This window comes from Agrilus planipennis, unplaced genomic scaffold (genome assembly GCF_000699045.2).
Source record: "Agrilus planipennis isolate EAB-ADULT unplaced genomic scaffold, Apla_2.0 scaffold50, whole genome shotgun sequence".
NCBI lineage: Eukaryota > Metazoa > Arthropoda > Insecta > Coleoptera > Buprestidae > Agrilus > Agrilus planipennis.
Genome location: NW_020438881.1, coordinates 1,357,790 through 1,501,968, shown reverse-complemented (window position 1 = coordinate 1,501,968; position 144,179 = coordinate 1,357,790). Strand labels below are relative to the sequence as shown.

At 34.7% G+C, this 144,179-nt stretch overlaps 1 protein-coding gene and 1 long non-coding RNA gene across 2 annotated transcripts in view; one reads left to right on the top strand and one right to left on the bottom strand.

The window, feature by feature from the left end:
• LOC108734875 overlaps positions 1-25,896 on the bottom strand; it is an 89,552-nt gene extending 63,656 nt beyond the window's left edge. Inside the window, exons 1-2 of the long non-coding RNA XR_001937462.1 lie at positions 25,696-25,896; positions 24,170-24,256 (exon numbers count right to left, since the gene is read on the bottom strand). This is a non-coding gene — a long non-coding RNA (uncharacterized LOC108734875). The remainder of the gene's footprint in view (positions 1-24,169; positions 24,257-25,695) is intronic.
• A 23,343-nt stretch (positions 25,897-49,239) lies between these two features.
• Positions 49,240-142,601, top strand: LOC112906742 (homeobox protein abdominal-A homolog). Its single transcript, XM_025981518.1, has 3 exons — positions 49,240-49,262; positions 66,760-67,131; positions 140,834-142,601. Exons 1-2 carry the CDS (start codon positions 49,241-49,243, stop codon positions 67,050-67,052), a joined length of 315 nt encoding a protein of 104 aa, XP_025837303.1. The 5' UTR covers position 49,240; the 3' UTR covers positions 67,053-67,131; positions 140,834-142,601.
• The last annotated feature ends 1,578 nt before the right edge of the window (positions 142,602-144,179 follow it).

Here is a 144,179-nt window from a genome sequence, read left to right as displayed (position 1 = left end):
ATTGTTGTAAATAAGACATAAATAGGTATACTATATGAGAAAAGTATCTTATTCCTCTGATTTTGTTTTGAAATATCAATAAGGATAACTACTCTAAATCTATAAAAAATAAACATTTTAAATCATCCAGTCCAAATGTAATTTGAGTACTAAATGTAACTTTCTTTTGCTTTCAGGTAAGAATTTAGTTTATTGGAAAAGCAACTCAGCCCTTCTTATCTACTACAACCGTTCCTCCAAGTAATAATTTATTGTCAAAAGCGAGGAGACATGCAATTAAAAGGACAATGGGATCCGTAAGTAAGCAGCAAATGAAGCCAATTCGCGTCCCCTTTTGTGCCAACCCTGTTACCTACCGACCGCGCTTACCCTCGCAAGCCAAGGCCCGCAACAGGGCTGACTGCCGATCGACCACCCTTGATACTATATAGCATCAGACGGTATTGGAACGTGTAATAATGTACATCGTTAGGGATGGGCTAAACTAACAGGGTTGTAATTTTCGTATTTCGTAAATACAAACAATAGGAACAATATATACGCCTGTCTAAGATGTTAGTAGAGGGTGAATTTTCTAAAGTGATACCCTTTTATCTTCATGGGAAATGATATTCTGCAAATTCAAAACAATTGTTCATATAGTTTCTTTTGTGATGATTTCAAATGTGCTTTTAAAACTGTTAGTATACAAGGGGGTAGCTCGAAACACATTGTTCTTGAAACCTTCTGTTTTTTTAACTTCGAAAATGTATGAAAAAAAACTTAATAAGTAAGGTTAACTAGAAAAATTTCTGAGAAAAAAACAAATGCACAGAGTATAGTACTAAATTGCAGCGAGTCTACAAAAATTCAGAACACCTACCCTTATTATCGTGGTAGTTCTAACAGGTTCACTGCATGGCTTATTGATTAGGATAATTATACCCTAACCATGCCCTAATCTAATAATTATAGTTTCGAGAAATCTCAACGTTGCATGACACGCTGCAGTTTATAAACCGTTAAAAAGGTGCCCGCTGCAATTAATAAACGACAAAATTATTATGAATTATTTACTTTAATATCTATTAATCTTTATTTTATACATTTACTTTTGAAAATGGATGCCAACTGATGTGCGATTGCCGGCACCTTAAATAATAAACTTTTTTAATACGTCCCTGCATCAATCCTTCCCCGATTATAGCGCAGTTTCAGGCAACATCTGATTATAATTCTACCTAGAGCGGAATAGTGCGCTTGTTGCAAATGCTTTTATATCATCGTATCGCAAGCGAGAATTCCAAGGGTGAACGGGAACAGAGGGTAAATGCGGCGGGTGTACAGACGCTGTTAATAACGATCTTGTCACCTAGGGCGACTAATTACGGTACTATTATTATCCCTCTCAAAATTAATGAACAGGCGAAAGTATTAAATAACCCGCTCTGATCTAATTACCAACAGACGGTACCGTTTGTTTTTTAAAATATATGCAAAAGATGTTCGTAAAAAAATATATAAATAGCATCTACGATGTGATTCATGTCCAAGATGTAATATAATCTCTGAATTTAGGTTTACATCGTAAGGAATTTGACGAAACAGTACCTCATAGAAGAAAATAATCGAAATTTAGTTAGTTTATTGTAGCTTTCTCGGGAACATCCAATATTTTTTTAAAGTTGTTTTTGGATTGATTAAATTTATAAGTTTACTTCTAAAATAAGTAGTTAACATGAATCTGTTATTAATCTGACAGTTATACATAACAGAAAGATATCAAATCAACAAGGAATGCAAAAATTATTATAAATTTAACAAATGCAAAACTGGTTAACAAATAAATTATGTATCCTTTATCGTTGACTCTGATTTAACATATAGGAAAAAATTAAGGGATGAAATGAATATGACATTATAAAATTAATATCTTTAGGATTTACTGGGTCTTTACAGTAATATACCACTCATCATCCTCATCATAAGGTCGTCAGTCCCAAGACTGGCTGGACAGGCACCTCCACCCTTTCCTATCCTTAACTAATTTTCGCATTTCCCTAAAACTAGAACAACCGACATCCTTAACTATTTGCGAACAGTAAGATGTAAGAGAAGATGTCCTACTAACCTATCCCACCCATTTCTTATTGACTTCCATAGATTCTTCGGTTTTCTTACTCTTTCTAATACCTCTTCATTTCTAACCTTCTCTATCCACGGTATCCTCATCATTCGCCTGTAACACCACCTTTCGAACGCTTCTAACTTTTTCTTTTCCGTCGCGCCCACTGTCCGTATTTCGCACCTGTACAGCGCCGCGCTCCAAACATACACCTTTAACAACCCTTTTCGAATTTCTAAATTAACCGTTCGCGAGCATAGAAACGTTTTCTTTTTATTAAAGGCTACACAACCCTGCGCTATCCTCTGCTTTATATCCCTACTATTCCTTCTTTCTGACTTATCTTGACCAGATTGAATTTATAATAATTTTTGCATTCCTTGTTGATTTGATATCTTTCTTTTATGTATAACTGTCAGATTAATAACAGATTCATGTTAACTAGTTATATTAGAAGTAAACTTACATAACATACTATTATCACACAATTTAGCAACATATTATAATAGTGAGATAATTGTTGAATATTTGCTTAATAGTTTCTCTGTAAAAGTTATCAGGCTTCTTCTTCTGATTCTTTACGATATCATCAATAGGTATCGTCTTTTGATGAAGCATATGAATTTGAGACGAATCCGAGAAATAGACAAAGCTGATCGATTGTAACTATAAAGTATAGGTACAATTACATACGTATTTTATAATCGCTGTGTATCATCAATGTGCATGTAGCCACGCTATGTGATTATAAATATTTATCCGTTTCCGCGTTAAATCTCGTTCACGTCGAGCTTTCTTTTGTCGAACCATCTTTTGGCGCGGTTCAGATGCATTTTTCGGCGCCGGCCGTAAAGCTGCCGAAACAATGAGCTTCAAGAATAAATTTTCTATTATATTATTCATTGTTGGTAGAGTAGACCGTCCTAAAAATAAGTTATACGGCAATTCTCGGAGTCATTTGGCGAGGAGATATGGCGACGACCGAGTGATACACTACCGGAAACTGAGACTACGCTACTGCATGTACCATGTACGTCTCCTATCTGTAAATGCTTGCGAATGGTTTGTACACTATCGCATAAGATAATAAGAGGAACAGTGGTGTAATGAGTGATACATGTATATCTATACGTATACAGAAATGTTTGTTTATGAAATTAGAAAAAGGAAGTTGTAAAAGTGCATTTGTTATGAATTTCTAAAAGTTGTCGGAAATAGAATTTTACTGCAATTTCTAATAATTTATTTTTGATTGTTTATTTATTGTTCGGCACTTGTTTTAGGATTCGCCGGGTACCTGACGATGACGTCGGGTACCCGGCAATGTCGGGTAATTCTACCAAAGGAAACCCAAAAACACTAGCAATAATAATAATTTAATAAGCATAACAAAAACTTATCTAATGAAAATTAGTAATTAAGATTGTATTGGGATCGGCTGTTTTTATTTTGTATTACTTATTGATGACTACACCAAATTATTTCTTATTTCGATATAGCTCTTGTGGTTACTTTTTCTCGAGAACAAGAATACATTGGTACTGTTACAATTTCTGTCGCTTGTTGGTATTATATCAGGTTTTGATTAACGTTAACTTAATTAGTATGATTTTGTCACCTTGCAGATTTTTAGTGTTTATACACGGTACAACTCAAACCTCTCGTCGAAAATCCGCCAACGAATAATTGAAATTTCATTAGTTTAGTGTTTAAATGATTTTTTTGAAATGTACTTAATGTATTAAGGATGGTATTTAATGAAAACTTCGACGGAACGAAGACATGAATCATTAAACGTAGTGGTTTTATCCGGTGTACCTCTAATATGTAGGTACCTCAAGAAGCCTCTTTTTAATGAATATGTGAAAAATATCCGCTCAGTGACCAATTTCATTTGATTTACGTTTACAATACAATTTTTTAATCTTCTGTTGTTGAAGTACATGAATCGGGCAATGTTTGATTTTCCTTTGATTATTTCAATTTTAACAAATAGAAATTATACTTTACTAGGAACGGTATCAAATTTAAAAACCTTCACCCTCGTTTTCTTTGTTATCTACTTGGAGATTACTTAAAAAAAAAAAAAGATTCAGTCGAAATACTTTTTCTATTCTTAATTTCGTTAAACAAACAGTTTAAAGAAATTCAGAAGGAAAACTGATCGATTACAAACAAGCCGACATCGTTCATTCAGTGAGTATTCCAGTAATCATCATCATCATCATCATTATCACTGCAGGCTCACAAGTCGCTAAGACTGATTGGACACGCACGTCCACTCTTTCCTATCCTGCGCTAATCTTCGCATTTGCTTAAAGTTAGAATATCCCACAACCTTAACTAAGTCTTAAGTCTACCTAGATAACAGTAATATGAAAATAATAATACATATTTGTACATATTTCGATTTTTAATTTTAGATTCAATTACAAAGATTTAAAAGTAATTAATGGTGATCGCGATTCTTATATTGGCCCATATAGAGACAGATTTACTGATTAAAGGTTTATTTATTGGTTTAAAGTTAAATTCATATTTTTATCATACATTTAATTCTACAGTATTATCACACATGCATATTTTTTTCATCGCTTTATAAAAATGAATAAATACGAATGTACCTGAATATAATACGCTTGATATTACTACAAGAACCCACGCATAATAATTTAATACCAAAATTGTTGGCTACTACAGTTTAAACCTCCGTAATGATCTCGTTTATGACCGTCGATTTCATTTTCGCCGTTCCGGATAAAACTCAATCTGGCGTATGTCGCGATAAGAACGAACTACTTACTTCAAACAACGTTCGATGCCTTTAATGGGACACTTACATTAAAACCATTAATTCTTAAGAAGTATTGGCGGAACAATAAACAGACACCTATTAAACACTCTATATAGTGCACTTATAATTTTTTCATCAAAAGAAGAACATATTTATGTCGGATTAAAGCATTTATTCTAGTAAGAACAGTGGGAAAATTAATCTTCATTTTTTTTTGTGCATAATTCTATTATGTTTATCTCATAAGCGATATATATATATATCAATAAATTCCATTGTAAAATATTATTTTCGATATTTTAAATAATTAAATTGGTCGTCGATCTTAATTTAACCGCATGATTCTTCTGTTTCTAGTCTAAAAGTACGACCCGAGATAAAAATGTTCAGTCTCTCAGAGTCTCTAAAAGCGAGACTCGAGTCTCCGTCTCTCATCGAGTCTCTCTATTGTCGCTGAGAGAGACTGTCAAAAAAACTGTTTAGCGTCCCTGAACGAGAGACTCGAGTTTTTTTGTCTAGGGTGAAACGTTATTAAAATCATCACTTTAAATAAATCAATATTTGACATATCATAGATTTCCAATTATCTATTATTTATTCTTATAGTTATTATCATTGCATTACGCCTTTAAAATATTTTACCTAATTGCCCGGACAATTTTTTTCTTCTACCTCTAGAATTTGTGGGGTATTACTGAGAAGAACTTTAGAAGCAAAACCTAATCCAAAATCATGTTTTGTTACTAAGTCGATCAAAGTAACGGCGGTTTTATATAAGATTAAGAGGATGCAAATTATATAGAAAAACTTCAGCTACTTAAGTAATTTTAAAATAATTTGAAAACTGTCTATACAATATAGATTTCAAATTAAATCATTGATCACCAACTTGAAAAAGTATTTTTCGACCATGACTAAAATTTCTCACTAGATACATTATGGTATATAAAGTATTAAAATACAACAATGTTCTACATATATGGTTCTAGGGTAAGTGCAAGGAATATGTGCATAAAGATATGGTGGTGGTTGTGGCTTAATGCCCCCAAGGAAATTGTTAGGTTATGATAAGTTACAATATAAACGCTGTGCACCATTAACAACGATACCATGGGTATCAAAACTAGTTAAAATATATATATAAGATCACTAACTAACTCATTCTATTGATTATAGATTCCTGCAGAAAATACTTTTCAACATTAAACACGTTATTTCCGATGTAAATCCATTTCTTGTTTTTTTAATCAAACTAATGCCTCTTTATTTTGTAGTAATATACTTAGTTTTAACTCCTACGTATATAATCAGAACAAGAGACGATAGCTATAAAAACTATATCTATTTAAACCCGTACGTGATAGGGAGGTTGACTGTGTATATAAATACTTCACCAGATTTGCATAATGTTAAAAGGTCTGTTAGTTAGTTTGGTTTCAACGATGAAAGCTGGGGTTTTGCCCTAAACGTTAAGGCTTTTTCGTGGATTAAACTTCATACATACATATATAGGTATACACATACATATGTGCATGAACTGAAGTTAACCGACGAATTTAAAACAAAAAAGTTTCACATGTACGTAAGGCGATATGCATTCATACCTAAATTCTCTCTCAACTTTATGAATTTTGAATTTGAAAAACGTTCTGTATGTAAGTATATTTGAACATTCAATCATACAATTAATAGGTGTAGTTCAAAAAATTGATTTAATTATAGTACTTTAGATCTAATTGTCGAAATACATTTCATGGCATTTTTGTACATTAAAATTCTCGCTCCGTCCCATTGAGCTGTGTGATCGATAGCCTGTACTCTTTTTTAAGGAACAGATGATAATAATAAATTAACGCGTCAGTACTTAATAATTGGTAGGACACCTTCTCAGGCATGAAGGTCTGGTTAGAGACATATTAGAGGCAGAAATATAAGTTAATAGGATTAGAGGTAGACTTAGATTAGATTACTATTCGCAAATAGTTAAGGATGTGCGATATTCTAGTTTTGAGGAAATGCGAACCGACTGACGACCGTATGATCATGATGATATGCAGAACATCGAGATAAAATTTGCTGAATGATAAATTCTCAGTTGATCAGCGTAAAACCAGGGAGAAGAATAAATGCATGATATTATTGTACAATACATTCATGGTGGTGAGTTATCGCGTTTCATAAAATGCAGTCTCAAGACAGTACATAAAGTTAGTCTGTATTCTGTCGAAACTGTCTGCGACGCGCTGATGAGATCCAACAAGATCAAAATCGCGATCCGGTCTGGTAGTAGGCGTGTTAGTTACGTCCATCATTAATTAGACGTTCGAAATAGGGACTTCCCCGTAGATACCTCCAGTCTTAGGACTGACAACCGTATGATCATATTGACTTAATAATAAATATCAGGACCAAAATTTCAAAAAGAACAAGACACTCATACATACATCGACCCATATATGTGGTGCATATCTCGCAATCCGATATTGGAACATATATTACTACGTCTACCATATAAGCCCCAATACATGCATATAATACGTATGCATGGATGCATGCATGCATGGGTGCTCCGGTCTTGTTCTCTCATACTCATTCACTCTCCGTCTCTCTCCTACTCCCTCGTTCTTTTTCGTTCATGCTCATGCGAATCTATGTCGGACATGAATAAAGTGAAGGCCGCGAATTTATAAGATTCCTTTTGCTCTACAACTCAATCTGCATCGAATACTGCCGCCCGCTAACTTGCTTTCCTCCTCGTCCTGCCCTGCCCTCTGCTGCAGTCGCCTCGCCACCCGCTCGCCCTGCTCTCTCACTGAAAGCTTTGCATCATTCGGTCACGACCGGGCATTTATCTTAAATACCGGCCGTAAACAACAATAGGAAAGCAAAGGTAAATGTCACCGGAGCAATCGCGCCCTACACGTACACAAACTTCCAACATCAAATAGAAGAACGGCTCTTGCGTAACGTTTGAAAAAGCGACTGCAAAACTTGACATACGTACCCCCCCATACATGGTGGCGAAACGATTTAAAACCTTCGATTTTAAGAAAATACGAAGATAATGCGGTAATGTTTCAAGCGTTGAACTCTGTGTCGAACAGAAAAGATACAGTAAGACTCGGTTATAACGGACTTGAGTCAGTGCGTTATATGAAAAGTTCGTTACATAAGAATTATTCAATATTGCCTCTTTGTTTTAATTAATTCTTTGGATTAAATACAAGTGCATAGCATTACGAAAACAACTAAAAGGTTAAAGGTGTATTTCGTTTTTTCTTTTTAGTATAAATGAGTAAATAAGTTTATTTATCGGTGGATTAAGCATTAAGACAGCCACCTTTTTGCTTTGATGTCGTGCCGCAGAGCCACGCCTTGCAATGCATACAGGTTGCCAATATTGAGATAAAAAAAGCGACAAAGTTCGAGTTGGACTCGCATACCGAGGGTTCCGCACAACTTGTAGGTATACAAATAGTTTATCCATTACGAAAATCGAATTTTGAAGGTATTTCTCGCTTTTCCGAATATGATTTCTCCCTAAAATCATCCCCAAAACGTATATAATTGCAATATTACAACTGAAAAATGTTTGTGGTAAAACTACAAATTTGCGGTTTTCGAATTTTCCCTATACTTTAAGAGACTGTTTCTTGCCAAATTTTACTATTCTAGGTTAACGAGAAGTACCCTATAGGTTTTAATTCTCTTGTGAGTGTCAAAATATGCGGCAAAACGGTCATATCTATTGATTGCGTTGACTTAGAAGTTTGATTTTTTCATAGCTCCAAAGGATTGCAGATCCGAGTGTTCAATATTAATTTCAGTTTAATACCTCCATGCGTTCCGGAGAAAAAGCGTCTTGAAAAGAAGACCGAGAGATCAATTAACATCGAATCGATAAATTACTGATCCCTGTTATTACTAAAAAGTTATATTATGTATTTTCCTTTTTCTAACGTTCTGACTACGAATTTTGGTACAGTGGAATTCGTTTATTATGACTCCGTCTATATTGACCAACCGCTTAATATGAACTACATACCTAATTGAAGTGTTAAGTTTGGTTTTCATATTAAATTCTCTATAGGAAAGTTTGTATATAATGAATCCGTTTAAAATGACATATCGTTTATTATGACTGTTTCTCAAGAAATCATATCCGGCTATAGTGACCCAAACGATTAATAATAACATTTTTGCTCATTTTTCTGTCCCTTCTTATGTATATTGATATTACAATTCATCGTTTTTTTTCTTTTTCTGTTAATAAATATAAACAATTGTAGTTTTACTCTTTATTAAACTAAATAACTAACCAAAATAGAAAGTTGTTTATTTTCTAAGACTATACTTTGTATGACGCCCGCTTAGTATGACATCTTTGTCGTTTTCCTTCGATTTCATTATAAGCGGATTCTACTGTAGTTTCAAACAGAAGTACGCAATAATGGAGCATTTTTCGTATCTATCTTAATATAGCTTATCAAATTTAGAATCTACGTTTTTGCTTGGAGTGTTGAGGATGCAAAAAACACAAAATTGCATTTCATGATTCGCTTTGCCAACGACGCTTTAAATTTTCAGTTTTTCTATCACAAAACGGACAAAAGATATTGAATATAAATTCGTTTGTCTTATTTGTCCTATGGATTTTACTTGAGGAGCATGATTAGCTGCAATGAAAGGAAAAGAAGCTTGAAAGTTTGCCATTGACAAATCGTACGAGAAGCACGATAATAACGACTTTGACTATGCGTAATATATTACCAAATTCAATGAGCATATTAATTATCCTGATGGGATAGATATGGCTATTCTTCTACTACGTAATAGAGTCAAATGTTTCATTTCGAAATTAAATAGATCGCTGCTTAAAAGCTTCTGTAATTAATGCAAATGCGCCTTGTGTGGGTATAATTTACGTAAATATCGCGATAAACTATACATGGAATTAAATATTCTAATTTCCGAGGCACGCAACAGCTTCACTTTTCAATTATCCTGCGAGCACTTAGCATACCAATAAGACGTTGCACATTCACGTTTATGTACTACTGTTAAGTTAACTCTTAGTCCTTATTAAACATTGGCTATTTAACTAACACAAGGCGGCAAAGCGGCCTGTCTAGACTCGTTAATAAAAGGGAAAATATCGTCCGGAACAGTTAACACAACATAAAACAAGCTAAGCGTTTCTACATGTTAATCGCGGACTTTAATTAATGGCACGTAATGAAAACAATGGCTTTCGTTATTACCGAGATCCGCGGCTTTCGATATGAGCGATTCGACGGAACATCGCCATTGCCGCGAGTATTTCTCGGCCCGTTTTTGTCCCGTTCTCGACGAGAAAAACGACAATAAATAAGCGAACCCTCGACGTTTGAAACAATTAAAGAATTCCGAGACTTGCATTGCTGAAACGCAGGAAAATAGACGAGGTTTATGAATAATCTTACTTTTTACGATTTTGCCATGATCGTATCCATCGCCATTCTGATGTATTCACCTGAACAGCGCATGAATTTTCATGTCAACAAAAACTTGTGTTGTTAGTAATTGTTTCGCAACAGACATCTGCTTCCGCAAATGCGGATGTTCCGGATATGCAGAACATCGAGATGAAATTTGCTGAATGATGAATTCTCAGTTGATCAGTGTAGAACCAGGGCGAAGAATAAATGCTAGATATTAGCGTTCAATACATTCATGGTGGTGAGTTATCGCGTTTCATAAAATGCAGTCTCAAGACAGTACATAAAGTTGATCTGTATTCTGTCGGAACTGTCTGCGACGCGCTGATGAGATCCAACAAGATTGAAATCGCGATTCGGTCTGTTAGAAGGCGTGTTAGTTGCGTCCATCTTTAATTAGACGTTCTAAAAAGGGCTACTAACCAAAGAGTTAGATATCCACAATATGCGTTTTAAATAAATAACATAGATAATCAAAACATAATGATATGATGTGATAATCACTCCATTACAAAAGTATATGGACTAGGAACCACAGACATCTATACATGTATAAATATACTATTACTTGGAAGATTATACAGTAATACCCGACTAGCATTTATGGGGGCCATGCCCTATGTAGCGTACAGGCCTCATGTGGCTAATAAGGGGCATGTCGATATAGGGACTTCCCCGTAGATACCTCATGAAAATTCCACCAAAAAAGTGGTGATACTAAAATGAGGATTGCCTTATGGATTTTTCATATGGGTCTTAATGGACAAACCCATGACATGTATAAACTTATAATTAAATCTACCTTATGAGGGCTAGATGAGGCAAATTCGTTGGAAAATACTCTATGGAAAATGAAAAAAATTATAATAATAATCCCCTTGCCCAATTATGCCGTCGTTTCAATGATATCCTTTACATTTGCAACGAACGAACAGGTGTACTTCCTGATATTGTTCTTATAAGACAACTAAAACCAATCAGATCGAACAACAAAACGATTGTAATTTAAAGTATTTTTGACTAAAAAACAGTCCAAAAACACAATCTTACTTAAGAGCAAACAAATTTTACAAATAAGTGGTATATGTATATATTATAATTTTTTCATTAATAATAAAGTTCATTTTTCCAAAAATATTTAATGAAGTAGCAATATTTTTCCCCGCGGGAGCCACATGCGGCATTCCTGATGATGAGCAAATGCGGTAAACCTGCAGAAAACCTACACCCCTCAAAATTCTAGTCGGGTATTTTTGCTAACCTAGACAAAATTTTTCAGTCTCTCTCCAATCTCTCAGAGTCTTTCAACGTCTCTGAGAGCGTCTCTCACAGTCTCTCAGTTATTGCCTAGTTGTTTTTATGGATCTCTCACAGTCTCTGTATTAGAGACTCGAACGATAAAATTGTTAATTCAGAAAGTCAAATCTCTCGTTCAGAGATTCGAGTCTCTCGTTCAGAGACTGGATACGAAAAGAGGATCTCTCTATGAGCGACTCGAGTCTCTCGTTCAGAGACGCTAAACAGCGACAACAGAGAGACTCGATGAGACTAGTCTCGCTTTCAGAGACTCTGAGAGACTGAAGATTTTTATCTCGGGTAATGAGAGTATAATATTATGGGTATTACAATTTCTTTTATTCCTATTTGTTTTGAGTCTATAAATTAACGAATGAAGAAATCACGACTACCTGTCTCACCCATAATCACAATTAACCATACCATTTACTTAAAGATCTGTAACAGACAGACAAAACCAGAGCCAAATTTTAAACGTAACGGTTGAATTCTAAATTTTGACAATTTTTGCATTCCATAACTATATGAATAGTGAAATCACAATAATCAATAAAATATTATACCTGCAATTTTTTATTGATTACTATCAAGATTTCTGAGAAAGTCCTATTTTGTGTTAATTTATAAAGTATCATTTCTAATAGCATCGTAAACGATACATGCTTAAAGAACCTTTCTGTTCTGAGTAGACGTAGTAGTTCATTTCACTGTAGAGTTTTTCCTAAATTCCGCGTATTCATTGTATTCGCATACTCTATAAGACTATGCAATTTCATTTTTATAGTTCGTAATTGGATATTACTGGAATTACCTGACAAATTATGCATTTATTCAAGAAACGAACAGCGTAACAAGACAAGAATGCCTTCCCCTTGAGATAATTTAAATTAATTTCCACACAGTAGCAATATAGGCACAAATTATAAACGTGTAGAAATATATACATCAGTAATAGCACTACGTTTAGGATGAATTAGCATTAATTTATTATAAAGTACACCTTGTTAAAAATTATAGTTTATAGAGTTAGAAGATAATAATAGCACGAATATGCACCTGAATGTAGAGGCATTTATTACAAACCTACGAACGTACGAAACGTATAATTAGTAATTGACAATCATCCATAGGAAATTTTTAATATTAAAATAATTAGATCCGAACAAACGTGTAAGTGTATAAATAGTTCGTTGGGAAATCGGGTCTCAATGATTTTTCCAACTCTTTCCGAGATGTTTTAAGTTGCCCCTCAAAATCAGTTCCCCAAACGTAAAATTATAATATTACACTTTGTGGTGTAACTACGTATTTACGTTTTACATTTACTTGTGCTATAAGCCATTGCTTCTCGATAAATTTCATCATTCTAGGTCAACGGGAAGTACCCAGTTTTGATTCCTTTAGGAATGTCAAAACACAGAAAAAATTTGCTCATAATATTAATTAATGGTACTTATTGAAAGATATTTTTCGTTGAAACAATGAATCATTTATTAATATAAAAAAATTTAAGCACTATTCTTTATTGATTTATTAACAAAACTCTAAACGAATTATTTATTTTTGTTTATGGCAACAACTTCAGGTTTTCGAAGCAACGAACTAAAAATTTTTCATTTGTGGAATTAATTATATTATTGGGACAATAAACTTGTTGTAACTTCAGACACAATTTGAATAATTGAGTATTTTATAGCAATTTACGAATTAATCAATCAATAAATAGTACATTGGGATAATGTTACACTATCTTATTAACTTACAAACCGATATTATTTGACAATGAACATTTTGTATTGCCAGATCAAATGATTTTATGAATAACTAACAGTTCGTTGTCTCAATTTATCCAAATTTTGTCCCAACGAACTATTTTGTTGGTGACATCGGTTTTCCAGACTGAATTTTGGGGTTTAACGGAAAGGCATTCCCGAGCTTTAATTCTGCTAATGTACTTCTAATAAGAATAGATGAAAATTAATAACTGTGAATGAGTGAGTATTATGATTTCCATACCAACCAGGTAAATACGAAATTAATTTTTTATCGTCTTAGGTTTCAAATTTATTTTTTTCATTATTCTGAAAGCGTTTGTAATATTATGAATATCTCCTGAAATGCATTATTTTGTGCTAATAAGCGTTGTAGTAATAATTTTATATTTTTTCAGAAAAGCAAAAATTTTCATTCCTCTAGGTATAAGCATAATATTTCTGATAAGAAACATTAAATTTTCTTCAAAAGAAATTTTCTTAATTTCTGATAGGTAAGTGTTATCATAATATTGCCATAAGAACTGGGTGATACATTGTTAACAATAAATGAATGGTCATTCTATAAAATCCCGGTAGGTTACAGATTAGTATGTTCGCCTATCTTTTCATTATGAGTAGAATTAATAAAATGTTTAATTTTCAATTTGAAATGAATTATACTGCTGCATTTGGCAGCAGTTAAGGTGGTATTTCGAGTGTGTGGCTATATGAGCATACTATCGAATTTTTAAGTAATACTAATTAGATGAGGTTATTGTTTATTGTAATTGTTTAATTTTCCTTAATGGTAAAAGTAAACCTTCTTCAAGATATATTGCCAGTTAATTATTCATTATATATGAATGGTTTCGGATAAATAACGTGTGAATATGGATTCATACGTAAAACAGCTAAAGCTTTCGCGGTCGGCGTTATCAAAATTGGTGTTTGGTATTCGGGTATGAAGAGCACTGATACATATTTTTATGTGCTAGTGGATTTATGGTACCATAAACAATAAAACATTAACTTGTTTATTATTACCTACTAAATAAATAATTATGAACTCCGTGGTAACAAGTGGACTTCACATATACATTTATAATTTCTCGAAATAGGGAAGAAAAAGTCAACAGAAACAGAAATTTAACAATCGCTTATGTTTTACGGTTGTAAAAAAGTAACAATCCGACATTTTTTTTCATAGATTGATATTCTCATGTACGTTTATGATATATCGTTCATTATCGTAAGCTGTTCCACCTGCCGCCCAAAACACATCTATAATAAAGAAAATTATCCACCAGCGACTTAATAGGGATAAAACAAAAATGAATAGATTACCAAGAGTCCACAGAGAACCTTTTCGGTTACTTATTTTCACTACGTCCCACGCTCATACTTAATATATTTAATGCAAACGAAAAGATAACCGGGCACTTGGATTAAATTGCGAGTCACATCGTCCTTCGGTATACACACACCCGGCAATTTCATCCATTTTTAATCCAAAATAATTGAGAACGTTTTTAGTTTTTTGCATAACTGCTGATGGCGATATTCAGCGATCTTTTATTGCTTGAGGTACAGATAATATCGATGGCTAATAATGACTCAATTTTCTGGAAGAAGAAAATTGCCCAAAACATAAATTATATAATATGTACTTGTATACACGAAGGTAATTGCCTACATTTTGCGATGAGAACGAAAACCGAAAGAGACGTATAGGAAGAAAGAAAAAGAACTAACAATAAGGGTCTGTCCGTATGAAATTAGCGCGCCGCATGGCTACTCACCAAATTACTTATGCAAAAGTACCACCCTGATATTTTGCGTTTGCGCATGGGGTTTGTCCGTGAAATGTCGGTAATTATATTTGCCAAAAAAGAAATAGTTGGCTTGACCCACACAAGTAGCCAATTTGTCAGCCCTCGGTATCATTTTATATTAACAGTAAGTCAATTTAAAATAAGCAAATTAAAAAGTGTTTTCAAATATGAAGATTGGAAAAACTGTGGCGGTTGTTGTAGAACAAACAGAATAGTTCAAAACCCCAACGCCAAAACACGACTGAAGTCCCTGAAGAAGGTAACTTTGTTACCGAAAAGTGCTTTGGACAACTACAGTGTCGTGTTTTGACGTTGGGGTTTTGAGCTATCCTGTTTGTTCTATAAAGTGTTTTAAAAAACAATCACCTAATTTAATGTCTAAAATAAAGCTAAAATAAAGCCAAATTTTGCAAAAACAAACACTATATGTTTTACTAGTTAATTTTACCCTTTCAAAAACAATTAATTTCTTGGAATTATAGTACTTATTACTAGTATTTTCTTTTATTAATGGTGTTTCTTATACATTAATTATCACCATGAAACCTCTTTGTTGTACGAATTAGCATTAAAAATATTTAAAACATTTGGAATAGGCACCTGTGATTATTATGAAATAAATGAATAAAGAAGGAGGGGCTCAGCACAAGAACAATCTTGCGTTGATAAAATGCTCATAAAAGAGTATATGTGGTAAATTGGAAGAGCCTCTATTTTTTCATCTAAAATGTTGAAGGTTTTTAATTTTTTGCAGTTAAATGCAATTTGAAAGTAAATCAGAGCAATAATACACAAACATATCTATGACCCTAGTTAAGTTTTTAATAACTCTTATCAATTTTTATTAATTAAATATTAAAATCTGAGACAAAATAAACTGAAAAATCAATATTAAGAAGAAGATAGTCTAATAACATTTTTACTTCTAAAAATCTTATATTATGAAATAAGCAAATTTTATTCAATACAAGTCAATGTTTAAGGAATTATACACAATTTTATTTTTGGGTCACCACCGGTAAAAAATTAAAATATTAAACACATTAGCAATTTCCTGTTTTTAGAACAATTTTTTCCAGATCCGGACTCGAGATTCCAACAAATGTCAATTTTGATCTAAATTCGACATTATTTTACTTGAGAATCATGAAAACGACCTTTTGTATATTTAACAATGAGTAAATTATTCAGTTACTAAAAGGAATATTTATTGGATATGACTCATGACGTGTGTTAGGGGTTGTCTTGGATTTAGACGTATTGCATTGGGGTGACATTTATTGCATATTGATGGCACCACCGGACCAGTGCAAGGGTGAGGTGATTGGTTATTGAACGTCCAATGGTGCAGATGCTCGCATAGGCATTTTGCAAGAGGCCATTTGGGCGTGATGTTGCTCACTTTAAGTGTGTCCCTGTATTAAATCATAACTGACATTTTTTGAAAAATTGTGCAACCGAAATTTAATTGTTTGATGGGTACGCTTGTTGTATCTGCACATGTTGGACAAACCATTCTTTGGAAAATTTTAACAAGGAACAGATGTGGAATCGGTGGGAATAGAGGTAACTTGATACTTTAAGGGAAACGAAGACCCTTGGTTGGTGTATGAGAAATTTGAATCACAAAAGTTTTCGGAAGAACAAAGGACTTTTGATATGGATCAACTTATTTGGGCAATTTATAGGATGACATGACAACACAATCCGTAGGAAAAAATTCCATTGAACTTCAATGGGAATCAATGGAAAATTTGTAAATGTTTGTATGTTATTTAATTTTGAATGAGATATTTGCATGCGTACACATTTAAATTAAATATTATTAAATGGTCTCAAAAATATATCCATCCACTATTTCCAAATCATAAACCCGCTGATATTATATTATTCTTACGAATACTTTAGGGAAATTCGTTTATTATAACCAAATGGCTACATACTATTAGCCTTTTTCGATACGGTTTTTACTTGCCCAGGTGCAAGAGTAGTGATATTGGCAATTAGGTGGTGGAAAATCCATAATCTAGTTTTACCTATGCGTGCATGTTGGGGGTACGTGAGGTACCACCACGGCAGTAGAGTGAGAGACAAGCAAGGTAGTAAGACGTTTGATTAAAACGGTATATTTCATTTAGACGTTGAGCATTTTTGCTCAAAAAAGACGAAAGACGTATTGATGGTAATTACACGAAGACTTATGTATTTTGGAAGACGCGATACATTGAATATTGTATATAAGTTGTATATATTTAGTTCCTGTTTGTTACTCGTTTTGCTGTATGCTGTTTATACTCATTATTATGTTTATTATATATGTATTCAACTACCCGGAGCCTTTTATTAAACAACCCCTACACAAGTGAAAAAGCCTATATTAGAAGCATTGTTTGATGATTTTGAACCATGCCAGAATACAGAGGAGACCGAAGTCATCTGTGAGAATGATGTAGTTTTATCAGAAGCAAGTGAACAAAAAATCTAAACACAATGATGAAGAGCCAGACATCCAGGCATGTGCCTTGGTTCAGGTACCTGAAGAACCAAATTCTCAACAAAATAATATGGATTATGGAAAAAAGCATGCTGATGAAGTTCCTATGGAAAGCAATGGGATTTCCATTCCTCAACGGAATGGAATTTCCATTGCGTTCAGTAATGGAAATGTCATTGCGTTCAGCAATGGAAATCCCATTGAGTTCGGGAATGGGACTCCCATTGGTAATTCTCCATTTATTACCATTAATTATTATCAGTGGTAATTAAATGGCATTTTTTTAATGGAAATTAAAAGGAAATTTTTCCTACGGGAAGACATCCTCCGTTATTGGTAAATTGAAGAAAATAGTAGAACCCTTTATTACGCTCTACTAATCTTTTCTTGCTCCTTCTCGCTCTGTCTCTCTCTCTCATTTATAAATCTTAGTGAGCCATCTTCGTAATAAGAGGTCGTATCTCATTCGTGTTGAGAAATTTTCTTTACCCGGAAGGTAACGCGGATCATGTTGAATGCAGTCACCGTATCAGAAAAATAACGATCGCGTACACTATAAAAGGTTCCGACGACATTCTTTATAACTGTTTAATTGCTTGTAAAGAACGTTATTTTATGCGATTGGAACGGTCATTAAGTTTCAAATTTTCTCATAATGGAAGCGGTTGTTGGTGAGAGTAATGAATGGAATTTATAGGAAAACGCTCGATGACTGATTGCCTTAAAAGGCGTAAAAAAACGACATACAAGTCACATTATTTATACAATTCGTGGCCTTGCGTTACGTAAAAAAAATGGCGCTGAACAGGAACTACCATAATCCAACTATCTAAATTTAAAAAGGCGCTGCAAATGCACTCATAAAATTATAGACAACCAAAGAATAATAAATCAGAAACGTATACGTAGATTTCTACAAAAATTTTAATGCGATTGTAATTCGACAAATATACAACGACGCCTCAAAGCGTAATGATTTTCTGATGAATACATCTTTGTGAGTTTGTATCTGCAAAAAAGCTGCGATGATAGTAGGCCAAGATGTAAACTTGAATAAAAAAAAAATTTTGAGCAAATATCCGGGAAATTTTTCAGATCAGGTAATTTTTGATTTTTTTTTAAAGCTTCGATGTTGTAAAATGCCCGCTATTTCCTACATTAAAACCGTTAAAAATTATTCATAAACCTTCAATTTGAGTCGTAAAAAGTTCAAATTCGCTGAAAAAGTTGGTCCAAAAATATCGAAAAACGGTTGAAAATTGTAATAACTATTCTGTCATTGCAATGTTTGTTGCAAAAATTGCTGTTTCATATTTTTAAATGGGAACGTAAGCTTCGATTCTTTTTAAAAACTATTTAATGTAAATATTTTAATGCAGCATTGAAATATGAAGGTTGTTTAATATTTCAATAGATATCTCCACATTTTGATATTGAGATAAGTTAGTTTTAATAATTCCTCTAGCTATGTGCTATTAAACAATTTTGCAGTGATAATTTTATTGAAAATTGAGAAAAGAAATGTAAATATTAACCTATAGTTATTTTATAAGAGTAGATATTATTACAAAAATTCCTGTGGTTATCCGATTTTCAGAAAACTTATTGATTTTTATTAAAATGACCAAAAATGTTTTTGGGCGCCTCCTATAGAATGGTAACCGCAAATGCTTTTTTTAAGTTTTACCAAAGGTGAGCAGTTTAGGGCTTAAATATTATTTATTTATTGATTTTTCTTTACACTAATCAAATAACATTGCATTTCACAACTCCAGAATTGGGGGGAAACTGTGATAAAGGAGGTAGGGATGACCTTATTGTACTTAAAGAACTACAACACTAAAGTGCTTTTAGATGGTGGCGGAGGGGTGAAGACGCAGGAGGTAAAAAGTCTAAAATTTGGAAAAGAAACTAACGTAGTCTAACCTTTGGTCAAATATATATCTAGAAGGTAAATTTTCTGAAACATTTACGCAGGGTTCATGTNGCATAATTTTTAAAGAATCATATCAAAATTGAGATTATTACAAGTTACATAATAAATTCTACTATTTCGACGGCAAATTTAATCATTAACAATCAAAGATTGTCATTTTTGCGTTGTCATAAAAATTTTGTTGTCTCCGTGTATGTCGTGTAGTTTATAATCAATCTCGTGAGATTGTAAACTGTCAAAAAATTGTAAACTCTACCATAAAGCTTATAATATAATTTAATTTTCGATAGTCCCTGATTGGTCGGTCTTGGCGGTAGCTCTTTCTCTATCCATGGAGTTAAAAAACAAACAGGAATTATACAAAAAAGTCAATCATTTAATTGCTAATCAAGTATGTCAATCAATATAATTTTTTAATAAACAATATTAATAATCAAAAACTACGTTACGCACAGTGAGAAAATAAAAATCAAAACATAAAGGAATAGAATACAAAACAAAATATTCAGTTATTGTTACAATTGTTTAAAAATGTCACAAAACCACAAAAGCATCTGTTTGTTTACGTTAGGCAATTAACGAACGACAACCAAAGATGGCAACCAATCAGCGCGCAAGGTGCGCTCCGTCGCATTCAACTGTGATGTCAGTTAACAATGGACGGTTTGACATGGATAGTTTATAAACTATCCAAAATTAATACGTTGTATTATAAGCAGCATAGTACAGTTCACAATTTATCGATAGTTTACAATCTCGCAAGATAGATTATAAACTAACGGTGACATCTATGTACATCGTATACATGAGGTACTATAAAAAATAGTCAGTTCAGTTTTAGAATTATTCTACCTCTTATAAAACCCAAAGACAATTTATGTAATAAAAGGAAAATATAAACACGTAATTGTCATTTGATTTTAAAAATATATATCTTCAAATGACGAAGAAAAGATTTCTACATTAAGAATATTACTTCAGATTGACCTATCTATTTTTTAATAGCCAATATTGTTTCGTATTGTTCTGATTGAATAGTTTACTTTCTAAACGTCACTTTTGTCGAGAGTATATTATTTGAAAACCACCACGCCAACAAAAATATAAAATTAATGTTTAGTAAAAAACTAGTTTAATATATGTATAAGTTCTAGAACGAACAAACAAAAGAATAAAAAATGCAACATCGCAACATTGGCGTCCATCGTCCAATTAAAATTTCTAAGTGCGGCATTCATTTGCCATAAAGAATAAGCCGCCTTATATTGCCGCCTCCTGTTACGAATGCGCTGAAAGTAAGAATCCAATTACATTCAAGTAAAAGGAACAACGACAGTCCTTCTGCCGGTGCCGCTGTCGCTGATTCATTACCGTCAGCGACCAGTTCAGTTCCTGAAAATACACGACCGACTTTTTTCCTTTTTCTTTTTCGCGGAAACACGGTGGTGTTTGACGATACGACGCGCCATGTCGATAATGGCCGATTTTGAACTTTAAAGATTTATTATTGACGGACGGTGCAGTCGAAAGCAGGTGTGTCCAGGATTCTTTAACTATGACACTACGAGTGATCAAGTGGATGCAGTAGTCGTTTCAAATGAACAATTAATCATTAATTCATACTGCCCTCTTAACAGATTAGAAGAAATCATTGTCAATAATATAATAATAATCATAATATTAATAAGTGAACAGCGCAATTTGTGCTATTTATTATAAAAGGAGTTTTTGTGTCATTTTTTGAGTACCCAATGCTTATTTTGAAATATCGATGTCTTGCGGCAATTCTAAAGCTACATTGCGCTACAAATACCCCAGACTAACTACTCCATCTGTCAAAAATTTTAAAAATGAGAAATTTTATATTACAACGAAGTGTGCTGTCCATCATAAACGCCTTAGCGGTTTTGTCAATTTATTTACATAGAAATACTGAAGTTGTAAGTACGGTTGCACCCGCACTTTATTACAAAGTACTGTACTCTATTTCGACTGTGCGTACGTTATATTTTACAAGACACATAAAGTACGCAAAAATACTTTATTTAAGTCCTTAAGTAAACATCGAAATTTTGTAAGCGATCATTCGAAATTCAGAGTATTTTTACATCAATAATATTACACAATACAATATTTTTATGAATGTTTCTATGTTTCTGAACGCTAGTTTCATTGACAAAGTCATATTTACGGAACAACCTGATTTCCCAAATCTGTTCAAAGTAGTGTCACTTTTGCTGTCCGTTCCGGCCACTTCAGCATTTACAGAAAGAGTATTCTCTGTTATGAACGCAAAGTGGTGGGACGACAGGAATAAAGCTTCATTAAAACTAATTAAAATGAACTTTTAGTTTACTTAAATCTTTGTTTGCCATGTTTAGAGGCTATTAATGTATTTAAGAGCGACAGCAATTTGTTACTGGCTGCTAGGTGTAACAAAAAATATGTTTTTAAAAACAAAAAATAAAATACTTTATTTTTATGCTGAGTACTTTTTTTTTAACCTTTTAGTCGAGAAATACTTTATGTAAAGCCTGAAAAGGTGGCAAACCTAGTTCTAAAGCAATTCTGAGACCACATTCGGGCTTATCGTCACAAATCAAACAAAAATGGTTAGCCCTTAGTTTTTTTTGTATTATACCTACGAATCTTGTATAGATTTAGAATCCCTTAGATTTAGTCCCTATTATCCATATTATCTACTTTTCATTGGATTCCGCCCTATACAGATTGAGTGCATTCAATTGAAACATCTTCTTTACTTCGAGATAATACGAAAATGCTAGCAAAAATAATAACGGTTACCACCCTTTCGAAAATTTTTAATAAAAAATATTAAAAGATGAAAGTACTTTAAGTATTACCTAGTACAACAATAGAGAAAGTTAGATGAAGTTTGTTACTGGTGTAAGTGGACGTAAAGTAAGGGACCCGCCCCTCATTGTGGGTAATTACAGGTTGCCCGACAGCAAGCACTAATGGAACGCAATTACGCTACCGTAAATTATAATTAATCGTCTGCTGTTTGCTTTCTTGCTGCATGCTTATTGCATCAAGTGCGCGCAGACCATTTGCCACTAAAGTTTTTCAGACGCGCATTCACTTTGTTCGTTCGCATTGTATATTCGCGACCAGTCGCACTGTGTTATTACCGAGTCTGGCGACTGTATTACCTCAAATTATCTCAAGAAAAATGGATAGAAAGAAGAACAAAAAAGAAGATAAACCAACACACTTGATTATTTTTGTTATTGCTCGTCTTGTGCGGAATATTTGAAAATTGCTTCTACAACAAATTACAAAACAAAACGATTGAAAGAGCTAAACGAAAAAGTAACAACCGGCATAACAGAAAAGTGATTTTCTGTAACGCACCTTTACAAGGCGTGGCGAAAAGTACAATTATGGTCAAATATCTATATCTAAATGTATGTGTAATTGACCAAAATAGATTTACAGTAGTGTACACACACACAACTGTGCACTATGTTACCAGCGTACATAATGAAACTCATCATCATAAGGTCGTCAGTCCTAAGACTGGTTGGACACGTACCTCCACTCTTTCCTATCCTGAGCTAACCTTCGCATCCCACAAAACTAGAACAACCTTCGTCCTTAACTATTTGCAAACAGTAATCTAATCTACTCCTTCCGTCCTGATTTATCTGATTTCCTAGATACCTAAAATTAGCCACTTCTTCTAATTCTTCGTCTCCTATCTTTCTATTGGCTCTTTTCCTACTTTTTTTCCCTTGCATACTAGTATTTTTGTTTTACTTTTGTTTATTTTCATACAGTACTGTTTTGTTAATATCGCTTCCATTTTATTTAAAACTACCTCTAACTCGTCCTTGCTAGATGCTAATACTGCTATATCACTTGCAAATCTAAGCATACTAATTAATCAATACTAATGGTCAAACTAACATTTATTAATGGTAATCAATGTTCAACGCCTTAAAAATCCATGTCGCTGTTGGGATACTAGTACAAATTTCCAGACTTATTAGCCTGAGAGTTATAATGTGTTCTAACATCTAAATTTTTCAACAATAAAAAATGCGGAAAATATTAAATTTAATAAAGTAAAATTGAGTGTTGTGGATCTGAACTAGATCATTCTTTAATAAGTGTAGGTAATAGAGTCGAAAATATAATTTTTGAACGTTTTAAGTTACTAGTTCTACTTTTAATCAGCCATGAATAGATTCTTAGATAAATAATAGATACTGGCGGCCATTACTTTGAATAAACTTTTTAAAATATTCTCATAAACAAATTGTAATTATAATAATAGTGTTTCTTATTACTGTAAACAATAGACTTTTTACGTCAACAAAAGAAATTGTTGGCATCAAAACCACCTTAAGATATTCATTTATCGTTTTTCCATTTGGGGTAGATTTTCACCCCGCAATGTTGCTTGTGTAAAAATTATATTAAAAATGTCAAATTGATAAAAAGAAATTTAAGACTTACCGAATGTTGCTGATGAATCTCGTGCGCTGGCTTGGATGCATTTTCTGATTTTCTTCACAATGTCGCATTCCCCGCATTGGTAAATTTCTGAAAATTTAAAATTAACAGTTAATTTACTGTAACAATTAATATACTTAATTGGTAAACGTTGGATAGAACAAAGTTATGCACAAAAAATTGGTCGTACCAAACTACACAACGGCCTAATTGGGGTTAACTCTATGGAAAATATGAATATATTTTCACAGGCGTTTATATTAACATTATTAAATATTTTGTTGTGCAAATTAAACATAAGTATTATATTAAGTTGTATATTCGAGTTTATTAAATTTCTACCGGATGAAGTAATTCTAATACCAGAGAAAAAAAACACCAGCTATAATCATTTAATAAGCATAACAAATCTACCTGGATACAACAGGTATAATTGAGAGTTTATTGGAATAAATCGTTTATCCTAATTTGTGTTATTTATTGATTACTATACTAAATTATATTTTGTTTCGGTATAATTCTTGCCTTTGTTTTTTTTTTCGTGAACAAGAATACGTCAATATCGATAAACTGCCACAATTTCTGTCGCTTGTTGGTGAGTATTGTAGGTTTAAATTAACAATAACTTATTATTAGTATGATTTTGTCACCTTGCAGACTTTTAGCATTTATATAGATTTGTGTCAATGGTTTCAAAGCAACCTGTTCGTAGAAATCCGTCAACCAAGAATTAAAATTTTATTTGTTTAGTGTTTAAACTTTTATAACGGGACTAAATGTGGTTTGGAACGTCGGTGAGGGTGGTATGTAATGACCATCCCGCCCTAACCAAAACATGAACCAGTAACTGTAGTAGTTTTTTTCCGGATCCTTCATCGAGTACCCGGCTATCTGACACCCGGAAAAATTACTATTCACTGCATCTCTACATAAACCTATAACTAACACATCTTATAGGTAAAGCTGGTTAGTTTATGGTGGGTAAAATTTTCCCCCCTAACCCCTACGATATTCGACTACCTGAAATTTTTTCTTTAATAAGCGCGCGTAATGGTATAAGTTTTACCGAGCGGCATGGCCTAGAGGTCTAGACCATTGCTTAGCATTCGGGAGGACGCCGGTTCGATTCCGGGTTCGTCTGCCTTGGTCCAAGTTTTTCTGTGGTTTCCTTGGATCACTTAGGCAAATGCTGAGGCAGTAATATTCCATAGATTATCTTTCACTCTCTTCTGTCTTCATTTCGCCCGTCTCAACTTTCTCACCCACCCATTCCCACGATTCCTGAAAGCAGGCTGAAGACGGCCTTCCGCCCTACCTTCCGGAATAGTCCGGAGGGACTGCCCGCCCACCAGCATTACTGGCTGGTGGGAATGAAACACCCAAAAGTTTTTTTTTTTTTTAGTATAAGTTTAGTTCAGTCGGAAGTTACGCGACAGGAAAACACCCTTCTTAATTACCCTTTTCCTGCCATATTTAGTCCATTGTTAATATGTAAAAAATAACTAAATAAAAGAATTTATTATTCTTACCTTCTTTTTTCTTTTCTTGGAGGAGGAAATTTTGTCAAGCACTGCCGTTTACCATGAGGCATGTTCGGTCAAAACCAGATGAACAAAAATAAGAATAAGATTGGTTATTAGGTAAAATACATTTATATTCAAAACATGTTGAGTTTAAGAAAAATCGACAATTTAATTAATTAAATTTGTTTAATGGTTTTTTCTGCTTGTCAGTTAATTTTAGAATTTGATTTGATACTACCCGAGGTTAATAAATTCTACAAATCAGATATTTTTTCGAAAACATAAAATTAATAAATATTTAATTTTTCGTACCTTTAAAAATTAGTTGGTGTGATTTTCAGCAGTTTGTAAATTAACGAATCAACGTATTGTTGTCATCATTATAACCATTTGTTGTCTATTGAACTCCTGAATTTTTTGAAATTTAAACGAAGTCTTGTTCCCTGGAGGTAGAATCTCTTGTAAAAAGTATTCTAACATCAAACCTGCTTTTTAAAAATAATGCAGTACATCAGTAAAATGTTTCAAGAGAACAAAGGCTTACAAAAACTATTGTAGGTACACGACGAACCTGTTTACTTTTACATTTAGTACAAGGTGTGACAGGTACGATACATCACATTAATAAAAATTACAAACAAGTTATACGAAATTACACGGGGCGAGTATCTACACGGAAAGAATTAAAAACGAAAATTTACCTAAATATTAAAATGATATTTACATTTGATCCCACTAGTCTGTTGCTTCGTAAGTGAAAATAATAAAAATGACTATTTGGACCCGAATTTGTAAAAAAATTTACTAGGTATTTTAGTTGATATTATAAATTTAATTGTAATAATTAAGAAACGAAATTATTATGTCAAAATTGAGATTATTACAAGTTACATAATAAATTCTACTATTTCGACGGCAAATTTAATCATTAACAATCAAAGATTGTCATTTTTGCGTTGTCATAAAAATTTTGTTGTCTCCGTGTATGTCGTGTAGTTTATAATCAATCTCGTGAGATTGTAAACTGTCAAAAAATTGTAAACTCTACCATAAAGCTTATAATATAATTTAATTTTCGATAGTCCCTGATTGGTCGGTCTTGGCGGTAGCTCTTTCTCTATCCATGGAGTTAAAAAACAAACAGGAATTATACAAAAAAGTCAATCATTTAATTGCTAATCAAGTATGTCAATCAATATAATTTTTTAATAAACAATATTAATAATCAAAAACTACGTTACGCACAGTGAGAAAATAAAAATCAAAACATAAAGGAATAGAATACAAAACAAAATATTCAGTTATTGTTACAATTGTTTAAAAATGTCACAAAACCACAAAAGCATCTGTTTGTTTACGTTAGGCAATTAACGAACGACAACCAAAGATGGCAACCAATCAGCGCGCAAGGTGCGCTCCGTCGCATTCAACTGTGATGTCAGTTAACAATGGACGGTTTGACATGGATAGTTTATAAACTATCCAAAATTAATACGTTGTATTATAAGCAGCATAGTACAGTTCACAATTTATCGATAGTTTACAATCTCGCAAGATAGATTATAAACTAACGGTGACATCTATGTACATCGTATACCATATTTGAAGACGAATCAAAATTCAGTATTTTTTAACTAAAAGTGCCTAGTTATATTTATAATCAAATAATATGAACCAATAAAGCATAATTGAATTTTCTCGATAAAATAAGTTATTGCGAATACTATTTGATCTATGAGGCTCAAATTTGACAGGTGTTTTAGGTAGGAAACGTCAACTGAGAGCGAATTTATTGATAGGGCCAAATTAAGAGGGTATAAAGGCTGCTACAAACATAAAGATACGTTATTCTGGTACACTGTGTATTGCATAAAGGGCTTAGGTTAGGTTAGGTTAGATTAGAGTAGGTTGGACAGGAATGGTTTCAAGCGCTAGGTACCATTGACAAAAGTACCAATCGTTTACATATTAGTAATCTATAAAATGTTCTTACTTGAATGTTTATACTTACATGATTAACGGCAAAATTATTTATCTTACTTTTAATAAAATTCAGAAAAGGATAACAAGATCTGTATGTTCTTCGCAACGGTATGCCATGCCTAATTTTGTAGTCATCTCAAACTATGTGCTCGATCCTTAACAGGAATCCCTATCAACAATTTTTTACATTTCTATTCGCTGTGGACTAAAATAATGAAACGTTTATATTAGACATTTACCTCATTTCAACATAAACCAAAAAGCGCACTGTCGCATTCTTTTAATTTTAACGCCAATGACCAGATATATAAATTTAACAAATTTATAGATTTTATACCGCCAGCGTCTAGTTTTCAAGAGTTTTTACTTAATTTACTGTTGTTTTTGAATACATCCTATAAATTTTATATGTCTTGCATGATTTATGTCATTATTATAGTAAATACCTAATTTTGATTACTTATCGCCTATCTTATTAAGTATTAGCTAACTTTTCCTAAGTTTATTTTGCAATATTTTTATAGGTACTGTATTTTTTAACTTGCACTATGAATTATTAAAAACTGTTTAGAATATAAAGAACGCTGAAAAAACATTAAAAAAGCTGAACAGAACTTGCAATTTTGAGGTTACCAATTTTCTTTGTGGCTATTTTTCTTAGACACATGATATAATATTTTTTATGGCTTTAGTATATACTGACCGCATTTAAAACGACATAATATACGATATTGTGTATTCAAGACGTGCTTTAACAATTTATTAATTAACAATTAATCTAAATTATTTCTATTATTCAATTGTTATTAAAAATCAACTAACTCCAAAACAGCAAAAATACAATAAATAATGTTCAAATAACGTAAATATCAAAAATCTTGGTATTCCGAAGCTTAAAAAATGTTATTTAATGAGAAAAATGACTGCAAATATTTCACCGGCAGCTTTCCACAATCACTAGAGTGTTTATTGTAAGGTTAATAATTCATAATTAACTTACCATTTAACTCTTGTTTTCTGAATAATATTCCTCAATCAAATGTAAATTTCGTATTCTTGAAACTACTTTTATTATCACAGAATCATGTGCAGTAATAAAACGAGATTGCACTCATTATTTTATCAGATAAATTGCAGTTATATATGTACTTATACCTGCTTAATAGTAACACACTAGACAATAGTGACCGACGAGATGGAATGTGCGAGATCGGTGGAAATCGGGAAGGCCGAACTCTTATCTGACTTACGAAAGCAAAACTGTATAAACAAGCTATCGTGGCAGATCTCATTGACATAGAATAAATAAAATTGTTACACTTTGACATAATCTTTAAAGCGAATTCAGTTGAATGAATCAGTAATAAACTGATGTTTTATTACTCCCAAATAACCGATGATGAGTTACATTTACAAATTAAAATAAAAATATATTGCAAAATATACGCGTTGTTAGCAATTGTATTGGTAAATTAGAAGTTATATGATAGGTGTATAAAAAAAAATATTTAACCACATGGTGGTTACTTAGAGTACCTAAGTATCTAACTTTTGATGATTTTAATTAGTCTGCTTGAATGCAACAAAATTGAGATTTTATCATTCGGAAATTTACAAAAACAACAAAAATAATAGAAATAAAGAGAAATAAGTAAAATACATAGGCTGTACTGAATGTAACGCCATTGTGGACCTAATTTTCTTACGAATTGATATAATTTCATACAAAATAATTAAATGAGAGTAATCTTTCTCTCATACAAAAGTTAATAGGATTTGAAATTGAACTTTAAAGCGGGGATTACCTATAGTTATATTCTGTTTCAGTGACCACCATTACAAAATTATCAAAATGTACTACTTTCAACATTTTTTTTTTCAAAAATTTTTATTATATCTGTATTCTTGGTAAGGAATTTCATATTTTTCTAATAATCGAAATGATTTATTTTGTCGATTCGGCAAAGAATAATTTAAGATTTAAGTACATATAAGAATAATAAAACATCTGTACGCTATTGATTTGCCTAATAACCGATGCTTAGAAATATAATTGGGATTTAGTTGGAGCCTAAAACGGTCAAACTTTAGTGAAATTCAAAATTAAAATTTCCGCACCTATATTATCCTAACGCCCTTTATTTCTTAAAACATTTTCTTACTATGAGTAAATTTATATTAGATTACTATTAATAGAACAAGAAGTAATGAAAATAATGCTGCTATAACGTTTAAGAATATCATTCGTAAAATGAATATTATCAAAATGTATTAAATAATAACCCTTGTTTTTCTTCAAATAAAGTGTGTAAAATTTATAAATGGAACATAATACAAAATAAGAAATTAAAAAGATATTAATAATAGACAATCGTAATTACGTAATATTCCTCTTCACCAAACCTTCGTTATTCATTTTCTTTTGTTACTATTTTTCTTGAAATATATTTGAGAGTGACTTTCATAGTTATTATTGACTATTCAATATTTCAACGATTTACCTAATTAGATTATTGTCAGGAAAATTAAAGCATTCTTTAAAGTAAATGTTTGGATACATGACACCTATTATATGTATGTACATGTACCGATCACTTTACTGGTATAAAGTCCAAATAAGGAACTGCCTAGTAGATAAGACGAATTTTTGGGCCTTATACTAATAGTATTACGAAATATTAGTGTAGTAATAAAATTTCATTAGTATAAGGACCGAATAAGAATTACTCAGATGATATGAGGTAAATTTTTGGAGTTCTTTATTTAGGCCTTATAAACTCCAAAAACTTACCTCAACAAGGGATAGCCTCTAATTTTTCCAATGATAATATAATTCAGAATTGTTCAGGCTGAGCCTATTCCGACTATCCTTATGAGGAACCGTTTGCTTCTCCTAATTTTGGAAAACCGTATTACGATCTAATTCGCTTTAGGGTATAACTGACTATAAACCAAGAAAATTTCTAGTCGGGTTGTGGGTATTGGTTTTTTCTTTTTTTTCTGGTAGAATTATTACCTGGTGTCATTATTCGGTAACCGGCGGGATCCTAAAAAAGGAGCCGGATCCGTCGAGTACCGGATCCAGACCGAGTAGTCGACCCATCTCTAGTAGCTACGCAGATATACACATATCAAATAAAGACCCATTGGCGTTATGTAATTTGGTGGCATTTGTTTATGATCATAATGACGGTCCACCTATAAATGTTTTCAATTAAGTAATTTATTCGCCGAGTAAATCTAAATCTCTCAAGATTTTCGTCCATAACACCAATGACCGTAAGCTCAATTATATTTATATGGCAAACATTTATAAAAGCCCGTGGCATGAGTAAAAAGTTACAACACAAAAACAACCTTATGGCTATTCGAATAAACAAAACGAACAAAAATAAATGGAAAAGAAAAGGCCTCCGAATGAACAAATGGACAGACGGACGCGAACGCGGACGGGGTCGTCTTCGAGGAGGACCTCCCAAGTCGCGGCCCAGGTCGCTCTCCGCAGTAAGCGTTGGTTGCATTTTATCGGCGACCAAGATTGATAATCACGCCGTGGAAGTTTTAATATGCACATCGGTCGTGGTCGTTGCTACTACTACTTCATGGAGAACCCAGGGTCTGATCGTCTTACTTCTTATCTTCTCTCTCGCTTACTTTTTCTTTTATTTCTCTTTTTTTCGTTTAATCGCAACGGCAGCAGCAACAACGATCAGTAATGAACGCGAAATTATTTAATGGAGACCGGGTATCAATTTGCAGCGCGCGTTCTTCAGCCGAATCCTATTGGATTTATGTGGGAACGGTGGGAGAACGAGAGCGAGCGTGGAGCAAGACAAACGGGAAAATGCGCTCAACGCGGATTACCTGCCGAGCTCCATATGTACGTTCTACTTCAGTCCTGCTGTTATTTTTACGGCTAAGCGGATAACCGCAACTGTGTCCAATCAAAAAGTGGAAAATAACACTTTTAAAAATTACTATAAGTAAGTTTCCTATGTTGGTATTTGGTAGAGGTACTCGATATAAAAATGTTCAGTCTCTTAGGGTCTCTGAAAGCGAGACTCGAGTCTCCGTCTCTCATTGAGTCTCTCTGGTGTCGCTGAGAGAGACTGTCAAAAAAACTGTTTAGCGTCTCTGAACGAGAGACTCGAATCTCTCAATAAGTGGTGTCTCGATAGACATGGTTAAAATTTTCTAAGTTAAACATATTTCAGAGATCCCAGTCTTTCTACGAGAGACTCGAGTCTCTCAAATTTTCAGTTTTATTCATTCAGTCTCTCTGTGAGAGACTCGAATCTCTGAATTAACAACTTTATCGTTCGAGTCTCTCATACAGAGACTGTGAGAGATTCATAAAAACACCTAGGCAATAACTGAGAGACTGTGAAAGACTGTGAGAGACGCTCACAGAGACGCTGAAAGACTCTGAGAGACTGAAACTTTTTGTCTAGGGTAATTTAGGATCTTATGAGCCTTGACCTTGCATTATCATCGTCATAAGGTCATCAATCCTATGACTGGTTGGACATGCACTTCCACTCCTTCCTACCCTGAGTTAAACTTAGCATTTCCCTAAAACTAGTACATCCCACATCCTTAACTATTTGCGAACAGTAATTTAATCTAGGTCTATCTCTAGCCCTCCTAACTCCCGTTTAGGCCTCTTCTATGTCTCCGACTAGACCTTCATGCCTGAGAAGATGTCCCACTAACCCATCTTGCCTATTTCTTATTGACTTCCATAGAGTCCTTTGTTTCCCTATTCTTTCTAATTTCTTTTCATTTCTAACCTTCTCTGACCACGGTATCCTCATCATTCGCCTATAACACCACATTTCGAAAGCTTCTAACCTTTTCTTTTCCGCCGCACCCACCGGTACAGCGCCACGCTCCAAACATACACCTTTAACAATCTTTTTCGTTCCTTTTCCGTTCGCGAGCATAGATGTGACTTCTCTTTATTGAAAGCGACTCGACCCTGCACTATCCTCTGCTTTATATCCCTATTACTCCTTCCGTCCTGACTTATCTGACTTCCTAGATAAAAAAGAAATAGACCATCGTATTTACGGTAGAAAAGCATAACCTTTCTTCCCCCGTCGAGCAACAATAAGCTCGCCTTGGTTATCACTAAACTTTTTACTGGAGACACGTGTTTCGCTCACATCCAATGTGACTAAGCACGTGTTCGCAGTAAAAAGTTTTAGTTGTAATCAGAATAAGTCCCTTTTTTTATTTATTCCTTAACCACAGTTTCCAAGTTCCACTAATTCGTGCAATAATAATACAGTATATAAACTAAAAGGAGACTCACCCTAGTTACCACAAAACCTGTTGACAGTAGACATTTTGTCCACTTGCAATGTTTTGAGACGGTTATATAACGAATGCCCACATTAGAATTGTGGGTAATGAACAGGTTTTTGTGGTAACTGTTAGGGTGACTCTTTTTGGTTTTCTCTTTTTAATAATTACAATATTATAAAGAAAAATGTAACTTCTTATACATGAAATAATTATAAATAGTTAAGATTTTCTAAACAAGCACAAACAGAAAATAAAACCTAACCCTAACCTAACCTAAAATATCAAAGAAAGTGGGCAAAAGCAACAGTACAAGTTTACATACACATACGTTTATATGAGTTATGGTAGAACGCGTGTTAGAGGTAATCATCTCCCAGCTAGCAATTCGTAGTAATATTCGTTTGGAACAACCTGCAATTACACTGGTTAATTGCCACAATCTGAGCATTGGCTCTCGGCCATTATAAATTCATGGAAGCGGCGTTTTATACAGTTTGCAGCACGTGATAATGCGATTTTAACCACTGACGATTGACTGAATGGCATTCAGTCACTTTAGCGTTTTTGAAGCAACGAGTGTATTGTATGAATTACAAATACTTCGGATTCCTGATACTAAACAACCGACTGCCTGACTTAATGTTCATGCAAATCATTAATTTATTTAAAACTTGCTATTTAAAAACCAGTAACTTTGAAAATGTACACAACATTAAATGCCTTGGAGTAAATATAAACAATACAGGCAACAGAGGCACTGAAATGAAGGAAAAATCCAAACAGCAAACAGGGCACTTTATGCAAATAAAGAAATATTAAAAAATAAACAAATATCCCTTTAAACTAAATTTAAAATATACAAAACGTTAACACGACCTACACTTCTGAAACAGTGGTTTTAACGTAGAAAAATCAACATATGTTACTGGTACAAGAAAGGAAGACCATAAAGGAAGTTCTAGGACTAGTCAATATATCCGAAAAGTTACTGAGAAGGAGAACAAACAAGGAAATATCTCAATTTCGGAGAAATGAAGACAATGTTCGGAAGATCTAGAAGATGGTTAGAAGAAGGAAAAGGACCTAAGAGGAGTGAAGATTGTGAACTGGAAACAAATAGTAACAGGTAGAAAGAAATGGAATGAAGTGGTAACGAAGGTGAAAGAAAATCAAAACCACAGCATATTTAATAATGCAAATGAAGAAATAAGGGATTAATCTAACCAAATAAGGTTTAGGAATCATGAAAATGCGGTGAAGCTCTTGTGTTTTATAAGCTCATTTTCGAAGAATAGTTGGCTATTCCAATCTTCCGTTCATTAATAGTTAAAGTTAAACATTATTCGATGTGTAAAAGAACCTAAATCTGGTGGACATCGTGTAATGATTCAATTCAAAACTTGAAAATGGTGTAGATATTTCAGTGCGTTCATAGTAATCATTAGAATTAGTCAGTCAATAATTATAATGTTACGTAGTATCCATGTACTTTAAATTATTGCTGTTTAAGTCATTATTATTTGCAATATTAGTACATCTAAATGAAATGGTAAGTTAACACCCACCACACGGTGTAGTGAAATGCAGTTAGCGATCTAATTTGAAGTAATAGTCATTAATATAAACGAATCAATGAAAATCAGAAGCTGAAGTGAGTTAAGGTGGCGAAGCGGCTCAAGCGCGGTGTACATTCGATAGCCGCATTAGTATTGCGAATTTCTTCCATTTTGTGTCTCATCCCTGTAACTGGGAAGGTAGGATAATAATCTCTGCATAGTCAGTTATCTATAATCATTAGTATTATCCATTTATTATTATTAAATCAATATTTTAAATCATTTTTTTAAATTCGCTTTTAATATAGCAAAAATAAGCTAAAATTTTGTATTGTGTTAGAATATTGACTATAAAACAGATAAAATATGTGAAATAAGTAACCAGTAAACATTTTTCTCAATCCCAACAACTATGTATTGTTGATGTGTATCAGAGTGAACTAGCACATGGATTTCCGAGGAAAACCAATCATTTTATTTTATTGTTTGTATAATAAAAACTTTTTTGAATTAAATAATTGCAGTATTTTTGAAAGCAGATGTTAAAAAGTGATATAAAAGTCAATTGCTTATGTTAATTCACAAAAGAAATCTTTCCACTACCAGTACCAAATAAATGAATTGTCTCATTCTGATTCATTTCTAGATTGTTCATGTTTATTACCATCAAAAATATTGTTTTTAATATAATGACATATCCGAAACACCTTGTAGCCACAAAATGACTCTATATTTTATATCGATGTCTCTATTGGTCATCGAATTGAAACAAACTGAAACAAGAGATTCACCATTTGATTACAACAGAATGAGAAAGAGAGATAGAAAAACGAAAGCCAACTGCGTGCACTAAAAGTCGTAATCGTGTACGTGTATTATTAAAGGTAATCATCTTCCAGTTAGCAATTGATAGGTATATTTGTACTTGACAACCTGCAATTACACCGGTTGATTACTACAATTTGAACTCCGACTCGATCATTACACGTTCAGAGCAGCGCCATTTGTGTTCTAGACGGTAACTGACGATTGGCATGAATAACTGACTGTTTCACGTTATGGTCAATTTGCATTATGTACAAACAGTAAATCTTGAAAACAATTTTTCGTGCTTATGAAAATTTTGATTTTTATATGCATGTTTATTTCGAGACAAATGAATTTACCAGCAAGAAAATTTCCATTTAGCAATAATTTGAGATGTTCAGGAACAATAAAATTATAATAAAAGGCTATGAGAACTCATTTACCTTAACAAATAGGCTTATAAAAAATTAAAATAAAAATGCTTCCTTTCCTTCATCAACAAAAAAAAATTGACAGTTCAAAATTATCAGAAATTTCGATCAAATGCAACATCCTGGATAATCAATCAATCAAAAGGGAGAGTTCCATTGTAAAATTAGACGTATTAGTAATCAGCTAGTTTCAAAAAAATCTGATGTTAAGGTGGTATAGTCGTAGTGACTGGCCGATATGTCAACGCTCACCCTAAACTCCTGGGTCTAGAAACTTCAATTTTTACATTGGTGTCCTTTATAAAAGGGAGGCGAGCCTTAGGAAAGGATTTTCTAAAATTCAACACCTAAATGGGCGAAAAATGGGTTTAAAGATTGATGCATCGATCAGAGCTCAGCTTTGGTATTGGTCTTGATCTTGCCTATTCGTTTTTAGTCTTGGTATTGGTCAAATACTTCTAGTTTGAATTTTGGTCTTGGTATTACTGAAATATTTCTAGTTTTGGTCTTGGTATTTCTCAAATACTTCTAGTTTGGTCTTGTTGTTGATATTTCTCAAATACTTCTAGTTTGAATTTTGGTCTTGGTTTTATTGAAATATTTCTAGTTTTGGTCTTGGTATTTCTCAAATACTTCTAGTTTGAATTTTGGTCTTGGTATTACTGAAATATTTCTAGTTTTGGTCTTGGTATTTCTCAAATACTTCTAGTTTGGTCTTGTTGTTGATATTTCTCAAATACTTCTAGTTTGAATTTTGGTCTTGGTTTTATTGAAATATTTCTAGTTTTGGTCTTGGTATTTCTCAAATACTTCTAGTTTGAATTTTGGTCTTGGTTTTATTGAAATATTACTAGTTTTGGTCTTTGTATTGCTCAAATACTTCTAGTTTGAATTTTGGTCTTGGTTTTATTGAAATATTACTAGTTTTGGTCTTTGTATTGCTCAAATACTTCTAGTTTGAATTTTGGTCTTGGTATTACTGAAATATTTCTAGTTTTGGTCTTGGTATTTCTCAAATACTTCTAGTTTGAATTTTGGTCTTGGTATTACTGAAATATTTCTAGTTTTGGTCTTGGTATTTCTCAAATACTTCTAGTTTGGTCTTGTTGTTGATATTTCTCAAATACTTCTAGTTTGAATTTTGGTCTTGGTTTTATTGAAATATTTCTAGTTTTGGTCTTGGTATTTCTCAAATACTTCTAGTTTGAATTTTGGTCTTGGTATTACTGAAATATTTCTAGTTTTGGTCTTGGTATTTCTCAAATACTTCTAGTTTGGTCTTGTTGTTGATATTTCTCAAATACTTCTAGTTTGAATTTTGGTCTTGGTTTTATTGAAATATTTCTAGTTTTGGTCTTGGTATTTCTCAAATACTTCTAGTTTTGGTCTTGTTGTTGATATTTCTCAAATACTTCTAGTTTTGGTCTTTGTATTGCTCAAATACTTCTAGTTTGAAATTTGGTCTTGGTATTACTGAAATATTTCTAGTTTTGGTCTTGGTATTTCTTAAATACTTCTAGTTTTGGTCTTGGTGTTAATATTTCTCAAATACTTCTAGTTTTGGTCTCGCTCTTGATCTTGGTGATATAGTCTTGACCTTGGTCTTAGTCTTGATCATTTAAACTGATACGTACGCTTTCTCTAATAATTCCTCCAAGCACAAATCTTTCTATTTACCGACACAATAATTGTCTTAATACTGAAATTTTCTGTCATATATGCATACGAGATTGTCATGACTTAAAAAAAGTAATGTCTATAGTTCTGTAAGTTATGAAAACTCGAGAACCTACCCTTCTTCCAATGCACAAATTGAGCTAGTTTAAGACAGGTTTTAGAGAAGTAGGCGATATTTTCATGTAGACATGCTTAAAAAAAAAATGCCGAAAAAGTAAGATGTAATTTCTATGTACGGTAAACCTTTTGCTTTACGTATGTAATAGGAGTGGATTCTTCATTATTATTCTATAATCTCACTGTAAAGTCTTCTTTTCGACCGTAACCTCACATAATTACAAATAAGTACCTACTTACACGTTTTTTCTCAGTAACACCTACACACAAATACATACAGTTGCATAAATCGAAGCATTTATATTTCTTTCATCCAGCTACTTTAGACGTGCATGTTGTACGTAACTGCAAAACGGTTTAAGATGCAACCGTTAAATTTACTGCCAGGAACCTGGAGGTGCGAACTCGATAAAGTTGTTGTCGCAGAACATAAAAGTCGGCATCATTATAAGACGAACACGTGCGTTCATATTTCGTTCGCGCTTTTCTTCCAAAGTCCGTTAAACTTGCGTGGGCGCCTTAGTAGGTACATTTTAAACAAGATAACAATACGCGAACAGCGGAACAGCCGAATGAAATGAAAATATATTTATTCTTTGTACATTTTACAATAAATTGTTGAATTAGTTTATACTTTCTATCTTACTTTCAACGTCTTAAATGAACTGTAACAGTTAGTCAATAGCCCGTTGGACCTGTCAAAAAAATATCATTCAAGGATTGTAGAAATTAGGCTACTTTAGAACAGTTTTTAGAGAAGTAAATTATATTTTCAGATAGATATGCTTAAAAAATAGGAAGTGTTAAAAAAGAAATGTGTACGTACGTATGTAGGATTGAGTTTCTTCATTATTTTAATTGTATACAGGGTGTAACAGAAATAGGTGCCGAGCTAGATGTAAAAAACAATCGCAGGGTAAATTTAGCAGTGTCGTTAATGGCAAAAATTGTTTTACGAAAATCATAATAATTTACAATCCGAAGCCGATCCTGTGCGTGAATTGGCGTCATCGATGTCTACCGAATAGCGTAGTGCGATGAACACTTTGCAGCTACATGGATGGAGAATGTAAACATTACCGATAATCTAACGTCTAAGATAAACATAAACAATTTAGTACTACATATAATGTTACAATTCATTACGTGCAGCACTGTGTGAAGTACAAACACAAAAGAAAGAAAAAATGTAAATTACATAAACATTAGTCAGTGGATAATTGTTATTATTTTAAGGGAAATTTCTACACTACCACTGAGGTATTGTCAAGGCGCGTTACAATTTTTTGGGCATGGTTGTAAGTTAATTTACTAAAAAGTCAAATAACTCTCCTAAAATTTCGTATCTACCATAAATTTTCCAAAAACAGTTCTTGAAATCGCGTAGGAAATACGAATTTGCGACGCACTAATAATATTTATTGTAAAAATTACAAATTACCTACGTCATCCTAATATAGAAATAATAGGACTATGTAGCACCACCGATACCAATCCACTCGCGGCTGAAAATCTGTTTCAGCTTGCACTCGCTGCAAATGATAAGGATGCAGCAACTGTTTCTTTAAAATTTGTCACATGAGAGAAGCCAAAGTTCTCTGCTATTTCGCGTGTAGTGGTTTGGGGATTGTCTTCTTTGAAATTTCGTTCCTGCAGCGGCGATATAATTCAAACCCGTTAATACATATCATGTCACATTATTGTAACAACTGTTCTGCAGTGACAAATACTGACTTATACCAATGATTGGTCTTGTATTACTGAATTAATTTATTGAACTGCAGATCGATTACCACATCTCATACAAGGTCTAAACGATATAAGAATAAATGACTACTGCAGTTTGGCTGTTAAAATGAACATCCTGAATCACACTAATCTAACAACTAAACAATACATGACCAAAAAAAAATACAAAAATAAAGAAAATTGGTCTGAGCACATTTTGGTCGGTGCTAATACGACTAACTTCCCATTAGATAATACAGTTATTGTAAAGTACATTCGTTTCTAAAGTTTGAAAAAAACGCGGCACAATAATAAATAACAAACAATGTTTGAGAGTTCGTCATTTTATAAACCCATAAGAAACAGTATTTCGTCTGAGAAAACCGAATTGATAGAGTACTTGCATCAGTCAATTGGTAAATACTATTTTTTATTGTTTATCGATTGTTTATAACAATTCATTTTGTTATAAACAAATTTTTATTATAATATGTTATTATAATATGTTATTCCCTGTCTTGAATAATGATATTTCGTTATTATTGATTCCGTAACTTCATTGTTGTGATTAGATTAGAACGTATTTTAATTAAATTGTTTGTAATTAATTCGTTTTTTTTTTATAAAAAAAAAACGGCTTGACCGATTTCGTTCAAATTTCTTTCAGATCTTCATTATGATAATATCTTTCGAAAAAATTTTGGTTGAGGGCGATATCTCAATCCGTTCTTGAGATATCGAAAACGAAAAAAATGCTGACATACGAACGTACGTACATACGTACGTACGTACGTACGTACGTACGTACATACACACATCATCAAAAAAATTGGCTAGCATGCTACTAATATGTTAAAACGTGGAAATATAATGAAAATTCCGATTTCACTTTTCGACCCAATTACAATAACTTCCTAATGGGAAGTTAATAATACTACACTGGTACTAGTAATAACCAGCTGATTGAGTACAGCGTTGCGGGCCGTATTTCCCTACCAGGGCCGGAATTGAATTTGCTTATATTCAACTACGTTTTTCTCGAGAATGATGCACTTTCGGACCTACAAATATTTACATAATTATCATGTTTTGTACTGCTCTATCACCTCCTGCAAGCTCGACATATATTTCTGTTACACTCTGTATAAAAAGAGAGACTGTGAATAACGACTGAGAGAAATGTCCAACAAAAATTCTTTGTTCTCGACTGAAAACAATGGAATGTAAAACAAGGTAAGAGCGAGTTTACATGCAGTTTTAATCAAACACCCGACGACGAAATGTCTGGCGCGTTATTTTGCTACCGTCTGATCTTTCTCCGATGTCGCAATTTCATATAAGTACATGCATACCTTTCATTTCGTAATATATATTAAATTACTTACTTAAATTCCCTTATCATTTTCAATATACGTTTAAGTAAATCAAATTTGATTACTAGTAATTAAATATTTTTCTAACAAATGCTTCTAGTGTTTGCATAAGCTTGTTTCATAACGAATTTTCTTAGCAAGAACCGAATGAACACAAATTCAAATTATTTTTAGATTGCGTATTGTTCGTGCATGCAGCTCGTTTTCGTCGGTTTATGCATTAAAATGTTCTATACATGTAGAATCAGTAATGATTTATTCATGTCTCGTCCTTTAGCGGAAGAGTGGATGGACCCTCATGAGCGAAGAAGAAACGAGCCAAACCATTAAAATCGACCGTTGAATGTTTGTTCATAAGTAAACACCGACTTGCAAACCGAAAGCTATCAGATTTTGTCGTCAATATTTTGATACGAAGTCGCATAAATTTTCAACGATATATCGATTTTGCTAACGATCCAATTTAAGACTCTTAATCAACATAACTGAGATATCTCGTTAGTACCTAATTGTCACGGAAATCCAGCTGTTTGGTTATTGGCTTGCGTGCTTGCCGCAAACTGTAATAATTTACAATTAATAAATTTGTCTTCACTCTCAACCGCCATTGCATATTATCTCGTATTTTGTGGTATGCGATAACCATAGTTATACCTTTTATAATCAGTGATGTCTCAAGGATGTAATACGTACGACTGAGCACAATTTCTGAAAGTCTATTGTTACTTTAATTAATTCGTAGATTAACCCAACTTTTAAGTTTTTTAGATAACCCAACTCTTGGAAAGCTTTGAAATTTTCTAATTTCGATTTTTGACTTGCCGAATTATTTGTTAAACATTTAATTGTAAAACCATAACAAGAGAGCATGTGACATTGCCGCTACAAGCTTTAGTATATACAAAATAATAAATAGATTAAAAATTTAAAGGAATAGATTAGATATTTACCTACAAACACACGCATATATTTGTGTGTTTTATTCGGAGGTTTTCCGACTAGTAGAACTGGTGCATGTAAAATGGTACTGTGGATACCTATAGTTGGAACGTTTAAAAATGGTATAGCTCTCAATAAAACTGACGCACTTACTTTCTTCATTCAAAATAGAAAAGAGATGTTAGGTGAGAATTGCAGCGAACACTAATAAAGAAAAAGGAATAATATACCGATTAATGTGTAACAGAAAGAGATACAAACAAGCAGAATTAGAGCAAGAGACTTCACAGGATAGCTATAAAGCCGACCCTGATTTTTTGCGTATCTAAGCAACCTCTAACCGCTGCACCGGTTACTGTTATTCGGTTATTTCTTTTCACTTTGTCAGTACTACTCATGAAGCATTTCCTAACATAACAAGGGCGTGTTCCAAATGCAGCAAATGACTAAAGTCCCAAGTGGAAACAAGAAAGAAAATACGTCCATTTTCACAGATACTTTATTGCGGACTTTGCCAATTTTGATCAACTATACAAGACCCATGTACCCCTAGCTTTAAGAATCCAGAATACCTTTATCTCTTCTAAAAAATTTAGGAAGATGTATATTCTTGTAGTTCACCATCAGCTATCGGTCTCTCACATCATAATGGCATGTTCCGGTCTCAAAACTTAACTCCACTTTTATGAGAAAATCAAACGGTGTGTTCTGAGGAACTGAACTACATAAAACAATACAACCCAAAATTGAAAGTTTAATACGTTCCAAAACTAGAACGGTTCTCCACAACAAAGGTGTCAAACTCATCGTCAGTTGAAGACTTAATCATAATTGTAAGAATGAAACCTCTTCTTTTATTTAATTCCAATTGATAAGTAAGACAAAGAAACGCAATTAGAGATAACAGAATCAAGTTTTATTAACGATTCTCCGGGGACAGAAATGCTTATTACTTATGGTAGAAGGTAGAAAGAGAAAGGTAGCGGAAAGTACCTACTATCACGAGTTGGAGGTTGTAATTTACGTGTTTCGCATTACTTCCCAAGGAGTTTGCTTAAGAACGACCCTCTGCAGTAAACATGTCTTCTTAAGCCTGCCGCCATCTTGCGAGAAATTAATACCGGAGATGTAACGCTCGACTCGACTATTTATTAGGTGAAGAATTTCAGGGGAAAGCAGAAAATTCTTTATGCCGTAGAAAAACATCTTATTTTCATAACATAATTAGATAAAGAAGCAAAACAGAAGTAAGAGCGTAAACAAAAGCAAGCGGTTTTTGTGTTTCAGTAGGTAAATATTTCCGAAAGTGAAGTATGAAGGTAGGATACACTAGGTATATTATTTGATAATTTGCCAAATTTTAAATCATAATTAATCAACTAATAGGCGTCTTTAGTTGCAATTAGTTTTACTGTCAAGAAGAGTGGGGGTAAGGCGCAAACAAATGAACAATGGCCACACCTACTTCATTAAAGAAGACACCCTCTGATACGTTGGTCATCTTAATCTCTAGTTTTAATTATACTGAAATTAGGCATCGGAATAAAAATTAAGGAGAAGAATAAATATTCTTCCTGATGGTGTAAATAATGAGGAAATTTGAAGAATTTGGACAAAAATAGTTGAAAGTGGAAATAATCTTAATTCAACTAAAAAGTAGTGCTTACTACAAATGATGTTTTAAATTCACAAGTCCATACCTACTGAGGAATAGAATTGTAGCGGCAGTGTTTAATCAAATTGAACATACGCAACTGAATAGGAAACCCATATGTTTTTATGGTGAATTTTTAAGAAAAACCTCACGTATAAGTACAACTTGTACAAATATCTACATATGAATATACTGGTAGTGTACCAAGAAGCAAACTCATAGAATTACGAAGAGACCAAGAGCCCAAACAACCCACATAATAAAAGCTAAGCGGAGGTAGCAGCAGGAGCGGCGCGCCGGCGGTAGTAGCAGCAAAACACCGCAACAGCAACGGCAACAGCAGGTAGCGTTTCTTTTTTTCCGAACTTCAAAACCCGATACTCAGCTGTCCGATCGAACATGGCCGATAAAGTCGCCGAACAATGACCATAAATTTTGCAGGATACTCGAAATGAGGAAACGCGCGCGCTTTATCTGCACCATCTGACGCGACTCAGCTATAATGATTTACGGCATTTAAGGGGTTGCTCTTCTGTCCGTGTCCGCGTCCGTTTTCTGTTGAGAACAACGCGCGCTATAGTGTCCCTGATGCGCTGTCCTTCGCGGACTGTTGTCATTGAATTTTTGCGCGAAAACAAACTGTTCTACAGCGTTTGTTAGCGAGCACGTGAACGACACGAACAACGCGGACGGTCCATAGAACCCTCCGATCCCGATACGTTCCTTTCTTTCGGTTACCAATCGGACAGCTCGCGCTGACATTATTTATGAACATAAATAATGCAACGACCTTAATTTGCCCATTATATTCGTTTCTACAGGCAACGAATAACCATTTTTCTTTGCATTTCTTTCGTGCTTTTCTTTTGCAACTACTGTATAGACTCAATTAGGCTACTTATAACGTAACAGTGGAGTAATTGGATATAGGTATCTATACTAAAATGAGCGAGAACACTATTTCTAACATCGCACTAAATATAACAGTTCATACTTGTTCATCATCATCATCATCATAAGGTCGTCAATCCTAAGACTGAATGGACACGCACCTCCACACCTTGTGGAAACTAGAACATCCTTAACTATTTGCAAACAGTAATCTAATCTAGGTCTAACTCTACTCCTTTTAACTCTTGTTTCTGCTTTCAATATATCTCGGGCTAGCCTTTTATTCCTGAGAAGGTGTCCTACCAACCTACCTCGCCTATATTTTATCAACTTCCTCTGTTCTCCTATTTTTCTAATACTTCTTCATTATTAATCTTCTCTATCCACAGTATCCTCATCTTTCGCCGATAACACTACATTTCGAACGCTTCTAACCTTTCCTTTTCCACTGTCTTTAATGATGTTGATCGCGTCTTCGATTTATAGATTAGAAAGTAGTGATGACAGTGTCCATCCTTGTCTGACTCCCTTCCTAATACATATTTACTTCTCTACGTTGCTGCCCTAGCTCTATAACTGCCTGTTGTTCTTTATACAAACTAAGAATCACTCTTCTATCTCTGCAACTCATCCCTACATTTTTAAGTATATTTAACATCTTGTCCTATTTAACATTGTCAAAAGCTTCTTCTAAATCTACAAATCCTATGTATGCGCTTTCCTTTCTCTATCGTTTTCTCTATTGTTACCCGTAAAGCTAGGATGGCCTCTTGCGTTCCTCTACTTCTTTTAAAGTCAAATTGATCTTCCCCTAATATTTCTTCCGCCCTTTTTTCCGTACTTCCCTGTACAATTCTAGATAAGATTTTGAACGCATGGGAAGCTAAGCTAATTTTTCTCAATGTCTCGCACCTATCCGCGCCCCTTTTTTTAGGTATGGTAAGTACCACGTTCTGTTTATATTCATACTTGTTATAAAATAAATTTTACATAATTTATAGATTAATGGTTATACCTAAGCTTTTAGTAATAAACGAAATTGATTTAGCTGTTGACTCTTGATGGAACATTTTAATCAAATAAATAATTAATCGAAAAAACACTCGGTGTATTCCATTAATGGCCAAATGCTTGTAAGTAGTGAATTCAATTCATATTTGAAAATACTACAAAACAAAGTGTATCTATCTAGGTAAAAATTTTTAAATTATTTGATGGGTTAAAAGATGCTATAATGATGTTAGTTAAGTAGATGATTAGATTTCTTCTGGAAGATCCAGGCATATATGGAACATTAATATTTTATGTGAGGATTGTAAAGAAAAATTGACGTTTTCAAATGTATTCGGAAAAAGCCATTTTTGAACTCCAACACGGTTTACATCAGTGAGTAAACTATAGTAATAAAAGATATAAAACGCATTCGGGAGAAACCTAGCGGAGCTGTTACTTCTCTTACTTTCCTAGGTCAATTCAAGTTTTACATTTTGACATTTTACAAACTGGCAATTGATCACAATAGGAATCTCTTTAAATGGTGACATTTAGGAATGTATTAGCTAAAGTCTGACTCATGCACTTCAATTAAGTTTATTGCATAAAAGAAAGTAAACAAACAACTAATGCAGCCCAAATGCGCTAAGTTAATTTTGTTGTATATCTCATGTGACAATGCATAATACGCAATAGAACTAAAAATAATTCTTAAAATTGAATAAATCTGTAAAAACAGCTTTAGTATGAGCTAATAGAATCGTAGGAGGTATTAGGTATGTGAAGGATTTGCATGGGATGTCTCAGACAAGATTCACTATAAAAACTTAATGGATCGGAAAGCTGTTTCGACGGCCATTAAAGACCACAAACAGCCACTTTAAATTAAACAAAGCCGACAGTTGATAATTGATCATTTTAAGTGACAGCTGGACCTCATATGGCGCCTACATACACCAAGCAGAACCTACACATGGCGAACAGAATAAAGGGCCGAACCTATTTCTCTTTCTCAAGTGTCTCTGGTTCATCCTGTAAACATGATAAATTAATACTGTTGAGTTTACGGATGCACCCCCTTCCTTGAACTTTCTTGCTACAGTGTAACCGAAAATACATGTTTATTTATATACAAAACAACTATGCATGTGTAATTTATCTTTAATATTTGCTTCCACTAAAGCGTTTACAAACTGTTGAATGCCGAAATGGTTGTTTCTATCAGCATTTTACCGCATTTTTAGTACCTGTTGGTTTCCCCCTTACAGGCATTGCCAGGTCTCAAGAACGAAGATACAAACACAAAACAAACACAATGTTTAGCTACAAAATTTTTATTGTAAAAGTTCATAGTAAGTTTTTCTTCAGGTCGAAGAATAATCATAGTAGTCATTATTCCATCAGATTACTGAGCAGAATGTTTCATTTAAAGATTTTATTTGGAAAACAGGAAAGACATCTCAGAAATATTACTGTTGCCGCTAAATAAAACATCAAGAACATGCTATCACTTCGATTGATTAATATTTAATATAATATTTTCGAAAATAATTTTACATTTCTTGTTTTTATTTGAAACAAAAAAAACATCAGAATTAAAGATGTTGCATCTATCCCAAATGTTAGGAATATTCGGACTATCGGGTCACGAAGGTCAAATCAAGCTTTACCCTACTGCATTCATCAGTTATAGGTTGTTATGTATATGTTTCTGATAAAATCTATACATATTAATATTTTGTATGACTTTGAAATTAGTTCACAACCATTACATAATCCAAACACATTTAATTAGTTAATGGAATCTTGAGGTTTTAGCTTTATATTCCAATTTGCTACTTCTCACCGTAGATAAGAAGGAATTTTAAAAGCAAATACGATTTTTAGGATACAACAACAACAACTTTCTTTCTTATTTTTAAAGTAAAGTTTCAAAATGCAGAAAACGACCGAATAGCATGCAAATTATAAGACGTTTTCTTATTTAATACACAATTTTCGTAATAGTTAAACTTTTCTTTATATCTTTCTAACTTTATTGTCAAAACGTAATAATCGAGCCCTAGAAGCAATTTGTCGTGTAATAAAGCGAATTAGGTTGAAATTGTAAGTTGGAAAATTGCTTTCGAGCAGAGACAAGACCGTTGCCTTTAGTTTATCTGCACGCATCCAGCATCCATCATGAATCCTCCCTTCCCACGAACGACATAAGGCCCCTGCGGGACGCATTGACCTGACAGCCATAATGCGGTAGCGGCTCTTCTTCTTCTATGTGTTCAGTAACACCCCCTAAAGCCGTTTATGTTGCGCTTCTTCCTTTTCTTATACTTCTGCCGTCACGGCCCGCTCGACTCAAGCTGCCGCGATAAAAAGTTTCCAATATCCGCTGATATTATACGGATGTCTTCTATACACACGCTTACCCCCCGAGACCCACCCCTCGCCATCCAAGTTCCTGTTATTCTCCAAATATCGATTCTGTGGTTCGAATCTGCCCTTTAAAGGTTTTTATGTTACCGATATATTACTTTCAACCCTCAACCTTAGGTAGATTACCGAAACAATCGCATCATGATAAACCGAAAAATAAAATCACCCCGCTTTCCTACATACGACTGAATAAATGACGATACCTTACATATCACAGCAATAAACGATAAGGAAGAAAAATTCTGAACGATTCAATTCAATGAACTATTTTAAATGTGCCTAACTAAGGATAACCATAATTTATGTCGGAATTTAGAGGTATTTTAAAATGCCCTATATCACGAAATGCGCGAGGGGCAGACCATATTGCATTTATATTATGCACTTCAAAAACATTTACTCAATTGTGTCATCTTATGCATTTGGCGCAACGAATCTACAGAGTCACCCATTCCCAACTACGACTAGGCGTCCCATAACCATCTCAATTCCGGATTCACCCCGAAGGAGTCATTGATTTGCTGACTTCCTATATTTTCACGTTTTTTTTTTTTTAAACTTGACAGCAATATATCTATAAATAGTGGTAATAAGTGGTATTTTCTATTTTTATCGCAAGAGATAGGTAGATATTTTGTCTGTGACTGTAAACATAGTTGTACCTTCTAGATTCTTCACTGTAAGAACCTACTAGTTACTTTGGGGATATCGAATTTACATTTCGGTCAAATAAACTAATTTCATTATCCATTTCTGGTAACGCAATAATTCGACACAACTTTTTCTTTCTAAAACCATCTCACTTCACTTAGGAGTGATAGATCCTGAGTTCCTATATCTTCACATGCTTGTTTAAAAAGCCTTGTCAGCAATACTAATGGAATTTTCGAATATATATATATATATATATAGAGTCCTAACATATATAAAAATGAATTGCTGTTCGTTAGTCTCGCTAAAACTCGAGAACGGATGGACCAATTTGGCTAATTTTGGTCTTGAATTATTTGTGGAAGTCCAGAGAAGGTTTAAAAGGTGAATAAATATGAAAGTTGTTAACTATTTTTCAGATAAGTTTTATGTAGATTGATAAATCTTAAGTTTTGTTACAAATTAAATTTCTGAACGCAACCATAATATTTGACATTTGACAATCAACTATATGTAGTTTAGATCTTTCATTTATCAATTAAGGCAGTACGAAGTCTGCCGGATCAGTTAGTAAATAAATAAATGAATCAAACTGTGTTGAATGATCAGGCAGGGTTTGTACGTATATATAATAATGATAATGACTTTTTATTACTGGTTTGGTGATGAAAAATATGGTTAAATGCACATTGGTTATTTTTCGCAGAATTTTGTGTATTTCTATTGGAACAAAAACGCATCTTGCAGAACCCTTGTGATCCTTTTACGAAACACTAGGGTCCCACGGCAAATCATTTGAGAACCGCCGATCTAGATCATATTTCATTCAAAAAAATTGTGATCCTCGTCCCTTTCATAAAGTAACCCTTATCTAAAGATACATATGTACGTAATTTAAAGATAGTGTTATAGTTTAATTTAAAATGGCAATAAATAAATTATTTGATAATTAGTAGTTAAATGTGTTATTATCTAGACCAAGTGGGCTAAACTAGTCTTTATGTTGCAGGCGGCATGTTTTCAGCACGAGCCGAAGGTGAGTCCGAATTCGCGAGCGTAAACGAGTATGTACCAGAAATATGCCGCCTGTCGCATACTTTAATAATTATTTAATCTTGAGATTGTATTTATCTAATTTAACAAGATTGAGAGTCACTATAATCTAAAAATGTCTGCTTTAAACGTTGACTATAATAATAACTTGTCAAATTGTGTGCCTGCTTGGATAATATCTAAATAATAACTACGACAATAATCAATTATTAATGATAATGGTTAGGATAAATCAGAGTGTCAGAAACTAATCTACTTAATTATTTTGAACAACGAATGACTAAAAAAAGCTATTTATAGTAATATCGAATGCAAAATTGAAACAGTGAAACGAAACATTACGTCGAAAGTAAAATGCTCTTTGAGTTAAGCATCTTTGCTAATAGGTCCGTAAAAATAAGATATTGGTTGTGTTTGGACGTCAGTGATGGACTTGAAATCACTGCCGATTTGCCCTAGGACATGATGGCTGTCTTTGTTTATAAGTTTCGACATATCCCTACTCTTTTTATATGATGAAAAAAGTTTAAAAGAATAGTTTTTTTCTATATTTCTTTAATTAAAATGGAAAATATGATAAATAATTTTCTTGCTGAAGGAATAGATGATGCTGCAGTCGTTGAAGAATTTATTGCAAATGTACATTAGGCGTATCTAAGACAAACCATTGATTTCCTTTGTAATTATAAATAATAGACTCCATTGTCGAGCATTTATATTATTTATTTATCACGTTAATTATCACAAAACAAAAAATACCTTAACATCAACAATTACTTTAAAAATAACATTTTTTCAAAATGGTGGTTTCAATAATCCATTGCAATTATCGCAAGAGTTAAGTTTAAAGCGTAGATGTTTGTAGAAATTTTAATTGACTAATTTTATAAACGCTCAGTGGGTGCTACAGTCCTACAGTGTACTGCAGTTATTGATACGAGTGTCAATCATCTGCTTGTTTGATACTATCACTTTTTTGAACAATATAAATTGTTGCTTATTACTATAAATGACCACAGTCAATTAGTCAAGAAATAGTACCTATGTTTTCTTAATGCAAAACAAAAACGGTGTAAATGTTATGTGTACATTAAAAATATACGTTGGAGAGCGATACGAGAACTGAACATAGGGATGAAATTATCAAAGAGCGGAATCATTTTTTAAAAAATACTACGTTATATAGGAGAAAATTGTAAAAAATACCTACAGCTACCTTATCATATGAATAGTAAAATAATATAAGTGCAATAAGTGCAATTTAAAACTTTTAAGCGATGTTACGTTTTATTCAAAAGATTTCGAGTGTTCGAATACTTTAGGGCAGTTTTGAGACAAGTAGGAGATATTTTCAGATCGTCGTTGTTGAAAAAATATATTTCACACGTTTACCAAATTATGTATTATGTCGCTGGTGCCACATAAAACGAGAAAATGCCAACAAATACATGTGTAATTTTTATGAAGAGGTATTAGACAGAATAGGAGAACAATGGACTCTACGGAAGAGTCAATAAGAGGTAGAAATAGGTTAATAGGACACCTTTTCAGGCAAGAAGGGCTAGTCAGAGACATATCAGAGGCAGAAACAGGAGTTAAGAGGAGTAGAGGTAGACCTAGATTAGATTACTGAACGCAAATAGTTAAGGATGTGGGATGTTCTAGTTATAGCGAAATGCGAATATTAACTCAGGTTAGGAAAAAGTGGAGGTGTGTGTCTAACCAATCTTAGGACTAACGACCTTATGATAATGTTTGTTTTACTTTATCTGATACGCTGTATATTGTGTTTCAACTTTTTAAATTATTGTGTAGGCACTCTACCCTCTTTTATGGTCCTCATTAGTTTAAGAACTTCTTAACTCCTAATTCCACTTGTTGGATCATCCCGAAAAACAAAATTTATAAAACTGTAATTCCAGAGTTTTTTAACGACCGCCTTGACAGATTCACATCAGCGCACATACAATATAAAAGCCACCCCACCAGCTTGCTCGAATTAACTTTACGACACCAAAGAGTCATCCCCAAACGACATTTTATTTCGTGGGCGTGGAGATGCGTGAAATGCATCCATATAGCGCTATATACTGAAAATTACTCAATTTACGGCAGCGCAGCGTTGTATTATAATAGAGTTGAGAATTGTCGAATATTTATATGTACGGTATATTAAACCACAATTGATTACAATAAAAACTTTTATATTTGCGAACTTGAACAAGTTCATTTTATATTTCTAAACAATCTAAAGTTTGGTAAAACAATATTGTCAGGTGTAATATTAAAACTTTGCTGAAATTTACGAATTATTTCAGACACGTAACCGTTAGGAATCTTATTTATTATTAATGCATTAATTAAAACAATAATTTCTTTTGAATCTTTAGAACACATTCAAATTATATTTCTAGTAATGATTATCGTAACTAATATTATAAATGCAAATGTGAGTTTGTTTGTTCATTTTTTTGCTACAATTTCACGCGTTACCTACTCAACGGATCATCATGAAACTTTATACACATATTGTGGGAGGTACAGAAAAGGACATAAGGTACCCTTTATTCAGAAAAAAAAATGTTGTTCCCGAGGGATAGAAAAATTAAATTTATATAGTTGTCGATGACCTTTGAAATGTATTTAGTGTCAAGTTTTTTCTGTCTAAAACATAATCTTTGTATGAGAATATGTTACTCTTCACTTTGCAAATTTTTATTAAAAAGTTAGATAGAATGTCCCATTTTCTCAATCTCTAAACATATTTTAATAACAGTACGGTTAATCGAATATTGTGCCTTCTGGTATTTTTTATGGTGTAAATAAAAAAGTAGAAAATATTTTCTACGACTGTTTTCGTATTCGGTGGGGTGGGTGAATGGATAGTATTGGTGTTGGTGGTAATAGTGGTTAAGAAAGAGAACGAAGAAAGAACAGAACACTGGAATTGAATTAAAAAGGAAAGATATCGGGCTGGAACGCGAGAATTTTAATCTCTTGATTAACCACGTTTATCAAAATAAAACGATTACTAGGGACGAACGACATCACGAATTAACTTTATCTACGAATTATACCAAAGATAATTCACTTAGAATAAATTTAAGACGTAAAAGAAACCACTGCCGCTGTATTATACCTAGAGAAGACCTGACGTGAAATTATATTAGATAATTGTAATTTATTATAAAGTGTGTGATAAATGCATACAAAAAACTCCACCACCCGCCTAATTTAATTTCTTAATTAATGACAATGATGTAAGTGCGGAAGATTTTTAATTTGTTTAGATACTAATAATTTGTTTTGAAAAAGTTTAACTCACAATAATAATACGGCATGGATTTTCTTATTCAACTTATTGACTGAAAATTAACACTAATAATATCTTTCTAAAACGAGTGAATAGAAAATTTGTTTTGGTCTAAGAGTTTCATTTAAGTACACTGCTCCTTTTAGAATTATTTCCTTAATCGAAATTTTAAGATACGTTTATAATAATACAAGATAATTAAAATTAGACACATTTAAATGGAAGTGTTATTGATATATTCAAATTAAGACCAAAAATTAGAAGAGGTCGCCGATTTTGGATGTCTCTCTGGGAAGTCAGAATGGAAAATGTGATGATGTGGATTTATGAGCGAATGATAAAAATACTGATGAAAATACCGTGAATAGAAAATATTAGGTTAATTTGAAGAAGAGATCACTATGTAAATCAATAAAGATCAATGATAGGAAGACACCTATTAGTCCTAAGACTGGTTGGACACGCACCTCCACTCTTTCCTATCCTGAGCTAATCTTCGCATTTCCCTAAAACTAGAACCATCCTTAACATCCTTAACTATTTGCGAACAGTAATCTAATGTAGGCCTACTCTACCCCTCTTAACTCCTGTTTCTGCCTCTAATATGTCTCCGACTAGACTTTCATGCCTGAGAAGGTGTCCTACTAACCTATCTCGCCTATTTCTTATTGACTTCCATAGAGTCTTCCGTTCTCCTATTCCTTCCAATACCTCTTCATTTCTAACCTTCTCTATCCACGGTATCCTCATCATTCGCTCACTATCCATGTTTCGCACCCGTACAGCGTTGTGCTCCAAACATACACCTTTAAGAGACAAGGCGCTTTTTAAACTGTCTCTATATCTAGAGATGCAAATATTGGCTCAAAATAAGAAATAGTAGATATCTGTTTATAACTTTTTGATAATAGTATTAGAAACCGAATATTATATTTTTTTATTAGTCTCTATTTGTAGCTTATTAAACGTATTCGATAACATCGATCTAAATGTTTTCAGTAAATCAAGAAAAGGGTTTCAATAAAATCCTTTCGTTACATTTTCGCATAATTGGCTTATGAGTAAGGAAAAACTTGACTATTCGCACACTTTTTCCCTGTTTTAAAAAACAAACTTAAGCTCGTTCCCTGAATAAAAATGGAGTGTTTGTGCGAGTGGCGACGACCTCCGGGCCACATCCGTAAAATTTCGCTTCTAATCAGAAGTTCCGTTTGCCAGATCATTTTTGGAATGGGTCCCAAACGAGGGTTTTCTTTTTAAATTTATTTCTCGCCTTTAATTGCAACCGTGTTTTTCATCCCTTAGTCGCGATCGTCTCCCCAATCCCAATTGCTTTTCCTCGACGTTTGTCTCAAAAGGACAAGAATTTTACATTCAAGAAAATTGTACTGCATGGTATTTAGAATAGATTTAAATTGCTAAAGTATAACGAATAAGTCGGTTGTTCTACTTATCAAAAATTATAAAAATATCTTCAATATTTGTTAGATATTAATGTAAAAGTCGTAATTTGTTTGTTTTTCATGTTACAATCCAATAACATTATTCATTATAATTTTTGTGTACTTGTCCATACTGATGGATTATCAACGCAAAGCCGACACTAATGGGTTTATTTAAATACAGCTTATTTTAATTATGACATAGGGGAGCACTAAGAATGGATTTGCGAATCGAAAAAAATTAACAAAGTAATCAGTAAATATATTGAAATGTTTATATTCAAAAGTAATAAATATTGTCACATACATGTAGGCAGCCCAACATACATAGTGACAAAGAAGACCAGATATAGTTGTTATTAAAAAGGGCAAATTGTCATATAAATTTGGTAATTATGTGGAAGGTGTTTGATTACGTGACAGTATGCTGAAACTATTTAGAACTTAATTTTTGTAAATACCTCAGCTAGGAAATAGTAACAATGGTTGAAATTACACATTTCGGTCTAGCTGTTTAAAATGAACAGCTTTAGTAATTTCCAAAATTTTCACATGTTGAGTTTTTGACCTTACTATTTATGTGTAGAATTTTGAAATTATATTCAATATTACGGCTATTTATTATATAGTGGTTTGAAATAGATACTAATACAGTCGCTTTTTATAGAAATTTAATGTGTTGGTTTTCTTTTCTCAGTCTTACCTCACATTCATCAGAATTGGCCTGCGCTTTTGTTTACAATTATTAGAAAATATTAAGTTAAAAACTCCATGCTTTCAACAATAAGTTATATCGTAGAGTTCTATCGCACTTTATATTTATACATACGTAGATACCTTACAGAAACTGTAGATCTAGTTACAGCTCTTATTCGTTTCTTCTTCAATTTTTTTGATATCGTAACGAAACGATACGTCCAAATTGGATACGACAAAAACGAAGCCGTTTAAGGACAAAAAACGCGACATAGTGTTCGGCATCGCGTCCCTTCCCACCCGTTTTGGGTGAACGCCCTGGCAGCTCCTGATGGAGATTAAACCGACGTTCTTGCCGCATCTTCATCATAAATCAGTCTTTGATAATCTTGTAATGCGAGCGACGCAATTTGTTGTTCGTAGGGGCGCACTATATATCCTGTACGTAGATAATTTTATAATTATGAGTTATACTTGTGGGTTGACATCCCCCTCGCCATTTATATGTATACCAACGCTACCGACGAAAATAATTGGATAAGAGCCATTATCATTACGTGAATCCGTGTAAGGTATTGGTAGGTATCCACTGCGCTGCCTCTTTATTGGCAAATTACCAAGCAATTTCTGTATGTAATTAACCATTGCATTCGATTTATAATTAAAAACCTGTTTCGGCTAACTGTCTTCATTAAATCTTCTTCCGATTGTTCTAATTATGTAGTAATTCTTCTATTTGAACTTATGTATAACAAGACTATGTTTTATATGTGATAATTCAAAAATTGTAATTGTTTTTTTCTCGCAAAAATTTTTCATAAAACTGTAAAAAAACATTGATTGACCTCAAAGTACAGGTCTGACGAAGGAAGCTGGCGAGCGGTCGCGCAGGTACTTGCCCATTTACACATATGACCTATTTGGCTAAGTCACTTGGAACCGATACACAAATAAGCTTTCAGTAGGCGTAAATTATAGTATTAATACAGATGGGACAGTGGCGTACTAGAAAATAATGTAAAAACATGACTTATCAAAAAGAAAAAATTAACCTATTGCATTTGTTTTATAGTTAGTTTTCACTTCATTTACTGTCATCATGGGAATCTCTATCACTGTCACCAACATCAACAATTAGTTCTTCTGTTTGTATGTCTATTACTTGCTCACGGATCCCTATTTTTAAATATTTAATCTTTTAATCCATGCCCCTGCTAGGAATACTGAAGAAAGAGGGCTGCAATAGTTATACATAAAACTGCCTACTTTTGCCACCGGGCATCCACGCCATCTTAAATTTTCCGTCAGCTTCCAGCGTCAGGCCTGTACCTACCTTCATACAAGTAAATCAGGTATAGAACTATCAAGGCAATACCTTTTGTCTGTAGGTTTTTTCGTTGAGATTTCAGTACCTATCTGTAAATCTATTGTGTAATTCTCAAGGTTAAGATCATTGGTTTTGGAGAGTTAATGTGTTACACATATATGTATATATTGCAAGTAGCGATTTTGTTGATTATAAAACGTTTAGCAAGAGTCAACTTGCGCTGTCATAGTATCAAAGACGCCATTACTTTACATTAAGTTATTTAGATAATGCGGTAACTATTTGTCGTTAAAAAAGGATGATCATACCATTTACCTTATAAGGTACGAGGATATTATATTAAATTGCACACATTTAATGCAAATTGCACTTTATACGTATAACCCAACTGAATTATTGTTTTTTTTTTCACTTACCCTATATAGTTCCTTATTATTTTCCGAATCCTTACAGGTCAGACGATCGGTCACTGGGACTATAAAGGGTACTACAAAAAAAGAAAAAGAATAATTAAAAAAATATCGTTAATAGGGTTCTAATATAATATTATCAAGTTTTCGTGAATGTATGATTTAATAATTTAATTACTTCTTTTATTTGAAGAATGTTTGACTTGGATTTAGAAAGTTTCAGTGACTTATAATAAAATATATCATATCCTTGGATCTCTGGATGTGTTGATGCAGTATTTTTTTAATGCATATAACAAGTTGTTTACAATCGTAGTCAATGGACTTAAAATAAAGATTACATTTTAATAATACCACCTGTTTCGCATCTCAAGATGGTTAACTTTGAGCAAGTGAAGACGGGCTAATGCCAAAGAACCTCACTCACATCTTTTGAGATATGATACGGAAACTAGTTTTCTGTTTTTAAATTTAGAGAAATATGATCGGTGATTATTAAAACTTCGCTTTTAATTTAATCTGTTGTGTTTTCTGAAAAGGGGGATATGTCAGTACTGTTAAGAAATCTGCGTCCTATTCCGCACGCATCAAGGATTACTGATTTCTGTATACTTATGTACGTTAGCTTATGCAGTTTCGACTTAGCTAGGCTAGCGTGTAATGCATTAGGTATGACGCCTATTGATAATATTATTATCGGAATAATTCGAAGTGTGTTCTGATTCCACATTTCTTTTATTTCATCAGCCAAAGGAATATATTTTTGAATTTTCTCAATATGTTTTTGTTTAAGATTTTCAGTGTTTGGTGCAGCAACATCTATTTAGTAGGTTGTTTTAGTTTCTTTAATGGTCATTGTGATGTCAGGTCTGTTATGATTAACTGTTTTGTCTGTAATTATGTCTCTACCTCAATAAAGCTTGACTAAGTGGTTTTCTAATACATTTTCAGAAATAAATAAAATAATAAATAAAACGTTTTTAAAAACACTATTCCAGAGTTGCGTATTGTATATCCGTTCCATCATAAATTTGACTATTTATTCAACTCTGCGGGCGATTTTAGGGTAAAGTGTTTCCGTTACCCTTGAAGTGTCCATTTTTTATGTAGGCAGTTAATTAAGGGTTATTGTTAAAAATCCATAACAGCAGCGCCCTTCTGAGAAGCTCCAACTGAGAAACTTTCTCTTTTAGAAACTAGCACCAGCCATCCACAAGAATTATTACCTCTTTTGTTCCCGGAGAGAAAGTCTAAATATGTTCTCGCGTAAAGACTTCTAGTACTACATCAGTTCTTTTGTAAGAAAAAACAGGACCTTTTACAGTCAGGTAGATATATGGCGCGTTTCTAATTCGTTCAAAGGCTAAATATGAGCGAAAGCTAGTGCTATTATACAAAGAGAGGCATTGAACAACAAAAAATTTAAAACTCTAAAAAAGCAATTGAGGTATATTTGTAAAATAACAAATATCTAAGTTTACTGCATAGTTTATTTGAGGATTTATTAATTATAAACATTCATGATACATATTGGTTAATATATATTATATATATACATAAATATAAAAAGTTGAAGTCAGTGGTTTAAGGGTATGCGGTAAGCTTAATCCACTTTTTGAATTCATATGAATATAAATAGGCGATCTATTACTTATATGTTATTATATATTAATATTTTTTATATTTTGAAAATATTTCGCCCGCCTTCCAAACTATTTTTACGGTTTTCGTTTCTTCCTTCTCATGATGTACTAAGTAACATCTGGATATTAACCGGGGTCGACCGATTGAAACAATTTGTTTTAGTCGTTTCTGGTCACTGCACTCGTCATGTCCGCCAAACATTTGACTTTATCGTTCGATTACGTAGCAAGAACATGCGCGTTGTGACCAGTAGAAGAGTCTGTCATGCAGATCTGATGCCTGTCACAGGATAACGTCAATGTAAGTAAAGAGGAAGTGACTACTGACTGCTAGCAGGTACACCTGTTGATAGAAAGACGTTTTAGGTCTCCTAGTAGTGGAAGCGTCCATTTAATTCTTTCATGGTGGAAACTATGTCCAAAATGACTACTCATATTAGACTATCAATAAAATTAATCTGGTGTTTAATATGAAATATTATTCTGAAAATTCGTTTTTGAATTTTTCACCCACTACACGCTACCTCAAATTAATCAGGGAAAAATTGTTGCTGTTGTCACACCTTCGTCGGGATTCGAACCCGGGACCTTTGGCTTTACGCACCAATGTTCTGACCACTAAACTACGAGAGGTGACAACAGCGTGTAGTGGGTAAAAAATTCAAAAACGAATTTTCAGAATAATATTTCATATTAAACCAACTCACTTCGAAAAGATGTCTAAAATTGTATGTATGTTTAATCTGGTGTTTGTTTTAAACAACTTTTGATAATGATTTTAAGTATAGACAGTACAGGCGAATGATGAGCATACGCTGAATAGAAAAGGTTAGAAATAAAAAGGTATTATACAGAATAGGAGAACAGAGGACTCTACGGAAGTCAATAAGAAACAGGCGAGATAGGTTAGAAGGACACCTTCTCAGGCATAAAGGTCTAGTCAGAGGCATATTAGAGGCAGAATCGGAAGTTAGGAGGGGTAGAGGTGGGCCTAGATTTGATTACTGTTCGCAAATAGGTAAGGATATGGGTTGTTCTAATTTTAGGGAAATGTGAAGATTACGTCAGGATAGGAAAGAGTGGAGGTGCGTGTCCAACCAAACTGACGACCTTATGTAAATTATGATGATGTTTCTATATTATTTCTTAGTACTCTACTGTCCTATCTGTATAAATACAACAGTTTACGTCTTTTGAAGACTTATTTGTGTACGGACCAAATAAGCTGTAAATTGGCAAGGACCAGTGCGACCGCTCGCCAGTTTCATTCGTCCAACTTGTATCTTCTTGATGTTATTCTTGATTTTATTAATTTTGGTTGTAAATTATTTATTGGTTCTACTATAAGTACTTGTGTGACGAAACCATTACATCAGATTCCAAAGCCTGTTTTCTCTATTAGAATTGCGAGAATTGGAAACCCTTTACCAATTTATTTACTACTTTTTACAAAGATCATATTTTGGTTTTATATGATTCCATTAACATTTCTGAATTACAACCGTTTTTGACAATACGAATACACAACACTTAATTATGGCCACGAATCTTACAATTAAACAATTCAAAATGACATAATTACCATCAAATAAAATGTTACTTCCCGAATATCTGTCAACTTTTTTTGATATCTACGAGCATCTGTCCCTGATTTTGTATGAACGTGGTCGAGGTAGGTTCTCAAATGCGATCACGTGTCCGCTCTTTTCATCGCAGCTTCGTCTTCATTACCGCTGCACATGTTCTCGTTTTACATATCGCGATGCACGAAGATTAGCAAACGACTTTAAATGCTTTAGCTCATGCTATTAACAAAATATGGTTTCCTCAAGCCGTACACAAACGCAGACGCGTGTGTAATATCTACAGGTATTTATTTATAAAATGCTCTCGTTTTCTCACCCTTCTGTTCACGTCCGGCTGAAGTGAGGAAGACGTAGCAACCACGTTTCGTTAAAGTTATTTATGTAAATAGTTTAAAATGCACTGTTGCCGTAGTTTTTTGTAATAATGTGACCTAAAAAACCCATTTTGAATGTGCAATCAATAAGTACTTATATTCTAATAGAAGTTCTTTATAAATTACCTGGTATTACGAAATTATTTTTATTACACCTTAACTAGTAGGAGGAAAATGAAAACGGTATTGATGAAATAGTTTTGCATGAAAATAAACAAATGTGAAATAAAAATACTGGTATGCAAGGGATGAAAAAGTACGAAAACAGCGAATATAAAAATAGCAGACGAAAAATTAAAAGTGCCAGATAACTCAGGATGGAAGGAGCAGTGAGATATAAAACAGAGGATAGCGTAGGATCAACTCAACAAAAATAGGTCACTTCTGTGCTCGCGATAGTTAATTTACAAATTCGAAAAAGTTTTAAAGGTTTATGTCTGGAGCTCGGCATTGTATAGCTACGAAACATGACGGTGAGAACGGCGAAAAAGAAAAGGTTAGAAGCTTTAGAAATACAGTTACAAGCTAATGATGAGGTTACTGTGGATAGAGAAGGTATAAAATGAAGAAGTATTAGAAAGAATAGGAGAACTAAGGACTCTATTTTAGTAGTCAATAAGAAGTAGGCGGCGAAATAGGTTGGTAGCACAGCCTCTCAGGCATGAAGGACTAGTCAGAGACATATTAGAAGCGGAAACAGGATTTTAGAGGAATAGAGGTAGACCTATATTAGATTACTGTTCACAAATAGTTGAGGATGTGGGATGTTCTAGTTTTAGGGAAATGCGAAGATTAGCTCAGGATAGGAAAGAGTGAGTGGAGGTGCGTCTCCAACCAGTGTTAGAACTGACGACCTTATGATGATGACAACCTTCCCTTCATGTCTGTAAACTCGAAACGATACGACGAAATTACCTTATAGGGGTTCCGTCTTTATTATACTTGCTTTCAGAGTCCCAAATAGGGGGTTGTTTGATGTATATCGAAAAATTGTTTGCTTGTTTTTCTCATGTATTAAAAATTCTGAAGGAATTACTTAATTCGACGATTAATGGCTGAGAAAGACTGACGAACTTATGATGATGATGATGAAGTAAACCGCAATGAAAAATGTTGGAGAAACACTGTTGTAGAGTGTCAGAAGATAATTCTTTTGTAGGAAGGGTTTCCTTGAATTGTTACGAATTTAACGCAAACCTTCACTAACGTTTGAAGTATTAGAAAAAATAGGAGAACAGAGGTTATTACGGAAGGTAATAATAGTCGGCATAGGTTAGTAGGACACTTCTCAGGCATGAAGAGCTCGTTAGAGACATATTAGAAGAAGAAACAGGAGTTAAGAGTAGATGTAGACCTAGATTAGATTACTGTTCTAAATAATTAAGGTTGTGGGATATTCTGTTGAATAAACTAACCTAAATCCTTTCTTTTTCCTTTTATCTATTTTAATGTCTGTTGTGTTCAAATTGTAGTTAATCATTATTATAAGGAATTTATTTTACGAAGAAATGTTCTTTAGATGTTAGTACTACTCAGACAAAAGATCATTAATTAGTCTATTAATCACACAACGGTGGATTGATATTTTGTGTTGAACAGAATGAGTTTGACTTAATTATGTTGTGTGTGAGTCTATAGAGAACATTATAATCATGCTTTTCTACATGAAATCGGTACAGACACTGTTTAAAACAAACGAAAATCGAGTGAGTACCTATAGGTAGTCAAATTCAATTACCTAGATTCAGAATCTCTTAACTTTGGTTTGAACAAAGATTAATTCAACCTTTTGAACCTTGTTGTAGTAGGTCAGCTGGAATTCATTGAGTGTTTAAGATTCCAAATCACTAGGACTTACATATAGTCGCAAACCCCAAATTTAAACAATACTGTAGTGTAGAAATGGGTATGCAGGTACCACGTAAACGTGGCAACGTTGTTTCGATCAAGTCGTCCGTGGTCGTCGTCATTCTTTCTTCGTGGTTCGTGCGTTTCGCGAATATCTCAATCGACTCCCATGCACGCAATTATCGATTGCCTCGTAAACATCATCGCGAATTCTATCGAACGAACGTGGCAACTGCGGCACAGCGCCAGCACCGCGAACATCATAAATAGTACTTACTCATTATTCGTCTTCATCCTCGTCTCTCTCTCTTTTCTTCTCCTCGTTATTATTCACGGTCTTCATTTTTGCATGTTATTTTTGTTTTTTTTTATTAATTGTTTTTTTCTTTCGCGTCTTTTATATTACCCGCCACGACTACGATGATTTAGTAAGGGTCGTAGCTCGGAGCCTTCAGGGGCGTCCCCCGGAAATTCAGCGGTGGAAGGAGAAAGTGCACGCTATGTGCCAAATCGGGAGAAAATTTACATACACATATTTATTTTTCTACTTATTACGTACCTGTACCAAATAGGTACATTTTATATAAAATGGATTAGGAATTAATGAACGACCGAATGTAAAGTAATTAATTTGCGAATAAAATTTAATTTGATTTGGATGATCGCTATCGTCTTAAAGACACGCATAGTTTTAAAGAGTCTAAAGTTCCTTCTTTATGAAATCAATTTAAATTTGGTCTTTTACTTTTGCCAAGATTAGGTATGTACTCATTTCGAATACAATCCAAATCAACATTTCTTTCCACTGTTTACAACTATACTGACCATAGGTGAGCAGTTGTCACTCTGCCCACAGACCGAAAGTCTCCGCCCCGATGGCTTTTTACTCTCTGTACATTCCGTTTACTGTGACAAAATATAAAGTGTGCCTCGTTTGAAAGGTACCATAAGGTTGTAGTTGCAGTTGGGCATGAGCGCCGCTCATTGAGCCGCATGACCTAGAGGTTTAGTCCATTTCTTAGCTTTCGAGAAGACGCCGGTTCGATTCCGGGTCCGTCTGCCTTGAACCAAGTTTTTCTGTGGATCACATAGGTAAATGCTGAGGCAGTAATACTCCACAGATAATCTTTTATTCCCTTCTGTCTTCATTTCGTCGGTCTTGTCTTTCTCATCCAAACGATCTCCCGCCTATTCTCACGATTCCTGAAAAGCCTTCCGCCCTACCTTCCGGTGTAGTCCAGAGAATCTGCCCGCTAACCAGCATTAGTGGCTGGTGGGAATGAAACACCCAAAAGTTTTTTTCTTAGGCATGAGAAAAGGCGATCTACTGTTGGCAGTTTTCTTGCATGAGCCGCCACTTTAGATGGCTCAGAATTTACTTGCAGCGCTTGAAATTTAATAGATTTTATCTATAAAAGTAATACATCGACAGTTATTTTTGTATCTTCTCAATCCGAGGGTCTGTAGTAGAAAAAATAGATATTCTTTTTCAGTTACCTACTCTTAATGAAAAAATCAAGATATCTATTACCTAACTATTCCAATTTTTTTGTTTTTCAGTCTCTACATTTAAAAGCAGTGAGGCGGCTATACATACATTTTTCTTCTGATTGTGGACAACGATCTTCACATTCGTTTTGAAAAACACCCCCTTTTGAATCAGATTACCGCATTCATTCGAAAAATAACAGGTATGGGCACCCTATCAGTGCAGACACAATCCGCCCATACGGGATTTTTATTTCGACCCAGTCCCTCGCACCACCGAATCAACTCGCAACATTATCTCCTTCGTTTGTTCTTTGGCGTTGTTATCGTGTGGCCGTCGTTATTTATTTTTTTGTCGTTGTCTTCCGAGATTTATTTATTATTTCGATAAACAGCGCCATTTATAACTCGAACAAGGTACGTTGTTGGTCCAAAAAGAGGTGATTAATAGCCTAGCACGTTGCGACGCATTCGGTACCAGCTACACCTCGCCTGTAAGGCTATAGTTTGCCTGCTGTCTTTCCTTTGAATTATTTCGTCGGGATGAGTTATCCTTCGAATGGCCTTGGGCACGGCCATTATCGTCATCTATCGTAACATTCGTGTGTAGCATCTACCATCGTATTACAACAGTTTTTTCTTCGTCCAGCCGTCGAGATTCTCATTCCGATCTATTGCATGTACATTTAGTTCTAAGAAACGGTTGACTACTATTACTGACGCCTAGAAACTAGACGGTAACGTTAACGGGCCACTGGAAAAGTGATTTAAATTTAGGGTTATCATCCGTCCAGATTTCGGCGGATTTTTCCTAGTCCAAGAAACTTTTGTCTGCATTTCTGAGATTAAAAATTTTCAGGATCAATGTCTGAATTTTTATCTCAAAAATCTGGTGTTTTTTTAGCTATTTGTCCCAGTTTGTTGATTTTACTGATGGGAACCCGACATAAATTCGAAGTCAATTCGTTAAGATTTCATGTCAATTTCATCCCAGGATGTTATCCCATTCGCGCCATACATCGGCAATAATTTCTTTTTGATACAGGTAGATGCAAGATGTTATTGTTCGTATAATATGAGAATATTTATTGGTCGAAGTAGACATTGAGACACTGAAGACTGGTCATTTCGATGAAACAATTGTGGTCTTCTTACAGTAGACAAGCATATGTGAGCATTACGCGTAACATTATTAAGATACGCTTGATAATCTATTGAATCAATTAAAAAAACCGACCAACAATCGCTGTTTTTATAGGTTGCCATTATTTCCCATGGCGTTATCTTCACTGGTTTGGAATGCTTTATTAACAAAGATAATAACGCGATTTAAAAAACAAAATGTTCCGAAAAGATGGGGTTAAATTCCGATGTCGATAAAGACATCTCGGCTGATTGAACAATAGCATCTCATACCCACAGGGTGTCGTAAATTTCAAGTAAAAATCATCATTCGTAAAACATTCAACACCGAATTCAAAAAGTATTTCGAGCACACCTTCTTTTGGAGCTGTGGAAGTCAATAATAAATAAGCGGGATAATTTCTCAAGCATGAAGGGCTACTTAGAGACATATTGGAAGTTGAAAAGTTAACAGGGGTAATGGTAGATTTAGATTAAATTGTTGTTCACAAATAGTTAAGTATGTGGGACGTTACTTTTTAGGGAAATATAAAGACTACGTCAGGAGGTGCGTGTCCAATCAGTCTTATGTTGATGATGATGATTCATTACTAAATAAGTACGCTATATTAAAAAAAAAATCATAAGAATCGGTTTAGTGGTTTGCGAGAAAATTATCATTCATTTTTCACTTTTCTAGTTGCTGGGGTAAATTTTGATCTTACTATATTTGCATTTTTAGTATGTGTTACTGTAAAACCCCCCAAAAGCCGAAGATTTGTGAATGGTGGTGAAAGCCCAAAAAGTTTTATGTATGAAATTGAACATTATACAAGCCTCTCATCCTCTCTTGGTAAATATTGTTAAATGTGATTCATTGTTTGTTTGCATAATGCATGAATTATTATATAATCATCAGATATCCGGTAAAAATGTAATTTACGAGATTGGAAGTCACCTTTATGAAAACGTAAGTGCAAGTAGAAGATAATGCAAAAATCGGTAATAAACTAAGAAAATAAATTGTGTGGAGTTCGCATGTCTCCAAATCTTCACAATTTTACCAAATTCTTACTTATCTCGACATTAGGGAATCAGGGGAGAAAGTAAATAGTCCCTGTAATCTCCTTAAATATTCATCTCTCAATCCTTCCGTTGTCTAAAGGTACTGCAATATAATAAATAAGCATGCTAATGTGTTAATCAAAGAATAATAAAAGAAGAAATCAAGATATTTTTTGGTGCGTTTTCGTTTGAGAAAATCCACGTGTTCCATCTTACTTTCTTTGATCATTGGCATATTACGAAAAGAAGTTATGCTCTTTCGTTGGTCGTCCTTGGGTGCGGTCATCTTGGGTGCCGTTGGCGTGTGACGACATCATGGTTCCTACGCTTCTTCGTTCGTTCTTCTCTTCCATTTCTGAGAGCCAGTTGTACTTCTTTTACGTTGACACCGGCATTGGGAACGGCGATCTTCCTCGTCGTTTAGTGCGATGCCCCCCTTCTTCCTTGGGTCGTAAATCACCGTCAGCCAACACGTCGACTGAGATTACGGGGCAACAACTACCTGCACCAATCAGAGGTCGTAAGCCTACGACAACGAACTACCTGGAGACCACGAAGACTTGCTCTTGGACCCCATTACAGTCCCTGGCCGCGTACAGTGCGTTCTTTAGATTTCATTTTCTCGTGAAAGGATTTTGTGATTCGGCTTGAAACTCGTGTGCGGTTTTGTTTCTTTCTTTTTCCGATAGTACCCTAAGAGAAACTATGATCTTTCAAGGAAACGGTAAGGACTCTCTTGCGATCCTTTCTTTCCTGATGCAGAAACTTGTTGATTACTATGATTATCCTAAAATCTCCATTAGGTAGTGGGATGTAGGACATCAAAATATCTTCAACATTTAATCAAAATTGGCGCTATTCCTGAATATTTAAACATCATCTCTCTTAAATAACTGATGTGCATTAGTTCCCTAAATCCCCCGGAAGTACCAGAAATCGTTTGCAAACCTTCCTCCTTTCACCTACATCATGTTTAAAAACTGCCTTATCATCCTTATAACTCCCATTTTTCTATGTCTATTCCACTTCTGTCATCATAGGTCACTTTTGTCTCACTCTGTATACGTCAATGTCTATTCTAACGAGGGAAATTTAGCGATTACCTTTCTTTTATTTTACTTTGAACTCTGTTCACAATTGACTAATTTTTTTCTTCTTTCTTCCAGGAGCGAATGGTTTGAGGAGGCGAGGTCGTCAAACGTACACCAGGTATCAAACGCTAGAACTGGAAAAGGAATTCCACACGAATCATTACTTGACAAGGCGGCGACGTATAGAAATGGCGCACGCACTTTGTCTAACGGAACGACAGATCAAAATCTGGTTTCAAAATCGACGGATGAAACTAAAAAAAGAAATCCAGGCGATCAAGGAACTCAACGAGCAGGAAAAGCAGGCACAGGCGCAAAAAGCAGCAGCGGCGGCTGCCGCGGCCGCCGGTCAAGTTGATCCGAACTGAACCAGCATCAACTCCTCTTCTTCGTCTTACTGCTAAGGGAAGATGAGGAAGTGCAGCTGCGACTATGCTTCAATAACAGGTAGGATTTCAAGTCAATTACTATGGTCTTGTTTAATATAGGGTACCACGATAAAACAAAAAACTACTCTGAATTAATTTACTTATCGTTTCATCTTTTATCACTAAGGGGTCAGTGATATTGCGCAAAGTAAATACGTTGAAACCTTGCAGAGCCAATCGTCTCATCAGGGTCGTGTTAGTTTTATCTCTGCACTTATGGTAGCTTTCACTTTTTTCCAATTATTGCCTTGTGGCGATTGCATAAATTACGACTTCGCCACAAACCGCCACTCAATAGGCGTAAAATTAAGTTGTCTGCGGATACAACGTACTTAGAGCAAATCTGATGCCATTTCTCATTTCGTATCTATCTTTCTGTGGTTCACTCCTACGGGAAATAATCGTTATTCCCATCGTAAAACAAACCATGTCGACCAGACAGACAAACAAACTGCAGGCAAACTTTTCCGTAACAAAAAAAAAGAAGACGAAATTATCGCAACCGCGCCGTCTCAGTTGACTTGGCGTAGCTTGCGGTTCTCGAACTTCTTGCGCCGTCTTTCTCTCTTTTCGCGGAGAGAAAATAAGCGAAGGGATCGCGATGGCTTCATATTAATTTAAGATATCATAATAAAGCCATAAAGTTGGCGTAACAAAGCGACCTCGGGATTGGTTTACGGCTGTAATTAAATGTCCAACGTTTATTTTATGACTCCTTTGCTGTACGAGATCAAGTTGTTGGAGGAGTGTTACAGCCACGCCAACGATGCCTTCACTTGCGCCAGTGGCGCCGAACGAAGAATAATTCGCATAATAGAACGGTGATAATTAAAATAATGCTTATTTGCAACTTTTATTCCAATTAGTCATGTATTTTAAAAAAGAAAATATCATGAAGTCGATCGATCGAAGGAGTTATTCACCTATTGGATAACATAAGCATCGTTTCTTGTTGGTGTTGTAGGAACAAGTGGATTAGAAGGACTTGCGAGTTTGAAAATATTATTTATATTATTTAAATTGTATTTTCTGAACGGCTGGTGTGCAATTTTTCGAGAGATAAGGAAGATTAAAAAAGAAAGAAATATGCTAACGGAATTAATTGACAACTTGTAGTATGTGAAACATCTCTTTCAAAGCACTGCTTTTAAGGAGTGAAATGGGTTTATGGAAAACGGTTCCATTATATTTAATTTCTCTTAAAAAAAAGCAAATGCATTACAGGTCTTGTTTGTTGATAAATACCATCCATGTGTTTAAAAAAATTAATTTTTTGTTTCGTTGTTTTAAATCTGTAGTTGATATATGTATGTGTTACTGTTCAGGCATGTTTTATAGCTACGACTTTGGTATTTCAAATTAAATCCGCATTTTTTATCATTGGCATATCTACCTATGCAATACGAGGGTGGATTGATAAGTTTCCGGCCTAACCAAGAGATGACGCCACTAGGCCTACCTTGAGGTGACATTCTATAGTACCATCCTTGGATAGCTTGTAGCTATAGTTTCAGCCCGATCTCCTTGCTAGTGTAGGTTTGACAGCACGCTGAACAAGACGCCTCTGTGGTTTTCGTAAAAATGGAAAAGCAGGAAAATCGTGCTGTCATCAAATACTTTTATTTGAAGGGGTTAACGCCGAAGGAAATTAAAAAAGAGATGGACTCAACACTGGGGACATCCTCCCCGTCATATTCAACCGTTAAGCAGTGGGTTTCCGAGTTTAAAAAGGGTCGTGTGAGCACCTCTGATGGGCCTCGCTCAGGACGCCCCGTTGAGGTCACAACTCCAGATATGATCGAAAAAATTCATCAAATAGTGCTGGGAGACCGCAGATTGAAAGTGCGTGAGATAGCTGAGACCTGTAAGATGTCATATGAACGTGTGCAACATATTTTGCACCAACATTTGCATATGGAAAAGCTCTGTGCAAGATGGGTGCCGCGTTTGCTAACAGTCGACCAAAAATTGATTCGAAAAAACATTTCTACCGCAAATTTGTCATTGTATAAGCGTAATCCAAGCGAATTTTTGCGTCGATTCGTAACCGTTGACGAAACGTGGGTCCACCACTACACTCCTGAAACCAAAGAACAGTCTAAACAGTGGATTGGACCAGGGGAACCAACTCCAAAGAAGGCAAAAACAATTTTTTCGGCGAACAAGGTTATGGCTACTGTTTTTTGGGATGCAAGAGGTATTATATACATTGATTACCTTGCAAAGGGTAATACTATCACTGGTCAATACTACGCAGACTTATTGCAACGTTTGAGCCACGAGGTGAAAATTAAACGACCTCATCTGGCGAAGAAAAAAATCTTGTTTCATCACGATAACGCACCAGCGCACACGTCAATCGTTGCGACGGCTAAAATCAACGATCTAAAGTTTGAATTGATGCCGCACCCTCCTTACTCTCCAGACCTAGCCCCGAGTGACTATTTTCTGTTCCCTAATCTCAAAAAATGGCTTGGCGGTAAGAGATTTGCGGACAATGAAGAAGTAATCGAAGCTGTAAATGGTTATTTTGAGGAGCTTGACGAATCAGTCTATAGAGATGGCATTAATAGACTGGAACACCGCTATGAGAAATGTATCAGCCTTGGAGGAGATTATGTTGAGAAACTTATCAATCCACCCTCGTATGTACCTAAAGCGTTCACTCCAATTTAATGACAAAATTTTTTTTGATTTTGATAGAAAGGTGTAACAATTGTTACATTTATGGTATTTACTGCAAGATAGCTCATGATTCCCATTTTTTTAAGAGATTACGATATATGGTGGAGGTGCTAGGTAGCATAATAACAATAGGTACCTACTACATAATATTACAATAAAATAAGCTGTACTCTGGGGTACCATTCCATGCAGTTTGGATTTATAATTCGTTTACCGTAATAGTAATTTTCAATGAGAAATGAAGAATGAGAATTAGAATGAATGTGAAGGTCGTTTTTCATTTGAAAAAAGAAATTGTCTACCTAAACCCCTTGAGCCCCACCTTTGCATCTTCCCATTCGTAGCATTTTCGAGAGGATCATTACCTACTTGTTTCGAAAATTCAAAATTGTTTAGTTCTATGACCAAAACCTGTCTGTAACTAAAGTAAAAGAAAAACAATTCATGTAAATGAAAAAGTTACATTAATAGATACATGTGATATATAAAAAAGGAGAAAAAAAGAGATGTTGGGATACCTTTTGGACACACGTGTGATAATAATAATATATATTAATAGAGATAACTGCTGTTTTCTTGGATAACGTTTTGTGTTAATATTCCTTTTATTTCAATAACTAAGAAATAAAGGAATAGATAGAAGACAAATGTTGCCTGCTATATGCAGATAATCCTGCTACACTGTAGATAGTTAACATACTCAATTATAGGCAGATTTGTATGGAGCGATCGAACTTACATTTTGGTTTAATGACTTTTTCTACTGATAATTAGATGGTAGATTTAGGCTTATTGCAACGTCAAAAGCATGAGCAATTGCTTGGTTTTCTTCTGTTTAGTTGCTGTTTCCGCTTACGCCTCAAAAGAAACTGGGAAGTTTCCCAGGAGGAGAGTCTCCCCTGAGCGTCACGGGCGGTAAAGCCCTCCACTTGTAAAAGTGACTGCCAAAAATTTAAATTTACCGATACCGCCTTTAACAGTTTCACACACTTAAGCTAAAAACTGGGCAAATCCAAATAGAAGATGTTGCCTGTACAATGAGATGCAAGAAGATTGCGTAATCTCTTCAGGTAGCTTTTTATCGTCCCCAAATTTTTCATTGTTTTGAAATTTAAACCGAACCATCCTTGAGATGATATAGCCCATCCAATAAAAATAAAATAATCAATAAAATCGGTTCACAATAAGCGTAGAAATCGCGTAACATAGGAATTCACAAAATAAATACTGTCGAATTGAGATTTTTGAAGTTAGCGCAGGACAGTCACAAAAGATGTGGCTCATTCCACCTTCTCTTCACAAGGAAGAGTTGGTGGTTATTTTTAGTTTCATTCTATGGTAACGCGATTCTCTGAGGTCACTGAAGATTTATCTAAGAATGTGGGTCTCTTTCCGAAAAGGATGAGAAGAAATTTTGTTCAGTTCAGTTCAGAATTAGACTCTGCAGTTTGTAGGGAAGATGAAGGCCTTTGCTTGCTTAACTCCTGGTTGTGTTTTCCAGTCCCTGTGGTATTCTGAAGCAGCTCGCTCTTCCATCAATTTCCTGCTTGGTGAGGTTACTGTCAGTGCTAGCAGCTGATTCTGGGCCAGTGGATGTTGTTGGGCACTCGCTTTCGCAAGGTCGTCTACGAACTCGTTTACCTTTAATTCGGGTCGATAGTCTGTTGAGGGCTCGACAGCAGTCCTCTTACAGCTTCGACTTTTTTAAATATCCTCTAATAAGGGCATGTAAAACACTTATGCAGTGAGTCTGTTTGTTGATACCTTCCAGGTTCATGGAGTTTCTTACTGTAAGTTGTTGCAAACTCCAATTTACATAATCACTCATACTATCTTTTCACTGTGTGTTCAATAAATATGGATTCGTTTTAAATCCAGCTTTGCGACTGACCTCCTTGCTTACTATGTTTCTTTTTAATTTAAAAAATAACCTTAAAATTACAATTGCGCTCGTATCTTCACATACTTCTATTACAAATGTCAGATACGAGAGAGACTAAAAGAAGCCTTTTCGAAATGCGTGCCACAGCACATTTCAGATTTCCTCCCTTTACCATCACCATCCTTTGGAGTACGTATAATTACTTTGGGGATTTTCTCCGCGGCAAGATTAACCACTGAAATTTCGAACATAAATTTGATGGCTTTACAAATAGTCAACCAAACACAATTATCTTAATTTCTCTACTTCCACTTCCGTTCTTCCAGATCTGCTGTCTTTTTAAACCAAACGAATCACCTTAAATTCTCCCTTCTTCCTTCAAACATTGTTCAAGAAACAGAAACCAGAATATGGAAATAAGCAGGAAACTCATTAAAAGAGTAGCTAGAAGTTGTATTGTATTTTTGGCCCACAGCACAATTTAACAAACGGAAATTGTAATTGGCTTTATGTTATTGTATCAGGGATTTTTAGGAACTTCAATTACTATTCTTCTAATGATAATACTTATTATTTAATTTTAGAGAATTTTAAACAATCTCTTTATGGAAAACGCATTATTTCCTAATTTCTTTCCTATCTTTTTCAGTTGTACTTTTTACCCCCCCACCCCTTATTAAAGGCATTTAAAAAAAATCAGTAGAATTTTTAAATCATTCCTTATTTGATCAAGGAACTAAAAAAGTCGGAGCTTTTCATTTTCATGAATTTTATAATCCATTAATTATTGGAAAATTGACTACTCTGCGCCACCTATTACTAAAAGTATAATAAAATGAGCTTCTATGGAAATATGTTTCAAATTATTTACCATTTATAACGAATTCTATTTTTCATACCTTGCTATGGTTTCCTATTTACTTTTAATGGCAATGGAGAAACCGAGAAAGCTTTCTTTGTATTGCCGACCGTAAAGAAACCTGTTAATGGTTCGTTTACGAGCTAAACAGGCAATAAGTTAGGAGACTGCGAGTAGTCGGCATCCATAACAGTTTAGCTACTTGCAGGTAGGTGGCACTTGTGAACTTTTATGACCGTCGATTTTGCTGAAGTTTATTTCTCCCCATTGTCCTCCACTACTTTCCCTCTTGTATTATTCCGCCCCTTATAACCTACTTATTGCAGACTTCAGAAATTTGAGTTCTAAACTTTATTAGAACTATCGCGAAATTTGAAACGAAATTCATTTTAGAAATACGAAAGTTTTATTGCTGTGTATGACCAATTTCAGATGCTGTCAAAAATCTGTGCTTTTAGATTAATACTCCTTGAGGCATGTAGGGGTATGATAAAAAAATTACATTTTTCTTTTGGTGCGCACACTATTCAGCACTCGATTTACATTAGAGGCACTAGCGGCTAGTAGCCGGGGAGGCAAAATTCGAGGCGAGAGACAAAATACCCTTCAACGAACAACGCAGTTAATGGAACTACACAGTTTCTAGTAACGACACAGTCATTGATGATAAGGGCATTTTTTAACAAACACTGTTCTTTAAAGCAATTTTGATAACTGTCGGTTCTCATTGAAAACAACAGTTCTGAAACTATACCGCCGTGGTTGTTAGTGTTGTTTGGTTTTTATGCATTTTGTGATGTGATGACGACTAACTCAAATTCGAAAAAAGTTAAGTTTAAGTGAAATACCTACTGATATAGATCATCATCATAAGGTCGTCAGTCCTAAGACTGGTTGGACGCACACTTCCACTCTTTCCTCCTATCCTGAGCTAATCTTCGCATTTCCCCAAAACTAGAACAACCCACGTACTTAGCTATTTGCGAACAGTAATCTAATAGAGGTCTACCTCTTCTCCTCTTAACTCCTGTTTCTGCCTCTAATATGTCTCTGACTAGACCTTCTTCATTCCTAAGGTGTCCTACCAACCTATCTCATATTGACTTCCATAGAGTCCTCTGTTCTCCTATTCTTTCTAATATCTCTTTATTTCTAACTTTCTCTATCCACGGTATGCTCAACATTCGCCTGTAACACCACATTTCGAACCCTTCTAACCTTTTCTTTTCCGCCGCTCCCACTGTCTATGTTTCGCACCCTTATAGCGCGGCGCTCCAAACAAAAGTTAGATGGTAACTATATGCGCAAATTGTATCTATAATATGTTGCAGAAAAAATTAAGTAGTTAATGGCCTATTTGACGATAACAGTAAAGAAGTTTTACTATTTTTTTAAGTATCCTTATTGGTAAAAAAGGTACAGTTTTTTAGATTTCAAATTGATGGATCCCAGAAAATGTGAATTATTTTTCAATAACAGCTTGGGAACCTTTTGAAAAGAATATTCTTAAGTTTTATCAAAAATAAGATAGCGAAAAATCCAGTTTGTAAGTATAAAACTCATATAGAATTCTTAACAACTGAAATCTCACACGGGTAACACTAGGATAAGAAACCTACGTTTTAGACTTCACGTTATAAAAAAATTACAAAGTGGTTACTCTAAATATACGGTTCAAGACTGTAATGTTACTGTCTAATATTACAACAGTTTTATTGGAATATTCAGAATTGCAGCAGATGGAGTTAAATAGATTTGCATAAAATCATTTTCTTTTAGTAAGAGATTTATTGACTAATTTTAATGACATTTATATCGATCTTGACGACATTAAAGTATTTAGTTTTTTGAGCTTTAGTTTCCTATGGTCTCAAAACATCGAGATCCGATGAATACTTGATTTTCGAAAATGGGTCTGTAATCAGTAAGTTCCCACAACTTTGAAAAATTAGCGGTTTTTACAGCGGAATGTCAAAAAGTATTCTGAACCCTCATACATTTTAAGTATGTAAAGTATTGGTAATGGGGCGGCATATTTTACAGTGCCCAGGATGATATTAATCCGGCCCAGATAATATCTATCGAATATGCTATTTATGTATAGTTGGGACCATCGTGACTGATAAGAAAAAAAAGAGATGCCCGGTAACAATTGCAGCGGACACTAATAAAGAAAAAGAAATACTACTACACCGATTAAAGTGTAAGAGAAAGAGATACAGACAAGCGTAATCAGGTCAACATTCTCAGGAATTTAGAAAAACAAAATTGCTTACTTAAAGATATAATTTGAACCAGCCAGTTATAAAGCCGACCCTGATTTTTTGCGTACCTCTAACCCCTGCACCGCTTACTAGTATTCGGTTATCTCTTTTCACTTTATCGGTACCACTCATGAAGCATTTCCTAACACTTAACTAGGATGTGTTCAAAACACAGCAAAAGACTATAGTCCCAAGTGAAAATAAGAAAGAAGACAGTTCCATTCTCACAGATAATTTTTTGCGGATTTTTTGCCGATTTTGATCCCAACTATACCTTTTATTCATATTTTTTGTAAACAATCATTAAAATGTCACACTTACTAGCAGAGAGAGTGAAAGAGGGATGTCTATGATGGCAGTAAAACGAACATTTATTGATTTGAACGCGCTTGTTCGGACACGGATTCCGATCGTTAAAATGTCGTAAAAGCCCACGGTATCCCCATTTACGTTGACGTTTATTAATCTGTTAAACGGCAGTAAAAAGTAAAAACAAACACATCACGGTGGTCGGGTGACGACGGGCATGTACGTATACATCTATACACGCAGATACATAAATATCAACTTTAATAATACACATTCTCTCCCAATAACGACGTATAGCAATCGCAGCGTTCGTGAAGATGTTCATTTTTTTTTATCGCCGTCATTACAAGCAAACATAAACAATGAACAGTCAGTGGTAGTAGCTAAGTAGTAATCGTAGGTAGGTCTAAAGAAGAAGAGAGACAGTAGGTAGTAGTAGTAGCAGCGTAATAGGTATCAAAGACGGCCTCGTAAAGCCCGAGCGTTATTGGGGTATTAACGGGACGATAAAGTGATTTTACGACCTGTAAATGCCGTCGTAAAAGGCGGCAGCGGAACGGCTGCGGCACCCGGTTCGAGTGCATGTTTACAGAATTCGCCACATCAAGCGACCGAATTAACGAGATCGTTATATTTGTTGACCGCCATTCAACAAAAACACTTAAACGCAAATACAAAACACTCTCGAATGAACTTCATGTCGGGTGTAATTAACATCTGCAATATGTTTTCTTTACCGAACAATTACCACAGCCAACATATTTCCATGTGTCAACAACTACAATCATAAAAGGAAACGTGAAGATCATGAAGATTCACATTACCGGTACCTACTTTAGAATAGATATGTTAACGGAAATGTGTGTAATCCGTCACTGTATACAATTTCTAAGATATGTATACAATTCCTAAAATCGTCTGCAAATGTGTGAAATAAATTATATTAGACATATTTCCTAGGAATTCTATACATTTCCTAGGAAATCTATACATTTCCTAAAAATCAATCAGAAATTCAATTCATTCAAGATGTCAATGGGTACGTGGGGATGGCGGAGCGAGGGGAAGGTATTGCGTCATCCTATTAGGCGATTTATTGTATTCACAGATAACTCTAATTCTCAGTTTATTAAAGTGTTAGAGTATTTTATTCACAGAAAGCATTAGTTTTACACATTTCCTAGTACAATATCGGAATTTCATATACAATTCTTAGGAAATGAGGAGCCTTCCTAGCCTCGAAATTGTATACATTACCTAGGAATTGTATACAATTCCTAGATTTCATACATTTGCGGTACATTACACTTCCTAAAACGTATTTTTCTTAATTAAAATTGCCTAAAATAAATAAATAGTAAACTATCTATACTTAATCATGGACTGACTGTGTTCCAATAAAATCATAATTTTTTTTGGGATTATTATAAACGAAAGGTCATTCCTATCCTTAAATTAGTTTGTAAATCATAGTTGATTTTTTCAACAGTTACTGATGTTCTTATTTTAAGCTTAGGATAGATACAAAGAGTTCTATATTCAGAAGATTATTTCTCGCATTTATTTCAATTCGAGCAACTATTTTTAATACAAAAAGGGCCTAAAAGGGGGCGGAAACGCTCAGTTTGAGCTCACTACTTATTAAATATTTTTGTGACTCATGACTTATAGTCAAAACATACCGTTCACTTCACCTTTTCTAAAACTTACTGACTCTCAAATCTATAAAATTCATTTAAACTGAAAATGCTTGAAAATAATAGAGACCTACAACCTATGACGGTCCCAAATAAAATTGAACCTTCTATTATAACCCACAAGTTCTTGAAATCATTATAATTACGGATTATTTAATGAGGTTCGAAATCTTTGGCGGGCAAGTCAAGCTCGCACCTGTAATTTAGCTTATCTCAAGTTGATTAAAACCAAACGAAGATGTGCCTACCTATAAATATCTTAAAAGCAGTTCTTTCCCTTTATAACATCTATTTTTTGTTATATGTCTAGGTTTAGAGACAAAAATGCTTCCCTGCTTTTATTATTATCAGGCCCGGCTAAGTCCCCGAAAAACGGGCGTAGAAGTTGTGAGGGGTGCACGATGGTAGGTTTAGGTAGGTATGTGTGTGTAGGAGTGGGACGAGAACGAACGAACGGTCGTAGTAATAACGCGTGCGTGTGTGTGAGTTTGGGTCACGGTATGGGAGAAGATGTTTTATTGATCAGCTTCCTTTCTTAGTCACGTGACGTGTCAGAGCCATAACTTACAGGGAGAAAGGTGGTGCTGATGCGGGTGGTGGTGGTGGACAGGAGGGTTCTGATCCATTTCGTGCCCTTAAGAACAAATTATTACCTCGATGGCATTAACTACTATTATTTTTCAGATGTTTGGTACCTATATTATGTAGCAGGTAGGCTCCTAAAAAACTTTCCATTTTAACAAAAAAGTTTAGAAAAAAAAAATATTGGATGAGTTACCGTAATTTCGAATGATTGTTTAAAAAAACATCGACTACGTGTATGTATAGGTAAACTGTTACCTAAAAAATTGTAGACAATTTAATTTTTATGCAGCATTAATATATTTCAATTATGTTTTAAAAGGTTTCAATTTCAACATAAATTGTAAGTTAAATATTATTTTTTAGCGTCAAACAGTAGTTAATAAGTAATCCGTATCATTAAAAGTATTTTGACCACCGCCCATGGTAAAGGATATCTATAATATCCTGAATAAGAATATGGCTCAGGTGCGTTAACAGTTACTGTTGGGTACAAAGTCCAAAAACGGCAGTATTCTAGAATTTAACTTTAATTGCAGTGACTTTTGATGCAAGTTAACGAGAAACCTAGAAATTTAATCGCATGTAACGATGCAATGGAATATTAAAAAAGAAACTGATGCATTTCCAACATGAGTAAAAATTTTTTAGAGCAATTTCTGTCTGTTTTTGTTAAAAATCAATTAGTCATTGATAAAACTATAGAACTGAGACTCCAGACAAAAATCACTAAAAAGTTTTTACCAAATATGTTGAAATAGGTTATGGATAGAACTAAATATTTGGACTTAACGGATATGGTATAGGATTATTTACTATCCCTCGATAAAATGTCGATGGAGTCGTTTATACGACATTTCAACCAACAGCTGTGGTTGGTATCCTCATTACGTTCCCTGAGGATGCAACTACATCTGTTGGCGAAACGTTAGATTTTGATTTTTTTATTTGCACCCCCCAAAAGTTCGAGAACGCTTTGGTCATGTGCCAGTTGCGCATTCAGAGGTTTGTTTGCATGCTTCCAAAGATTGTTTCGGAGTTACATTTCAAGGTTTGGTTGTAACGTAACGTCCAATCCTAGAATTAGTAAAATTGGTCGAAATAAACGGAAAAATAAATAAATAAATTAGAAAATTGAGTTCGGACGTGGCACTAGTTCTTTATAGGACCAGACGTCATTGATAAAGTTCAAACGTTTTCTATGTAAGAAAAAATTTAAATGTAATTCATTACATATTAAAATATAGTGATAAATTCTTTAATTGAACAATTTACTAAACGCTGATCCAAAATTTTGAAGCTGGCTCATCCATTCCGGGAGGATGCTGGAGAAAAATTATTATCAAAGCCCGTCCGCTTGAGTAGTTACTTTGCAGACATTTATATTATGCCTACAAACACGTATGTTGTAACAATAAATGGGCTCAAAATAGTCTAGTCGACGCAATGGATGACAACACCCGCCGCGACGTCGTCGACGCCCGACGACGCCTCCTTGAGCGCCATAAAGGCGCTTTATAGGATCAGATAAAATGACACACAAGAAACAAATTGGTTGTAGTAGTCTTTATGTTTTTCCTACAAGTACATTTTTGACGGTTATAAAATATCTACTATTATTATAGGTACCAGTATCATGTGATATAAATAACGGATATAAAGAGTAGGAGTCCGAAATGATGGCAAATTTTAATAGTTAGTTTACCTAATATGGTCACGTCGAATAATAGTATCGCAGTAACTAATTAGAAAAAAAAAAAATACAACGTGTAATTATACAACACGTTACTTAAGTGAAACTCCTTCAAACACACAAACATACCGGGATAGGGGTTAAGGAATTGGTTTAATGATATTATTTGTACACTATGAATTTAAATTTTACACTATACATGCCGGAGTTGTCTGTAACGAAAGTTGCATTGAAGCGCGCTCGCGGCTCAAGCCCATTACGAGACATCCGTTGCATGATTTCGTTACATAGCAACTCGCATATAACGAACTTACCCTTAGTTTCACTTCAATAAGTCGTTTCATATTTTTTTTGTCTTCTAGTCTACAATTTATTACTATTAATAAATGTGCATAAATAGTAAAGTTCGTACCGGTATCTACCCTAACCTAACTTAACCTGACTCTAATGTACAATAATAAAAGTAAGTTTAATTTTAACAATCAAGTAATTAATATAACTGAAGTCAGTGGGCTGCAAGTAGGTCTTGCTTCGTTTATTAATGTGGAACCCGATTTTTTAACTAACTGTTACTGTAAAATTTTCACTGTAAAGAATCAGATGACGCACTTTTTTTCCTACAACTTAGAATTTTGTTGTAATTTTTGAAGTAAAGATAGATTTAAATACAGTTTCTTCTACTTGTTTTCCTTTCTATTTATTATTCTTTGAAAGATCATAAATTTATTTGTACTTAGTATCACTAATCCTAAGATACTCTTTTAGTCTGATTCTTAAAGGTATTCTCGTTTCCTATGTCCGTTTGAACAGAACTTACACAGTATAACCATAAGACGCGACTATCGCTTACTTTACGATGAGGCAGAAGTGGAAACTTCCTCCCTCTGCAGCGCATACGTATTGAGTCGCTTGATCCAAAATTACGTTATGTCAAGTTACAGGTTAAATTAAATTAAAATATCTACAACCGACATACCTATCTATAACTTCAAGGTTCCATAATTATTTATCCTCATTGTAGGTAGGAAAACAAATTAATTTAAAGCTTAAACGGAATTAGAGAAACAGAAATTTCTTTAGGCTTTTTCAGAATTTCGTATTTTTAAAAAAGTATCCGTTTAATGTATTTCTTCTTCTTTCCAAGTAATCCTACTGCTATTGTTCTTTTGTTCTTTTTGTGAAGAATTTTGTTCCGTGTCTAAATTCGTTAGCCGAAGGGAGCAAGTTTTAAAAAAAAAACGATTTTCTAAGAAGGAGCGCCGAACGTAAAGAATACGAAGGTAAAAAGGGACTTCGTCCTTGCACGAAACCGTTTTCTTGTTAAAAAGTTTGTACCCTCCGAAGGCTAACAAATCTTAAGTAGAACCCCGCTGTGATTTATGACGTTACACATAGATCCTTTTTACCCAATCGATATGCAGGGGGACGCCGCTATGTTGTCTAAATATTCTACGCTCGGTTTAATTTATCTGGATTTGGGACAAGTTAACTAACTTTATTTAAAAACTCCAAACCGATTGTACCTATAGCAACCCTTTTAGTTTTATAAAAAACGTATTTGTATAATTATGTTGTAGGAGGTAGCCATCATATACGTACATATACAGGGTCTCATGGAGATCACTCATTAGAATATTTCAGAAACTTCGATTCGAATTTTGAAAGTTTGGACAATAGGGTTATTGGGTATGCTATACTCCATTAAAATAACAGCATCTACATAGGTTATACCGGAAGTTGACACCAACTTCGTTCTTTTAAATAGAACACCTTGTATATTATGACGGTTTTGAATATCACTCACATATGTATATACGATTGGAGAAAAATAATTTATAACTATTCCTACTTTTAATTTTAATTAATCGTTAAGTGTATTCGATGTAAATCAAAATAATCCATTTTACGATTAGTATTATAAAGTCTATACAGATGTTGCCTCTTAATTAACTTTTTATAATTTCCCATCCAGTGGCTATATTTAAAAATATTAACAGATGTACCAAAGGAGAAGATAAAAAACTTATTAAATGCGATAGTTCTCTTAATTATGTAAATTGGTACCTTAATGAAGTAATCATGTGAAGTTCATTGATAATAAAACGACGTATTAAAGGAAAATGTTGCAAGGTTACGTGTTAGATTATATTGCGAGTAATTTTTATCGCTATATCAAAATGATTTGAAATCCTAAAACAAAACGGAAACAATCTCAATTTATGTATCTTTTTAATACGCTGTAAGGTGATATTTCGTTCTTGGAAACGCTTTTATGACTACATCATGTAGACATTTACTCCGAATCCACCTTTAGACCATGAGGCATAAGTACTGGACATGAAGCCGGTTTTTCGGATTACAAAAAAAAGTAGAAAAGAAGAAGACCTTCACCTGTACTATGCCGGACCGTGGCATTGGTCTGTCCCGCTGTTAAACCAGAAAATACCATTAATCTTCCACTAAAAACGGTATACGGACAATTGATTAATTACACAAGTATATGAGTACGATACTCAAATAAATCAAGATGAGAAGTAAAGCAAAGAAAAAGATTGCACAAAAGCTCGTATAGATTCACAAGCTTCCATTTTATTTTAATTGAAAATCAATTATGAAATTTAGTTTTAGATTTGTAACATTTAAATTACACTTTACCGTTAATCAATTTAACACTAATTCAATTTAAATCTTTTTTATGAAGGTTAAAACGTCGGATTTGTCTTCAAATTGTTTTATATAGCCACTTGATATTTTGTAAAACTGTATTAAAGAGTTTGATTAATTCGGTCAACAAAGGATATTTTAACAGTAAAAGGTTAAGGAAATACATGAGAGTTAGGTTAGAGTGATTGGTAGGACACCTTCTCAGTAATGAAAGGTAAGTTAGAGGCATATTAGAATAAGAAAGAGGAGTTAAGAATAACGGAAATAGACTTAGATAAAATTACTTTCAGAAATAAAGATATCGGCTGCTCAATTTTTCGAGAAATGTGAAGAAGTGGAAGCACGTGTCCAATCAATCTTTCGCCTGGTGACCTTATAATGATGATATTAAATGACACTAAAACCTTTCTATGTTATTATAAAATTGCAGTTATAGATGCATATAGGATTCAAGCGTTAGTGAAGATTTACCCTAAATTCGTAATAATATAAAAAGTAACAATTGAAGAAAACACTTCCGGCAAATGAATTGGCTAGCGGTTTACTTCATCATCATCATCATCATTATCATCATAAGGTCGTCAGTCCTAAGACTGGTCCTAGCCTGAGTTATTTTCGCATTTCCCAAAAACTAGAACATCCCTCATCCATAACTATTTATGAACAGTAATCTAATATCGGTCTACCTCTATTCCAATTAACTCATGCTTCCGCTTCTAATATGTCTCTGACTAGTCCTTCATGTCTGAGAATACCTCATCATTTCTAACCCTCTCTATCCACGGTATCCCCATCATTCGCCTATAACACCACATTTCGAACGCTTCTAACCTTTTCTTTTCCGTCGCGCCCACCGTCCATGTTTCGTATCAGTACAGGGCTGCGCTCCAGACATACACCTTTAACAATCTATTTGGAATTTCTAAATTAACCGTTCGCGAGCATAGAAAGGACTTCTTTTTATTGAAGGCGGCTCGACCCTAGGCTATTCTCTGTTTTTTTACTCTACTGCTCCTTCCATCCTGAATTATCCGACTGTCTAGATACCAAAAATTAGCAACTTCTTTTGATTTTTCGTCTCCTACCATTATATTCCCTCTTTCCCTGCTTTTTCTTTCCTTGCATATCAATATTTTTGTTTTATTTTTATTTATTTTCATACAAAACGGTTTAATTACTAAGTTTAAAATATTTCTACAAAAACCTACATAATGTGTGACAATCAAATTGAAGTAGAGCTTAACTTTTATTAGGGATCTGAACGGTAAGGTCATTCAAAATACTTTTCTTTTTTGTCACCTCGGATAGTACGAAACTTTAAAGAAATACATTGGGTATTACGTAATAATGAGATTTGGCACCCATTATATTGCTGAAGTGTAAAAAAGTAGGTTTCTTATAGAATTATTTTATAAATCCACATGAAGGATTTTTCTGACCGTCATTACCTATCATATCCGAGAAATTCTCAAAAAATAACATTTTCTTCTATTTTTGAGCCCTTTGGTTGGTTTCAACGAACTTCATACTGTAATGGTTCCTGATACTCCTGCTTTGCTTCTTGTATTTAAATTTTGTATGTGTGGGAACATTTAACATGTTTGAACAGCAAAAAGTGAGTAAGACCAAAGTGCATAAGTAGAGTGGTTTTCTAGAACCTCGTTAAAAATTCATGATTTCTTAATGCTTTTCTTAAAAGCGGGAACGTTCGACTAGTGTATCTTCCTTAAGGGGAATGAGAAAACAAATTAGTCTGGATCTGTACGAAGCATACGGTCAATGTAATACGTGACGATACAAATACGGCTGTAAAACCATAATTTGTGTCATAAAATTTGCTGCAACAGTACAACATGAGCATAATGTAAGAAAACTATAGCCGGGTAGAAACAATGCTTTCCGAACAATTTCAAAGCTTACAGATATTATCTGAAAGGTCATTCGGTCAAGCGTAAACATTTTGGTGCTCAGTGAGACACATTGATATAAAAAAATATGGAGATATTAGTGAAATTCACTGCCTAAAGGTGCAAGACGTTTTGAGTAAAATCGTCCTCGCATACCACGTGGTCGGTGCCCCGAATTCGATTGCAGTTCCATGTAGTAATAGGTACTTTTTTAAAAAAATAGTAAGTACAGCAGAGGGATCGAATTTGGACAACGGGGGTTGCTACCCGATTAGAATTTATAGGGGACATGCCCCATGTACCGAGCAGGTCTCAAAAGGGCTAATAAGGGGCATGCCGATATAGGGATTTCCGTGTAGATTCCTCATGAAAATCCCACCAATTAAGTGGTGATACTAAAATTAGTATTGCCTTATGGGTTTTTCATATAGGTTTTAAGGAGCGAATCTATCACATATATAAACTTAAATTAAATGTACGTGATGGCGGCTCGATGAGGGAAATCCGTTTGAAAATACACTCTCGGTAAAATGAAAAAACATATAATAATAATCCCCTTGCCCAATTATGTCGTCGTTTCAATGAAATCTTTTACATTTGCAATGAACCAACAAGTGTACTACCTGATACTGTTATTATAAGACAGCTGAAACTAGACGTATCAGGTCGAACAACAGTACGACTGCAATTTAAAGTATTATTGACTACAAAACAGCCAATAACACAATCTTACTTAAGAGCAAACAAATTTTACAAATAAGTTTATATTGTATATATTGTATTTTTTCGTTAATAATAAAATTCATTTTTCCAAAAATTTTTAATGGGGTAGTATTAATTTTTCCCTGCGGGGGCTATAAGCCATTTGTGATGATGGACAAATACGGTAAGGCGTTATGTGCCCCTTCCTTGTCACAAGGGGCCCACAAGAAGCAGTGTGATTACCCACCTAGGGACCCTGCACCCCACTTAAAATTCTAGTTGGGTATTTACAATTTGATGACTTTTGCTTTACACCTTAGAATTACGGAGTTTATATCTAGTTTTCTTTTAATCCTGCTTGCCGTTCAGGAATCAATGATGGATGTTTTGTTTGATAAATACTCAATTTACAAATACTTTTACGTGTTTTAAAAATATTCATTGAATAAGTGCATTAAATTTCTCATCCAAAAATCTAGTCTTTTCACCCTTCGATTGAGTCGTTACCCTCCGCAAATATCGGCACAAATTGAAAACCACCTATCGTAATAAATACACGGGCAATAAAAATGTAAAATATCCCGATAAATCAAACTAATGCGCGCCATTCGGGAAGATTAGCGTTTTAAAAAAACCGGCCCAGGGGGTTTCGCAAGAAGACGAATTCGCAAAACCGCGCTATTCCCTGCTCGTGCACATCGACGAAAATTCTTCCCTTCTCTATCCCCGCTGTGCTAGCACGGGGGACCAGTTGTCAGCATCGTTCGTTCTGTGATGATGAGGAAGACGCCGGTTCTTCGTCTTCATACATACACACATACAGTGATGGTACATATATACGCAGAGTTTTTCATTTTCTTTATGTCACCCGCGATAGTCGTAAAGGCATTTGCCGTGACCAAACTCCTGAGCACTTTCGATTGTGACGGTGGTGGCAAGTTATATTGCGACGCTCGTCGAGGTGCCGACGCCCACAACGCCAACTTCTAAGACCTTCTACAAATACAGTAACTCACAGACGCCTTCATTTATCATCAATTAAAAACTAATTTTGTTTTCAGTTGAGAAAGTGTCGACAACCTAACCTCACTTTCAATAAGCGTTACCATCACCGGTAAAAACAAAACAGTGAAGGTATAATATTTAAAAGATTTTATCAAAGATTTCCGAGGTACGCAGTGGATATATTTGTACCTCAATTTTTATCTTTTTGTTCGTTTAGGTACCCGTGTTAAATGTAATTGTTTGATAAAAAAAATTACCTACACTGAAATAAAACGTTCAGATTCAGAATAAAAATAAAAAATAGAACGCGTAATTATACAACACGCTACTGAAGTGAAATTTTTTCAAACACACAAACATACCGGGATAGGGGTTAAGGCAGTGGCGGATTATCCATAAGGCAAAGTAGGCATATGCCTAGGGGCGCAAGGTTAAAAAGGGGCACGCGCGGAAGTTTTTAAACCTAAAAACCTATAAGGAAGTACCTAATAAAGAAAAAAGTATTTTGCAAAATATATGACCACCAGAGGTGTAATGGTATTATTTGTACACTATGCTTCGCACGGTTGCAATGGTGATAGTAAATATACTATAGAATGTCTTTATATACAACAATCACAGCTTTTTTGTCGTTAGATAATACAAACCGGCCTCCGGGGCGGTTCCGGCGGAACCGCTATGTCCCTGCATTTTAAGTCTGTAATATCTTCGAAAATATTCATTTCAATTACATGCTGTAGAGGGCCATATTGATCTATATTAAATGCACAATGTATTTAAAAGTACTTAATTGGATAAGGATTAATGCTGTATTGCTTAAAATCGCTTTGTAAATAAGCCATTATTTCTAGTAAAAAGTAAAGGATAAAAAATGGTTATTGTGGGTTATCCCTAAGAGATAGACATAAACCATCCCGGACTTTTTTGTAGACCTTTTTAAGGTGTACAATACTGTAGTATATTATTTTGATCTATCTCGTAGGGTTCAGCCAGCGTTTGCAATGTAAGCGCAAAAAATGTGTTTATTTACGACATCACATTACAAACCCCTAAAATTATCAGTGTTTCTCTGCTATGTTATGCATGTATTATACATAGAAACCTTCCTCTTGAATTACTCTATCTATTAAAAAAAAAACGCATTAAAATCCGTTGCGTAGTTTTAATGATCTAAGCATACATAGGGACAGACAGCAGGGGAAATGCGTTGCATGATTTCGTTACATAGCAACTCGCATGAAACGAACTTACCCTACCGTGCCTAAAGAATGAAATTGAAATGAAAATATGTGTAGGCGGGACAGTTCGAATTCTATTGAAAATAACACTTTCAAAATTTTGTTAAATATTTAAGACAGTGACAAAATCATGGGATGAAAATGAACGCAAAATTGGGTTCAATGAAGGCTAAAGATATCTACCGTAAATCACAAAACTAGTCACTGAATTTCTTTCTGTGAGTGACTGTATGTATCTATTTAACTTCAGCCATCGTCTAACATTGCTTCCGATTGTTACCTCTTCTTGTAGCAAGGCGCTCGAGTCCCGGCCTTTCCCTGATTGAGTAGGGAATTGGGGACGTGCAGCTACAACTTTTGTTGCGCGTTTTTAATTGAAGGGTTGCGGCCGTCTAATAAGAAGATTCCCTGCCGGCGACGACATAATTTATTTCGCCACTTCGGGAATTAAAAAGAACATGCGTCTTTATTTCCGTCGACTACGTCAAGGTTGCCTTCCAATTTCCTTACTAGCAACGCCGCTCGTACCCGCGGTGGAACTGATCCTGCTGCCAGCTGTTACTGCGAAATTTAGAACACTCACCACCCCGACTAAGTCGAAATTTATTATTATTCATTATTAGGAAAGAAAAAGGTTTTGAGTGAAAAAGCGGGCCTTTCTGAGACAAAAAATAAGTCAATAAGAAATACAAGGCTTTTAAAAATTAATTTACCGCCCAATATCATCCTAAGTAATATTATAAATGCTTTTCATGCCTTAACTACTTAAGCGATTATCATGAAATTTTGTACACACATTGTCAAGGATACAGAAAAGCACTTGGGGTAGCTTTTATCATTATCATAAGGTCGTCAGTCCTAAGACTGGTTGGATACGCACCTCCACTCTTTCCTATCCTCAGCTAATCTTCGCATTTCCATAAAAGTAAAACATCCCACATCCTACCTATTTGTTAACAGTAATGTAATCTAGGTCTATCGTTACTCCTCGTAATTCCTGTTTCTACCTCGTAATATGTCTCTGACTAGACTTTCATGCCTGAGAAGGTGTCCTACTAACCTATCTCGCCTATTTCTTAGTGACATCCATAGAGTCCTCTGTTCTCGTATTCTTTTTAATAGCTCTTCATTTTTAACCTTCTATATCATTCGCCCGTAACACCACGTTTCTCTTGTCTCTAACCTTTTTTTTTTCCGCCGCGCCCACTGGCCATATTACGCACCTGTACAGTGCCGCGCTCTAAATATACACCTTTAACATTTTTTTTTCTAATTTCGTAATTAATCGTTTGTGAGCATAGAAGTGACTTCTTTTTATTGAAGGCGCCTCTGCGCTAACCTCTGCTTTATATCCCTTCTAATTCATCCGTCCTGACTTATCTGACTTCCTATAGATACCTAAAATCAGCTACTTCTTCTAATCATTCTTCTCCTATCTTCATATTGTTTATATTCGCACTTTTCCTACTTTTTCTTCCCTTGCATGCCAATATTTTTGTACCTTTTATATAGAAAAAATATTGTATTATTGTGAGGATTATAAAAAAATTAGTTTTATGTGGTCGATCTTTGACACCTATTTAGTAAAGTAAAGGAAAGGGTCTAGTAACAATATTTAAACTAGGATTATTTGTAATTCTAATTCCTGTATAGTTTTATATAAATATTTAAATGCATAAGGATCCATTTCTGATCATTATAAAAAAAAGAGGTTGATTTTCTATTGGTTTTTGTTTTCTATCACTATAACAATTGCATACGAGTATGATTGTAATTTTAAAATCTATTTTTTTTTTATATCTTTACACATTTGCGTTTATAAGTTTTATTATTTCTATCGAATTTAAATCGAGTCCATGAATCTTTAAAAGGACAACGGACGGTTGAATTAAAGGAGAAACGTTCTCCGTGTGCCCTTTTTATCATATCATGGCCGCGTAAAACTAATCCTTAGATAAAAAGGCCGGGATAGAGTTGCTACACGCCATTTTTTAATAGTGATTTATTACCGTAATCTGATTAAGAACTGGAGAGCTCGGAGCCCATTAATCAAAAGATTTGTCGAAAATAAGAACTGCAATTATTCAAAAAACTCTCGACTCTCGACAGAATGAATTTAAAATTTGTTGCGAAACAAACTTAACAATCGAACAAAACAAGAAACAAAAATTATACTGTATTTTAAGCACCTGCTCTCTTACATTTTTACATTCAATAAAAAATTGTATTTTATTCAACTGTTGTAATAAATGTTTCTCAAAAATTGAAGTTATACACCGGCTGGATTTTCTTCTTTTAATGAAGTTGCTACACCGACAAAACTGTTAGGTAAACCTTATTAATTTATGTCTTATGTTAACAGTATCTGAAAGATACGTAAATATATGTACAAGAAAGAGGGCCGAAACCGTGGCGATTGCGTTTCAGGCATCGGCCGCTTTTTTCCGTGAAGAAAAAGACATAACCTTAAATCTTCGCCCTTATCAGATTTTCTTGACACAATAGTTTCAGAAACTTAAAAAGATAGTGAAGTGCTCGCATCCAACCGACCGGGAAATGAGTAGAACTACTACACCGGGACCAGGGATCGGGTGGGTAAAGGAGTGTGGCTGGAGGACGACGGGACGCCAAGCGGCGCGCGAATCGGAAGAAGTAAAAGAAGAAGAAAGAGGCCGAACTTTTAAGCTGGAACTCCCATAAATTGACGCGTACAGATGGTGCTGTTGTCGCAACGAGAAAGCGATTTTACGGAAAATGGTTATAAAGTTACGACATTTGAGTATATTATTATTATTCTATTTTTTTTACTGATAAGCAAGCAAGAATAACTAAATACAATGGTGATTTCTGGCGTTATTTATGATAATTGGAAATTTAAACTTCCAACATCTTCATTTTTGAATAAACAAAACACTTGGGAAATGAAATAGTTGAACGGCTGCATAGTTCTTCAAACGAATTTGGATTTATTAATTTAATTTAAACTTAATTTTAATATCCTCAGTTGTAAAACTATATAAAATAAATATAAATGGACAAAATTTGGAAATAATTCATTTATTAAAAGATTTTGGAGTTGTTTTTGATCCTAAACTCAAATTTACTGGTCAAAAAAAAAAGGAAAAAATTCCTTACAAGAAACTGTCTGCTGTAATTTTGACTTAAAACTAACCATTTTATTCGCTACCTTGAAGAGTAATAATTTGGGCATTGTTTTATTTTGGCTCAACATAGTAAAAATTATCTACCAAAAGCGTTCTAAACTAATTCCTGCATATCACTCTGCACATAAAAATACTGTTTTTGGTCTTTTTCTGTTGACTGATTCCCCTATCGATAAGCAAATGAACAAAAAGAATTCAGGAGGTAAAGTAAGTCACTCGTAGTGCATGTTGCACATAATTAGTTGGAAAATGCCTCTGCTTCAGAGAAACGAATATTAGGAATTTTTGACGATCCCGACATAGGCAGTCTTCTTTCTGTTTAATTTATATATCTTTCCATAGAAATAAAATAATTTACAAAATTTGATCTTTTGCTCTTCTCATTTACATTGACTGCCATGAGTATAAAATTGCATACCTGTTTCGAGACACTTGTCCACTCAGCAGGTATCTACTTCTACAGACCCCATGAAATATATAATGATAATAAAGGGGCGCATGTTCTGAGTCAAAAAAAAAATACGACAAATGACAAAAAACCACACCAACTGGAAGGCGTTCGTTCAGCGATGGCATAGGCAGACACATTGCACCCCATAATTCAAGGGTGACATCGACATTATTTTCACTTCATACAAGTCAAAAAACATGGCGGATAACAAAGGCCAATAGTGACACCTTCGTAAATAATGTTCAGAAGGAGGAAAGAGGTACGACTGATATGCTACACGCAGAAGAGACCGAGAAAACGCGTCTGTATCTTAAGATATTTCCACAATAAACACGGATACTACTTCTTTATTCTGGATCATGGTTGAAAAAATGATAAGACTCGCACAGATTGTATCTCGCACGGAGAAGTTTCTACTCTTCTCTTGTTCTCTAGAACGTAGATGATCTATGGTTGGAATTCTTTTGACGGCTGGGGCAGAGGTGGCCACGATACCGAGTCGTATAATATACGTGGCGATTACATGTAACTTTAGAATCATGTTTTTTTTTTCGTAGTTCTTGAAGTGATTAATCTAATACAATTAAGATAAGGTTCAAGATGTTTTTATTTGAAATGTCGAACCTAAATAATGTAGGGTAGGTTTCATAATATATTAGTGACTCAATTGAGATTTTAAAAATATTTTCGTTTAAAACCAAAATGATTGAATTTGTCTTCATTTGACTTCTTTTATTGTTGAGTTGACAATAACAGTAAACCGGAAAAACCGAGATAAACACCTTCATGGCCACTTTTGTGAGGGCTTTTCTGCAACTTTATATCGTCTGAAATTGATGTTTTATTTTTCATAATATGAGGCAAAACAAGCTTGAGAACTTTGAATAACTCATAGAATGTAGTGAAAGGTAAAGTCTGAAGAACTTATAATTTCCTAAAGTATTTAATACCAGGTTACGTATATTCGAAGTTTCTTCAGCATTACCATGAGTGGATCCTAGGTTCAAATCATGTTTCATATATATGTAGAGCCATAGAGGTACATTTAGATTACTGTTCACAAATAGTTAAGTATGGGGATGTTCTAATTTTAAATAAATGCGAAGATCTCAGAAGGTGGTGTGGAGGTGTGTATCCGACCAGTCTTAGGACTGACAACCTTATGACGATGATGATACATGTGTAGTATTGCAACAGACTTCTGATTCCGCTTCCGCAATTACGGAAGTTCCGCATACATTTTCAAATCAGCTTCTGCATCTGGTTCCGCATTTTTATAACGGAAGCTTATAGGAACTTAACAAAATCTTATTTCTTATCTTTTTGAGAATCAATATATCGGAATAATAAAACAAGTCGTAAAAAATACTATTTTATCTGTTGACTGAATTTGGCCGTTTTCAAAGCACAGTTTAAATGCAACTGCAAAGTTGAATGTTGTGCAGGTACCTGCGACAGCTTTCAATGAGCCTTCTGTAACATTGTGAATGTATTAATATCAACCGTTTATGTTTATGAAGTATGTTTTATCATTTATGAAGCGTTATAGTCGACAAAATTTTGTTTATAATAATATGATTATGCAAGTAACATAAGCCTATAAGAATTTTCTAGTATTATTTGTATATTGATATTTTCCAAATTTTATTCTCTTATTAGTTTCCTACATTGGTAGTATTAATTTTTCCCTGCGGGGGCTATAAGCCATTTGTGATGATGGACAAATACGGTAAGGCGTTATGTGCCCCTTCCTTGTCACAAGGGGNTTTATGAAGCGTTATAGTCGACAAAATTTTGTTTATAATAATATGATTATGCAAGTAACATAAGCCTATAAGAATTTTCTAGTATTATTTGTATATTGATATTTTCCAAATTTTATTCTCTTATTAGTTTCCTACATTAATATAAAAACGCCAAAGACTTTCAGCTCCCTTTAGTCAGTTCTCCTAATAATTTCATTTCGAAAATACTAATACAGTTCTGTTGTGGTGCTTGCTCAACGGTGTAAATTTTAAGTCAGAAGTGCAATTTTGAAGTCAAAAAGAAGTTCCATTTGGGATTATTCTGTTGATGTTAATGACGCAATTGTTAAATGCAAAAATTTAATCATGGGCGAAAAGGGCACACGACCACTGCATTTAAGAGTCACCTAAAATACAGTTCCGGTTCCGCATCCGTTTCCGCTTCCGCAAAAACTTACTAGTCTGTTTCCGTTATGACACTTCCGTTCATGGCCAATGTGTAGTACCTACCGATTTTTACCCCAATTTCATATGGTGTTATGGAAAAAATGTGATAGGATCGTCCAAATCGCGAAAGGTGCCTGGTTACAGGTATCCAGTTATATAAAAGGTTTTCCCTATTCTAAAAATATTTTAGAAAGAAACCATTCTGTATAATAAGTCGTTTACCTCACATTTTAGTCGCCTTTTTTTTTTTTTGAAACCATGTTTTGTGAAGCTTTTAATTTACTTTAAAATCACATCCCATGAGAGTTTTGGTCTACTCGAAATATGTTGGACATACCGAGTTTTTCTCGTTAATTGATGTTAATCAAACCATGTTGTGTGAGTTACTATTAGGGTTATTCGTATTTGGTTTTCCATAAGCAGCAGACACTGGTATTTAATTCAGTCCATAAATATTCAATTGTCAGTGGACGAATAGTACAATTAATCCTAAAATGTGTATGTACTCCGACCATTTAGTGTTCGTATTTTGCGTGAATCAGGCCATGTGAATCACCCTGTACACAACGAGACGTGTGAATGCAACTATATAGGTATGTTTCTACCTGTCGGATACAACGTTCCTATCCCTATTCTTCTTCTTCTTCTTTCGTCTCTCAAATCCGACCGACCATGTTGCTTTTCTCAACGACGACCAAGCAAGGTGTTAAGTAAACAATAAGTCGATAACGAGTGAATTATTGCTGCAGGAAGCCCATGAATAATAATGGTGCCTATAAACGGGCACGTCTTTGCGGCAGCCATACGCGTGGAAAGACTAAATAATAAATTCCGTGACCATGTACGTACCACTCCATACCTTGATATACCTACAAATACACACACCACACAAACACCCATATTGTACATAGTTGAGATGTGAAATTTTTAATATCAAACATGGTATGTTCTTTTTAACAAGCGGTGGATGAAAAGCCAAGAATGCCGCTAGAATTTTGGAATAGCGCGGTATTGAATTATAGGCTTCAGTTTGGTAAAATACAGCACTCATTCGAAAGTCTACTTTTCATATTCTATAACTGGATTACAATCGTCGAATAAAATATTTCTCAAGCTAATGATTTGAATATTTAGAGAAACGTATCTTTTTAAGAAACGTAGCAAATGCAAAACAACATGCCATAATCCAATAGAAATTGCTGATATTGTTCCAAATATTATTCGCGAATAAATTATCCTACATCCCCTACAGTTTTATTCCGACAATAATAGAGCCTAGCGCCCACTACGAGATAAGAGTGGATTCCGCCAATAACACAAAACACTCAGATTTGCTCAAAGGGCGCTATTGAAAAATATAAGCAAATGGAGAGATAGGATGGCAGGACACCTACCATCTGAGACATGAAAGATTGTTTACGACATATTAAAAGTAAAAACATGTTTCTGCTTCTCCTATAGGAGTAACAAATGTCAAAAACTATTGGATTAGCTTCCTAAATAAGTGATCAATTGGTCAATAGTTAGAGATTATGGGATGTTCAGACTTTCGGGAATTGCAAAAATAAGGAGATAAATACCTTCTGAGACATGAAGGGTTAGTTAGGGACATATTTGAAGTAAAAACAAGTTTCTGCTTCTCCTCCAGGAGTAATAAATGACAAAACAGTTGGATTAGATTTCTGCTGGTATATACATAGTTCGGGATATGGGATGTTTTAGTTTTCGGGAAATGCAAAGATTAGCTCAGGATAGGGACGAGGTCAATCAGAAAATCCCTTCTCGTCATAACCTAACCTAAACCATTGGTACATAGAACTTCACACAATTCCTTCATACAAACAACTAATTTCACTTCATGATTTCGTTTCGTTTCGGACGTTTACTCACAGCCATATCCTATCTGCATGTTACCCTTTAGGGTAAACAAATACCGACATGTCAACATGCTAAAATATTTGTGTTTTTAATCAAAAATTCTTTTTGAACGACAACCTCGTGAATATTCAAAGCAGGCAATTTTGTTAGTTTCACTCTTTAATTAGATATTTTAATCATCAGCCGCTTCCAGAATAACCTATCGTTGATTATTTCTGCGATAGATAATTTTGGAAGTTGAAGGAAGACATATAAATATTTTGAAGCTAATTGCGTTTGATATTATATAAAATTTTAACAGCAAAAATTACAATTTTCTTGGGTTGTATATGTTTTCGCTTGATATTTTTTCAAACGTATCTTAATTGTTTTCCTTCATCATCATCATAAGGTCGTCAGTCCTAAGACTGGTTGGACACACACCTCCACTCTTTTCTATTCTGAGCTAATCTTCGTATTTGCCTAAAACTAGAACAACTCTTAACTATTTGCGAACAGTAATCTAATCTAGGTCTACCTCTATCCCTCCTAACTCCCAATTTTGCCTCTAATATATCTCTGACTAGACCTTCATGCCTGAGAAGGTGTCCTACTAACCTGTCTCTCCTATTTCATATTGACTTCCATAGAGTTCTCTTATCTCCTATTCTTTCTAATACCTCTTCATTTCTTACCTTCTCTATCCACGGTATTCTCATCATTTGCCTTCACGATTAAAAAATTTAATAGTTGCTTCTACTCTTTTAAATACAAAATCAGAATTTTATGCATTAAGGTCAGTGGCGCAGTAAGATCCTAATTAGCCGGTGCGTCAATTTTTTTATCTAAAAAACCATTCAACGATTTTTGATGAGTAACAATAAAACCGGCTAGAATAAGACTTATTTAACAATACAACTGCGCTATGTCCGGCTGGTTCCATTATATGAAATAATTTTAGATTCGGATTTTCATTGCATTGTAAAGCAAGGTTTGATAAACGCTCTTGTCCAATGGAATTACCATAATTAATTTACTTTTAATTTATTGAATGATCTTTCAGTTGTCAGGAACAGAATGAAAATTGTGTAAGTAAACACCATTTTGATTTATGCGAAGATTTGTCAAGGACGTAGCTAGTTTTTTTTGCATGGGCCAAGAGTGAATCACACCATTGTAAATTTTAGTTTCCCTATAACTCAAGACGCCTTGAATTCGGTAATAATATTAGTACCTATATTTACGCATTTAGTAATCATATTCAAAAAAGGAAAAATCCCAGAAGTTTTCGATGTTAATAAAAATGCCGCATACATTTTACATTAAGCAAAGTGTCTTGGATTATGTGAACTTGAATGCTTGCGGTTTTAATTATTACCCTATATCAGATTAAGCCCACCCTTAATGTACATGCGATCCTTGGCTCATCAGCGAATGATACAACGGATTATAAAGAAATTATTTTAGACTTCAGTGGGATTGTAGAGTCCTATTGGTCCCCTAGGACACTAGCCCCAACTGTCTTTTGTGCTTCCCCGCTCATCGATTTCTACGCCACTGATTATGATATTATATCTTGTTATTGAAGCAACAAATTTTAACTATATTTCAATCGTTTCGTTTACTATTTTCTTTGGATTGTTTAACTTCTTTACAATTTATTTAATTTAAAATCTAATTTTAATGGCATGATCCACATTTTTTCATTCGTTTAGTTTAACTACTCTTCCATCTTGGAACGTACGTCGTCACTATTAGGCGTACCGTTTATGTGTTTTACGTTCTCGATGTCATGGCTGACTGGATGTTTATATTTTTAGTAATACCGTTCGTTACAAAAACCAACCCCATTTCAATCCGCAATGCGCAAGTCTGTACAACATCCATTTAGTGTTTGCTCAACTGCTAAATGTCATGGTCGCTTACAAAAATCACGTAACAATAACTACATAATATCCTAGCATTTACTGTGTGATATATTCATATCACAGAATCGTCAATGTTATTGACCACTTATATGATTAGACTAAGAAGTAGAATTCAGATTGAAAGTATATCTATCTTAAAGTCAATTTCTTCACTAACTGTTAGAAGAAGTTAACAAAATATCAAATCAAATATTACAGTACGTTTTTTACGTGTGTGTTAATATATAAGGATATTAACATCAAATGTATTGTAACTATAGGACAGTCTCAAAAACTATATAATCCTAATATATAAGCTCCTTGTATTAGGCCTATGACCTCCAACAAGTTATATAATAAGAAAAATATTGCCCCTGTGCAAATACCTTTATTACAGTTTAGGACCTATTCTATTTCGTAGTATTTTGTATGTTATTTTCCAAATTTAATTTCTTTATTGGTTCCCTACTTTAATCTAAAAACATCCCTGACTTCCAGAACTTCCTCCTTAACAGTCCTAATAATTTCATTTCCAATAACACAGTTTTAGCGTTTATTTATTTTGTATATTATTTGTTCAGTGTTTTTCAAGTTTTTCAAAAATACCTTCTCTAATTAAAGTTATAATTATAATTTTTGACGTGACAACGTCTTATAATTCGATGGAGCCGGCTGCACGTACGAAAAAACATGACTCATACGGCGTTACCTCGCTCTGAGGCGTTCCATTTAAAGCTTGAAGTGCAAGCGAGAACGCGGAACGAGCGACAAAGAGGCACAATCGGCTACCGCGTTCGGCAGCGTTCGACATCTGTCTCTCTCGTACTTGAGTGAGCGATGGGTCCGCGTGGACAGCTGCTATACAATAATTCATTTCCATTTACCTCCTTCTCTATATCCATACAAAATATCTATCAAACAAATAAAATTAAAATTTTCTTTTGAAAAATGAAACCATTCCATTAGTATTTTCTTATGACGTTGTCACGTTCAATTATCGTCAGTAAACCGACTTTACAGACAACCGATTTTTTTTTACTCGATACATAAGTTGTGAAATTACTTGTTTCAATTCCTTTTCTTCTGCTCATTGTAATTCTTCTTGAAAATTTTTCATTCACTTTCGTGCAATGTGTAAGGATAATTAGACGGCACAGATAACAGATTTTTATTTTATTTAACTTAAAATTCTTTATCTTGGCCAAAACTTTAGTCCGTAAGAAATAGAATCAGCGAAATTGAGAATTTTTAAGATTCATGGTAGTAGAGTAAACAGACTAATGTCCGAGGAAATATTTTCAACCATTTGTCTCTCACTGTAATTTCTTAAGAACGGTAGCTACACAACATTACTCTTGAAGATGATCCTGATTTACGTCACAAAATTAAACATCCTCGGAAAGAAGAAATCGTTTGAACAAATAACATTATTCCGGATTGTTGCGTAAGCTCTCTGCTGTAAATGTGTGCAATATTTGTGCTTGCTCACGTCCATGCATTATTATTATTACTATTGCTACTATTACTATTGTCTGGCGTGTGAAAATACTCATATGTTTAAAACAGGGGCAAGAATTGCACTCAGTGTAGTGTGGAACTACATAAGAACAACAAGAATGATAAGATGGGACCAACGCATGGCACTCTTTAATACCGTTGTGTCATCGGCTCTACTATAGTATAATACAGGAATGTGTGACCTAAATCATATACAGGAACTAGATCTAGTACAAAGGAACTTCATAAGAAGCGTCTTGAACGTTCCTGGAATGACTCCATATGCTGCGAGATTAGGAGCCACATCTCTTGAGCTAATGATAGCAAAGAGAGCTCTCAAATTTTGGGCAAAACTAATGACAATTACAAAGGAAAGATACCTAAAAACGTGGTGCGCTTGACTGCGAAACTTGGATAGAACACCTATGAATATAGAAGGAAGAAATTTGTGCCCAGCTATCAGAAAACTCTTGAGTTGCACTGAATGCGAGGACCTATGGGAACAAGAAGGAGTGACTAGCAGCAACTTGCTATACTTGAAGTGATAATTATGTTGACCACGTACCAATATACTAAGGATATAACAAGAATTAAGGAGTCAGGATATATGCCTACCTATAAAATAGTAAGAGAAAACTATCTAGACTGGAATATTCCGATTAAACTTAAGCAGATACTGGAACAGTTACGACTTAGAAACCACGAAATTATTATAATCGCAATAAACAATATTAAACATATCATCAATATGGGAGACCTAAGCAGGTGTTGCATCACAGAAGAAGAAGAAACATTGAAACACATAGTATGTAAATGTTCTACATACAAACCACTCAGGGAGAAACTGAAGTAATGATATAATAGAAATATTAAACATCAAAAGCTAAGAACAAGCTTGCAAGTTGGTTTAGTTTTTACAAAACATTCCAAAATTAAGGTCATTTGTGTTTTTTTTGGGGTCATATTTAGTTTTGCCCAAACGCAAGAACAAGACGAGACTTAGCCAGTCTTGGTCTTGGTCTTGCGCCAATACACCTGGTCTTGGTCTTGGTCTTGCGCTCCCAGTATTGGTCTTGGTCTTGGTCTTGCAGCAAGAGTCTTGCAAGTCTTGCAATTACCTATTAGTCTATTACTATTTATTNATTCTGTTTCGGAAAATTCTACATGTGGAATAAATTGACCACGTTGCTTATTCATGAACAGAGAACGCTAAATTCCCTTCTATTTACTTAATAATAAGCTGCGGTCATGGCATATTGAAGTCAACAGACTTCTGAAATTCCACTTTGTTACATAGCCACTGCTTATCTGTAGCAAGTAATTAATGAAATACAGTTTGATATGACTTAATGATAATCTTTAAAAACTTCTTTATTTACCTTTTTTAATGCTTACGAACAATTTTTCAATATTTTTTCGAAAGAAATTGTTAGATATTGTCAGATTGAAGATACCAAAAAAATATTTCCAAGCTCCGTGCTTTCAGAAAAGTCTACCTTCACTAAATAGCCTTATCTCTCAATTTAATTGGTCAGTAGGAAATCAAACTATGATATTAAGCATTCTNAGCGTGAACACTTCGAACCGAGTTCATGATCAGCCGCTATTACATGGCTGATGATGTACACTACCAGCCAGGGAATTTGAAATTTTTTTCGATATGGCATCATTTTTGGCACTTGAGTGTAATTATAATATTCGGGTTTCTCGGATCGTGGCTAATTTTTGGATTTCATGGATAATTTGCGAAATATTCGCAGCATGTTCACGAACAAAAGAAAAACGAAAATTTACCTAAATATTAAAGCGATATTTACAATTTATCCCACTAGCCCGTTGCTTCGTAAGCGAAAATAATAAAAATTTCAATTTGGACCCGAATTTGTAAAAATAACTTACCCTTTATATGCCCAACTATTATCGCGAAATGTTTTAACTCACGCGGTGTACTCTCGGAATTATCCTAATATTTTACTTGATTCTGACCGGTTCAGTTAATGCTGGATTCATACTATCAGTCAAGTGTTTATCCAGTCACGATTAAATTAAAGTATTTTGGAGAGAATACACTAAAACTCAATATTTGCTCGCGGGTGGCAATCCGGATGATCGCAGATCAGTATACCTGAAGTCCAGATAATCGAGTATTCACTGTCGTATGGATGCTACGAAATACAAGGAAGAAAAAGTAGGGAAAGAGCGAATATAAAGATAGGAGACGAAAAATTAGAAGAAGTTGCCGATTTTAGGTATCTAGGAATTCAGATAAGTCAGGACGGAAGGAGTAGTAGGGATATAAAGCAGAGGATTGCGCAGGGTCGAGTTGCTTTCCATAAAAAGAAGTCATTTCTATGCTCGCGAACGGATAATTTAGAAATTCGAGAAAGGTTGTTAAAGGCGTATGTTTGGAGCGCGGCGCTGTACGGGTGCGAAACATGGACAGTGGACGCGGCGGAAAAGAATGGGTTAGAAGCGTTCGAAATGTGGTGTTATAGGCGAATGATATGCATACCGTGGATAGAGAAGGTTAGAAATGAAGGGATTTTAGAAAGAATAGAACAGAGGACTCTATGGAAGAAATAGGCGAGATAGGTTAGTAGGACTCTTTATCAGACATGAAGGTCTGGTCAGATACATTTCAGCGGCAGAAACGGGAGTTGGGAGGAGTAGAAGTAGACCTAGATTAGATAACTGTCCTCAAATAGTTAAGGATGTGAGTTTTTTAGGTTCAGGGAAATGCCAAGATTAGCTCAGAATAGGAAAGAGTGGAGGTGCGTATCCAACCAGTCTTTTAGGACTGACGACCTTACTATCGGTCATGTCACGATCCGGTCACAGTCGAATAAATTTTACTCCGACAATTTTTTGATGTGACTGGACCGCGACTTGACCGTCACTGAACTGATCGGATTTAAAAATTTCATCCGACAAATAGTGGGGCATTGTATTTTCTGTTTAGTACGTTGTTTGACAGCAGGGTGCATTTGTACTACACACTTTACCCTGTACGTTAACGGAATTAGTCGCTCGACACGCATAAATTCCAAAATCTTTTAATAACGGAGCCGTTAGTCGTTTTCGTATAATTAATATATGCAAATATGCATATCTATATATTAATCTTGTATCGCTAATCATGCATCCTGATTAAAAGCGCACAATAAACGTGTGCGTTCATAAAGACATAAATAGTAAGTGTTCGACGTGTATGTGCAATGTACACACGTGACGCGTACCTGTGTATTTCGTATATTTGTATGGTCGTTTGGGCTTTACGGTCGTATAATAATTAAACAAATCGAGATTTATCAAGTGGGCTTTATTGATAATTAATACGTATTAGTGTATGGATAATTAAAAAGCCATTCGGGACACTAACGTTGACCATTAGCACTTTTGTATTGAGTTTCTATTACCCGGTGTTTTAACGTGTCAGGTAATTAATTAATATTAACTCTTAAAAGCTCGCAAACTTGAAACGACGGTAAAAATTTCATACACGGACATAACTTATAATTATAAACGTACATAAATACAACTGTTAAATGACACTAAAGAGATACATAATTATATACCTACTATTACTTAATAACACTAACGAGCATGACTGCGTTTTATCCAATTGTATAACGATAAGTAAAATAAAAGCAAATTATGCGCTTTGTTGAACCCGCAGTTAGAATACTTTAATGTTATTATGTATCAAATTAGTTTAGTTAAAAAAAAAAGTCATTCACAAATTACTGGTCGTCTTTATTTGCCTGGGTAAGGGGCCGATTAGATAGTCCAATTACACACGTCAAGAAAAAAAGACTTTTGGGTGTTTCATTCCCATCAGCCAGTAATGCTGGTGGGCGGGCAGTCCCTCCGGATTATGCCGCAAGGTAGGGCGGAAGACACTCTTCGGCCTTCTTTCAGGAAAGAAAGATGAGACGGACGAAATGAAGGCAGAAGAGAATAAAGGATTCCCTGTGGAAAATTATTTGCCTAAGTGATCCAAGGGCACCACAGATAAACTTGGACCATGGCAGACGGAATCGAAATCAAACCGACGTCCTCCCGAATGCTTAGCAATGGTCTAAACCTCTAGGCCATTCCGTTCGGTATAAACACGTCATTTACGCGCCAGTCAATGGCGGTTTTCAAGTGAAGTAGATGAAGAGTTTCTTCATCTGTTTTCTGGATATAATCGAGATTTATTTCTCTAACTAAATAAATTATATAATAATTTTTTGGAGAAGTTTTTATAGTATGGGGCAACACCCGCTGTGGATTATGGAACTTCAATGGAAAGCTCATGAGTAGTGCGAACCTCTGTGTATTTTAAATCGTTGTTGTGCCCCTTATTACTCATTAATTGAGGTTATCTGTAGTGGGCAATGCTGATTCTAAAAAATTAATCGCTTGTGAATTTGACTATTATGTTCTTTTTCTCATGGACCATCACATTCTCTTCCCTAAATACTATACCGCAATCTTATGTTTGTATAGATCAGACGTGTACCGATTGCAGAAAATGCTTTCCTTTCCATTGATCTTACTTTTATAATCATAATTAAAATTAAGTTTTGATATTCGTTTATCTATCTACTAAATTAAACGATTACTTTGTAATGCATGGTGGACTGCCTTGGCTGTGAAGTTCCATAGAACGGTGCTGTACATACCACAAAAACAGTAACAACAATGTAACGTAATCGGCGTTGGGATCAGAGGTTTCGCGATTTTCTCGTAATTCATAATCGCATTGTTGATTCAATGATTCATCACTAGAAATATATTATGCATGGTGTAGTGTGAAAGGAGCGGAGGTGATCGTGGATGAAGCTTAAAAGAATGGGGAGGAGAGAGAGAGAAAGAAATTGAGTACATTGAAGAAAAGTTTATAGATAAACGTGCGCATGGTAGTAATACAAGGTATATGATCAGGCCGTCGTATATCAGTCGCGCGTACCAGCAGGGTGTTTTCCGAGTACAGATACAAGAATTACGAGAGCTGTCTGTAAGCGTTATATGAAGATATCGTCCTGTTATACACGTTCAAACCTTTGCAAAACTTACGGTTGTGCGGCTGCCGCGGAGACTTGACCGACTAGTAGGCATCTAATAAAGGATCAACGACCGACTGAACAATTTCATTTTAAATATAATAATTTCATGTTTTTTTAGCTTTGGGGAAGTACAAGGAATATGTAACGAAAGTTTTTGAAGGTTTTTGACACTGCTTATAACCCTCCGGAACGTTTTACTTTAACCCACTCCCCCTTCAAACGTTACGTAACACTACTGACCATTTTTGATAGCTGTTTTGCTTACACGTGTTTTGGCTCCTCTTCGATTTTTGTCTCTTCCGAAAAATGAATCAAGAAATCTGTATTAAAGTTTCTGTGAAAAACAAAATTAAGCGAGCGGATGCATTGCGAATGTTGACTGTGGCATATGGTAAAGCTTCAACAGATGAAAACATTGATGAAGTGAAGAAAATAATATTGGCCAATCATCGAGAAGTTGATGTGGACCTAAACATGTCGATTGGCTCCTGCCATTCGATTTTTACCAATGATTTGGACATGAGACGGGTCGCCGCAAAAATCGTACCAAAATTGCTCAATTCCGACCAAAACCATCCTCGCATTAACATTGTTGAGGAGCTGTTGAACTATGTCTACGACGATGCAGATTTGTTCCGGAGGGTTATAACTGGTGACGAATCATGGGTTCATGGTTATGACGTGGAAACCAAAGCTCAATGGAAGCTGCCGCACGAACCATGACCGAAAAAAGCGCGCCAATTTTGGCCAAATATGAAGGTTTTGTTTACAGTTTTCTTCGATTATAAGGGTGTGGTGCATCATGAGTTCTTGCCATAGAGTAAAACGGTCAATAAAGAATATTATCTGCAAGTTATTCGCAAGTTGCGCGAAGCAATCCGCCAGAAACCACCGGATTTGTGGAAGAACAAAAATTGGCTTTTGCACCATGATACCGCCCCTGTTCACACATCGTTGTTTGTGCGTGAATTTTTGACTAAAAACAATACACTAATAATGCCGCAACCACAGTATTCCCCACATATGGCCCCTTGTGACTTTTTCTTGTTCCCGAAACTGAAGAGGCCCATGAAAGGACGACGGTACGTTACAATTGAGGAGACGGCATCGAAGAAGGAGCTGAACAACATCACAAAAAAATGATTTTTTGAAGTGCTTCGAGGATTGGAAAAAACGTTGGCACAAGTATATAATATCTGGTGGAGATTACCTTGATGGGAACAAAGTAGATATTCATGAATAAATAAAAAATTTTTGAAATACAAAATTTGCGATACTGTTTTAACCGACCTCGTACATGTATGATACAATCAGTACTAATTCTGAATTAGTGCGTATATATTACAATATATGAGACAACCTGTAATTTCGACAGATCCTGAATATGTTAACCATTGCGTATACATAATGTAGAGGCGCCACAATCCTTGAACACGATGTTCTAAAAAACTCTGAACAGAAACACTTCTCTGTCACTCGCGGACATAACTTCATCTTCTACTATATCATTTATTAGTTGGAAGCGCAATACAAAGACAGCGATCCGATTATCCAAATGTTATGCAATCTTAATTTATGTATAATTGGTGAGATTTACTACCGAAAGAATGATTTACCAAAAGTCCTAAAAAATGTCTACAAAATGATGATAATTCTGCTTACATCTCACTGGCTTAATAGATACTTGCTCTACTTGCTATTTGGTGTTTATTATAAGTAATTTTTTAAAAACTGGTTTCAACACAATACCACTGCAAGTAAGTTATTTGCCCTGTTCTTCGCAAGATTCGCACCCTCTTCTTTGTGCCTTCTGCCACGTCGATATGGCGTAGTCCATAATTAAAGTAACTAATACTGCAGCACGGTAGAGAGATTAATATGCAATATAATTTACCGCCGGCGCTAGCCAACAGCGTAAAATTGCGCCGTCCCCGCCGCTCCTACCGTTCTGAATTGGTTCGTTGGTTCACTTGGCTCAGTTCAGTTCACCACCACTGCCACCTCCGCGGCCGGGTCGCCGCTGCCGCCACCCCTTCACGTGTACGTATGTTTGTATTGCAGTACATTACGGCCGGGCAGCGGCATGATTAACCGACTTCATTTGGTACACAAATTCGGCCGGATGCAAATTTAATAAGTGTTTTTGCGACCGCGTGCAACAGCATGAGTACCAACGAGGCCGGAAAAACAACACTGCCATTGGTCCCACGCAATTCCGAAATATTTTGTCTTTAAGTATGAATCCATAAACGTAAGCAAAGATACAGAAACAAAAGAAGCACTGAAAAAGAATACTTACTATTATTCGGTTATTTCTTTTCCCTTTGTCTGTACTGCTCATGAAGCATTTCCTAACTTAACAAGGGCGTGTTCAAAATGAATAAAGTCCCAAGTGAAAATAAGAAAGGAGATATATCCGTTCTCATAGATAATTTGTTGGGGATTATGCCAATTTTGGTAGCCGCAACTATAGTTCCTTTAATTTGCTGTATCAATATAGGCTACTTTTGCCACGCAGTGCGTAATCTGCTGTTTCGTCACAACTCTGTCGAAAGTTGAAACATTCGTTCCCAATAGGAAGCCGAAATAACTGCATGCATTTCTGGTGAGACTATAACGTACAACGGGCCAAAACTACCCAATTTCGCAGCGCAAGTCAGCTGTCATGAAACCCTCATCCGAACTGAAGAAACAACGATGTTCAAACATTTGGCATTTATGTGACGCCTTTGGTTCAGATGATAAACGAAATGTGCTATGATATAATCCATTTTCGCCTCGTGTTGTGTAATCTACTGGGTATGCGTATTATTTCCGAAGTATGGAAATCCATTATTAGGTCATAGTGAGTTCTTGATCCTGTTATTGTTACCATACATGAATGATGCCCAGAAACTCATGTCTTAATTTCAGCTGACAGCAGAAATTGTCACATGGTGTGAAATTATCTAGTTTCGGTCCGTTGTACGTTTTCATCCCGCCCGTAATGTAGTTGTTTTGGCTTCGTAAAGAGGGACGAATACTCCAATTTTCGACAGGGATGTGACGAAAAATATTTGTAGTTTGAGGACGATGACATTACTTTTCCGTTATTAAGTAAGTGGGCAATCACCAACATTTTTTGACCGCGGAAGACTTACGGGATGTTCTTTTATTCCTCATTTACTTCAATTTCTATGCACTCCAGCATCAACGTCACCGTTTCCACAAGGTTTCCATTGGCACTTGCCATCTCGTCTTTGTGTCCCTTTCACGGAGTGCCCCTTTTTTTTCATTAGATTTGGTTTCCGAACTGTATTTGACACTGTTTAGTATGCGCCCCAACGCCAAATGACTGACTGATTTACGCGTACGAACGCGGAATTTACGATTCTGTGGGATAAAAAGTCGTAAACTACCGTTGAAATGTTTGGTTCCGACACGTAGTGATTGATGAGTGCATCACCGTACGCAAAATGAGTATTAACAACAAGATAATCGTTATCACGGAAAAACAATTAGACTGTAGAATATGCTGTGTGAACTATTGGAACCTGGTGTCATTATGTAATTACTATTCATAGAGCGATGGTTAATTTATAATGAATATCAGTTGTTTAATGCTATTAATTTACGGTTGTTCTATAGATTGGGAAAACAAGAATTTGAATACAAATAAGTACACATTCTTTAGAATTATAAAGCTACCGTAGATAGAAAATGTTAGAAAAGAGGAAGTATTAGAAAGAGAAAGTCAATGAGGAAAAAAGAGATAAGATGCTAGAACAGCTTTTGAGACATTAAGCTAATTAGAGACATACTATGGAGGCAGAGGAAGATCTAGACTATGTAGTTTAATGTTCGCAAATAGTTAAGGAGTTGGAATGTTATAGTTATGAAGTAGAAGAAATTGAAGTTTGTTCCCAACCAGCCATTAGACTGATGACTCCACGGCGATGAATTCGAGTGGCGAACGTGTATCATTACATACAGTTAAAGTTCAGCAAAGCCAGAGATGTTTATGAATTTTGAAGACTGTTGAAGAATAATCGGGGTGGATTTCAGTTGACCGATCATGTGGATCTTGATTAAAAGCCTCTCAAATATTAAAAGAGGACATTCTCCTGCACGATCCGATCCTGTTTTTAAATTTTTTAAAAGAACGGCCCGACCACGTGTAGACGTTTTGTCATTAATGTTCCGATACGTATGCGTGATTCTTAAACTGGTTGGTTAGTTCATTGGTGAACCCATTGAACCGCTCGCCTGTACAACCAGTGACCCATTGGTGGCACGTGTTATATTTGGAGACTACAATAAATGTAATTAAAAAAAGCCACAAAGAATTGGCGTAATATTGATGATTTTGCATAAATCGATTACATAGGCGATTTTTGTGAAAAAGTATCATACATGCAAACAATGTAAAATAACACGTAGGAGAATAAAAAATTATAAATCTAACATGATTTTACGAATTTATTTCGTTCTTAGTTTCAAGCCATTGTAGTAGGTTTCGGTTAACGCCTGTGGGATATCATCACTTCTGTAGATTGAATTATATAGTTCTCACCTTAAGGAACTTCTAATAAAATTTGCAACTATTGTTTTTAAAATAATAAAATCATATCTCTAGCAGCAAATAGTTCAAATGTTTAATCAAATAAAATAAAGTATTTTGTTAAAAACGATTACAAGAACGCTTAAATGATTTAATAAGTGATAAAAAAATATTTCATAATCAAAACAATTTATTATTAATTCATTTACTCACTCATTTAAATCATCATTTATTATTGTTGTTTATATTTGGTCGATTGCAGGCAATATAGGTAAATTATAGGAAAAAAAATCACTTGGTACGCAATAAATAAAATATTGTTTGCCGATGGTAGTTTTTGATGAAATATTATGTTTCGGTGCTCATGTTTTTTACATTAGCAAATTCGTATTATTGCGATACGTCGAAACCACCATTCGGATGATTTGTATGTGAAGTTGGTAGCCGCAACGCATTTGTTGATTAATGTGTCTGTAAAATGCACGGTACCCAAATCCGACGCGTCCGCGTTCCCGTCCGCCACTCTTCCTGAAGCGGCCATCTGATTTTCTGCAAACTAATTTCCTGATTAATGACATTTTTGCATTGATAGAGTCCCGGTGAATTATTGGTGCGTTCGCAATTATTAATTCGTTAGAACGCGTCAAGCGAAAAACGAATTTAGTTAAAATCGACTGTCCCACTGTCGGACAATCCTCTACCAATTGAAACTGCGCAAATTTTCCAATTAATAAAAAATAATCGATTAGTTTCTTACAATGCATCGATTGTTAAATTTAATAATCGTCGGCAAGTCTTAGTCTTTTTACACGGGCTACTTTTCGTAGCGCTTCTGATTTTTTGAAATCCACTGTTTTAATATGATGTTTTCACACTAGAGCAGCGCTTCAAAAACGTAGCTCTACAGTCGCTGAACTGTAGCGGCATTCGCTCGAATCGCGCAATTGTTGCGCTTCACTTAGAAATACATTTACTTAAGTTAACGCTTCCACATTGACGTATTTTTGGTAGTGTGACAGGCTGATGATGGACAACGTCGACGTCGAAAATTTCATAACCGAAATTGAAAACAATTACTGTATTTGAAATAGCTGCAGTGTAGACTGTATAAGGAAAAGCATAGGAAGAAGAAATGACTTAATTTCTACATAAATCTTGGAAAGATGTATAGAAATTCTTTCACCAGTCGGCTGCTGTTATAAGGAGCGACCCAATACATGTTTCGAAAGCATTATTGTAGACATTTTATGGATTTACTCACATGCGTTTATCGTAAAAGTGATAATAATTGTTTAGAATGTGAGTGTACCGCTCATCAAAACGATAGGTAATATGATCATGAAATATAAAAAGTGACCTGCTAGTTATGTTCGATAAAGTGATAAAAACTGTAGAATATAATATTAATTTTATTAAAAATAGAGTTAGGGTCTATAAAGCTTTTTATTAGATTAGTCTGCTCTGAAAGTTGATTTATTTTTAAGTTTGATACCGACATGTCTAACTATACGTGTTTAAACTCATTAAATTTACATTTAGATGCTTTGAAAATTTAGAGAAATCTCGCCACTATATATATAGCTGCACTGCACTGTACATGAAAATGAGAATTGATCGTACTGTAGACTTAACTTAAGTCTACATTAAACAGTATAACCCTTACCCAACAGAATCAAGCTTAACCTAACTTAACCTGTTTATATACTTGTTATAATTTACAGTACATCATTATCCATCTATTACATCCATCACATCTTTTCAAAAGCTGCATAAATAGAAGTTATAGTTTACAAAGAGTATATGAGTATGCTTGTATATAATGAATAAGAACACATACATACATATGCATTAATGAATTTTTATAAGATTGCCTCATCATCATCATAAGATCGTCATTCCTTAAACTGGTTGGACACGCACCGTTCTATCCTGAACTAATTTTCGCATTTCCCTAAAACTAGAACATCCCACATCCTTATCTATTTGCAAATCGTAATCTAATCTACGTTTACCTCTACTCCTCTTAACTCCTGCGTCTGCTTCTAATATGTCTCTGACTAGACTTTCATGCCTGAGAAGGTGTCCTACCGACCTATCTCGCCTATTTTTTATTAACTTCCATAGAGTTCTCTGTAGACTAATTATTCATCGACATACGACACATACTCTTTTTCATACTCCTTTATATTTCCTTATGAGAGGCAAAAGAAATGAAACGGGTGTCATTTGCGTATGAAATTAGTCATGAATTACGTTTACTCTACTTCACTGCAGTGAAAACGATGCAGCCTACAGTTCTAGGGGGCACCTCTTATCGTGTTGATTGAATTGTAACTTTACTTGGACCATTTTCTGTTATTTTAATTTGCATTCTCCTTTTCTATATTGCAAATGACGAGTTTAATATCTACTGATCTATTGTTGCTGATTTCAGTCAGTATTACTGGTCAGATTGCTTCATACGGGCTAGATGCATACATAACTTTAAAGTAATAAATAATACAATACGAATCGATATATATCTATGATAGGTAACTCATTTTCGGTTCAGTTTGCAGTTGTTACATCAATATATAACAAAGGTAATATATAGCCAATCAAAACACTGAAATTTTATTACGTATATATGTATGTTCCTACAGTAAAATTCTCTTAGATTACGATTCCGCCTTATTTCTCATTTTTACTTTTTTATTTCTTGGTTTTTCTTTCCGTTCACGAAAGCACGTGCAATAATTTCGGTTATATAACAGAAAAAATTTCTCCCTCACGTGTCAGCGAGTACATCATCGAAGACGTACGACCTAATTTTGTAACGCACACCACTCCGCACCGCGCTTTATAGAGATATACCTATATCCACCGTATCCGCGTCGTACGTCCTTTGTAAAATGAGAAACGGCAGGATGCGGTGACGAAAGACCATTAAATCACCGAAATGGTGGCGTAGCATGTTGGGCGAACATAACGCGCGAAACGAATGACCGACCCCTACGAAAGAAAACTCTCGCCTTAATTGAATTTAGAAAATTGCTAATGCGGAAATTTATTGTGACAGAGCGGAAGTTCCGCAATTACAGAAGTAAAAGTAGTGGTCTGTTGCAACAGTAGTAACTATTTGCATTAATTACGGATCGTCATAGTAACTTCTTACAATAGAAAAATTTTTAGGTCTCCTGCCTTCTCAAAAAGGACCTACCAAAGCGAATTGCTTCAATAAGCTTACCCATTCGCGAATTCATGAAGCTTTAGAGATACTTTTATTATTAGGTGATATAAAAAATCGTCAACAAGTTCAGTGATTTCTTGTTGTTTGCTTGTGGCTTATCTTCTTTGAATAGTATTAGAAATTAATAGTAGCATTCAACGCGTCACTATCCATAAGATTTTTTAGAATAAAAAGCTTGTACGTTTTTGAATCCCACAGTGATTAACAAACGTCACGACTTCCTACTTTTTGAATGAACGGAATATCTTATAATGTCTTGAAAACGAACTTATGATGCGTAAAAATGTTAGAAAAAAATCTGGCAGGCACGTAGTCAAGGAGAAAAAAATTCAGGAGCTTCGAAGATCTTTTGAAAGGAGAATTTGCAATTTCAAAAATTAGGCATTATCTTATAACTATTTCAAACAAAAGAAGCTGAAATTGGGCAAATTACACTGACAAAATATTAAGTATCCAACTCATGGTTTTTAATTTTATGAATGTGTAGCTGGAAACGCATAAATCTTCTACATTTGTTGCTCGCATATTTCAAAGAATAACAAATTCCATTTTAGGGAGATATGTTACAAACAAGTTTCATTGCTGCAACAAGAACCATATTTATGTTCTGAAAGTTGAGAGCGCGATGCCGACCAAATAGAAAGATACCTCGCACATGCTGATATCATTGTCCCTATCATGTACGTACGTATGGTACATGTTGTGTATTAGGTATATTATTTGTGTTCGGGGGCTGCACAATGGCAATTCGGTGGCTTCGTGCGCCTGTGAAGGGTGTGCCGAATAATGTCGTCGATATCAGATCCTCGTTCGACTCCTCTTGCTCGCCCACTTCTTCGGCTTCGGAAATGAAAAAGTTTCGAGAAAACTGCCACAGTTGTTGTTGTTGCAGAGTTTTCTTTTGCGAGATAAGAGACGGATGTTGCGATCTATATGCGAGTCGCGCGAGAGTACGAGTCGAACATTCGGTCCCTACAAGGGGATGAGGTTGGATGGTGGTGCGGCGGTGCTGACGGCGCCGATGTCGTCGAGGGCGACAGTATGGCGGCGGTCGTCACATTGCTCATTCTTTGTGCACTCAGCACATTTTAAAATGTATCGACCTCCGCGTAACATAAAATTGCTCCGAGTTAAACAACCCCTACTACTAATACATACTTCCACAAATACTTACTGTTTATAAGTAATTTATTGGTACGAGTCTCCAACCAAGAAATGCCGCGTTTAAGGCAACTTTATGGCATTCATAATTCAGCGAATGAAGATTTGGTCGTTTAGAAAACGTATCTATATTGTAAATGAAAAGGATGCGGACAGTGAATGCAATTGAAGCTAAAACGGTTGCTTTACGTTAAACTTAAATATAAAATTAATGAGAAGAAACTAATAATTTAATAAAATACCAAGTTTTTTCCAATTTTTGAAACTATCCACTGTCGCCCAGTTATGATCGTTGGGGCAATGTTCAGTAGCGCGCCGCGATCGGAGAAAAACAGGTAGTAATACCACAACAGTTTAATGATTCAAGGGCAAATTGAAATTCAATTTTTAAAAAGTCGGTAAGCCTAGTAAAAAGATAAAAATGAAACGAAAAACTAGGGCAGCCATATCCTGACCTAATACACCAAAGTGACAGAACGACCGCTTGTAAGATTTGTACACTCACTGTTTTATTATCAAACGGGTTGACTATTATAAAATACTCTACATTGTTTGAGGGAGTTCTAATTTATCAGAGTAGAGGGAACTCTAATCCATTATTTGATATTTGGTACAGGCCTGACGCTGGAAGCTGGCGGAAATTTTAAAATGGCGTGGATGCGCGTTGGCAAAAGTAGCCAGTTTTAGGTATAAAGATTGCAGATTAAATATTTAAAAATAGGGATCAGTGAGCAAGTAAAAGACAGACAAACAGAAGAACTAATTGTTAATGTTAGTGACAGTAATAGAGATTCCGATGATGACAGTGAATGTGAAACTAACTATAAAACAAAAGCAATAGGTTAATTTTTTATTTTTGATAAGTCATGTTTTTACATTATTTTCTAGTACGCTACTGTCCTATCTGTATTAATGCTATAATTTACGCCTACTGAAAGCTTATTTGTGTGCCGGTTCCAAGTGACTTACGTTTTGAATGTATGGAAATGTTCGAGAATGTTTCAGAATGTTCTAGAATCAATAGTTTCATAGAGAGGGCACAGGTTGATAAAATTATAGTTTGCTTTTGTTTTTACTTGACGAAAATCCATAATATAAACGGTGAAAACAGGATATATAAGTTTAAGATTTGCAATACATCGATATTTTATTTCACAGTTTCAATATTACGTACATCAGTCGTTAAAAACTATTCTTCTGGTTGCATCTTAATGACATTTTTATGAATTTGCGTATGTACAGACACACATGCTGAATCAAAATCAGATTTAGTGGCATATTTCTTTCCCTTTAAATCGTTTTGGAATTTACTCGTCGGCAGGCGATGTCGTCTGGACGTTCGTCGTCGACGTCCCAGCGTCGTCGTCGTCGTCGTCGTCGTATGTAGCAAGCAATGGCACGCATTTGCGATCCCATATATCAGCGAGGGTCTATTTTATTCACCATTTGTTCCTCCGTTCATTTCAAAGAGCAATTTGTTAGGGAAGCGATATCATTTCTCGTATATATTCCCTCCGTTTGTCGTAATCAACATCCGGTTTTCCAGTCTGGCAGAAAAAGAAGTGAATTCTTGTTCTCATGTGATAGAATTATAACGTGCTCGACCAGCAGAACGCGACTTACGACGAGTCGGAGCAGCAGTATCGACTTTCGACTTTACCTTATCGGTCAATGAACACAAACTGATCTTAATATAGCGACATCCAGGACAATGCCTAGGAAATGGGAGCGATTTCAGACACATCTAATATGAAATATCACGGCGCATCTATATAATAACAGGTTAGTGTTCATTTTATGTGTAGGTACTCTCTTAAATACGATTTCCCAGGTTTTGAAGACTTATCAAACTTAACACTTATTGTGGAATTGTAGATATTTCCCCAAATTTTGGAGATGTATGTGTAACAGATAACGTTCATCCTTGAGGTCAGTTTGTTGGCAATCTTTCAGTATTTTTGACCGATTAATGTTGAACCTAATATTAAAAATATAGAATTAAGAGCAGAAATCCTCAATACTATTGTAATACAATTCGTCGAAACCCTATAATTGGTTGCTATTAAACAAGTATTATGGTAATTTGACGTTTAGGTCATTGGGAATCTCTTCATTTCTTTTGTAAACTAAATGCAATTTAATAAAATAATTCGAAGTGGTCTGTATTCTGTTGAAACTGCCAGACGCGGATCGCGATTTCGATCTTTTTGGATCTCATCAGCGCGTCGCAGACAGCTCCGACAGAACACAGATCAACTTTTACCTGCTGTCTTAACAGCGTGTTCTAGAAAATACCACAAATGGCGCGGTAAACGCCATCTGTAGTATGATGCTACATTTTAGGATTACATATGCTCCAACAAGTTAAATTTAAATATATGGATATCTACTTGCTGAAACGAACAGTTTCGACTGAATACAGACCACTTCGGATTATTTTATTCGATTATGGTTACGTACCTATCACGTTGAGGTTAGCTACGCCGGGATTCGTTTCAGCAAGTAGATATCCATATATTTAAATGGACCTTGTTGGAGGATATGTAATCCTTAAATGTAGCATCATATACAGATGGCGTTTACCGCGCCATTTGTGGTATTTTCTAAATGCAATTTCATTGAAAATTTAAAACGTAAATTCTTCATGAATTTTAGCATTCTTTCTATTATGCCTTTTGGAGTAACTTTCTCAATATCCAATGTCTTTGAGGTTAAAAACACTGTGCTTATAAAGGTTTGAATTTAACAATCTATTTTAATTTATAAAATATGAGTCATCTAAATTATTGTATGTAAATGTTACGTGGTATTTGCTATTTACTGTTATTTATATTTAAATGGAGTACCCTTTACCGCCAACCAACTCTATGGAAACCATATTTCACAGAGTAATACTTCAAAGTTAGTCTGTCCGATGTACCCATCGGATAAATCACACTACTGCGTTCTGTGACTCGGAATAAATTATTATTTATTCATCCACTTCTTCTTTTCTTTCTTGTTACCGTTTCAGCTGTCGTATTTCATCTTTTGGGATACGACAAGGCCAGGGGCCCTATGTATCTGCATACGCGTGTTGCTCACCGCGATATGTTAATTTATTTTGGATTGGTACGGATCGCAACCATACAAAAGAGACACACAAGACGATGCTATCAAGGTGGTTGACCTTTTTCAAATCTTTCTGCATGCTCAGCAAGTGACAACTGGTCATTTGAATTTATTACATCGAGAATCTAGATAAGATATAGTTCAAAGGGAACGTTTGGGCTACATAAACAGGATCTATTTTAACAAGGTTTTATAACTCTATTTTATTTACTTTGTGAGGCATTATCTTGTTATTCTTATACTGCTAAATAGTACGTATTTATTTTAGAAAAGCGTTAATGTTCAGATAAAAGTTAGCAGCTGATATTTGATAAAATGTCAAATTTTTATTGATTATGTGGACCAGTTTAGTAAAGGAGTATTCATGATTCAAGGGGAAGAAACAATAACGTTTTTGAAGTAAAACTTCTTTGGGCTCGATGAGAATAAAACTTCAAGGCCATGAAACGACACGTTTTGCAACGTTTTGTCTCGCGAAGCGATAGACTATGAGAATAGAAAGGCACGCATGCGCATATCGGTATTACAGTCAACTGTTAGTGATAGGAACCTCATATATTGTAGTTATTGATAGTTTACGGTTTTTTAAGCAATTGGAAGAATAAACACAAGCGAAAAACATTTGACCATTTTTTGTTATTGAATTACATAAAAACGTATTAAAGTAATACCCCTTAGGTGAACTAACGATAAAATATGTTGGAAAATATAAATCCTGAAAATTCTCGTATTCTTTCTTTCACCAATCATTACTTGTTCGTTATAAAGGCATAGGGATCGCCGAAGAAGTTTCACTTCTTTCATGTGTACTGAGTTGCACTTGTTTTATTATTAATGAGGTCTCTGTTTTACTGACGTTTAAGTAGGTAACAGAATAAACACTTTGCTTTAATTTTACGCTTTTGAATTGTGACCCCGGTTTAAATTAGTTATTAGATTGGAGTTAGTTATATACACATATGAAGGGGGTTGGAAGTTGGGAAATTCGAAATCTAAGCTGAAGTTGTAGCCGTTTGTATGAAGGTAACAAGTATGAGACAGTTTAACCCACAAGGGTTAAAAACAGACACCCTTTTCTACCTTCGTCGTTGTCGGTTTCGACCTTCGAGCGTTCCGAGGGGCATGTATTTTGCAAACCTAGTTAACCGGCAGATTAGCGGGCGCCCCGAGTTCCATCAAATCCCAATGAGAGAGAAGAGCAGCAGTGACGGTGGCGTTAGCAGCGCTTGTACCACCACCTCTGGATTCCCGGATAAATTGGGGGATTGTTTCGGCTTACGGTTGAATAATGTCCCGTCGTCCCGTGTTTGCGGCCCAATATATCGCGAACCGACGCCGACGTCTCACCGCGCCGCCCCTGGCACGTTTGCTGCTACTACTACTTCCATTCTATATTTAATTCTGGATTTATATTTGCTCGCGCGTATATCCGAACTTGATGCATTATTATACCTTAAAATATTATTTTGCGGGGATCCACCGGGACCGACAGGCCAGGCTGTCTCCCCATTCCCGTTGCTTCCCTTTATTTATAGGCCTTTGGCGAATTTGCAAATATGCCGCAGCTTCTCCTCGGTCAGCGATTTATACAATGTAAAAAAATTTCGTCGAGAGACAATTTCCAACGGTTAAAATCTAATTCTAAATACTGTAGTAGGTACCGTTGCTTTGGAATACAGTAAAAGCTCTTTATTCACGGGGTATACGTTCCATTAATATGCCGCGAATACAGAAACCGTGGATATGGAATGGTAATTAGTATGGAATCATAGGGGATACGTTCTAAGCATCCAAAATAAAACCAATATGTATCAAAATAAAATCAGTGTATTGATAAATTCGCAATTAAAATTAATCTTTATAATCAGCTTTAGGCAAGAGTTTAGTGACTTTTTCTTGTTTTGAAGAATTTTGAAATTAGTCCACTCGGTTGCATCTTTTGTAAAAGTCGACTCGGCACGAGCCAATAGTACTCAACAGATGCTGATACGTTGAAAAATAACACCGAATCCTTTTCTACTCGGTTAGATTTTTTATAAAAGCTGCTTCGGCACGTACCAACTGTATATACTCAAAAGATACCGATACATTAAGGGGATACAGCAGTAGACGCACCGTGGAGTAAAAACTTATCGGTTCTAGATATCATGAGTTTAATATTTGGAACAGAGGTTTGAAATTTTGTAGTAAGACAGATAAAGCTTTGTTCTATAGCTTGTCGAAGGTCATTTTTTAATTTTTTAATTTCTATTGAAAACACGTGTCCTACAAGAAGCATCAACTTTAAGCACTTGTAAAAGCTTTTAATGACCATATTATTGAAAACCAAAATCGTACCGAGTTAGTGAGAACCTTTGTCTGTTACCATACGAAAAATTAGGTATTTATCTCGCAGCGTTAAATCACAATGTTTAGAATAGAAACTCATGTATTTGGAAAAATTCACACTAGGCACGAGTGGTCTATTGCGGTCAATTTTCTGTTTACCGATTGCAACCGCGAATAAGGAAACTGTGAATAAGGAACTTTTAGTGTATTAATTCATTAATCTTCTCTGTGGAGGATACTCATGCATTAACGAAACTGTCAGATATTCCCATCATTTTTGATAGTAATTGAATAAATAGATAACGAAATTGACGCGTTTTCAACCATGAAGGTAACATATAGAATGTTAACATATCGTATGTATGTATCATGTTTATATCGGTGCCCTGCTTGTGCCGATCATGAAGAGTTTACCGTGTCTGTCCTGCTTTCTTTGCGGTCGCATCACTGTCCCCCCACAGGCCTCACGGCCGGCTATCTTCGCTGAGTTTCCGCGCAAGTTATTTACATTTATCTCTAATGAGGGAACATGACTGAATTAGCATTGATAGGGATCGGTTCAGGACAGTTTCATCAATTTAAGGAAACCACCGCTATATCGAAGGTGGTCATGTCACGCTACCGAGCTGTACCAATTCTCGTGCAACAACATGCATATCCCCCGTGAGATTCTTGGTTTTTTGATGTCGCTTATGAAAGTTGGAATTTAGTATGATCGTTATTTCACTACAAACAATTTTTGTATTTCTGCAAAAAATTGCAAATTTATTAAATTATATAGTAACCAGTTTTTCGAAGGAAATCTCACACAAAAACTGAAAAAAGTAGTAGCTAATAAGAATAGTGAAAAATTCTGCTTTTGATAAATAGATGTTCCGGTGAATTCAGGTAAATTAATTCGAAAGCGTTATCAATCCTTGTGCATGGGAACGTTTGAAGAATTTTACTTGGGTTGGAACCAAAACGGTAACCAGAAATTTTTTCCTAGAGAAACTGAAATGCGTCTCGTTCATATAACCATAACAACCGAAAGCATGAAACAAAACGTGCTGATTGCTTTGCATACGATTTTTGGTCAAAGAGAATCTTCGTGTTCTGTGTATTTGTGACAATAGTACCTACAGTGTTTAAAAAAACAATAAGAGAATGCCGCTAAGGACTTGGTCGCAACCCACGCACTAAAAACGTGCTCCAAGAAACTCAACCATCTTTTCTGCAATATAAAACTGCTCTTTTGCAATTTTTTCTGATTCAGTAAACTGAAAAGTTTTCGAGAGGCAGGTATAGAACCAAAATGGACAAGTGTATGCATATTAAAAATTTTAAGATATTTCAAATTTTTCTTGAGGTCGAAGTTTTGTCAACCTCTCCTCGTATCTATTACAATGGATCCGTACATTTACTTCGGTATCGTTCGATATTTTAGCTTTCATCGACAAAAAAAGACGATTAAGAATGAGTTATATTTGTAGGTTAACGCAGTTTTCGATAAGAGATTGATTCTCCCTCGGGACAGAATCAAGTACTTCCAACGGTCCTTTATCTAATTTTATCGAAGATTTGTAGTCAGAATTTGTACTTCTTTCAAAGTTATATCGGGGTTCTTGTCTGAATTTTTAGACTAATAAGGGGAAATCCGATGAGAGAGGCGGAGAGGGAAAAACTGAGAGAACAACTAATTTTAACAAGTGACAGGAGTAATAAGGTAGTATCTCGTTGGTAGGAAAGAGCGTAATTTACTTTTATGCGATAGCAAGAGGAGAAACGAGCCAAACATGTCTGATGGCGGAATTTTGCAAATATATTGCTTTGTTATCATTGCCATCAAGACGCGAATGAAATGAGTTTCCTAAATAAAATTGAACATTTTCTTTGATTTCGAAGGAAAGAAGATAAACAGAACAGAAGAAACGGAACAATCGAAATCAATCCAATTTTGCCTTAATTCCTTCTATGTAGTGGGTACGTATAGGTATGTAAAATTTGTAGTTTCCATGGGCGTACCCAGGATGCAGAGAGGCATCGGGAATCTCTAGTGTTGCTGCCTGTTTATTGATATTTAAGAGGGTATCGACGAGGTAGGGGTGGGCTCAAGTTAGAGCTTCCGCGATTGTGTTGGTTAAATTCTCGGGTAGCAGATCTGCAATCAGATAAGACAGTGATCTATGACTGCACTCGAACTGGTCAGATAACATGATTAGGTGAAATGTGGCGTCACGATTTTTTCGAATTCCCACAAATTTCGAGTCCCGAGACGTCGCGTCGGTGTGGCACGGTCTGTTGTCTTACCACACTTATCTTCGTGGTAATTAACAAGATCGTGCTCGGACTAAGATCTCAGGGTACAAAAAGTTAGATCAACGTCTTTAAAAAGACTACAGCCTGATTCCGATTAAATTCACTTTAATTTATTTTTTTCGTTTTATTGATCAATTAACGGATTTGAGATTCTATCGGTATCTTCTTATATCATAGGGAATGTAGTTGAGAAAACTAAATAGTCAAGTCATATAGAATTGTAACATTTATTAGTAGGCAAGGAACGGTCAAGTAGAAATCCGTGTTAAGTTTTGACGCATTTTTTATAATAATAAATAAAAAAAAGTCGTTCGTCGGTAAACGCATCACTTCAGAACGACTGGACCAATTTGGTCATTATTTTCTTTTAATATTTCTGATAATCAAAACAAGGATTTTAGGGGTTGGCTAATTGCATTAGAAAAGTTGCTATAGACTGATACATTATGTAGGAAGTTAATAATATAAAAATTACTCATTTTTTTTTGTTTATCACAATAGAGTGAGCAGTTAAGATGTTCAGTTAGCTCACAGCACAAAAAGGTACAGTTCTTATAGGTACATTTACATGGTGATCACAGACTTTTCCGAAATTAAATTCCCTGACTTTTCTAGGTTTTTCAGACATCTATTAGAAATATTCAATTATATGTATGGTTAATAGACAACCGTATCTAAAGAATATTACTTCAAAAACGGGCAATAAGTAAGAAATTTTCATGCACTTTTGTTTTATTTATATTTATTAAATAAATATGAAACAGTAGTATTTTTAGTTTTAAAAGTGAGAGAACATGTGTAACACATAAATACACTTTTATTCATCTTATTTACTCTTCAATTTTTTATTCCAACATTTATTAATTTATCATAAATTAATCATTAGGTAATCAGTGAATCTCCTCGAAGATTTTCAATTAAGCAGTCTTTGTTGATGAAAATCCACGTTCAAGAGATGAGTTACCGCAAAAAAATGTAAAAATATTTTTGATGTATTTCGTCAATTCTTTAAAATCATCTGGCAAAGCCACAATTCGCGCTAATTTTTCAATCTATTTCGAAAACAACAAAAAGAAACTGGAAGTTGTAAGTTATATTGTTAAATAAACATCCCGAGTTAAAAATGTTCAGTCTCTCAGAGCCTCTGAAAGCGAGACTCGAGTCTCTGTCTCTCATCGAGTCTCTCTGATGTCGCTGAGAGTGACTGTCGAGAGACTGTCAAAAAAACTGTTTAGCGTCTCTGAACGAAGGACTCGAGTCGCTCATAGAGAGATCCTCATTTCTGAGTCTTGTCTTTGAACGAGAGGCTCAAATCTCTCATAGAGAAATCCTCATTTCTGCGTCCAGTCTAAAAACGAGAGACTCGAGTCTTTCATAGAGAGATCCTGATTTTTTCGTCTAGTCTGTAAAAAAATATTTTATAAAATTATATGACGAGTTATTACATTTAATTTAAAACATCATCAGCATATTCTATGAAAAATAATCATTTATTTAAAGTCTACAAACATTTCAGAGACTCCAATCTCTCTATGAAAGACTCGAGTCTCTCAATAAGTGGTGTCTCGATAGACGGTTAGAATTTTAAACAGTTCAACGTATTTCAGAGATCCCAGTCTTTCTTCGACTGACTCGAACCTTTTAATTTTTCAGTTTTATTCATTCAGTCTCTCTAAATTAACAATTTTATAGTTCGAGTCTCTCATACAGAGACTATGAGAGATCCATAAAAACACCTAGACAATAACTGAGAGACTGTGAAAGACTGTGAGAGACGCTCTTAGAGACGCTAAAAGACTGAGAGACTGGAGAGAGAATGAAAATTTTTGTCTAGGGATATATTTGGGAGAAATCCCTTGACTTTTCCAGTAAATTGTTAATTCCCTGCCATTTTCAGATTGTTAAGGTTTTCCAGTTTTGGGGCCACCATGATTTAAGCAGGAATGGTTCTCAACCATTTTTTTACCTAACTTTTTTCGTTACCAGAGCAAGTTTATGAGTTATACTTGAATAACATATTACCTTCATATTCAGTAAACTATAGATAAAAATAAGACGATATCGGTCGTATCGATAAGCGTTCCATGTTTGGGTAGTTAATAGTTTATGCCAACATCTACCTTTGCGAAAGTGTGCCAACTCGTACGTCTTCTCGATTTTCGCGTCTGAAATGCCGCGCGCCGATTTTCATCCGGAATGATAAAGTGTCGCGCGAATTCTCCGCAACGCGTCGCGTCTCCTCCCGTTTCCTCGAAACTGCAACGTCTTGAGAATGCAGCAAGACAAACGTACGGTGCGAAGAGTCAGCTTAAAGAAGCTAATTGTGAATTTGTACGGATATATAAACGTATATCCGTTCCGCGAGCGTCGCAATTTATGATCGCGCCGACTTGCTTTATGGCACCGTTCGAGAAGTCGTTTTCATACGGCCGCAAGATGTCTCTATCGCCTTTATGGCTATTCAGCGGCAATTAGATTAGTCCGTCCGTTGTTGTAATTCGAGTTTTTGCGCTCTCGCTGTCCGTGCTGACGCCGCGCCGGAGCACACAGATGTTGCGCGTTCTTGACTTATTGCTTTCCGTCTTAGATATGAGTTTTCGCGTCGCTGCCGTCGTACCGCGTCGCGTCCGGTCGCTTCGAACTTTCTTCTTTCTTCGCCACATGGTGCCACTCCAGGCGTGGCTGAGCGATGCAGTAGTGGTGGCTGCTGACGACGCAAGCCGAAATTGAAAAACTCGAATAACCGGGTCTCCTTTATTGTTCTTGCGGTTCCGATAATGTACGATTTTATTAATATTCCATTTCAACGCCTATTTACGTTCCCCAAAAAATTATTTACTGTGCAAAAATTCGCAGCTGTCGACTTTCATGATAGTCGAAACGTTTACAATAGCTACAGAAACTGCTATTCAATATAGCCCATTTTTCATTTTCAAGGTTTGAATTGTGTTTGTTGGTTTTAATTTCTTTTGAACAGTACTGAAAATATTTTATTTATTTGTTGCTAATAACTTTTTTACAATATAAGTTTCGCGTATGATCGTAATTTGACTACTTATTTGGTTTTCAAAATAAATAAGTCTAGGATATTTAAAATAATTGTTTACGTATAGTTTTATTACAAATTTTATTCCATGGGTCACCTTTGATTTTAACTTTGGCAGAAGGTTGGTGGCCAACTTTGGCACATCTTTGGGATTCATCATTGGTCCAAGGTTGTTTGCCAAGCCAGTTTCGATGTTATCATTCGGTATTAGTTCAATCATATCTGGCCCAAAGTTGTAATTCAACTTTGTCCCAGAGCTTTTGACTCGCAAGGCAACTTTGGCCCACATCTAACCCAATAGTACTTTCCTATATGGTTACTTTTTCTACCTCCTTATTTCTAACCTCTATTTATCCACACTTTCCTATAATACCACATCTCAATCCGGATTAGTACTTAAACGTATATTTTTTGTATTTTTAACAGTTGCAATAGGTATTGATTTGACGTAGGTATGTTCTTTTGCAGTTTTATCGTTTAAATTTTCTGACGAGCATGGAAGCTAATTTTGCGTCAAGAAATATTATACATGCACATACATATGTATTATTTTTTGATGCATATCTAAGGCACCGAAAGAAGATATTTTGTCCTTCAGCAAAATGTAGAAATGAAAATTAAGATGTCCGTGTTGTCCGTGACCGTTATCTGTTGTTTCAAATCTGTCGTCTGACTTTTTTCATAAAAAGACACATCTCCTCCATATGACAGTCGTAATTTAGTACGCCTTGCGTTCAAATGTTGGTTGAAGCGAACTCATTTAAATAATACACACTAACACAGCTCTCTACGTAAATAGGAATTTCAAGATGTTGAATAACTGATATCAAACAACGCAACCATAAGCATATCATACTTCTGGTGTTCTACATATATTGGACAGTCATATTAGATGCGATTGTCATTATCTAATAATTAAAAAAAAATCAAAATCTTGCCAGTATCTTAAGTACCTATCCTCTAATATATATATAGTAGAATAGTGCTCACAGCTATTGTAAGATGTAGATGATATATAACAAAATTACTTGAAAAGAACAACTTGTATTGTTACCAATACTCAAGGATATTTTACCTGGATTTTAAAAAAGACTGTTAAAAGCATAAATTTTATGTGATAGACGATAAGGGTGACTTTTTCAGGAACAAATATTGCCTTATTGTCACTAGAAAGAGGGTCTTAACGAGAAAAAAAGATAGGTAGCATCTTTAGGTTATATCTGCCATTCCTCTTAGGATTTAAGTTTTTAAAGACTGCATTTTTAATTGCTTGTCTAAAACAAATCTTTCTTTTTCGTTTATTATTACAAAACATAAAAACCTTGAAGAAAGGAGTTCATACATTTTGTTAATAATAAGCACTGAATCAAAATCACTTTTTACTAAAAATATTTCAAGGGTAGATGTTATTGTAAAATATTACAGTATTGTTTTGATATCAACTTTTTCATGAGTAAAGGTTAGATTTTCATTATTTTTGATAGATACTCAATTTCAAAATCTTCTAGTAGACCTAACCATTTATCTTTTCTTTCTTTATAAAGAATAAGTTATTAAACTGTCAGAGTTGATAAAATATAGATTGGATGTTATTTATACTATATGTTACTAATCCAGTAGTATGTTTTCGGTAATATATATAATTGATTTTTTATGGTCATTTAGTCCCATTTTTAGATTTGTCAGTCTAACTAATATAAGATGCATTATAAATTACAACTACTGCAGAATTTTCGTAGTTTTACAATAAAGCCTACCTTTGAAACATTAAAGTGGTTTTGATTCTGTAATTAATTTTGAAAAGAATCTGACCAAAACTCCAATTTCTAATACATTTTATTAATATAATATCTCGATAAAGTCCAGATCGAGAACAAACCGGTAAAGTTCTTTGTCCTCTGTTTTTTTTTAATCTCCATCATAAATCTGTCAACACCTTGTCATGAAAAACCCACGTCCCACATGATTTTTTTATTCGGGCTCGTTCGTAAAACAACTGTTCGCCGTCATTACGGGGATTATCAAGGAGATTATTCATTTTCTTGCTAGGAAAGGTGTCAGACGGGCAGACAGGCCCTTCCCGATCGTCGTGGAATTATGGCCAACCACCGTGAACATTATTTTGAGTTAATCTGAGGAAGAAGGGCAATGATGACATGTGGGATGGAGGAGCAAAAGGAATGCAAACCATTTGTGTAACGAATATGGTTTTTATCATCTGTACTAACATTGGAATTACTGTGGAATCAAAAGTTGAACTTATTCTGATATTTGTTTACTCATACTCATATTATTGTTGATGGATCATTAAATTAAAAAGGAGTTGTGATACAAATTGAAAAGTAAGGTAGTAAACATGAACCGCGTGTTTCTGAAAGGTTAACAGAATTGCAGAATGGATCGATAGAGTTGAAGAAATTACTTAAATTTATGTTTTTTTACAAAATAAAATATTGATGTTCCAATTATTACTAATATTCAAATTTTTGAGAAGTCTATTATATCACATTTAAAAAATTTCATATACACTGTAATCTCTATATAACGACACTTAAGGGCCTGAACATTTTTCGGCGTTATAAAGAGTGGTCGTTAAATGGAGAGAAATAAAAGATATTATTTTACTAATCTATAATAATATGCATTTACTACATTATTATTCATATATTGCGTATAGCCTGTTATCTTCGTCTGATGTTTTTTGCTGCTCCAATATTTTAATTGTATTTTGTTACGTATCTTACTCATATCTTGAGATACTGCTGGATCAATTTGATTATATAAAAAGTATTTTTTTAATAGTTTCGCTGCATCAAGTGCTTGTTTGATGCTTGGTGGAGGGACAGGATCGTCTTCTTCAACAACGTACACAGCTGCAGTTCTTATCTATTTCGGCAACTTAGAAAGTACTGCCTAATGATTTATAATGTCGCATTGTTGTCGTTAAATAGAGTGAGCGTGACGCTATATAGAGTGTAATATTGTATAGAAAACAATGTAAACCAACCAAAGTCAAGCAATTTCGACGTTATAAGGAGTTTGTCGTTAAATCGAGTGACGTTATGAAGAGTTTGCACTGTAGTTAAATTTGTTTTTTTACAAAATAAAATATTGATGTTCCAATTATTACTAATATTCAAATTATTGAGAAAAGTGTATTTGATGCAAAAATTATTGCATGTGTTAAAAAAGTCTTGGATCTTTGTTTTGAGTTCCTTTCCGAAATCTTTTATATCACACTTAAAAATTTTCATATGTTTAAATATAAACACTATAGATGTTGATAACGTCTGCTAGTACATTGATATCGTCTACTTATTACGAGAAAGTTAATTGCTAAGAGATTCTGAAAATTTCCGGAAAAATTGGTGATAATACTATTCGACAAGTTTTTATGAAATGTGAAGGTCAAAGCAATGACCTTCTTCAAACTAAGCGATTATCGCTGGTGCAGTCGGAACGCATAAGTGCCTGTGGGTATAATTATCGCGACTGCAATAGGACAACGTCCACCTTTGCTTGAGCATGATGAATAATATAATAATAAGGAATACAGCGAACGCGAAAGCCGTTAAAATACAAAATTAGTTTCTTAGACCTGACTCCTGAAGAGAGCCAATTAGACGTAGCAAGGTAGATTTATCTCCATGGCAACGGTTTGCCTGTCTCCGTGTGAAGAATTGCAGGTCACATGGCCGCAGTGGCAGCACGGAGGGTAGATGAGAGGAAGGACGAGAACGGTGGACGGTAAGCGGGCGACGACGCGAAGGGAGCGCGCACCCTAAAACTCGAAAATTAGTACCAACGCCGGCGTATAGATTACCAGTCGATAAGGGTTGTTTTAAATTTAAAGACGTGCATGTGACAGAGATTTGTCGTCTTCTCTTGGCATTGTTTCTTTTTTTAATAAACGGGAAAAGGTAAGACAATTTTTTGGAAATGAGTGACAGATGTTTTCGTGTATGTGTGTGTGTTTAGGTGGGGAATCATCCTCAAAATAGAACCTCGACCGTCGATATTTTGCCTGTAAAACTGTTACACGTTTTCGTTATGAATGATCTAGAATCAATAGTAATGACGTCCAATTAAGGGATCGTAGTAAAATTGTTTCTGTTTTATTAATGTAAAATTAATGCAATTTCTCAGGAAAACGTTTCATCTGTATCATGAAACTCATCACCATCATTATAAGGTCGTCAGTCCTAAGACTGGTTGGACACGCACTTCTACTCTTTCCTATCCTGAACTAATCTTTCCCTAAAACTAGAATATTAATCTAAACTAGGTCTACCTCTACTCCTATTAACTCCTGTTTTTGCTTCTAATAGGTTTCTATCTAGCTCTTCATGCATTAGAAGGTGTCCTATATGAACCTATCTCTCCTACTTCTTATTGACTTTCATAGCGCCCTCTGTTCTTCTATACTTTCTATTACCTCCCTATTTCTAACCTTCTCCATCCAGGGTATCCTCATCATTCCCGTGTAACGCTGTAACACCAGATTTCGAACGCTTATAACCTACTAAAAGTAAATTATATTCATTATTATTGGCATTTCTGTATGTCCGCAACAATTATTCCATCTTAGCTTTGTAATTCCTGCGTTCCCACTAGATAATGTACTTCTTCGAACAAGAATTAATATTAGCACCAGTGACTAAACGCATCTATATTGTAAGTCAGTAAAAGACCTATCATAGAATCCGACTTAAGACTGTTTACCACACCACGATGTAACTAGTCACCGCATTACATATATTTCTCTTAAAATAATGGAGACTATCCATATTTAGTAGTAATCCCTTGAAACTTCAAATAAAAAAAAAATATTTGAATGTTGCAAGAAAAGTCGACAGTATCGTGTCGTATCAAATGGTCCTTAACTGCCCAAGTTAACGTAATTGTTCCACTTGAACTTCTTAGTATTACAAGACTTGTGTATATAAGTTCTGCTATTTTATTCGATAATAAAACATTTAACATAAAAAGTGCAATTTATTAGGTAAAATGTAATTTATCTTGGGTGCTTGCCCTTTCATTATCACAAATTTAAATAAAACGATGCTTCTCTGTTTTACTAGATAGTTTAAATTATCATACTGTCGATTGATGGTTTATATGTAAATGTGACCGAAGAGAGTGTGCAAATGTTTGTAAATAATTGAACGATTTGTTTCAACTTTGCTTTAATAATTCATCACTGCGGTTGTACATTATTAGTGTGACGGTTCGACTAATGTATCACATCAGTACATAATTGATTTACTGGTAGTCTAGTAGTTGCAAGCAATTGATTTGCATTAACGTTGTTCCGTCGTCCACATTGAGTACGCGAGCTTCTAACGCATCGATCAGCTTTTACTGGGCGAATTTAAAAATACATGAGGTGACGATTTATTCTTTATTTCGTAGGTATTTATTATATAGGTATAGAGTCATTTTACCAAAAGTAAAATTTGCATGAAAATTTAATACAAGAATTGTTTATGACGTGTTCGAACGGAAATCATTCGCATGTAATGGTACTGAACAGTAATTATGCTTTCGGTGTTGAATTTTAAAGATTACAATAAGCTTCAAATCTTCTCATTTAATTTATCATAAAAATTAAAAAAATTCCCCAGAGCTAACCATTAGAAAAACAAAATATCTACCATAGACTAATAATTTTTAACTCTCACTGTTACACTAGTTAATAACTGAATTTCATTAACGTATTCGGACGTATCTATTATTAAAATTAAACAAAATTTACCAGAATTATTAAGAAAAATTAAGCGAACACACCTTTTAAATTTAATCTGTCCCAAAAATTAAATTTGTCATAACTCCAAAAAACTTTATTAAAAATAATAAAACAAGTAAGTCAGCAATCCAATTGTTTCCCTGTGACAAGTCACCATAAACATATTGACAAATTTTTAATAATTATCGAATTTTTGTAATACATAGAATCGTTTATCTAGCTATGGCAAAACGTTCTTGAATTTGGGCTAACTATACAACGACATATTGTAATTTTTGTAGCTCCTAGCTCATGTTACCAATAAGCAACCACAGCTGTCGGGCGTAGTTTATACGAGGGTGGATTGATAAGTTTCCGGCCTGACCAAGAAAAACAAGGTTTTTAAAAATTTTTTTTTTTTATTTCTCAACATAATCTCCTCCAAGGCTGATACATTTCTCATAGCGGTGTTCCAGTCTATTAATGCCATCTCTATAGACTGATTCGTCAAGCTCCTCAAAATAACCATTTACAGCTTCGATTACTTCTTCATTGTCCGCAAATCTCTTACCGCCAAGCCATTTTTTGAGATTAGGGAACAGAAAATAGTCACTCGGGGCTAGGTCTGGAGAGTAAGGAGGGTGCGGCATCAATTCAAACTTTAGATCGTTGATTTTAGCCGTCGCAACGATTGACGTGTGCGCTGGTGCGTTATCGTGATGAAACAAGATTTTTTTCTTCGCCAGATGAGGTCGTTTAATTTTCACCTCGTGGCTCAAACGTTGCAATAAGTCTGCGTAGTATTGACCAGTGATAGTATTACCCTTTGCAAGGTAATCAATGTATATAATACCTCTTGCATCCCAAAAAACAGTAGCCATAACCTTGTTCGCCGAAAAAATTGTTTTTGCCTTCTTTGGAGTTGGTTCCCCTGGTCCAATCCACTGTTTAGACTGTTCTTTGGTTTCAGGAGTGTAGTGGTGGACCCACGTTTCGTCAACGGTTACGAATCGACGCAAAAATTCGCTTGGATTACGCTTATACAATGACAAATTTGCGGTAGAAATGTTTTTTCGAATCAATTTTTGGTCGACTGTTAGCAAACGCGGCACCCATCTTGCACAGAGCTTTTCCATATGCAAATGTTGGTGCAAAATATGTTGCACACGTTCATATGACATCTTACAGGTCTCAGCTATCTCACGCACTTTCAATCTGCGGTCTCCCAGCACTATTTGATGAATTTTTTCGATCATATCTGGAGTTGTGACCTCAACGGGGCGTCCTGAGCGAGGCCCATCAGAGGTGCTCACACGACCCTTTTTAAACTCGGAAACCCACTGCTTAACGGTTGAATATGACGGGGAGGATGTCCCCAGTGTTGAGTCCATCTCTTTTTTAATTTCCTTCGGCGTTAACCCCTTCAAATAAAAGTATTTGATGACAGCACGATTTTCCTGCTTTTCCATTTTTACGAAAACCACAGAGGCGTCTTGTTCAGCGTGCTGTCAAACCTACACTAGCAAGGAGATCGGGCTGAAACTATAGCTACAAGCTATCCAAGGATGGTACTATAGAATGTCACCTCAAGGTAGGCCTAGTGGCGTCATCTCTTGGTTAGGCCGGAAACTTATCAATCCACCCTCGTATATATTTTAAGTTAGTTTAATGTGCTAATGCCTTTAGTTTTTGGACTGTTTTGGTTCGTACAGGCTATGCAGCTTATTTCATAGGCCTGGTATGTCTTCATCAAACATCAACTGTGAAACTACTGCATTATATTACTATTCAATTGCTTCTAAAAGAATGCATATTAATGTTCACGTATCCATGACCTACCAACAAGTATTTTCTTCCGAAAGCATTGTCCGAAGCATTCGCACATCACGTCACACTTCAGACTACACCATTACGTGCATAGCCAGTTATTGGTTTGCGAAACGAATTGCTGCGATCGTCCGCTACAGACCGCGACCGGTAGTTAGTGGTAGTAATCGTCATCGATGTGCGTAGCGGTAGGTTATCGACGCCTTTAAAAAAATCGCAACGATTCATTCTTCCGTCTCTTTTTTTCAAATGAAAAGAAGTCATCAGGTTTCATTAATAAAATATGCAAATTCATCAACGCTTGGCTTTTGTAAAAGAAACACGTACCGTGGTGTCCATTAGGTAATTGTACATGCAGAGTCGTTGTGAAGAATTTTAAAAGCTGACACGAATAGTTTTTAAAAATGTCAATACCAGAACAATTTCAACCTCTGGTACACTAATAAACCTTAATAATTCAGGTTCAATCCAGAAAACAAACTCACAAAAGAAAAATTCAAAATTAAAATTAGAAATCAAAAGCTCTTTATAGACAGTACTTGAACCAACAACAGCAAGAACATTTGTACAATTTCAACCTCTGGTACACTAATAAACCTTAATGATTCAGGTTTAATCCAGAAAAAAACTCACAAAAGAAAAATTCAAAATTGAAATGTGGAAATCAAGAGGTCTTCATGGAAAAGTACCTAAACCAACAACAGCAGGAATATATAGATAAAGTAATTTCTCAACACTTTTCTCATACCCCCTTTTCAGATAACACAATAGGTACTTAGTTAAATTAGAAGCAGAATCATTAATAATCCCCAACTATATTTTAGGGCAGGAGGTACTGATAACTCAATGAAAAATTTAATAATAGTAAATTGGTCAAAAAAGTCCAGGTTTGAAATGCTTAAAATGGGTAAACAATTTCTCTAAATAATTTTTTTAAAACCAGTCACTACTGGTCTAGAGGGGGCTGATTGAACGACTGAAGTGAAAAAAGAAAAAAAACAAGAAGGGAGTAATGCATTTTGATGTATTTTTTCACGGTCAAATCGAATCTACTTTTAGAATTGCCTTATCATACTAAAATTTTGTTAAAGTCAAAACAAAAGAAGTCAAGTTAGAACTTTTGTGGTCAAAACATTACTTAATCAATAATTACAGGTACCTCTGCAAAATACAATGTACAATGTAACTATTTACTGCTAATAATAGTATGCATTATCAGACCTGATATTTGCATTGTAAACCTACACATACTAACATGCCTAATACTTATAAATCTATACGGCTGAAGGAAGACTTTTTATGAATGAAATGAAGCTACGGTACTTTGCCGAAAGCACTTTAAATAACAAATAAGATAATGACGTCACACGATTTACAACCGATTGTTTGCCTGTTTATGTGTATAAATTTCGCCAGAAGTACCGTTGCTGGCACACATCCAAGCCAAACACAATATTGCAAAAGACAAAGAATCGTTGTAAAATGGTAATCATGAGAAAAGGTAGTCAGACTACAACAGCTCGCTCGGCAGAGACGTTTGAAAATATTTGAAACTGATTATTATTAAAACGAAATAAAATTCTACTAATATCATAAATTAAGCATAAAAAATAATAACAACGATTACACTTACCAAATTTAGGTAACCCTGATGTTTTCTTCCCGTTTTGCAACTAGAAATACAAATTCCATGGTCGCCTAAAACAAAATATTAAAATTATTGTTATGGAAACCGCGGCGACTCGTGCCTGCAATAGTACATTATGTATCGAGGGAAGAAACAGGGTGGCAATTCACATGCAGTTTGAAATAACACTGTTTCTTCCCGAGGTACCTATTTTTTGTCATATTTGGACAGAAAGCTCGTCATTAAATTGTTAGTAGGACAAATAAGAGTTCCTAACCTCTAAATACTTTATAGAGGTTAGGAGGTCATTTTGTCATTGAATAACTGATTTCTGCGCATGCTCATAAACTTGAGCGCATGCGCTCAATGACCAATTTTATTGCCTCCCGATTGAAAAACGGCTGAAAAAAGGTCATATCTTTCTTATTTCATAGCACGCAAAACGAATTTCCGCGATAACATGACAAAAATAATATTAATTATTTCATTATTGCAGACTGTTGATGATTTAGCAAAATGTAAATTACTTATATACTAATCTAGCCCAAGAGGCAACAAGAATAAAATTTCCTAGAAAATAAAAAAGTCATAGTAGCAGAAGATACAAGAATACCAATTGGAGTACTGTGGAACTTTAACTAGTAAAACATACACACCTGAAGTGCAGAAAGGGTTTAGAAACCTAAGATGCGTTTCTCTCTAACTGAGTATGACACTTTCGGTATCGAAACGCGTCTTAAGTGCCTAAACGCTTTGTAGAATTTGGAGAATCAGCAGAAGATAGTAAAACTTGTGCTTTGTAACTGTGTATGAATCTGTCGGATTTTGAGTATTTTTTCTTTTCCAAATCTGCTTCGTTTCGTGCAAAATTAAAAATATTAAATGTTATTAGTTCCAATATCCTATTGCGCTTTTAGAACATTACATTCACAAAGCATATCCATCACTATTTATTTGTTAGTTATGTAAATGCTTAATAGCCTACAACAAGGCATTTAATAGTTAATAGCGTTTTTTTATTCGTTTTATGAATAATACAAACATACTCTCATAAATTTCGTAACTCGCGAAAAACTGCAACGTTTTTTGTCGCGCATATTTTCACACATGTTCGTACTAAGTGGGAACGATAACGTGGACCTAAAATACAGCGCGATGTTTATCTTAATAATCCTGGATCATTTTAAATTTAAATACAAGTGTAAATGACACCTCCCTAATTATAGTTTATCTTCCCACTTCTCTGCCCGTTAATCTTCATATACATACTTATACGTATGCACATACGACAGCATATTTGTTTGTGTGTGTACTCCCTACCTAACACTCTAAAAAATATTTACATGTCTTTGTTCAACTTTTTTTTACGTTTATGGAACAATGAACATTTTAAATCTTATGTTTTATTGAACTAAAAAAGGAAGTCGAATAAAAGCTATGTAAGTATGTGTATCAAAATATTAAGTAAAAATCTTGATACATGTTTTGTGAACAGTATCTATTGCAATGTCCAAAAGAGAAAAAAACAAACTAAGGCAAAGTATCTCAGAATTACCTTTTCATTCATAAGTGAAAATAAGAAGCCAACACTTTTTTAGCTAGGTGGAGGTGGAGGCATTCTTTCATAGTATCAAACTTTACAGAGTTGAATTAAGATATTGGATAATATACAGTTGTTATTTAACTTAGGTACTGTGGTATTTTTTTAGTTACTTGCTGTAATTAATTTAAATTATTCAGTCCTATTTTTATGACCATGACTATTGGACAGACATGCAATTGTGTTACGTGATATTAAATAGGTACTAGAGATGGACCGGACCACTAAGGTTAATTCTTCATGCCTTCGTTCTGGCAGGTTTTCCATTAAATACCACTCTCACTAACGTTCAAAACCACATTAATTCCCGTTCAGAAGTCATTTAAACACCAAACCAATGAATTTTTTAATCTTGGTAGACGGATTTTCAACGAAAGGGTTGAAACCGGTGAAACGAGCCTGGTAATTGTCCAGAATTGGGACTCCAGACCAAAATTCGCTCCGAAATAGATAGTAGAATTGGATATTAGAAGGTGGGGGAGACATTTTTTTATGACTTCATAATTTTTTTTAATGATAATTTTTCAAAAAAGCCTCAATTCTGGATAATTGGCTGTATTATTAGTGACATCATTGTTGGGTTAGGTAGAATTATGACAGATTGGAGTTTATTTAGGGTGTGTTCCGAAATATAGCCCAGCATACTGGTCAATGCTGATGACGTCATTCATTGACGCCATATTGTTCATTCGTTTCGAAGTATACTGGCCAGTACCTTAACGTTAAGTTGACGCCATACTGAGAATAGTGTTTGTGCTCGTTTACAAGAATTTTGCTCCAAAAGTTATTAAAATTTCTTACAATAAAAAATTCATTCTTCAAAGTCAGGTGAACACACGCCCGTTTGATATACTACTACGTCACACTTTTCTCATCAGTACAATATGGTGGCACACCAGTACAATATGGCGTTGATTCATGACGACATCAGCAGTGGTCAGTATACTGGGTAATATTTCGGAACATACCTTTAATATGCTTGCCGGCCAGAGGTGGGCTGATACGTTAGAGTATTTTATTCACAGAAAGCATTAGTTTTATACATTTCCTAGTACAATATCGGAATTTCATACAATTCCTAGAATTAGGGCTCCAGACCAATATTGCTTCAAAATTTTTCATCGATTTCTAGTTATTTCTGAGGGTGTAATAATTATAATTAAATGGGAGAGACATACTTGTTCTTATTACAGCATACACCATAGAGTATATGTTGTAAGTATAGCTATTTCTTCTTTTAATATTAAGAAACGAATTTTATACAGTGACAATCGTGAGATAAGGAGATTAAAAGCTTGTATAACTTTTAACACCCCCCCCCTTCGCGCCCCTGGTCTCCTCACTCATCTTCCCGTACCTATAGTTTAGAATTGAAAAATTATCATTCAAATTGTTTTTTATTTATGAATCATAAGTCCCCAACTTGTAATATCTAATTCTATTATATAGAATGACCGGAGGTCAATGAAAAATTTTTGGAGCGATTTTGGTCTGAAGCCTCAATTCTGGATAATTACCATTAGCCTTTAGTGTTTATAAGCAAAGTTCGCAAGGTGATAATATCATACTAGTAATAAGTTATCGTTAATCAAAACCTGATATACCAACAAGCCACAGAAATTGTAACTGTTCGGTCATGTATACTGTACTCTTGTTCACGAGAAAAAGTAAGTACAAGAACTATTAACCAGATAATAAACACTTTCGTTTGAGTAAGTTTTTGTTACAATTATTAAATTATTATTCAGGTGTTAGTTCTTTCTCCTTTTTCTGGTATAATTCCCAACATTGTCCGGCATTATTCGGTACCCGGTCGGATCCCAAGAAAGTGCTGGGGATCCAAACCGGGTATCTTGGTCGTATCTATTAAATACCTTTGTTTATTAATAATACTCATATATAAAATAAATTAACCACACTCCACACTGTATGTAGAAGATGAAAGAATCGATAATCATGTGGACATGTCCATTCGTTTAGATGTTTTCTCTTTATACGACTGAAAAAAGGGAAGAAGAATCAAAAAAGAATCGACAAATCACATCGATTGGCAACCCATTTCCAATAGTGGAGCATTTTCTCGATTTATTGTTTTCCGCTTCCTCAATATTGGCAAGAGTTGGGAGTTATTATCCTCTTTTTTGTTACTTCAAGCTGAATACATTTGTTCATGGCATTAAGACATGAAAATCACGAATGAATTAATTAAAAAGTAAACACATGTATACATATGAGTTATAATGATGATCCCATCATTTTGCAGTAATCATGTGTTTGGTATCTAATCTATACATATAAAAGAAAGTCGTCTTAGTTACACTATTTATAACTCAAGAACGGCTGGACCGATTTGGCTGAAAATTGGTAGGGAAGTAGTTTACAACCGGGAGAAGGACATAGGATATCACGTTCCACTAGAAAAACGTGGTATATGTAAACGCAACTGACATGGAATGACAAAACAGCAAAACGAAAAATTTATAAATCAAATCATCAGTCTCGCCGTTCATTTGTTAAAAATGGTATAACAAAACGTAACTAGCATGGAATAACAAACCCCAACTGACAGCTTAAAGTAATGTTGTCTATGGTTTAGTATGGTGTTTTATTTATAGTAAAATTTACCTGAAACTTGGCTTTAATGCTTTTTTATAAAATTAGTGATATACATACCTATTTCAACATTTTACAAAATTCTACCTCTTTAGGAAGCTGAAAGGGGTTTGCAAAGATTGCATGTTTGTTTTTGGTCCGATTTACTTGAAACTGGTTAAAAAATTCAATCTCTGTTGGGGTGGATGAGTGGTAAAGAGGAGTTGCAATGTTTAAATAGAACATATATTATTTGTGGTCAGATTTACTTGAAACTTCGTTTTAATGGTCTCTCATTTAATTTCTGTAAGATCTATCTGGACATCTTAAAAAAGGGGAAGGTGTTGCAATTTTTGTTTGGGACATACTTTATTTGTGGTTGAATTTACTTGAAACTTCGTACATATGCTATTTGATATTATTATTCAAACGAAAAGAGGTTGCAAAGTTTCCATGGGGTATATTTTATTTGTACTCGGATTTACACGAAGGTGGCTCATTGCTAAGCAAATACGTGTTTTGGCAATTTTTAAAAATCAACCCTTAAGGATAAAATGATGTTGCTACGTTTGTATTTGAAATCTAAGATAGCGACATTAGATAAAATTAGAACTTTGTAAGGGTGAATTGGGAGTTACAAGGTTTTATGGAGAAGCAATATTAATAACTACGAGCGAAGCCGCGGGGAAAAGCTTGTAATTCTATAAAAATTAATCATTGCCGCTTTTCATAATGTTTCACCCTTGAGTTGTAAAGTAGATAATTTGAATTTAGGTACACAGGGTGTCTCGAATATGAAAAATTGATAGTGGTGATTGAATAAACTCAATCGTATTTAACTTAGACAAAGAGCATAGGATAGATTGAAGGTGTTATTTTTGCTTATCATTAAACGTTCATTTAACTTATCGCTAGTAGAGCATTTTCATCATTATTATTATTACAAACGTTCTTTCTACAAAATTTCAGTAAACCTTTCTTAGCGCATATAAATTCCACTAGTGCGCGCTTTAATCTTTTCGTCGGACAAGCAGTAATTTATTATTAAAATTTTCTATTTGACGCAGGCGGTAGGCAGCCGCCATTTCCCGCGGTGCCCACGAACCCTGAGCATCTAACAACCCGAGCCACTCTCTACGTGTACGTGTATACATATGGGTGTGTGTGTGTGTGAGTGTAACAGTAGAGAGAAAAGCGGCCACGGTTTCGAATAATAGAAGGCAAATAAATTTATAAACGTTGATTTATCGCGTTCTGCCATGTCTGAACTGCGACTACATCCCGTGATATATCGCCGAATATAAATACAGATTTAGCCGGGACACGGCGAAGGAGCAACTGCGTCTTGGCGGTAGCGACTCCTCTCTTAGAAAAATGAAACGTCTCCTATTTTTCTTTTTTTTTTTATTTTGTACTTATTCTGATAATTGCAGAACGAACAGTCCAAGTTTCCTATAGCTGTTTGTAAATGTCGATGTGCTTGTGGTTGTCTATTATTCAAATTCAAGTGTTCTTTTTCTTTCGCGCAAAACAAAAATGGCTGTATAAAAGAATGCAAGGGGTCATTATACGTGAAAAGAGCAGCACGGCCTAGAGCAAGGGTCGGCAACTAGAGTACCGCGGAAGGTCAAAAATTAGACCGCTGAAACTTTTTGGAAAGTATATATTACTCTAATAAATTGTTTAAAAAATGTTTTTCTGTAGATGACAAAGTGTGTTTGAGCTTTGAGTGCCACCCTTATCGTTTTTTGGAGGAAGGAGTATGTTTTCTCTGGAACATCGATTCCGGGTCCGTCTACTCTGGTCCAAGTTTTCCTGTGGTCTATTTATATCACTTAGGCAAATGCTTAGGTAGCAATATTCCACAGATAATCCTTTACTCTCTTCTGTCTTTATATCGTCTGTCTCATCTTTCTCACCCGAACCACCACCCATTTATCTCTACGATTCCGAACAGGAGGCTGAAGAGGGACTTCCCCTCCACTATTCGGCATGGTCCGGAGGAATTGACCGCCCAGCAGCTTCAATAGTTGGTGGGATTGAATCACCCAAAAGTTTTTTAAGACACATGAACCGAACGGCGTGACCTAGAAATTTAGACCATTCCTCAACATTCGGGAGGACACCGATTCGATTCCAGATCAGTCTACTCTGGTCCATAGTTTCCTTAAATCACTTAGGCAAATGCCGGGGTAGCAATATTCCGCAGATAATCCTTTAGTCTTTTCTGTCTTTATTTCGTTCGTCTTGTCTTTCACACCCAAGAGGTGAGAAGAAGAGGCTGAAGAGGACTTTCCACCCTACCATTCGACATAGTTCGGACGGACTGCCCGCGCACCAGCTTTAGTAGCTGCTGGGAATAAAGCACCGAAATGTTTTTTAGTTTTAATGACATATAAACCGAGCGGCATGGCCTAGAGGCTTAGACCATTGCTAAGCATCCGGGAGGATACCGATTCGATTCCGAGTCCATACACCCCGATCCAAATTTTTCCATGGCTTCCTTGAATCACTTAGGTAAATGTTGGGGCAGCAATATTCCACAGATAATCCTTTCTCTTCTGTCTTTATTTCATTTATCTCACCTTTCTCACCCAAACCACCGCCTATCTATTCCTAAGATTCCGAATAGGAGGCTGAAGAGGGCCTTCCGCACCACTATTCGGCATGGTCTGGAGGGACTGCCCACCCACCAGCTTCAATAGTTGGTGGGATTGAAAAACCCAAAGTCTTTTAGGTTTTTATGACATATGAACCGAGCGGCGTGATCTAGAGGTTTAGACCTCAGCATTCGGAAGGACACCGATTGGATTCCGGGTTCGTCTACCCTGGTCCAAGTTTTTCCATGGTTTCCTTGAATCACTTAGGCAAATGCTGCTAACTTCTTTTCATCTGTTTCATGTTTCTCACTCCAAACACCATCCTCCAGAAGAACTGCCCATTTAATAAAGATATCATCACACAATTTTTAATAATTACATAAAATATGTTAGATATCGGCGCTGAGGTTGTTGATGGGAAATGAATTTTGCTTAATTTTTCTTTATAGCTAACTTAAGGGATATCTCCCTAAATATTATGCGTATATCTTTGTATCTTTCATATTTGGACCACTTTTGTGTAGTGGTAAAAGGAAAATTAACATCGGTTCTCATAAGCTTTTGGTAGGATAAAGCTGAAAAGCTTAAAAGATGCGGAGTGGCGTGCGGGTGGGGTTAAATTAAAGGAACATCGTATAATGTTCGCGAAAAATTCCGGATCATAAACTTTTCTCGGGGTCTATTTTAATTCCGGAATTTATGGGCCGTATTAAGTAAACAAAACTTCCGTTTGATGGACGGCACTAGTTTGAGTTAAATTCATTCCGGCCACGAAGTAGGTCGCACAAAGAAAATACGAAACTAAATCTGCTTTGCCGGGGCCGGCGGACGTCCTTTCCCCCTTCCTCCACTACTTCACGACCGACGCCCGCCGTCCGCTTTTCTTTGCGAGATCGTTTATCAAAATATATCGTCACGGCATAACATGTTTTCGTGGGCGACGCAGAAGAAACCTTTCGAAAATATATCGGCGTCCGCCCGAAAGACTTCCTAATGAAAGCAGTAGAATTCTTCCGAACAGTGGCGGGCAACTTTTCCAAAGAATATCGGACCTTGGAGAAGGGAAAATAGAACAAACAAAAGAAACAAATTTTCGATCCAATAAATTCTCGAAAACTTGTCTTAATAACGTTCCGTAAATTTATAAGCGAATAAAAGGATCGAGAAAGTTGGAACTAATCTATGGGCTTTATTGGGCATTGATAATACAAAAAGAATCGTTTTTCAGGAATAATTTGAAAACATGAAAGTACAACAATAAAACATCAATTGAACTCTATTGTTCCTGAAAATTAATGTTTGAATAACCTCATAACCTCACTTTCTTATTTTTTACTTCAGAAAATACAAAGATAGATGAACGACAAATCTATTTTTAATAAATACATGTATAAAATTGTATTTCAATCAGAATAATCCTTAAAAGATCTTAAAATGGTCCCTAAGATTCAATATAAGATCTAATAAATATGAAACACTGACATTTAATAGGGGTTAATATCAAATATTAATGTGAAAATTCATTTTTAATTTTCAATCCTACTACAAACTACCTCAAGTTAATGAGGAAAAAATTTGTTGCTGTTGTCACACCCTTGCAGGGAATTGAGGTAGTTTGTAGTGGGATTGAAAATTAAAAATGAATTTTCACATTAATATTGGATATTAACCCCTATTAAATGTCAAAATATTTGATATTTATAGTATTAATATAATTACATTAGTTCGACAGATCTGTGACCTAATAAGTACGGTTTGTCATTGTTGCTGTTGTCACCTCTTGTAGTTAAGTGGTCAGAGCATTGGCGCGTAAAGCCAAAGGTCCCGGGTTCGATTCCCGGCAAGGGTGTGACAACAGCAACCAAAATTTTTCCTCATTAACTGGAGGTAGTTTGTTGCGGGATTGAATATTAAAAATGAATTTTCACAGTAAAATATATAAAATGTAACTTATAATGATTGTGATAAAAAGATTTTAATCGGTTTTGGAGATTGATTTTAAAGATTAAGTGTTGCTTACGTTCGGTATATTTTACATCACGGGAAACCTACACAGTTTTAAGGCGCCTTAAATGAATGAAGTTTTTCTTTTCTTATAGTACTTTAAGTTATTACTTTTTAAAACTGTAAAAGCATTTTGTGTCAAGTTGTTTTTGTTTTTATTCAACTTAATTACAGTATTCATAAATCATATTCAAAAACTAAATTAGTGCCCAAGTCTCATTGTTTGTTGTATTATTAGGAATGACAACAGGCATTTAAAGTACATATTTAGAAATGACTTGAATATTCTCACAAACGGAAGCCTGAGGCTGATCCAATAATAATAAACAATCTACCAAAAGAAAATGTCGATAAATTATTAGTTATTGACCGAATTTTTCAATTTCAATTGGCAAAGTTTTCTAATTGATGATCGTAATTATTCCAGAGTTTACGTGTGCCGGGAGCAAAGATGCAGCCTCAAGCCTCCTCGAGTGAGCCGGTGTTTGGTCCAACGTTACCAACCTTTCGGGGCCATCATCAGACACGTGAAACCGTACACGGACCGACCCTCGATGGACGCTTTTGCAATAAACTCATTCATTCTTTATGTGTGTAAATATAAATTCTTAAATGATAGTGACGTTAAATATCGAAATAGTGCAATGATGATGAAGAAGAAGAAGTGTTACAATAAGACTCGAAACAATTGAATGCGTTCGTCTTCGCCCTCTGGAAATCTCATCAATGCCACCTGACGTAAATAGTACCTACTAATGTAAGAATACGATACGATAAAATACCCATGAAACTGATGATTTGAAACGGATATACGTAATTAATGCTCCTTGATATTTTTACTTACTGTTTATAATAAATAATTATCTAACGCTTAATAAGTGTATGTGCTGGTAGGCTTTGTTTTTGTAAATAACTGACTTGTATGTAGACGTCGAGAGTATACCTACAACCGAATTTATTGAAAATTGCTGAATTTAACCAGCTACTAAGCAGAGTGTTAAACCATCAACATAATGCGTGTTGGTGCTAACAATTTCCCCAGTGTTGGCACGCAGTTCATACCAGTTATATTAATTATTAAAAAAACTATTATTGTTGGTCTGTACTGACACAAGGTCACAGCATATTAACACACAATAATTTAGCCAAAACGCTCTCCTAGCTTCAGTGGATGGTCAATTTCAGTACTTTTTATAAAATATGCTTGATAAATGCATTGGAAAGTTAAAAATTATAGGTCAGGTCATTAATGTTAAATGAACCGATCTAATTATATTGAAATTTTTAATGTTCTTTACAAAATATATCAAAATTTACTAATAAACAACTAAAGGTTTCTGCACACGCCAATACTTACAAAACAACTGCTCACTACTATGAGCATAATTCCAGTATTGTAATAGTACTTCGAAAGAGAAACATTCGCATAAAAATATAAATAATTATCCAGATAATGGGATGCACAGGTAAAGGAATTACACAGCATAAAGTATTAACAACATTAAAAACAAGTTAAAGTCTAGAATACTAAAATATGAAAATGTTGTTCAAATTCTATTTTCGTTAAAGAAGAAATTAATTCATTCACACGTACTAGGTATTTTAAGACGGGAAGAATTTACATGCACCCCATTGTACAGATATCGTGTACTTTTGGATATAGTAACGTAATTTATAGAAATATTTGTATATTACATGCAAAACAACATTTTATTCTTGTTTCGGTTTATACTTTTTTATTAGAGCAAAAAATCGAAAATAAAAGCACCTGAATTTTTAGACTAACCGCTTCGCTTCGTTCCGAACAGGGTTATGAATCTTAGGAACCCGAAAATAAGGAAAAACTATTTTTCTTTTAAAAACTACCGGGGTATTTATATTTTGGATTTAATTTAGAATGCGAAATTAATAAAAATTTTGAGTTTTTTATTAGGCCAATTTTTTCGTATTTGGGTTTAAATTTTTGAGATAAACATAAATTCACAATCTTACATAAAGCAGGAAAAAGGAAAAATGTTTTCTGGAATTTGCTGTATCATTTCTTATCCCGAGATAAAAATGTTCAGTCTCTCAAAGTCTCCGAAAGCGAGACTTGAGTCTCCGCCTCTCATCGAGCCTCTCCGGTGTCGCTGAGAGAGACTATCAAAAAAACTGTTCAGCGTCTCTGAACGAGAGATTTGAGTCGCTCATAGAGAGATCGTCATTTCGTATCTAGTTTATGAACGAGAGACTCGAATCTCTGAATTAACAATTTCATCGTTCGGGTGTCTCATACAGAGACTGTGAGAGATCTATAAAAACACCTAGGCAATAACTGACAGACTGTGAAAGACGCTCTCAAAGACGCTGAAAGACTGGAGAGAGACTGAAAAGTTTTGTCTAGGGATGTCATGAAAACTTTCAGCCCATACAAAACTTTTTCTAAAATGGCTACAATATGCAATCAATTATTGCTTCCAGAACTTTGTAAATGCGTAAATATGCAAAATCAAAAGTCAAATAATAAAAGAATTTTGTATTTACTTATTTGAAATATGGTCATATTAAAAAGTCATAGGTATGATTTTGTGAAACAGTAACAGTTTACTTTTAAAATTTTAGCCTAGCGAAGCGGTTGGTCGGTTAACTGTGAGTTTTTGCCATATTCTTATTTCCGTACTTCTTATATTTATATGTAAGTATAGGTACATAAAGCCCAACATACTGGAAAATGTAAGCTTGTCTTGATAACAATGCCAGCGGGTCATATTTCGAGAGTATGGAATTATTGTAATTCGAAGTTCGTATTTAGGCTTTAAAATTAATCGGTACTATTATTAACTGCAAAGCTTCAGAGCACCGCTTGTACTAATTTAGTTTTAGTTCGCATTTAGTTGTAAATGTGTAAGTAACTTTAGGCTAAAGCAATTGATAAGAAATTGTACATATAGGGCATTAAACAAAAAAAAAAACAATGAAATTGAAACCTCTTTGATGAATTTACTAGATCGATGTGTATGCGTTAAGGTACCTAATCGATATTAATAAATATAAATTAATTAGTGTAAAGAAAATTTGAATTGAAAAAATTAGATATTGTTGTTGAACAATTTATTTGCGAGAGATTGTCACGAAAACGTAAAGTACAACAGATGTATACGTAATTAGATTTAGGAAATACATGCTATTTAAAACTTATCGATGGAACCTGCACCTTGCAATCCAGTGTGTCAGGGCTGATTAACATCATTGTACAGGTCAAGGCCACAACTTACACTTGCTTTGACATACAAAGGCCACGACGAAAAACTGTCCACAGATGTCATTTTACAATGATGAGTTCGCATCTGGCCTAAGAATGCCCGGAATTTGTTATATCCTAACCTCACATTATAAAATATTCATTTTTTAACCATTTTGGCAGCATTACTATATAAAATAAATCGATAAAACGATTAAAAGATATATATTTTATCCCTGGATTTGAATCTAATACTAAAATTGTCCTAGCACATCAAGTTTTGGAAATATCTTAACATCAAAATCTCAGTGACGTTTTTCTGATTTGTTTGGTTTTGAGAAACACCCGAATTTTCAATAGGTACCCTAGAGCGTTTTTGGGATTAAACTGCAATTTGTCGTTGAACAATACCTGAGTTCTAATTATTGTTAAGAGTGAATACTCACCATAGTGTTTTCTTCGGCAGATTAAAGAAAACATACACGAAGTGGCTTTTGCAATTTTTGAAAGCAAACTCGAGTTTACTTTCAGAATATTACCATTTGAAGATACT

Coding starts and splice junctions, on each gene's coding strand:
- LOC112906742 (XM_025981518.1), top strand. CDS start 49,241: ATGTTTTCAGCACGAGCCGAAG. Junction 49,263..66,759: donor GTTTTCAGCACGAGCCGAAG/GTGAGTCCGAAT, acceptor TCTTTCTTCCAG/GAGCGAATGGTTTGAGGAGG.